The 144179-nt window shown below is 36.1% G+C and overlaps 1 protein-coding gene across 2 annotated transcripts; it reads right to left on the bottom strand.

The window, feature by feature from the left end:
• Nucleotides 1-44832: 44832 nt before the first annotated feature.
• Nucleotides 44833-113848, bottom strand: GABRG2 (gamma-aminobutyric acid type A receptor subunit gamma2). Of its 2 annotated transcripts, XM_056349869.1 has the most exons (10): nucleotides 113025-113847; nucleotides 90170-90318; nucleotides 88468-88535; nucleotides 87221-87441; nucleotides 82811-82893; nucleotides 81989-82126; nucleotides 52461-52613; nucleotides 50253-50458; nucleotides 48345-48368; nucleotides 44833-46829 (listed from the first exon to the last, which is right to left on the bottom strand). In XM_056349869.1, exons 1-10 carry the CDS (start codon nucleotides 113129-113131, stop codon nucleotides 46554-46556), a joined length of 1425 nt encoding a protein of 474 aa, XP_056205844.1. In that variant the 5' UTR covers nucleotides 113132-113847; the 3' UTR covers nucleotides 44833-46553. The 2 variants fall into 2 exon arrangements, with proteins under 2 accessions (XP_056205844.1, XP_056205845.1); XM_056349870.1 differs by lacking the exon at nucleotides 48345-48368 and having other exon boundaries at nucleotides 113025-113848.
• Nucleotides 113849-144179: the final 30331 nt, after the last annotated feature.

Here is a 144179-nt window from a genome sequence, read left to right on the forward strand (position 1 = left end):
TTTATCCTATAACTATGTCAGTGAGACGCTGAGGACCAGACAGTAGAATTGAATAATTTTTTTCATGAAGACTATGGTATTTCCCTAGGGACAAAAATCCTTCAATTTTGGAGGCTTAATTTTGGAATTCATTCTCACTTTTGGAAAGTGACCCTGTGACTGGCAAGTTTCATGCAGTTCTGGGCTCCAAAGTCAGTGACTAATTACTTCATCAAATGCCAGTGTCAGCATCTGCAGACATTCTTTTTGGGTTGGATTACAACAGCACATAGTTTTACCGTTCTGTAATGTGTCAGTACTGTGGTCATGACTTCCTACTGTTCATTGTCCTTTACGTCTGGGATATCACGCTTCCTACGATTGAACAGTACAAAGAATTGATACAGTATGTGGGCAGGAAGATTCTTTCTTAACAAGTTTGGGTGTTGGTGGTTTTTTTTTGTTGTTGTTTGCTTTTATGCGTTTTCTTTTGAAGTACTTCTGAATTATTTCTTTTATTTCATACTAATCTCTGGTATTAGATAGAATAATAGCTTCACAGACTTTAGTACCTTGTACTTCTTGACTTACTTCCGATAACTCTTATCAAGGTGATATGTTGCTTTTCTTTTTCTATTTGTCAGTGGCTACTTTGTCAATTGTCTGAAATGTTTGCGTATAGGAAGATTAATCCTGATCCTTCTGTATGTTAGACAGAGCTGCAAAATCTTATATGCCAAGCTGAATGAAATCTTGATGAAGCTATAGGTTTACGTGATATCTCATGTTGAAACAAACCAGAATATAAGGAGATAGCTGGCCACATGTGGATCCCTGGGCATGTGCCTGGGTGTGCAGATATATGGACATGTGCATGGACCCTTTCTTAGTCAACTAGTACGGACACAGTACTACCTGTAAGGTCACAATTCAGAAGAAGCTAAATTGCCTTCAAGTGCCATGAACACCTAAATGCATTGGCTGGGATATGATTTGTGCTCTGTCATGTGAGTTCCTAGCTGTGTGACTCTGGAACTGCTGTGCAGTTAGATGAACCCGTGAGAGATGAAGGTGACTGACAGCTGAGGTTGGGGAGTTACACTGTTGACACCAAATCTACTTCACATTGAGAACTGGAAGAGCCAGCTGACATTGTACAGGAACTAAAATCTTGTGTGAAAATAACTTTTACGTCTAATAATAAATAAGACATGGGCTTTTCAGTAGATTATTTACTAGGAAAAAGAAAGAATCCAAGTACTAAACTATGTCCCTTTTAAAAAGCTGTCTTGAAAGTTTGCTGGACTTGATTGTTGTGTTGTCCATACTTTGGCTTTCATCAAAGGAACCAGGTTGTTGAACTACTACAGCTTTTGCATTTGCTGGTATTTATTAGTATGCACTTTTCCTGATGGTTTTGTGTTATGTAACAGTGAACCTGCAATATTAAAACAACAGACCCAGATTTTAAATGATGACATACTTATCGCATTTCTCTCATGAAAAACTGCTTTCTGACCGTACAGTGGCTACTGCAGTGAATCTGTGAAATGATCATTATTGTGAAACATTCTGGAGGGTACTCACATTTGATATGAACAGTAGGAGCCTGGCTGATAGTTAGCAATTAATTAGTGAAACACCATATGTTAGCAGACACACAGCAGATGTGTGTGTGTGTGTATATGGCAGAACAGAGTAGAAATTTCCACAGTTGCAATTCAAGCAAGAAAAAAGGCTAATCTAAGCCAGGATCCAAACCCAGCAACTTTGGTTTGTTTTCAAGTAGTTTTCTGAATGCTTAAAAATGCCTGTATTTGTACTGTGGTTATTATTGGGTTAATTCTGTTTGTGTAACTTTTAGTGTTACCTTGTTGCATGATAACTGAGATCTCTTCTTTTAATTTCCACTGACTGAAAGCTCACATGCCAAAGCCTGTTGTGTCATACAGCAACACATACAGGCGTGTCTATCATTTATGTTAAGAAAGCAAAATTGGCTTTGTAACCTAGGCATTAAAGCACTAAAATAGTGCTTATTCTTTCCATACTGCGTTTAGAGTATGGCTAAACTGTTCCTGCAAATGAGATTATGTTTTTCTTGCTGTAGGAAATGATTGTTAGTATCTTCCTTTAAACTTGATGTGCTTGATTCTGAAACTGCTGATTATTCTTATTATTTCATATCACCTCAGATACTCCAAATTCCGCTGGACAAGACACTGAGGAGTCAGTGGCAAGGCAGATCTGAGGCCAAGATCAAGTTTAAATAATAAAAGGCAATATCACTATCATCCATTTTAGAAACGGTTTGCATGAAGCGAGTTTTAAGAGATCCTACAGAAAATCTCTGGGAAAAAATAGCATTGCATGTGGATAGATAATTGCAACTTGTGGATGGAACTAACTGATAGCCTTACAACAAAACTTCATTTTCATTTAAAAAAAGTATTTTAGCTCCCTCAAATTTTGCTCATGGAAAATTTTAGTGTGTTTCATGGTGAGGTGCAGCCACATGGAAGGTGCAGTTCCTCTGAACCTTGCAATTTAGGTGGAAAACAGGCAACTGGAAATTACAAGGGTAGGTATGATAAAGGGTAAAGAACAGCACCAAGAAGTTCATCTAAAGTATATGGGTAATAGAACAGAGTCTACCGTTCCTGAAATCTTATTCAGTGGCCTTTTGTAGGTGTTTTTATACCAGTAGATTTTGTACATTAAAATACGTAAACAGAACAATATATAGGAATTAGGTAATTAGCACTGCACTTCCAGAAATGTGTTGAGAGAATTTCCTGTGCCTTTAACAAGACAGAGTTCAGCCATCAAAATTGATTTGGGGAATATTATGCCTGTATATACATACCTGGTGTTATTCTGTTATCTTACTTTTCTGCAATGAATCACTTCTCCTTTGTCCCTAACCTAACCATTCCTTTTTTCTTCCGTATCTGCCATCTATCTCCCTGTACACCCTCCATTTCTTTGCTTGTCAGTTAGGTTGAAAAATCTTACCTAAGTGTCAATGTTTAAGACTGAGTAAATAGATGGCTGATCTGTCCTATAGACAATTTAAAGGAACATCATTCAGTTGTTGCCTTTTTTACAAGCAGGAATCATTCAGTCAACAACAGTGGTTTGTGGGTTTTTTATTATTTTTTTATTTTTTTTTATTTTACTTCACATTACTTTCTGGCCAGGTCTAAGAACCTACATCTCTAATTTGGCTTTTTCTCAAGGTCATACAGTGCCTCTATTATTTCTTTGTTGCATTCAGGAGCCCCCCCCCCCCTTTTTTTTTTTTTTCCTGTTTCATCAGTGGTTTGCTTCACCCACTGATGAAACACCATCAAGGGTTCCCTACTGCAAGGCTGTGGGCTTTCACTGGATATGAAGCATTAGTGTTTGCTTAGCAAGTCTGAGCAGTAAGAAATGAGAGATCAGAGCATAATCGATAGTTCCCGAGAAACCTGAAGAAAAACAAAATCAGAGTTTTGCATTACACCAGTGTAAAAAAAGTGAGGATGATATGTGTGGGAGGATTCATTTTTATTAATATGTAGTGCTTATACGGTTAAAATGACTAAACAATTAGATGAGGGATAGATAATACAGAATTAGCACAAAGAACAGAGAGGTGCCGTTGGTTTCGCCACCTTATGAATGAAAATTCGAGTGTAGGGGATGTGTGGTGTGGGGAGCCTTTAACACAAGGAATCTCAATAACAGAAAACTAATGTGTGTTTGCCATGATCTGTACCATGCCAGTTGATTGAGTAAGCTAAATATGTGGTGCAATACAAGGCAAATACCAGTAGAGGTCATGGAAGTAGGAAAAAAAGCATGAAAAACACCATAAGACTTACAGAAAAGTTATCTGTGAGAGGTAAAAAATAAGGGCTGAAAGATAAATTAGAGAAAGTGCTGAATTTATTTTGGACTCTGCAGCTCACAGGCCTATATAATACTTCGCACTATTTGCAAACTTATTGAAAATGTCACCATCTGAGAAACAATCAATCCAAAAAATACAAGTTAGAGTTTTAAGGTGCATCAAACTGCAGTGCAAAATTATCTGCTAATAAGATGTAACTAAATAATATATTGGATTAAAAGAACATTCAGGAAGAAATTGGATATTAGAAAAATTAAAAGCAAAAGAAAAGTGCCATTTATCCCAATAAGAAGTGACAGATTTTAAATGAAGACCAAATTTGTATTCAGGGAAAAAACATGCTTTGGTGCAGGTAAATTTTATTTGCTTATTCAAGCTTCTCTTTCTAAAATTTCAACGTGTAAGTATATAAAATTTTCATGATAGCATACACCAAAATTGTTTTCATTTGGTTATTAAGTAATGAAAATTACTTCTGTCGGACACTAGGAAGGTTAAGCTTAATGGGGAAGCTATTGCATTCCATTTAATTATAAGTAGAATTTTTCGGTAGTCTGATTTATGTAAAATGTATCAGATTGTATGCACAGTACCATTGTTTCTAGAGGGAAAATAAAGACATATTAACAAGAAAAAAATGAAGGTCTGTTTGTTATTGTAAATGGTTTGACAATGTTTTTACAAACATTGTTTGCTAAAGTAATGTAGCTCTAAGCAGGAAATGGCAATTGAAGAGGAAGAAGGAAAAGCTTACTAGTACCTAGATTTGTGACCTCTGTTCCCCTACACTGACAAAAGCTATACATCACTTGTATGTAAAAGTGGAATAATTTTAAATATGAAAGGCAATAGAGAGCAGTTCCCCTTAAATACCTTTTATGTTTGAAATGGTACCACAGTAATTTTTTTAGAATGAAGTCTACCTCCATTGTCCAAGAGACAAATCTTTAGTTTTTAATGAATCTGCTATTGATCAGCCTGAAAGGATTGAGCCAGACATTTAAACAATGTTCTCTATTTTTGCAGGTCCTTATTTTTGTATGCTTCTAATTTGGGTCCCATCATTTTTTGTCATCTTTACAAATGCATAACTTTTATTGTTGTATCCTCCAAAAATTGAGCTCCAGAGTTTGAGGATTTGGCATGTTTTAGACAGAGTTTGTTTTAAGTTGCTGAGAAAAATAATCCACTTTTTTTTTTTTAAGAAAGACTAACTGTAATCGCTTGAAGTAAAAAAAAAAAAAAAAAAATTGGAAAAATTTTGGTCGTTGGAAGATATTTAATTGATTATACTGTGGTGAATTAGACTTCTTTAATTACTCTGACACTGGACAGGAAGAGAGGAGTTAGCAATCCTTTTCCTTGGTCTTTTTTCAGTTCAACTGGTCAGCCATAAATGAAAGTATGCTTGAACTGTAAAATAAGCGATGAAAATATGATCTCTTGATAGGTATTAAAAATTCTTCCTCTGGAACTTGCTGTGTTGTGATAAGCATAGCAGGAGCAGAATCAATTATAACAACTTTAAGAAGAATGAAAGATTTCAGAGATAAATATGAATATTTGGAAAGTTGGTAACTAAGTTAGAAAACTTAATTTCTGGTACTTCCTTTTTATAACAGTGTAGGCAGGATTGGGGTAATGGCAGCTGTTACCACACTTACATACTACTAGTGGGAATATGACATGATGAAAATGAGTTTGTTCAGCGACTTTTATGATTTATGCTTGGGAAGTGTTTGATCCTAAATTGTAATTGTAATTAATTACTTGTAGATCTATAAATTTGTAATCATTACCTTTTAAAAAAAAATCTGCACTTTTTTAATAGGAAATTCAAGGTGATATGTATCACAATTAACATAAAAATAATTCTGGGAAAAATCAACTATATGACTAGAAAAATAACCTATAAGGTGTGTGCTTATAAGATCCAAAATTAAACTTTAACTATTATCCTGATTAAAAGTGAGGTTTGTTGCTATTTTACAGGCAAGAAAGTTGTTCATTAAAAGGGTGATAACTTTAGCAGAGGTTCAGAGTAGTAAATCACTTAGTGAGGGCAGCACTGAGAGTCTAGGAGCTTTGTCAGCTGCTCATGGTCTAGGATCCTTTTCACCCTTGCTTCTGCAGGAGGTAATGCCTATATAAATTATATCGTGTATACCTATGATTATTTGTATTATCAGACATACTGAGTATGAAAGAAGAGGTATTAAAGGATGATTTATTTTTTTAAAATCTTTGCTAGGTAAAACAATGAAGCATAGGAAATGCTGACTGATAAACCTTGGTACAAACGGTAATCAAACCTGCCATGGGTGCGATCTCCATAATGTGTGGGCATGTAATCAAGAGTGCACTCCCACTGCTGCATTAGAACAATTTAATTTTGAAAACACAGTTAGTCACAAAATAGCAGTTATTGAAAAAACAGAACTTTTCATGCCAGCGCTAACAGCACTACATACTTAAAAGTCTAAGCAGTTAATACTGTTTGATAGCAGTGACGCATTCTAGCCTTAAGCATGTGATTCTCACTGCATGATGTGCATATGCCTTCTAGCTTTACCTATTTCAAGAACATGTAATAATAAGTTCAGGCCACTGTAACTTTGTCTTTGACTTTTGTTTATTTTTTTGACCTGTGTATTTCATTGCATCTACAAGTAACTGTATGTTCTCTTCCACTTTGTGTCCCTGTCCTCAAGGTATTTGCCCTTTTCACTGTGCTCCAGCAGTAACTTTTTACATTGCTATGGATTCCACATTTTGGATTTCTACTGCCTGAATAATATTTATGCAATTGCCACTCTGGTGTCTGTATGTCTTCACTGGAGTAATGTGCGTGCCCCAAGTAGAAGTCATCAAAAAATATATGAGCAAGATGGAAAATTTTCAGTTTTGAACAGGAGCAAATACTGCAGAGGCAGTGAGTTGTAGAGTGGTAGGCTAAACACCACCAGTGGCGTGCCACTATTTTTTGACAACTCTACTTTTTAGGTAGAAAACTTGCAGGAGAACTCAGACAGGTCACAGGCGAATGCAAAGCTAATTTATCTGAAATAAGCCAGGAGGAAGAGGTTTGGGGAGATACCTAGAAATGATTGTATTCAGCAAACCTTTTTAAAAAGTTTTGACCCAAAATACATTTAATGGACTAAAAAATGTGGTGGAAAAAAAAATAATTATTGCCAGAGGCATGTTGCAGAACCTACTGAGACTTTCCAAAGATAGATTTGTAAGTTTTTGTGGATGTAGCTTTGATCTGACAAACAATTTATTAAGATATGGAATGCCATATCTCTCACTCAGAATAGTTGGAGTCAAATTAAGATGCACCTTGGGTAGGTAACATTTATTAATTCCAGGGGACCTGTGAGTAGAAGCAGTAAGAAAAGGGAATGATGGAGAGAAGTTGCTTCTGTACAAAATGGAGAGTAAAGTTTTAATTTTTTCCAAAGAGTTTCTAGAGAACATTATTTTTAATGAAAGCTAGTGTGTTGGTTTTTTTGCTTGCAAGCAGTTGAAAAGATATTTTTCCATGGTTTGGCTGGGGTTTTTGGTGGAGAGTATGGTTAGAAGATTCCTTGTTGTTTAATATTGCTCTGCACAAAAAAAGTGGGCCCTCTTTCCTGCATACTATCATGCATTTAGGGAGGATACTGCTCATCTTATGAGACTTATCCAGCCAACTGTATTAAGTTGGGGAAATGAGGGCAAATAGATTTCTTTTGCAGAAAGAATAGTTGTTAGCTGGGAATTTTCCCTCTGTTTCCTGTGCAACCTTTTCAATTAATATTTTAGTGCTGATTTTTCACTGATGAAAATGTAGTTGAGCTCTCTTCCATGCATCTGCACTACTTTCTGGCAGCTGAGTGTCTGGCATGTGGTATGCATGTCCTAATTTTATAGATTTATGGTCTTCAGTAGACAGTTTCTTAATTACTTTCCATGTGTCCATTAATTTTATGTGAGAAAAAATAACAGGAATCTACTTTGTACATAATATGAGGTACATAATGATTTTAAAATTCAACTTCCAATTTAAAAAAGCTACAGAAGCCCTTGGTTGGCGTTCATTATGGTACAATGGCTACTGCATGACTAGTTTTGCATTATATTTTACATAATTACTGCTGAGCTTTGTCTCTTTTGCAGTGTTGAATAAACTTTTCTCTATCCCTATTTCTTCTGGTTAACTACTTGCCCCTTAACTGCTCATATAGATTGTGTACTGCACTGGATAATGTTTTCTCATCCTTTTTGTTGATTTTCCTTTGGTTTTCCTTCATCAAATTGTTAAAAAAACCCCACACAAACAAACAACAACAACAAAAAACAAACAAAAAAACCCAACAGACAAACACCCCCTCTTATTTCTTGCAAAATTGATTTCCAACCCCCTCAGATAAATTCTAATCAGTTATCTGTCTAAAAAAGTTACAATAGACTATACCACCAAAATACGTGAGTTTTAGTATTAGTATCGGTTTTCACAGAATAAGATAAATAAATGACATTAACGAGATGTTTGCCTGAGATCCCAGAAGCTAAACAAAATGAGAATGAGTAACCTTGCACTAGCTGTAAAAGTAATTCATGCTGCAAGATATCATACCTGATTTGAAAGGATTTATCGACTAGATATCAACTAATCTAATAGTTTTTTATTTAACAAAAAATGTATTTATTTGTTATTTAACAAATCAAATAAACCCAAGCTAGAAATGCTTTGTACTGAACTTTTTAGTACTCACACTGAGAAACCAACGCTCGTCTTGCAACCACTTTAAAACAAGAAACACAAATATTTCTTTAAGGGGGAACTAACAATGAGTAATAAAAAAAATTACCAATACTGATGTAAATTATTTAGATCCTGAAGAGTGTGCTTATGCAGCAGAGGAGAGGGTACTGCAAGTGTTTGCAACAAATCTAAGATAGCCAAGAAACACCGGACCAAATTTTGTCTTTGTTAGGCAAAACATTTATTGTGTTAGTGACCAGAACCATAGGTAAGTTAGATGTTATCGTAGAAATAAGCTGTAGGGAGGAAAAAGATTTGAGTACTTAGTGGCTTAAATTTAAACCATAAAAGCAAGTACAAAAAATTAAAGCAAAAAAAAAAAAAATCCACATAGAAATGAGATGTGTAGCTTCATGAGGAGATATTCTTGGAGTTAAAAACCTCCACCTAAACAATATTCACATTCAGTTAATGTTTTTAAGGAGGAAAAAAAGTAGAAACAGAAGCACAGAATGAGTCAGTGTTAGCCAATGGGAAAAGTGGATGATCCACCCTTGAGGGGAATGAAATTGGTCATGACTCAAGTGTCTGAAATGGTAAGCTTCTATTTAAGCTCTGATTTTAATAGGAAAAACAATGACAAGAAGTTGAGCATTTAGGCCATATTCTGAAACCTACTGACCTTGAAAAAATCATGCTTATTAATTTGTATGCATACTGAATTAGCCTCATGGTAAATAAACATAAGGACCTAAAAAAAGAAGCATATATGAAATGTAGCCTGTCAGCCTGGTGATATCCATATGAACAGGACAGACCTAGTTTATCGACTCACCATACGTCGTTCTCACCTATTGACCCTTTAGATCCTTAGTTACCAGATATAATGAAGTAAATAGGACACTGTGCTTGACAAATGAATATTGATGAGGAAATGACTCATGGTTTTTAACAATTTATAATAAGGAGCATAGAGGAAGGTGCCTGAATTCATAAAGGTATTATGCAACTCTATGGCATGGACTGCTTCCTGATGGTAATGCTCTTAGACGTAGAGGAACACCACCACCTGCTCTTGAGAATAACGTCCTGCTTCTAGTGGCCCTCTTACTGTACTTTGTCTACAGTCTAAACTGTTTGGTTTCCAGTTGTCTGTTATGCAGCTTTGCACAAGAGTTAAAGATGATACCTGAATTTAAAAACAAACATGCTTTTCTCATTGCTTCAAATGTAAGTTGTGTAGAACTCCTTCCTCCAACTGGAAAACATTCAGTGGGGAGCAAGCTTTCCATGTCAAATTCTTACCTTCTTTACACAGAAACACCTAACTCCCTTTCAGATGCAAATGTTGTAACCAATGAAAGGCAGTTAATTTTCTTGTAGTGATTTATCACAGAGTATGTCTATTAATTGTCAGAGAATGAGGAACAGTGAGAAACTTGCCACGAAATAAAAGTGGCATCTGTGTAGGTTTGTGGGTTTTTTTCCTCTTAAATAATAATATTGTGATGGAAATGAAAACTGGCTGCACTTGTGAAACCATTCCCAAGATTTTTTTACTTATTAAATGCATGTTACCAGAGAGTTCAAGAATCTAAAAGAAGCATTAATTTTCTATGGGAAAAGTACAAAATAAAGCATTAGTTCTCAATGGGAACCTGTGGGTAGGGAAGAAAACCTGCCTTTGTTTCTAGAACAAAGCAGGAAGAGGTGGGGAGTGGCTCAAGGCTAAGAAATTTTGGAGTAGGTCTAGAACACAAATCCAGGTTAGCACCTTTAACACGTGTCTAAATCCCTTGTCATTCCACTTTCTTCTGCTAATCTGTTGCCACAGCCTTACCCATCACTTTATGCTGAAAAGCACATTAAAATGCACTCCCAGCTACATTTCTTGTGTTATTTCCCCCTAACATTTTTTTTTTTTCTACTTGGCAGATCTATTGCCTCACAAGTTCTCTGTATCTTATCTGTATTTTATGGCAGAACTAGTTCTTCATAAAGTAAGTTACTGGGAATTTTTACTTCTTTATCGCCTCTTCTGAAAGTCTGAAAGGTCTGATAGAACCTTCCTTCTGGATGCTCCACCAGTTCATATTAGATGCTGAGCAGCATTAGTGTTTAGTTGATTGTATCGATCATACTCATTTGGGGATTTTTAGTTACTCCATTAGAAATCTTAGCTCCATTATCTGTTTAATTTAGATTATAAAGTCCATTGGGAAGGAATTACACATCTTCTGCATATTCCTTATCATTATCGTAAGATTTGTCATCAACAAATAAAATTAAAAGTATGCTTACTAATAATAAAGTTATGTTGTTTTTTGCAGTAACCTGATAGAGCTTTTTTTTTTTTCAACTGGTCTCTTTTTCTCCCTTCCCAAGAAACTGATTTTAAACTGATATTGCAAATGAAGCTATAGTTTAATAAAAGTTCCTTTGTTAACTAACTTTAACGAGCAAAAAAGGAGCGGAAAATGCCATTATTTCTTCTCAAATTAAAATATACCATCAAATCTGTTTACCTTGATCTGTGACTATGAACCTCTTATTTCTGTTATTGATTGGTAATGTTTATAGGGAAAACCCCTGCAAGTAGGTGCTCATCCATGAAGCAGGCTATTCCCTACAGGGCTCACGTCAGACAGAGCTTGAAAAAAGGCTGCCTCAACTTGGCCACCAGTCAAACCTTTTACTTTGTTGACCATTGTAAGATAAATCTCCAAAGCATACTTAGTTCGCAAACAAAACTGATATAGTAACTCTCTCTAGGAGCATTTTAAACCCATTGTTTTGTTCTATGTGATAGTTTCCTGTTGCTTATGACAATCATTAATGTTTTATGAAGTGCTGCATTTATTTGCTTAATATTATTCCAAATCTTTTCTGAACAGCCCTGAATTGGGCATGCCTGACTGCCTGGAATGCTGACAAATATCAATGTTCATGGATGGTTAACTAGGCAATGAGCTATTCACCACCCCAGTGTAGAACATACTGTATTTTTGAAAGGCATAAGAACAAATTTATTTCTCTCTCATGTAATACAGAACGTGATTTAAATTTATAGCTGACAACAGCAGGAATAGATTAATTGGTACAGCAAATAGAAGCTAAACTTTGCTTAAGCTTTAGGCTGGGGCAGGGCACAGCACAATGCTTGTTTCTGACAGAAAAAAAACCTGTTCCACCTGGTAAATAAGTCAGCCAGTTAAGGGTCATTCGTAATGCACCAGGATGTATAGGTGGTCTTGTTGTATATATTATACCTGCACAAGAGCACCTGTGACTCAGACTGGAAGCTGGGCAAACTGCTTCTTCACCAGTTACGTAAAATCCTACTTTAGTCATGCAAGAGGATTTCTTTGCTTCTTCATTGGTCTGTTTGACTCTTCCTACAGTACAGCTGTAATGTGAATCTTCTTGGGTAATGGTGGTGACTAACAGATATTTCATTAATATCTTTATTTCCTGAATTGACAGAAATATCTCAGATTAAAAATGAGTAATGAACTACATCATTTAAACTGAGAATATGCTCTGTGAGAGGGATACAGTCATGAGAAGTTCATGTGTTTATTCTGGTGAACTTCCTGCTTAACAATTGGAAATTCATATCTGAAAATTTCTATCTGTAAGATGTATTTAAAAAAAAAAAGGTAAATGAAACCAAAACAAACTCTGGTGTGTTGGTATAGTTGACATGTATTTAAGCTTTGAGCTCTTCATTCCCCATCAACTGGACAGTGAGACTGGTGCAGCTTATAGCAGTCTTGTCATCAAGAGTAGATCTTCCCACAATAACCAGAGTATGTAGTAAAAGGCAATGGCATGGTTATGTCTTAGTGCAGCAGCAGACTTACAGAAAGTAGTAATGTAGTAAAGCTCTGGGTTTTGTCAGTGACACAGGCCACTGAGATGAATTCAGGGTTATTGACAGGCTCAGTAGCTTGCAGAACAGAAGCATGTGAGTGTGAGTACATAGCCCTTCACATACCACATTCCCTGACCTCTGAAAATGTACAACTTTAAACTAGCTTGCAGCATGTAATTTTTAAAAAAGAAAGGTTTATTATTATCATTATTATTTTTAGAAGCACTGTATTGACTTTGCTGCAGGCAATAGGTAGAAGGATAATGGCATTGTGTCTCAAGAAAGGATTGTTAGCATTCAGTTAGAGTAAATGATTGCTGTTAGCATTCAGCTGGAATAAATGATTACTGCCAAGAGACAGCTATACTGTGAGGTCTTCAGCTGTTCTGTTTTGGTGTTACTGCATGTAGTTGAAGAGCCTTCCAAAACCTTGTATTCACTCTTCCAGAAGAGTTATCAGACTATCATATTTCTACTCTTCTGGGGAGTGGAAGTGGGGAAAAAAAAATCTATGTGTTTGACTATTTGCAATAAAAAAAAAGCTATAGTAACTTCAGCAGCCTGAGAAACAATTAGTGCTTTAGATGCTTGCTTTATAATGAAACAATCACTTATATGTTGATTAGAGAAGAAAAAGATGGTGAGAGGTTAAAGGAGAGGCATGTTTGCTTTTGACTTTCTAAATGTGATACCAAATGCAATCGGCCACCTACAGACAGAATTCATTAATACCAAATTTTATTTAATGTTGCAACAGCAGGAATTTACTGAAAATAATTGGGAAAAAAATGGACCGTTTAACTCCTCTCACAGAAAATTTTTCAAAAGCTGCTATGAATTTAGGGAAAAGGTAAGTCTCGTAGTCATCCAATGAAAAGGAAAAGAATGGTAGTGTCACTAACAAACAATACAAAACAAGATAATGTTAAATGAAGTCATACTGTCATGAGGCTAGAGAGTCACTTTGTTGCTTCACTTACTGGGAATGATGGCTTCTAGAGATTTTAGTGAGTACACAAAACATAATCACATGGCCCTTTCAGCTTTAATCATGCAGGTAGAGTGCACAGCCCTTTGCAAACTGAATTCTCTGACCTCTCAAAGTATATACCTCTAGCTCAGCTTCTAGCATAAGATTTTAAAAAAGAAAGGGTTAGACAAAGGCAGTGGCTACTGAGTGGCAGTGTGCCAGAGGGGATGATGGCTTTCCACCTGACTTTGCCTATGTAGAATGAACCTGACCTTTCTAGCAGTACAGCCTGCCCAAACATCCAGTGTCCAGCTCCTGTCCAACTCCCGGTGCTGCTGGAGGTGCAGATCATAGCCAGACCCAGAGCTGCTGCTCGCTGCTGGAGGGTGGCTTCTCCCAGCAGCTGCCCATGTGGCATCAGGAGCAGTGGGCACTGCTTACTGATTCTCTTAGCAGCAGCAGGAAAAGCAAGGAGCAAGGCACTGCTGAAAACTTTTAATCCAGTTCTGCCAGCAGGATTTGAATTGTAAAGTCCACAGTATCACTTACATGTGTTTTCTGTAGGTATGTTGCTGTCTACTTGTAATGATTCTGAATCTAGGTCCTGTCTGGGTTCTTCAGCTGTCTCTGTGCAGACTGTGATCAAAAAGCCTCAGCTGTGTGGAGCCCTGGGAAGCACTGAAAGCAGAGTTTTTGAAACATAAGTATGCCCGAAAGAACATTTCAGGCCTGCAGGAGGCAAGATAGGAGAGAATAATGCAGGAATTCTTTAATGATTCAATATATAAAAAATTCAATATATGATTTGGTTTGGGAAAAATCTGTCATATTTGAAGGATTTACCATTACCTTTAAGTGACATAATTATTCTTTTGAACTCTGCAAGAAAAATAACTGTTAATGGTATACACAAAAATGCAGCTGTCATACAGAGCTATGTATACACGCTCATTTAAACTTTCTTACACAAAAAAATCCTGCCTGTTACAACTGTTGGTTTAATTGATGTATTTCTCATTAACTTTCTGGGTTTTGTCATGAGTGTTTTTTTCTATATTTTAGCTTAAAATTCTTTTCCACCCAAAAAGATGATTTTAAAAAAATATTATTATTAAAAAAAAAACCCACCCCAATGCAATGAATATGCTTATAAAGGAGAGATGTAAAGGTGTCTGCCTAAGTTTAAATATGTATTCTTACTGTAACATTTAGCATATAGCATCAGGAAGGTAGGGAGAGCTGGCTTCTTTCTGAAGCTTTACAAGTATGAGAAGGCAGAAATTTTAGCTATCATCTTGTACCTGCCGAAAACCAGGTACAGTGTCTACAGAAAAGGTAATGGTTCAAAAGCCTTTGTAAGTATGCAAAATGTGTTAGACACTGATCGACTTTTTCAAGAAAGATGATTGCCAGTTATTCAGATTTCATTTTAGGCCACCAGAAAAAAATCACCTTTCTTCACCTACTAGTTACAACAAACCCTAATGCAATCTATGTCGGTGTGCTTGTCGGTAGGTTTTGAGCCCAGCAACTGATATACTGAATATGCCCCAAGTTTATAGCAGGTTGTTGAGGACAAGAGTTACAGTGCAGAAATGAATAAAAGGTTATGAGTGAACAGTGGTTCACTGAAACACTGCCTTGCAGAGTCAACTATAGGTAGAAATTTTTTTGCAACCTAAAGGAAAAACTTGATACTTCAGACACAGGCACTAGAACAACGTAGAAAAAGGCCAAGTCGTACATAGAGTGAGGAATACAGATCTTGGTAGTTTTATTAAACTGTTCAAATTCAAAAGCACAAGGCCGGATTCTTAACTCAATGGAATTACTGTCAGGAAATTTATTTGGTTAATGTTTGAATACCTGTGTTGCTTTTGAGAAGGGAGCCACGCGTTCACATTGAACACAGCTCTAACAGAATGACTGGCACTTCTTCCAATATATATTTTGTTACCACTGCTATGACTGTTGCTGTATTTACCCCCTGCTGGTTCCTGCCTCCTAAGCTGGCAAATATAGCTCGGTGTCTATAAATATCTGTTATTCATTGCAAAAATTCAGCTCGTGAAAGCAGTCACATTTTGATGAGTGTTTAAGTGCCAATCTGAGACCGCATATCAGCACCTGCTAATCTGAGATTCATTCTACTTTGAGATTCACTGTCTTAAATGATAATATTTCAATGAATAAATTTTTGAAAGCATGTTACTGTCTTCATAAGATGAAAATTTAGTGCCATGAAAATTCCTTTAAATAGGTAAATTTAAATACTTGCTGGCCCTATTAGTTCACAGTGCACAATAAGATATTGCCAAGTAATTAATAGCATATTCCTGTCTTTGAAATCAAGAAAAAAGGCCTTTCCTAATTTTCCAGAATATTTTCCTTGCTATAGTATTCCAGCATATTCTTTTAGCCATTTCTAAGCTCTGCATTTTTTACTTTAGAAATACTGTAGCTTGGATTGCAGTTAATTCACAGGCAGCTCAGTTTGTACTCTTGAGATGAACTGAAGCAGCCATGAATCAGTATTGACTTCATTTCTTCACTGTGTCTTTGAAAAATACATAGTTTGATGGCTTGGATAATTCTGGAGAGCCATAAGAATGGGCAACAGAGGAGGTATAGGTACTATTTCTAAGCCATAACCTCTTTCCTAAGAGGCAAACCTGCATTACGTGTTTGTCGCTCCCCTTTAACTCTAAGCTTGACTGGCTATTTAATTCAGGATATTAACAACATCACTACGTTCATAGTTTATGACCTTTTTGTACAGTGTCACAGACAACCATAAGAAAATTGACTTAAGACCTTCTAAATACTTTCTCTTCTGTGTAGGTGCCTACAGTTTGTTTTTCAAGGAACACTCTTGTGTGTTAGTCTGTCACAATTCCCCTCAACTGAACAAATCTAAAACTAGACCTTTCAACTCCCTTGTCCGTGTTTGCTCCCAAACAAATTGAAATTTTGAGATGCAGATGGAGTGCTAGTGGCTTAACTCTACAGCTGTAGCTTGTTATGGCTGGGGGCTCTTCAAAGAGTCAGCAATGCGTTTTAAACATTAGTAGCTTTCTGCAGGAGAGTGGGTTTAGGGTTTATTATTATTTGTTTTCTGAAAATCAACTGTATTTTCTCTTTTGAAGATGTCCAAATGTTACAATATTGATTTGGTTTTACTGTCTGTTTGTGAATAATTCTCAGCTGTTCTATGATGCAATGACTGCAAAACGGGCACTCATGGGCTCCCAGCATGTACTGCATCAGGTGTACCTGCGCCGGGTGTGCACTGCCTGCCAATACTGAATATTTGAATAAGCAAGCAAAGGAGAATAAAACCATTAAAAGAAACTAGGTGCCCAAATTTCCTTTTTACAAGACAGACTGCTGTTCCCAGTTTCCAGTTTATCTGCAGAATTAGTTTTCATTTCAGGTAACCCTTAGGATGTGTTTAATTGCGCTTTTTTTTTTTTTTTTTTTCCTGTCTCAAGCTGTAGCAATTGTTGCCTGTGGGTTTTTTTTGGTTTTGCTTTTCCTTGGTAGATATATCAGAAAACTCACACAAAGACACAATTCAGGTGGGCATGAAATACTCACTGTTCATTCTTAATGCCTGGAGAAGTAATCCGCTGGAATCAAAGTGTCCATTTGTATGTGAGGACTGACTGAGGTGGTATTGACATTACTGGATCCAGTGATTAATGAATTGTGTTTTTGATACAAACCCAGAAGTATACTAAGAGCATACTTACAATGATTAATAGTGGAGCATAACTGATTAACTGACATATTTATTTCACCTCTGTGCAAGGCATTTTATAAAACTAGCTATTTTCCCAGGCCCACAGTTTGCAGTGTTCTCTCCATAATGATTTGGTTTTTGCTTTTAGGGTTTTTTTAAGCAGTACTATGTACTATGATTCACTCACCGATTTGCATTTGCATGGTTGCAAAGATCTCATAGCTGTTAGATTTGAAAGAGACTATAGCAAATCCTGTAAATTTTTTGTTTTGTTTTTCTGGTCTGTGTCCTTTATGGTAGCTTGTTACATATGGTAAAGTAAGTTGCTTGACATAAAAAGCAGCCCAGAACTGAATGAAGTTGACCTCATAAGCTAATAAATAGTATACGGATTCCAACATCGTATCTTTTTGAAGTTGGATTCCCAATTAAGAGTTTACTGTATTTTTTAATGTACGTATTTTCTATCTTTTGATGCTAGATACATATTTTTATCTGGAAGTTCTTGACAGAGAATAAAGTGAACTCTGCCTTGCAAATAAGTAGGAGTGTAGGCTGGAATGACTAATGACTCATCTAAGTACTCAAAGACTGAGATACAACATTGACAGCGGCAAGTATATTTGAAAATGTGAACTATGTATAGATGAGAAAACGCACCAGCAAGAACTGTCCTGTCCTGTTATGAATAGCATAATCTGTGAGCAACAGTTATCTCCATATTATTCTGCTGTGCACATTATGAAATAATATTAACTTGAAGAAGTCTCACAGCTGGAAGTATGCAGCCTTGTCTGTACATGCTCTATAGATAATTGTTAATGTGCAGATAGATGAGAACAAAAAAAAAAAGTATACATCAAAATATTTTGAGGCATCCATCAGTTTTACACAGATATATATATATATGTATTTTAAGTCAGTATGAAATGTGGTGGGCAGGAGGACTTAAACATTTTTATAAAACATTTCCTCTTTGGTAATCATCTTGAACACAAGTTCACTCTGAGAAATACTCCTTTAGGCAGGCAAACAACTGTAAGCACCAAAGAGATTTTTATAGTGACCAAGTTGAGTCCCATTACTAAGAAAATGAGAATTTGGCTTTGCAGTCAAATCAAAATGTGCTTACTGTAGCACTGGCACCCAGATTTACTGAAAGACTTTTAAAGACAAAAAGTTTAAATAAGTTTGTAAGTTATCTTCTTGTGTATGCAGTATCTCCAGGCAGATTTATCCACTTCAAATTAGATGATCCCCTTTTAGTTCTTTTCTTAATGGGAATGGTTTTTATTTTTTTTTTTTATTTGGTTGTGAAACATTTGAATTTAACTACTTATAAAACAGGTGAGTCTTACAAGTAAAACTCACAGTAAGATTACTTTCCAGCTTGTGATGGCTATGGGTGCTACTCAAGGCATAGATTTAGACCAACTCCATTCCATTACAGAACTAAGAATGATGGATGTATAAGCTAAACTAGAAATTATAACATAAACATTATCTTTCAAGTTGTGTTAGTGTAAGGTGCTAGAAAAGTGACTGAAGCTTTTATTTGTACACAGAAGATTAAAAAAAAAAATAAAGCTTGCAAGCTCAAAACTGCATTCTATAGGGCAGCTGAGGAGGAAAAGGTACGTTATCTGGTAGTGATAGTAGTTCTGTTAGGGTGCTAATTAAAAGTGGTTTATATATACTTATATAGACAGATCCTTACTCTTTTACAAAGAGGAACTGTATTTTCAATGGTATTTTGTTTTGAAAAGAAGACTACCTTATATTTTTCCAGAGTAAAATTCAAAAAATTATTTAGAGAAGTAATGGGCTGGGATATAAATGGCCTCAAACTGCACAGCAGAGTTTTTGACAGATATATTACAAAATAGGCATGGTCCTGACCAAACAGGATTTATGACTGTGAAGGTCAGCAAACTTTGTAATAGTTTCTCTCTAATTTGAAATTTATTGTGCTTATCTACATTGTTCTGGCTTCCATATAGATTATAAATGGTTAGTGTACAGATGTTATCACTGATTGTAATGCACATTATCTCTGAGATTATTCTAATGTAATTAACAGAGGTATAAAACTATTACAAGATCAGTATGAAAGAGCATTGATTCCAGAATTTCCTTCCTCCTTGGTCCAATTACAGATTAAGAAGGTACTCTTTTTACAGACAGATGAAGAATAGGAGAGTAAAGATGCATTGACTTGATGTTTGAAAGTATTTTATAATGTGTTTGCAACTGGTAGCCTTGTTGGTAACCAGGTTTCTCCTAGGCAGCCGAAGCCTCTAGTTCAGTTGCCCCAAAACCGTTCAGTTAGAGAAAACTGGCATCAGATTAATTATCTGTGACTTATGCGTCCAAATGTGGATTTGCATACCATACTCCTTCTAAAAGGACTTGCAAGTGACTGTTTCCATAAGCAATGAGCACCCAACTATTCTAATTCAGGTCATAACTGCTATCTGAGAGCTTTATCTCATTTGCATATTGTTAAATCATGAGATATTTTTTAATGCCATAAAATTCATCTAGCATGTCGGGATATTATCTGTTCACAATCACAATGGCTTTGTTATAAACTCTCAGAAAACAGCTAAGGAAGTGTAGGATACTCAGCGTTGCTTCTCCTAGTGAATTGCTTTCTTATCAGCTGAAACTGTGTTCTGGCACCACTGCCCCTTATGGATCAGAAATAGTGTGGATTATTGTGCTGCTTTTGGCTGGGATAGAGTCAGTTTTCTTCGCAGTAGCTAGTATGGGGCTGTGTTTTGGATTTGTTCTGAAAACAGTGTTGCTAGCACAGGGATGCTTTCATTATTGCTGAGCAGCGCTTAAACAGCATCAAGGCCTTTGCTGCTGCTCACCCCACTCCATTAGTGAGTAGGTTGGGGATGCGAGATAAATTGGGAGGGCATACAGCTGGGACAGCTGACCCCAACTGACAGAAGGGATATTCCAGACAGTATGACGTCACACTCAGCAATAAAAGCTGGGGGATGGAGAAAGAAGGGAGGGATGTTCAGAGTTAGGGTGTTTGTCTTCCCAAGTAACCATTAAAGTGTGATGGAGCTCGGCTGTCCTGTAAATGCTGAACACCTGCCTGCTGATGGGCTGTAGTGAATTAAATTCTTGTTTTGCTTTGCTTGTGTGTGCAGCTTTTGCTTTACCTGTTTAACTGACTTTATCACAACCCACAGATTTTCTCACTTTTACCCTTCCAGTTGTCTCCCCTCGCCTCACTGCAGGGGGAGTGACCAGTGGCTGGTGGGGGTGTCGTTGCTGAACAGGGTTAAACCACAATGTTTATGCAGGTAGCTACCTTGTGCATATCTTTATGAGAACCCTGGGTGGAAATAAGTGCTATTACATTGACTTGCTGGCAATACTGGGAGAGTTATGACGACTTTCAGAGCCTGACAACACACGAGCAATGCTGCAGCTTTTGGGACCAAGATCTGCTTAGACTTCCAGGGAATCCCACTGCACCTGAAAATAGAATCCAAGCTTCTCAGCTGTAACCTAGCAGTCTGGCAAACAGACATCACAATGACCTTTTTTTTTTTTTCCCATTTGGAACATATAAGAGGATGAGTTTAAAGACAGAAATAGTTAATGATTGGGATAATTATGAAGGTTAAGATAAGGTCCTATAGAAAAAGTTGTGGTCCTCCTGTAAATTCTCAAATATTTCTTTTTCAAACAGGACAAGTAAGGGAGATATTAAAATAACACGTCATATGTTATTCTGGCAGCTCTAGCACTTACACAGTCTTTAACAGTCCCTCGGGTATAGCACTGGGATGGCAACAGCACTGTTTTCTGTTATGCACTATCTAAAGAAAAAGAAGAAATTATGTTGGACTTGATACTGCATTTTTAAACACTGGAAATAGATTCTTTTCATTTAGAAAATAACTGCAAGACTCGAAATATTTGGCTAGTCATTTGGATCAAAGGTTTTATTAAATAAATCATGTTGAATAAGCAGCATAAAAATAAACAAATCTTACATCCTCACAAAGAACGCTTCAGAGAGGATATCATTTTACAGCAGTCCAGAAACACCTTTACATTACTAAATAGGCTACTAAGGTGAGAACTGGGTGATCACCTGGAATCAGTAGAGTTGCTGATGGCTTTTGAAACTTTTCTCTTTTCTGCCTCATTTTCTGGTTTTTATATAGCCTACCCCTTAAATGGTCAAAGACACCTTCAAGGACTTAGCAATAGAATGATATGTTTGTCAAAAGCATCTTTCAGAGAGGTTGTCTGTTACCTCTAAGGTTGAGGATGTTTTAGTATTAGTCAATAGCTTTTTTTGGTAGCTTTATAAACTATCCATGTAAACTCAGGATGTTTTGATAATATTTGAAATGAGGTAATTAGAAAATATCTGAATACATCTTCAGAGCAAATGTCACCATTTGTAAAAATTGTATCATATTATGTATGTCTGTCTCACATTTTTATTCATAAGAAAAAGCTCTGTAGAGTTTTTTCATTTGCTGAAGTGCATAGTGTAAGGAAATTTACAGAGAAAAATGAAAATTGAGCTACATGTCAGTTTTAGCAATCAGTTTTCATTAAAAATAAACATTGAGTCCTGCCCAATATAGGGCAGATCTCTCTTTACTTGCACAGCTTTTTTTTTTTTTTTTTTTTATTGCCTATTTTCTTCCTTATTTTAGGAAAGAATGGCACCATGGGGATTCAACAAAATGTTACGTTTAAGGGTTGTAATTAATAAAATGCAAGAGAATTCTGGCATTTGAATTTTACTGATCTGTTTTCCAAACACAGTATTTCTTTCTGTGACAGAGGAGTCGTTTGTCTGTTCCTAGTTAGTAATATGAAGAATTCACTTCTGCTTGCTTATTACGGTCTGAGTTGCTGGTCTGGTTATGGAACAGACTGAACTACAGCTATGAAGTATACTATCATTTGTCATATGAGTAAAAGCTGCAGTTTGGTAATAAAGTTGAGTAAAAAAGAGAAAAGTAGAATATTATTCCTACAAGTAGAGTTCAATCTCTACAAGCTGTTTAAAAGCAATAATTATGTATTTATATGTACTTTGAAAAAACCTGCTCTTTTTCCCAGTATTCAGCAAATACTCTTCCCAATGTTCAGCAAAGCAGAGAGGAAGAAACACAGGTAGACATGGTGAGCTAGAAGTGATAGTACTGAGGAATTATAAAGTTTTATGGACTACAATGATAAAACTAAAATGCAATTACTACTTTCCTAATATTATTTTCCCAAATGACACAGGAAAAATAAAAGATTATGAGCAATGGGGTAGTGGTTTATTGGGTCACATGGGCTAGACCGCTGCAAGGCAGCTCAGAAGTAAACACACACACAAAGAGTATCCAAGGAGTCTTGATGTGAAGTGAATGAGCAATATTAAGTAGATTTGGACAAAATCTACTTACGCATAAGAAGCACTTAGCCATGATAAATTTTCTGTCCTGATTTTCATTAAATAGGGGGCAGTATGGGAAAACACTTACATACTATAGTTTGATCCAAGAGAAATATCAGAACAAGTTACAGAAAAATATTGTTATATCTGATGTTTTTATATTCCATATCTTGTAAGTAAAAGTTTATTGCATTTTGAATCCTGCAGATATTATTTAGGGCAGTTTTCCTAAAAGTCCTTTAATACCAGCACAAATCTATTTAACTGTAAAACAGTTCCAGAGAACACACATTTTACGATGATAGTAATACCTAGACATGCCAAAAAATGTTAATGTTGTTATAAAACATTTCTTGACTGTTATTTTTATGATTTTGTGGGGTTTATGTTAATGCTGCTCTACCGGGACACTTCTGCGTACAAAGAGATTTAGAAACTTACTGACTTAGTGTCAGAGTAAATATTCGGTGGTGAATGAACAGGTTGGCTGTATTCTTTTCATAACAGGTATCAGTAACAGTGACAGACGAAGTCCAGTATTTTCATAGCACAACACTGAAGATTATTCTGATGTACGAAGAAACTAATTTTTTCCTCATTTTCAAAGCTTGAGCTAATTCATAAATTACAGAGTGTAAGGAAAAAGCAGAGCAACTGAAGAGGATAAATAGACCGCACTGATGTGCAGTAAGAATGCTATGGGGCTGCTATACAGCCGGGGCTCTAGCAGAAGGAGGTTTCTGACTGAGAAAAAAACCACCACAAAACCCCCAAACTGTATCCTGAAGAGAGTACTGTGATAGAGGGATTGGAGTCTCTTAGTAACATACATTATATAGGTAGGACAAATAAGTAATTTTATGATTTAGAGGTAACGCCATGCTGCTTCTGCAAGCTAAGATAGAAATCAGATTCATGAGCACCTATAGGCAAGACAACACATAAAAGTCAATCATTTTAGTGGGAGGCTGTTGCATCACAGCAGTAAAAGCATAAAAAACAGCAGCTATGAATAACAAAAGGAGGAAAGGGGATAAATCATATGACACGTTATAATAGTGCAATACTATCTGGGATTAGGGATTATACTGATGTTACTATCTCAATTAAAATGCCCACAACATTCTTAACTGGAAAAGCTACACTAGTGCAACAGTTAGTACCTTTCCAGTAACAGGAATATCTTCTTTTTATTTTCCTTTCTTTATGCTTTTTTCTTAGTACCTTTTCTAAATGTAGTACTAATGATAGAATATACTTGAGTTTATTCCAGTGCTCATGATATGTACTATAAATCCTTTATTTTATTTTATTGCATTTAAATAAGCTTGGTTTATAGAAAAGCCAGAGGTGCTGATTAGTATTTTCCTATAGGTCCTCCCAAAGTAAAAGAAATTTTCTCAAATTCTTCAAATACCCAGGGTAGGAAGCTTCTGAAGTCCATTCATTATACCAGTCTTGAAAGGAGAGTGCAGAGGTATCTTTTCCCATTAGAGTCCATTAACAACAAACAATTCAGGGATTAGGACAGACTGAAAAACTCATCTTTGTTGTTGGGCTGAAAGCAATGGAGCACGGAGTGGGAAGGAAGCAGTGCAATACCATTGCACTGAGACAGAATAAAAGGTGAAGGATGTGAAACAGCAGATTGAGAAGATATTTATTGTAACCGTGGAATGGCTTTTAATAATACAACATATCTAATGCTGCTCTGCACTGCTAAACTCAGCACCGCGTTAGTACTGTTGGTACTGTTCGCATTTAAACAGGAGATTTCTAGCAGGAAAGTCTCTTTAGGCAATCAGTCTCTCATGTAATGGGATAGGAGTTTATATTGTGACAGCGCAACTGGGGACTCAGTTTGATTTGACTTCCTAAATATGTTGATATGCTTTCTCGTAACCAAAAAATAAAGTGAAGGTGCACCAGATGGCGTTTAGACTAATATTAGTTGCTACTTGCTAGAAATATTTATGCTTTGTTATTGAAAACTAAAGTCCCAGCTCAACTTCTGTTATTTAACAGAGTTCTCCCCTGGAAATTGCCTGACACATGGCATTTTCCAGAGGCAAAATAGTTGCTCTTTAGAATTACTTTTACCTGCATCAGGAACAAAAATCATTAGTGGCAAAGGTGAGTCAGTACTGAAGGCAATGACTGAGCAGGTATTAGGAACTGGGAATTTGCCACAATACTCCCTTTTCAGTGTTACTTTATGTTAACAGAGGATGCTCAGAACTTTGCCCCAGCACATAACTGCAGTTCCTGCAAGAAGATTTGGGACATTGTCATACCTTGGAGTTGATCCAGCCTAGCCATCCCAGTAATCTAACCAAACATTAAGAAACAAACTATTTTGTGTTTCAGAATAAGAACTGGGAGCTTAACTTGAAAGAGAAATAAAACCAGAAATGCTTTCTCATATTTCGAATGCTTGCCTACTGTTTCTTTTTTCTGTTAACTTTTCTCTAATGCTCAAGATAAGAAACTTAATGTATACTCATTAGATCTAAATGTTAAACCAAAAGTCCACAGAAATGCATTTGCAATTGAAATGTAATTTGTAGCAAAGAGAACGCGCTCACTTTAAGCAGTATTGGTTATTTTTATAAAGTACCTAATCAGAATTTTAAAAAATGACATTGCATTACTTAGTTTATTAACACCTCATACATATTTTGAACATGAAGCACTTGTGATAACTATGCCAAATGAGATTCATGGACTCAGAATGCTAAGGGATAGGATCAAACATTTCAATTGATAAAGGAAACCAGAGGCATCTTGAGAACAAAAAGAGAAAAAAGTAGTTGACTATCTTTACAGTTCATAACAACTTTTAAAAAAATGATTAAGAATTTACAAGCTAAATGTCTACTTATACTTGTTCGTTAGGGAAACAGGAAACGTGCTTATGACAAGGGAGTTGGAACTAGAAGATCCTTAAGGTCCCTTCCAACCCAAACCATTCTATGTTCCATGAAACATCAAAATAAAATTTGCAATAGGACCTCAAATCCCACATTAGACTGAGGTGGCTGCTAGCAACTTTTTTTTGCCATCATTAGGCACGAGATACAGTTATAGGAAATGCTCTGCCAGGACAGAGGAGAGAGCCAGCCAAACTGCTGCCAGTGGTCATGCCTTTTTCCTTGACAAGAAAGCAGAAACCACTCGTTTGCTCCTGCTGCTTAGGAAATTATTTTTTTTATTTTTTTTTTCCCCTTTCCTTTCTACTACTACTATTCTTTTTCTCAATCCTCATGCTTGAAGCTCTGAGACCTGACTTTGAATTTGACCTGTGATTAGGGTTAGGGAAAGAGTTGGTCTTTTCTGTGTCCAGGCAGCCTGTATTATAGCTAGCTGTCAGTCTCTCAGTTGGAGGACCATATCCATATTTAGCTACTCTCTATCAGGGAAGACAAAGAGCAAGTGCAGAGATCTAGGAGAGATCTTAGACCTCAAGAAAGCCAGAACTTAAAAACCTCACAGTACAATTGGGAGTGATTAAATGGAAGACTAAGACATTTTTTTTCAACCTAAAGATTAAGGTGACAAATTCTGCAAGGTCATGAGGAGTTATGAGCTTAAAATATGGAGTGGAGTTTCAGGTTTGACAAGAGAATTTTTTTTTAAGACCAAAAAAATGAAGCATAGAAATGCAGTGTCTTTGGATTCTCCATCACTGCCAATCTTCAAGAACAAATTAGATAAAAATTTTATTTGAAGTATGTAGTTAGGCATAGCTGAGCCTGCTTTGGGGCAGGAGAACAGACTATATAATTTAAAGGAATCCCTTCTTCCCTTACTTTTTTTTTACTATGTTATGACTCTAAAGTTGACTTTGCTGTCATTGTTCTTGTCAGCCCAAATACAGTGGGGTGTTTTCCTACTTTGTTTCACTTTATTCTTTATCAAAACAATAAAATGCTTTCTCCGTGTCTTAAAGGAAGCATGTTTCTAGATGTTTAACAGAGGTTTGAAATCTGTCAGAAGAATTAATCTAATATCAAAGGAAAACTTTACAGAAGGAGTTATGAGCGTACATGTTTGTTCAACCGCATAGAGAGTTTTCGAATGTGTGTCACTGAACAGATTATGTATCGTATGGAGATGTAGATGTTTTGAAAGGAAACAATTAGTATTACCAAAGACACTCTTTCTCCCAAATGAATAGTGATATTTATGAGGTAAAGGGAATAAAAAATGTTTAGGTTTTCTTTCTGACATGTCTGTTTGCCAGTAAGCAAACTTTAGTGCAAACATAACTTCTCTGAAGCTGGCAGCTACATCTGTCTATTTATATACTGTGCCAGCTATGGTCATCTTGATGCTATGCAAGAAGATGTGTGAGTGGGCTAGCAGAAAGCTATCTTTTATGATAATGAAGTGTAACAGATTGGGAAAATGCCTTTCTGTGGAGTTGGGTGGACTGAAAACAAGCCAAGTACATCAAAGGAATTAAATCCCTGACAAGGGGGTTGAAAAATAGGTCTGGGCACACAGAGGACCAAGAACCTGGCAAACATGGAAAGGAATTAAAGTCTAATGGATAATGTCCAAAAAAAAAAAATGTTTGAGAATGGAGATCTCTTTCTAAAATTCAGTTACTGTTTTACTGAATGCTTTCTCTTAGAAGGGTTTCAGAATTGGTATTTTCTGTCAATGATTCCTCATATACAGCTGCCCCTTTCTCTCTATTTATTTCTGGTTTTAATTAATCTTTTTGAAAATACCTTTTGAGAATTAGACTGTCTTGTATAGTTTGTCACCTTCAAGAGAATAAAATATTTTCATGTGTTAGGAATAGTAATAAAGGATGAAGGCTAGGAATTGGGAAACTGGTATCTTTTTCTTATTCGTTGTTTTCTTCGGAGACTTCAGAAACAGAAACATTTATGAATGGGCATGGAAACTGGTAGGAAGAGGTCTAGGAGCAGTAAACCACTTTACAAGGTAACTCTAGTAAAATAATTAGATTTTTGGTCAAGGAGTTGAATTTAGTATCATTTTGGGGTCGTGCCACAGTATATTTGTCTGAAAGTAGAAGTAAGAAGTGATACTTGGATTGAAAATACTCAACCAGTAGCAGTGCAATAAGGGAGACATCTAAATATGCCTCCCTCCTCAAAATTAAACATTAAAAATATACATACTCCACTGGACTTGGCTTTAAATCTCCATTTCATTTTCTTGTGGTAGTTCTGGCAAAATGGATGAAAAGAGAACTTGAAAAACAAGTTAGAAAACTGACTTTCTATGTTATTTGAAGTAGTTCTGACTGCAGAGACGCAAACAGGAAAACTGTGTCCTTATTAATCCAGTATATTTTGCAGAGTTTCCATTTAGATCTACAAGCCCTTGTCTTGAAAACAGTGTATAATCTTTAGTGTGTTCGTGTTTATGTGTAAGGGCATCGTACTTAATCATTTAAGGAAACATGATTCAATCTCAATCTTCCTGGATTTTAAAACTTTTTTCTTTAAATATGGTCATTGTGTCTTTTTCTTTTCTCCAAAATCGCACTCTATTCTTTTCATCCAATAGTTTTTCATTCATATCCATTCCATTGTGAAAGTATTTTAGGCAACTTCCCAGAAAGTTTAAGATTTTTTTTTTGCAGCACTTATTACTGATAATTTCTCCAGCAGATCCCTTGCTTCTGTCTTGCATCAGTAATCGTTTTTAATACCTAACATTCAAATTCAAACCTCAAGGCAGTAGAAGCTGTGGGGCTCAGAAGCTATGAAAAATGAAGACAAAATTAGCTAGGTTGAACATAGTATTCTTAGACTTTTGTCTGCAAAAACAATTTCAATTTTGTCTCCAAAAAACACTGCAGTGACTTGTCTTTCTGACTATGATCTGCTTTGTAGCGCGAGTTCCAGGCAGGGCACCAGCAGACCTGTCAATACTCTCCTGCCCTTTTTAGGTCACTGACAGCCCAGTAATTTGTGATTTTTCAGTCTCCCTCTAATGGATTTGTACACAGTTAATTACAAAGGGTGATTTTCCTGGACTACAGCCAGAGTGTAAAGCTTTCTGAAAACGACTTTTCTGTATGTGTCTGAACTTTTTGCTCCCAAAAGGTGAGGACTCTGAAGTTTGCTGTTCATCCACAAAGCAGATGATAGCAGTGGCAATTTCTATAGGACCAACTTAAATGAACCCTGACATGGAGGATCAGTCCTTTGGAATGAAAGGTTAATTAAATGTCTTAGGCTTTTGAGTCCTCCTTTTTCTAATGATAGTGCTGATTTAGTCTCACTGTAAATTCGAATAAAGCCAACTTGCCTGCAGCAGCACTTACGTTGTATCTCCATTATCTTTCAGAAGTCTAAGAGTCAGGCTTTCCAATTCTTCTAGACCTATTTCATTCTATTTTCTAGTGAAAAGTAGCCTTCAAGTTTGAAATATTCACACTGCATGAGGCAACTTTGGGCAACCAGAGATGCTATGAGAGGCATGTCTTGCATCAGCAAAACACATTGTCTGTAGTAGGAATTAAGGAGAGAACATGGTTACAACCTTTTTGAGTATAATTTTTGTCTTGAAAATGGAGAAGAAAAGCATAGTAGATTTGTGTTCAGTTGTATTTACTTACATAATTATATTTTGGAGAGAGGAGGCTGAAATGGCTATTCCCTACAATTTGGTTTTTATTTAAACATGTTGCTGGTTTACTGAGGCTAAGGCTTCTGACAAGAGCATAATTGTTGCTTAAGTTTTCAGCAGTAAGCCTGTGAAAGACCTGTGGTAGACTCCCAATGCGCTTTCACTGGCTTGGGAGTATGGGGACACAGCTGAGAAACCTGCCCATTTTCTTTCTAGAAATGTTGGGAATTATGACAACAGAAATTAAAACAAGTCTCTAAATTGTAAGTTTCGGTAAAAGTCATAACTCTTTATATCCTGTTTGTTTCTAAAGTGAGCTTAATCTTATGAGAGGTGATGGCTCATCTTATGACGGCTGTAAGACCTTTCTATCTTGTATTTCCATGCACCTGCTGAGATTCCCATCTCCCCTGTACCTGTTTGTGTAAGAATTGCCATTGTTTGCAGCGCAGTGCATTAAAATAACCCAAGTCAGAGCCTATTTGCTGTGTGATGATTCAACAGTGACTTCATAAACAGCTGAAAAGTCTCTGCAGGGGGGAAAAGAAATTTTCAGAGACAGGTAGAGACAGAAAGAGACAGGGTAAGCTTTTCCTCACTGGTAAGCGATAGCCTTGAGTAACCTTTTGATCTTGGTGTATGTCAATGCTGCTACCATGAAGCTGTGACTTATGAATTCTCAGTAAATCCATGCACTTTTCCACTCCAAAACAGTCCCTGATATTTGGGCTGGAGTGGTGATTCCAATTAATTCAAGACTAACAGATTTTAAGAGCAGAATGGACTACAGTGAGCTGATGAATGAGATCAGATGCTTTTCCTAAATTAATTCATCAATAAATTTGGGATAACTATTTCTTCAAGAGGGGGAAAAAAAAAAGGTGTCCTATTATTCTGGTTTAAAGAAACTTAAAATATATAGAAAATAGAAAAACATTGACATTTTCAAAATGAAACATTATAATTTTTTTTCTGAAAACAATTGAAATTAACTTTTAGATTTGTTTAATTAGTGTTTTGAAATAGATAAAAATATGTGTACAAAATATTTAATACTCACACATACTGGAGGTCTAAGATTACACATTATGTAAAAGAACCTACTGTAAATAATTTACAGATCACAGAGACAATATTTGTCTTCCTGTTGATTTGGTTGTGAATACAATTTGCATACTTTCAACCTGAATAATCATAAGAAAAAAATTTACCTTTGGAATTTGGACAAAGTGCTTTGTTACAAAAGTTGCAAAAAGTTCCCTGTTGGCTTTTAGGAAATGTTTTTTTGTTATTCTTTACAACCTCAATGTTAAAAATTGGTTGATTTTTTTGTTTGTTTCAAGACTACTTAGAACTCCTACAGCCATGCCTCTTATTCTTGTTTCCAAACAGCTGTTACAGTAGGACTAGGAAAGTCAATAGCTGAATTACATTTTGGGGATGAATAATGAAGTATTAATCCTGAATTTAATAGATGTTTTATTTCTGTATTGGGACATGCCGTTCTCCAGCCTAGATAACTTTTAGTATTTCAGAAGTTTCTAATAAAAGTATTAGGAACTTCTTTGTAGGGTAGAAAGGGATGTAAAATATCAAGTCACTGCCTTCCTCTGGCATAACAGATAGTATTCTGAAAGGGGCACTAGCCTCAGAGTAGGGAAATAATAGGGCTGTATGGTGTACATTTCCCTTTTGAGAAAAAGGAAACTTTGAGCTTTGTGAGTACAGCTAATATATAATGGAGAAAAATCATTTCTAAATATTTTAATGTTAATTAGGATACTATATGCATCGTATTTGCCTCTCATATACTGCCTCTTCATAATCTCTTCTGCAAATGTGATTTGGTTTGTGTGAATGCTGATTAAAGACAAATTTTGATATAGTACTAAGAATTGTGTAATCAAAACATGATTTTAAAAAGCAGAAATATTTTACAAAGGTCAGATCACACAATCGGGAACGGATTCAGTCTAATGATTACAGTTTGATGATCACAGCGCAAGGACTGAATACTTGAATAATCCAGTATGCATTCTGAGAGTTCTGTGTAGGTTGGAATTCACTACTTGTAATAAATTGATAAAATATAGTTTTGAGAGAAAAAAGTTAAATCAATTAAACTAATTGTTATCACAATGTTTGTGTATGCTGTTCCATTCATAATGTCACCACAGCATTTGTTTAATGATGTGTATTTAAGGAAAGAGATTTTCAGGGTTTTTTTCGGTTGTGACTTTTGGATAAAGTTGCCTGCATCAACATCAGAGAAGCTGGAAAAAAACAAGCTGTCATGACTTTACTAAACTTGTTTAAGAGTTCAAAGCAAAATATTAATGTCCAATACACATATAATTTTAGGTTAATCAATAAAGTTAGAGAGGTTAAATAGCAAGCAGAATGTTTCCTGGTGCCAGAATATTATATATGAATATTCTGCGTTGCTGCTAGAACACCCAACAATTTCTTGTTGGTAGTGGATGTTGAAAATTAACACAATAATTAACAATAATATGGGAAATTATTTCATTAATTTACATTTACAGTGGCAACGGATGCTATTTAGTTGCTTCATTAATCCTATGTAATATAAATATAACCTGTTATAATCTGAAAAATATGTTAATTACATTTATAGTAATTATTTTTCTTCAGGACTTGTGTATTTAAATTTAAACTCAAAAGTTTAGACTCCTAATTGCTACCAGACCTGGAGACTCAAAAAGGAGAATCAGTTAAATAGCAATCCACTAATCCTTCAAACTGGGGACTTAGGACAAAGTCTGCAAATTTCTGTATTCCTAATAATAGATCAGAGTGCTGTCTATACTAAAAACCTTCAGACATATGTGGTCTTTTAGTTCGATTCAGATTAACCCATGATAAACTTAAGACATCTTAGACTGCTAAGGAGTGCTCTGTGTGTAGGATGACGATTAAGGGTACTGCTTCAGCCAGAGACCTTGGAATAGAAAGGCATGTAGAGTTAAATAGCTCTATATTTAGCATTGTTAAATTACAATACAATGGAGCAATGGTTATGACCTGCTGACATATTGTTCAAGAGAAAACTGAAAACAAATATGTCTGTAATGTTAAAAATTGATGTCAAAGCTTCAGGGAGCTGCGAAAGTATATATATAGAGAGATGTACAACAAAACCACAGTATGATCTTGGGGTCTTTAAAACTATAACTGTCCAAATGATGCTTTGTATTCCTGTAAGAGGAAACAGTATTTGAGACAGTGGTGGGTAATGTGAGGTCTCCTCCCAGTGTTAGGAGGCTGTCAGCCCAAACAGATGAATACCATAGTGCAACATCTTTTCCAAATCCCAGTGGAGGAAATAAGAGGAAACATTCCATCCAATCTCAGGCAACAGCTATGTATGTCAAGAAAACAGAGCCATGGGATCAAAAAAAATAAAAAAAAATGGTCTTGCCATCTTCCAACACCCCTAGGGTTTTTTAGCACCCATACTGTAAAGTGGAGAAGCAACAAAGACCTACAACTTGGAAACCAAACGATTAAAATAACTGTAGACAAACAGAAAATGTTGATTTGGGACAGCTTACCTTTCATAGTGTGTGGCCACAGTACACAACTAGTGATGTTCCACTGCATCTTCCAAGCTTCGAGGTGATATTGAGTAGAAAAGAACTTAGGGATTTGGGCTGGTGAACATATTATCAAACCTGATATATTTTATACTGTTAGTGAGACTTATTAGGATTCCATTCTGACCTAGGGTACATGCGGGGCTGAAGTACACTATCGGCAGGTCTGATAAGAGCATAACGTGGTAGAAGTGGGAACTCTTGGGTTTCCATGCTTTGTGACAGACCACTGTTATGGTCTAACGTACGCGAGAGCTCCTTATAGTTTTTAAGTGTATTAGTTGAGGTACGAGGCTCTGTATCGCGTTGCCTTTAAGGTGCTTCCTCTCCAGATTTGGACATTCCGGACATGGAGTCCTAACACATTTTATCCATGATAGATTTGCTTACACCTTTTCCCCCCTCCCACAGACTCTATTAAAGCTCTATATGACATTAAGGTACCAAGAAAAGGAAATGAACTTGCACTGCCTAATTGATATCATTGTGAATAATTTTAGGACTCGCACTGTGTCATTCTTCCCTTCATGAGTAGTCCCAGGGTAAATTACAAGAGGTGTGGAATTTGTTACAAACCACTCATTTATTCAGGAACATTTGCAGAAAATATTAACTACTCCTCTGTGAGGGATAACAAGATTTTTCACATATTTTTAATTAAACTGAAAACTTGCAAGTCTGCACCATAGGCTGGTTTGCTTGCTTGGTTGGTTGGTTGCATACTCTTTTTGCTCTTTTTAATTATTTCTTATGCAAGAATCCTCTTCACACCACATCTTTGCTCTCTTTAAGCAGTTTGTTGTTTTCCACAGTTTGATCTCCACTGACAGCATTTTTTTGCTGTGTTTTCAGTGAATAAAGAGCAACACATACATTTCAGTTTCAATGACTTTCATTTTAGATTAGGAAAACTGAAATACAAAGTGAGAACAAATATAAAATCTTCATGAGAAAGAAAGCAAAGAATCTGTAAGATACACAGTTTAAAAATCTCTGTAAAACCTTTCATCTCTAATCCTCTTATAATGCTGTCACTGGCTGACAGGCAGGTGGACAGTTTTTTCATTTTATGCATAAAAAGGACAGATTTGTGATTAAGGCATAGATTGGGTCTCAAAGGATTCTAGTTCAGTTTACATCTTTTGATGTAAACTTTGTACAGTTGTCGGTTTAAGCTTCACATTGCCTGTATCTTTTCTTTCTTTTCCTCTTCTCTGTAATGATAGCATTCCTCTGTCTATTTAGATGTTGTAATCTCAAAAATGTTGTTTGTTGCACTGGAATTGTTAACTTTGCTATAATCTGAAACTTAGACCTGATAAATGCCATACAATAACCCCAGTCCAGGGATGCAATTTTGTACATGCCTAATCCCTTTGGAAAGTCAGACCAAGAGCGTATTCAGTGTGTATCTCCATATGCTTACCTGGACAGATGTTGAAGAAGGAAAACCTATGGTAGTTCTCAGAGATATTAAATGTACCAAACAATGTGTCTATTAACAATATGAAATCAGCATAGTACAAACATCAAGCAAATTTGTCTTCAGCGATGTGAGAAGGATGGGGATATGTTTATTTTCCAGTGTGTTGCTAACTCTGAAATATAAGCACAAATAAATATTAATCTTTTTGATGCTATGCAGACAGCAATGGATATTTTAAGGGCAACTTCAGTAGAATTTGAAATGCATATCAACGTTTTAAAACACTTTTATTGGAAGCTATTACTATTTACTAGTGTAATTTGACATAAAGACAATTTAATGTTGTTCACATTTAGTTGTTATGGCTTTATATCTCATCTGACTTTTGTGCTGTTCGATGCATCATAAAGCCAGCTAAAGCTAACATGCTTGGGTTGATTTTAGCCTAATTTTTGTGCATTGGGAAGCTATACTAGCACTTCCATTGTGTTCAGTCTTGTAGACTTACAGTATCAGTCAAGTGAAGATTTCTGCACCAGTAAAAATGAGTTCGTGAGGGTTCAGCAAACAAAACAGGTGTTCTTTTTGCAACTTATGAAAGTCGCAAGTTGTTTTTTAATTACACATTAAGCAACCTTAAACGGCTCCTTGAAAACCATCTGATCAATCACAATTTTAATATCTATAGGAAGAGAGAGCTGTGACTCAAGCTTTTTCATCCATTGTCTGTAAAATAGGCCCAAGAGGAAAAGAATCAACCAGAAGAATGGAAAAGGAGAAGCATGAAGAGGCTTGAACAAATGGCCATTGCATTTAGCACTTCCCTCAAGAATAATACCGTCAGAAAAGTGCTTGGTAGGAAGAATTGCTTGGCAGTGTGAACCCATTTATCCACTTTTTGCTTACAGATTGTGGAGTCTGTATAGGAATATAAAAAGAAAGTTCTGTGCAGGTGTCCAGAATGGCTGCAATTGCGCTCTCTCCCTGATTCTTGTCATTCTTTCTTAGAAGGTATAGGTATATAGGTCATCTTCCTATTGTCCAGTGGGTTTACATTCATTTCGTGGTTTTATTCTCCTTCAAAAAAAAAGCTTTCAGAAATAAATTTTCTGTTCATCATTGCCTCCAAATATAAATTTAAGTCTTAAAAGGAGCAAACTCAGGAGATGTGAAAAAATTTCCAGATCAGCTGTAGAGTACACATTCTTAGTTTCTATGGTAGCAAAAGGAATTCCTTAGAAGATTGCCTGTAGAAGTTAATTCCAGGTACAATTTGTGTTATTAGCTGACTGTGATTGCTTAGAGGAGTCTGGTTTTCGCTGTTGTTGAAATAGAAAAATCTTGACTTTAAGTAACAATATTAGTCAATGATTAGGGAATGGTTATGGGATCACAGAGACTAAACCTTGGGATTTTCACTGCCTGTGGGTGTGTTGTACTGACATGCGAGATCATACTTGCCTGCTAGCAGCCAAAAATTAAGATAACTAATTTTATAAGAGTAGTAAGTAAGCTGAAAGAGCCTGACCATAGGTTATAGATTGGCGTGGGTTTTGTTAACATGAGGTAAAGGGGCTTTTTAGATTCAAAAGAAGGATTGATACAGTGTATCTTTATATCATTCCCCAACCTGTGAAAACAGCCCAAACCAAAAATAATTTGAGACAAGTAAGGGCTGCAGCTGTCTAGAGGTGACATTCATAGTGCTTCCCTCCCTAATGGGGTTAGGCAATTTTGAAAATGTAAAGCAGTGCTTCACCTATACTCAGAACATACCTAGCTAGCATATTTCCCAAAGAATACTTGAATAGCGTTTATGAATCTCATAAAATGGAACACTTCATTGTTTTCAATTTATTGCAAAATATGTAGTATGACAAAATCGAAGATTACTCAAGAAGATGGTATACCAAAATGGTATTTGTAACATTAAGTGGTAAAGCAAACACTTTAAAAGTGTGAGTGAGACACACGCTATTGAATATTGTTGCCTTTTTATACACCTTAATAATGCTTTATATAAGAATATGTGACAAAGAGAGAATGTGTCGCTGAACTGATAATTTTTTTGATTCTGTATATACCTGTCCAACAATCTGAGAAGAGGTACTCATTAACTTATAAAGAACCTTGTAACTGTCTCCTATGTTTCTCTTTTTATGCTAATCTATATATCTGTGAGCTTCGGTGTAGTCAGAAAAATCCCCAACAAAATTCAATAAGTCACTTCAAACAGATGGTTCTGTAGTTTTGGGGGCCACTTTTGCTAGTAGGTTAAAATATTCACTGCACTCATGTGCTGTGTAGTAGATGTCAGCAGGGATTTCTCTGGTACCTCAAAGCTCATACAGATGGACATGTGGGATCTTAGGCTAATTATAAAAATAAGCATGTAGCAGAAAGTAAATAGGCCCTTTACCAGTTTAAAGGCTATTCCACACACACCCCACACCCCCAGGTTTCCGACATAGGACAATGAAATGTCAATGTTTTCTCTATTAAAGCTCTGGCTAAAATGTCAAAATATGAATTCTGAAGTTTGCATAGATGGCAAAGTGATAACTCTCAAAATGACAGGATTTTTTTAGTGTACTAACTTCTTTCCTTAAGTTTTGGTTGTCTAAACATACTAAGGAACAGGTAAAATGAGATCTTTTTTTTAAAAAATAAAGTTTAAGGAAAGCTTTGGAGAAAGAATCAGCTTCTCCTTCTGAACAAGATATAACTAAATGAAGATACAGATCTACAGGGCTAAGTACAGATGCCAACTTACCTTCAGGTGGAGATGTATTCATTGATATCTGTGACATAACTCTTCAATGGTTCTGATTTTAGAATAATAATATATTTCAAACTAGGGGAAAAGAGGAATGTAAAGTTTTTCATGTATTAACTCTTCAAAATGCAGCTAATTATTTTTTAAATTTACGTAATGTTCCATTTTTTTACCATATTTTCAGAAATACAGTTCTTTCGGCTGCTTTCTTTTTATTTTCATTTCCTATATAATTGTTTTAATCTTTTTCATGAGAAGTAAAGGACTGCTTTTGTAATTTAACTCTCTGAAAAACGTATTAGTCCTCATAACTGAATAATTATTGCTGAGCATCTTTAGAAACTGGCTGTTGCTGTTTATAATAAAATGCATTCTCTTCTAATATATCATGAGTGATTTTGATTAGTATTTTGCCTACTACCTATGAATTAAACAGAGATTTAAAGTTAATAAGATTTTTTTTACTAAAATTAAAGAAACAGGAACTTTTGCTTTCTGTTTCAAAATGTTCATTGAATATATTTTCTAGGCAACATCAGGACAGAATGTCAATCTGCTTATTGGAACTGCGACAAATTCAGACAGGTTATAATTATTTAATTGTACTAGTACTTAAAATGAGATAGTGTACTTCTCACAGGATTGGTCATGATGGTCTTAGTCTGCCAAGATACGTTTTCTAAAATACTAGCACCTTAATTTTCTAAGATTTTTAGTAAGACAAATAAAACCCAGGAACTAGGCTAGCAATACTTTTCTCTTTCTTTACTTCGAAAACATGATTACAGAATTAATGTAAAGTTATTCTATTTTCCAAGTTCCCTAAATATGGCTTTTCACCTCTATGTATCTTTCCCTCCCTAAAGATCAGAGTAAAATATGGGCATCTTTGAAAAGAGGTATCTTCCCACATTGTACACTTCTTTTGCACCACGTAAGAATTCAAGTGTACTGAGGGCTAGCTCTTCCTTGTGCCGAGGTGCCAGGAATAGTGAGAGGGAAGGCAGAAGGAGCAATAACAGAATATTTTGTATTTATTTGGCAAAATCCTCAGAAGAATTTTTACAGTTATCTCAAATGTGCATGGTATGTGGACTTCAACTTGTTCACATAATCAAAGCCCATGTGTCTGCAATAACTGCTCAGCGTTACTGGTTGTTCCTTTTTGTATGGGTAGGAAAAATAAACTCTAGAGATTAAATTATATGCTCACACAGTGAGTTTGTATCCATCTCATCTCCTAGGAAATTTTACCATAACATATCTTATTTCAGGTTTGGGATGAAATTTAAGACTTCTCAGAAAGATCAGTGTTTTATCCTTAATTTCCCTGTAAAGAACAAAATCATGCAAAAAAAATGTATCACATTATTCTCAAATTTCAAACATCTTGACCAGATCTAGCCACTTAAATTTTGTGGGGCCAGTATTCTATGTTTTTGTTCACTTCACAATAGCTCTAAAATACACAGTTGCAGAGCTGATGCATGTTACCATTTACCATTTGGCAATTTTGGACCCAACTGATACCATTACTAAAAAGAGCAGCCAGAAGCTAAACAAGAGTAGTGTAGAGTAATTAACAAAAACTTACCATTCTTAAAATTATGTGTACGAACCAACTCAGTTTACAAATAACTATTTCTAGATAATAACATGGAATCATTAATAATTCTGTTTATCGTTGATGCTGTACCATTCTAATTATATTACTCTTTACATGTTGTGCTTTTATGTGCTGCCTAGAACTTGTGTCACTGCGTTGGTTTAGGAACACTGGACCAACAAACATGAGTCAGAAGGCACCAGTAGCACTTGAGTAATAATTTAGTAAGGCAATGGACAGGATATGCTCATGGAACACCCAGCTGCTGCAGCACACTTAATGAGAATCATTTTTTCATGATCTAAATTCCTTCATGGGCCGGTGAGATGGTTCTTTAGAGAATTTTGGAAGAAAGCTATGATTGTGTTTAAAAAAATATCTCACAAATTTTGGGGGAGTTTTGTTCAGTTGTACTCTGATATAATTGGGACTTGGTTTGTTTTTTTGCACACAAGTGATAGGATATGAGGGCAATGACAGCTGGGAGGAGGAACTGCCCTACTTTTTCTTTAAAATGAATGCAAAGGACGGAAAAGTCTTCCAATGCCTAAAAATGTTATTTTATTAAAACACAGACTAATGTACTAAAGTAATATGACTCTTAAAACAGAGAAAGTTCTGATCAGCTGTGGCAGGTCAAATGGAACATACTGTAGTTTGAAACAATTCTCTCCATGTGTATTAGTGGTTTGCAGGGTGGGGTTTTTTTGGACACAGTTTTGCTTTCTACTACAGATTTTGGATAGATTTGTGATTTGAGCCAATGTGATTCCCCACATAGCATTCTTCTGGGGAAAACACCTGTTTTGGTGATTTGGACCTGTCTGTCCAAATGCTCCAGGAGATCTAGAGGGGAGCAAAACAAATAGACAGTCACACTCCCTATTGCTCACCCACCTTTCTAACAAAGTCTAACTTAGGAGGTTTCTACAGTAAATTTAAACTAAACAAATTATTCTAATAAATCAGAATTAGAGAGGTACTTGATATTTGTTGTGGGTTTTTTAATACAGATTTTTTTTTCTTTTTGCTCTGGTATTTTTTCAAAATGATTGTATAAACAAAGGAAGAAAAACACTTGTGTAACTAAATGACTTTTTTAAGATGCTCTTGTAATTTCATTTTGTTGAGTGTTTTTATTCTTTAGACTTGATATTTCTTCTATAATCCAAGTTTTTGAGCTGAAGAACAAATGTTTTGTTTTGGTTCAAACATAATAACATTTAGTACTCATCCTTATGTAGCATGTACCTGTTATTCTTGGACATTGAGACTTTCCCAAGGGCCATCCAGGGTGTGCTCAGCTGGTGTATATTTTTCCAAAAGAGCTGCTGAAGACTTTTAAGAAGACAGCAAAGCTACTGGAACCACAGAGGGCAGACAAGAAATGCTCATGAATTGTTACACTTGGTATTTGAAGAATTAATGACAGCTATTTCAGAGTGACCATTGTCTTTGCTTTCAGAAATATTCAAGGAGCTTCAGTATCTGTAGACAGCATCCCCAGGTGCTTATTACTAGCCGGAGTGTTGCTATGTGGGGAGGGTACAGCTTTGGTGAGATTTATGCCACACCTAGATATTGTCAGGGTTTGCAAATTGTGTGAATGCGGGTACCCTCTGGGCTACAATTCAGTGTAGAGAGACTGGACCTTGATGAAAGCTGGCATCAGCTGTCCTAAAAACAAGTAAAATAAAAGCAAGATTGAAGTTAGCACTAGATCTGTCTTCTCTCTTTTTAGCTTCAATATTGAGTCCGTTAACCTTACAAATTCACCTGCATTTTCTTTAAAAGTGATAGTTTTCAAATTACAATATTTTTTCAGAGTTGAAATGGAATTTCAAATTTGGGTGAAACTGTGATGATGTATTATACATGCAAGAAAGATCCAGAGCTGCTAGATCAGCAGGAAAACTATCAAATTCAGGTGAATGTTCAGTAAGGACAAAGGACTTGGAAAAAAGAAAAAGGAATATGCCTTTTTCTACAAGAAATCTCACTGTGGCAGCAGATTAAAGAGCACTGATCTAAGCAGAACAAGAATGAGAAGCAGGAAACTCAGTGAAATCTGAATAGGTTTGTGAGATTATAGAATTGCTGAAATTGTTGATCTAGTCTTTCACATCTAGTCTTAAGGGAAACACTGAAATGAATTCTGAGACTATCAATATGCATTATTTTGTCAATACAAACATGCACATGACTCTGGTTTTTTTTTTTTTTTGTTTTTTTTTTTTTTTTTTTTTGTAAAGGCATGGTAAATTTACGTGGGTTTTTTACTTCTTTAATAAAGCAAATTATCCAGCTATGCTAAATCCTCTCTAGGTCTGTCTGACTTTAAAGCAGTTTATAGCCTCATCTATGATTTTTATAGACATCTTATAAATATATTATTAGCTGGATAGATGTCTCTGTGTGCTTGTGCCTCATCTTAGGAATGAAATGAGAAGTCTTGGTTTGGAGGTTTTTTTGTTTTGTTTTGGTTTTCCTTTCCGTGGGTAAAGGTTAGGCTTGTCACAGCAAAATGACTGAAACTGTAGCATGGCTTATAGCACATATCTGAAAATTCTGAAGAGTGATGGCTGACTAACCTCATCAGATATAGATTTCAATATGCCAGTATCAAAGAGCATGTGTCTGGTGGAAGTATCAGTGTTTCTAATACTTTTCATACTGGTTGAATTAATGCTATATTAATATTTTCTAATTTTGTATTTTCCCTTTTCACATTTTGATAATCAATATGAATTTTATGTGAGTCCAAATGAGAAAAACTTATCATCTTATCATACTGTGCTTTTTTTTTTCCTTACAAGAAAGACAATCTTTTTTTATATGTTTTTCTGAAGTAATTCAACATTCTGGAATGAATTATTCAAGTGGGTTTGCTGATTTGTAAGCAAAGCTTTTAGTTCATGTCTGTTACCCAAGATCTTTTAAAGGTCATGAACTTTCTTATACATATTCAAGGGATATGTTTTTCATAGTAAATCTTGACATTAAAAAGAAAAACACAGTAATGCGTAAGTAGGAACTCTAGATCTTTTCATCTGTAGGATCCCTCTAAATAAGGAGGGAAAGTGCATTGGCTTTCAGTTTTTATAAATGGAACAATAGGTTTCCCAGAGGTATAATAGACTGATTTACCTGTGAAGCTTTTCATAAGATTTAATTAAATTCTCTTTGCAAAGCAACTGAAATTTTGTTTGAAAGACAACACTTGCTTTTTAAAACATCACTCTTTCCCCTGGGCTGTAATTAAGTTTAATTTAGATGGCTCTTTTATATTTTTACTTTTCTTCCTGTGTTCATACTTGGATTCTGCCTTGGATCCCTTAGTTTAAAGTAATAGGCTTTATTTTTCCATCTGCAGAAGCCTGTGTGAACTGGCTTTGTTTTTCACTAAGTCCTTATCTGGGACCTAGCTATTAATTTCCAAATAACATTAACTTTCTGCCACAGCATCACCAAAATCTGGTTCTTCATCCATGTAAATGATGATGAACCCTAAACATGCTTTATGCAGTTCAGAGAACTGCAACCTTCATTATTCTGGCCTTGAGACTTATATTTTCTATGGATCATGTTACCTCTGAATTTCTCTTCTTAGCTTATTGCTTTAGGCTGCCTCTTTAGTCCATTAATGTACATAATTCTTACATAATTCAGCAAATTCTTTTGTTTGCTTCCCTAGTTCAGTTCTCAGCTGCAGGGTGGATAGAGCAGATCAGGTCAATATTGACTTCAACCGATGTCGTAGTCATGCCTTAGTTACATTCCTCATCTATCAGCTTCTCCCACAAGGACTTTCTTGCTTAATCCTGTCTTTCCTCTGTAGCATGAGAAACACTTCAGCAAACCTGAAAAAATCCTTTCTTAACCTCTTTTAAATCCCAATTTACAGCTCATCTGTACCATGGTCCTACAAAGCCCAGATTTTGTGGTCAGGCAGATAATCTCAGACTGTTTTTTCCCAATTCTTTTTTTGTTTCCATGTAAAGTAATGCCACCTACTAAAATTTCTGCAGTTAACAAAGCTTTCTTATTCCAGGTCTCACATTATTTTGCAAGTATTCTTTTTCCTCCTTCTACCTGTATTTTCACACTGAAGGGCTTTGGCAGGACAGGAGGAAGGAGGTCCAAATATTTGGACCTGTAATATATGCCAAAATTCGCTGCTGTAGCTGTGGCATTGCAACTGGTACATTTTAGTATATTTGACTAGTCCATTCATGTTAGATAGATGTATATAATTGTATGAAAACTAGGTAGACATGATTGGATTAAAAAAAAAGACCACTTGCTCCCTCCTGGCCCCACTTTTTTTTTTTTTTTTTTTTTTTTTTTTTTTGTGTGCGTGTGAATATTTGCTGGAAACTGCAACTGTAGGAGTTTAGCACTTTGTATTGTACAGAGGCTAAAATTATTCAATACTGGCTAGTTAAAATACAGCCTTTCGCAGTTGCCCAACATTAAAAACAGGAGAACTATTACTGAGCCACAATGTGTCTTGGAATACCAGCTATTTATTTACAAACCGGAGATTGTAAATGTTATAAATATCTGAAGATTTATAAGTGCTTTGAGAGGGTGTTCTCTTTTGATATGTACATATGACATAATCGCTGGGACAACAGTGCCTTGTCTCAGTCAGGGAATCTTGGAGTATAAATAGCAAGTAAATAATTGTGCCACTAGTGTATACTTGAGAAAACTCTGAATGACCATCTGAACATATCCCAGAGCAGTAATAGCTATCTGCAGTGTTATGAGCTTGAAGATGTTTTAGTAAGTTTGTTGTATCAGGAATGAGCTTCTTCCCTAGAATGCAACTGGGAGATTTAATATGTAGAATGTATATATTAATGTAATATTTTATATAATATGTTTATGGGACTATGTCTGTATAGATAGATTTCTGAGTTTTCTTCTGAATAATAACCTTCATCATACCCAAATGGTATTAAGCTTACTATTTTGTTTGCTGTGGTGGCAGCCTGTCTTTACAGTACAAAGGTCACCTTTTGATTCTGTGCTGAACAGCTAATAGAACCTCTATTCAGAGGACCACTACACTTTTTGTTTAGTTAGTACTAGATTGTGCTTTGGTGTCATTTTCTCACTGGGAATGACATGTTTCTCCATGAACTGTCCTTTTGAATCTCATCCATTTTCCCCAGGAGGAAACGACGAGTCACCTAAATAACTGTGGCAGGAGTGGAGGTGTTGGGTAATGACTGATTAAGGGCTTATTTTGTTTACTTTGTGTAGTGATACGTAATGAGGAAAGTTCACTCAACTCCTTAACTGCTGGTGTGGCGTGCCCTACGATTTTGTGTGGTTTGCATTATTGAGATGGGGGTATATCTGTCTTTAAGTAAACTCCTCCTTTGCTGGAAGGAGAAGGCCACCTTGCACAAGTGAGGGATCTGACTATTCCTCATTATTGCATCTGATTCTTCGGTATCGTAGGCTTCCTATAGGCACATGTAATCTGATGGCTGAACTAGGGTAAAATACTTGGTGTCACCAAATCCTTAATTTCGCAGATGTTGACCAAAAAAAATCTATGCTATCTGAAATTCTGGGGGAATTAAAGAGCTAGTTTGGGCTGAGATTCATAATGAACAGTATAAAACTTATCTGGTAGCAGGGAAAAGATCCAGGTAAAATTTGAAACCTTAAAAGTACAACATCAGCAACTCCTATAAACTGCAAGGAACTAATAGAAAGCTGTTAAATCACTGACCACTGAAAATAAATAAATAAATTTACAAATTAACAATCTGTCTGGCACCAGCTGAAACACATTTCTGTATGAAAGATGGTTGACACTTATTCAGGGAGCAGAGACTCTTTAGGTAGATAAAGGTTCTCTCTCTTCATTAATACTTCTAATTCAGCGATTTATTTTTAAAATTATTTTTATTTTTAAGAATAAGATAATATTCAGAATTGTTTTAAAGAATTAGTCTCCATCCTTGAAAGTTATGTGGATGAGCCATTTGACTGTAAAATGAGACAGTGCAGAGGGTTATGAGAATTATAATTACTTATATTAATGGAGCTGATGAATCAAACTAGTCAAGCAATCTAGTCCTTCAAGTATGCTTTTAACAAACTAATCACAAGAAAAATGGAATTAAGTGCAGCAGTTTTATTGAAAAAGTCCACAGGTGTGTGCAATTCCTTTATTAAAATGTTTTCAAATACATTGGACAAGGAGCAGTTGATGATCAAGTTATTCCTTTTTTATACATTTTTATTTCCAAAACTATACAAACGTTGGAAAACTTTCCTTTTCCTCCATTTTAACTATTAATAATTCATTAATGATAAGTTATATATCTCCCTTTTCAATCTGCAAGCCCACTTTCCTGGAGGTGACATTTTACATCTTTGACAATTAAAAAAAAAGTCAGTCATATTTACATGTGCTTAAGGTTGCATAATTGAGCATCATACAGGTTCTGAAAACCAGTGGATAAATGGTTTCAAGATTCACCCAGGTGGGTTGAAGGATTTAAGTACATATAAACTGCATACATGTGATTCAGTAGCCAAGACACCCTTTTCTCCCTTTTATTTTCAAGGCTATGTATAACCTGTGTGCTAGCCATGGTAAAGGTTTATTTTTGTAAAGGTACTCACCGAGTGAAAAGCAGCACTGACAACACTATTGCTGATCAAGGACATGAATGGGCAGAGAAGTGTATGTGTATATTTAATACAAAATCTAATGTTTCAAAATTAACTCGAAGCTCTTATGTAAAAATAATGTCTAGAATAAGCTATTTCCTGGACTGGATTAAAGAATTAAAAAAACCCAACAACAAACCAAAACCACAAACACTTGTGTAAGGAAAAAAGTAGAGCTTAACATGGGAAAAGAACAATAGAAGCACATGGATTAAATTCGGAAGCTAATCTTGCCATGTATAATTACTGGAAATTCAATTGAAATATAGCAACATTATCAAGGGAAAATGAAGGCTACAACTGCAGCAGACACATACAGTATACTTTATGAGCTATTATATTGGCCATACATATTTTTCTACATGTTATTTATTTGAATCCTTAAGGCTTCTCTAATGTCTTACATGAAAGTGCTGTCTGCTTGGATCTTCCATGCATGAGGGAAAGGGGTAATTTTTCAAGGAAAAAAAATAAAATTGTCCACATTTCAATTACAGTAGCACATCCAGAGACACAAAATAAAAGACAAAATTTTATGGTACCTTTGTTTCATTTATTTTGGCCCCCAAAAGATGCATGCACTAGACTTTTATGTACTACAAGGTATTGAAATATTTACAGCATTGTACATGTGCTCTTAAAGGGATGGCAAAGGAAAAGGTCTATTTTTATCTTGGTGGCAGTAGAGGTTAACTTTCCTAGCTTAATAATACCTATTCAAAGTGAGAAATGACTCTTCCAAAAAGAAAAGCCCACAGAAAATAAAGCTATAGCGTAATTATAGCCAATGTTAACAAACTGTACAGCACTTTACCTGGGAATTCTCCTCTCTCACTCCTGTTTGAAATAGCAGTACCAACTATTTAGTGATGTTGTCATGCTCCCCTTGCCCTGTCTGCTCTGTTTCTATTCCAGCAGGTATAGCTGTATATTACCTTTTTATATGATTTTTATTTCAAATTATTTCAGCATGTTGAATGGACATTTAATTCACAATAACCTGATGGCAATTTTTGGACAAATGATATGATTGATATTTACCAGGTTATGGCACTAAAGAATTCAGACCACTATAAAGCGTGTCGTAAATACTTCAAGTGGACTTAGGGAACCATCTCTCTAAGAAACTCAGTGAGTAAGGCTCATATCACTGATTTCCTTCTGCTTTTAAAGGTAAAGATATGATACCCAATACACCAGGTTAAACAAACAGAAGGCAGTTGGGAAGAAGATGCGGGCATAGGAGTCCATTTTGGCGATGCGGATATGTATTCTTCCATGCCTCCACGCTCCCGTTCGACAATCCTCAAAGCAGCAAAAAAAACTGGCACAGTCCTTGCCATCAAGACACTCATAACCATATTCTTCATCCCTTTCTTGGAGGTGTGTAGCATTGTTCATTTGAATAGTAGCTGATCGAGGGCGGATGTCAATTGTAGGTGCCTAAGGTGGAGTGGCAAAAAAAGAAAAAGATGGCAGGAGGGAGAGACACTGTTATTATCACCAGACCAACAGAAAGATAGAGACTAATGGTCAACATATGAATGATGGTTCTGCATGGGGTACATGGGAAACTGCTGAGGCGTTCTAATTGTAACGTTACCTTGAGCTTATTAAAATCAGTTGCGTCACACACTTCAACTTTACAGGAAAGCAGCACAAATCAATAGAAAGTTAACAGCTGTGGACAATTAGCTTTTAAGCCAAACTAGGTAAACATTAGAGGTTAAAGGAAACATTCAGGAATGTAATTGATGGTGTTTTGAATTTTTTTGTGGTTTATATTTTAAATAGCTGCTTGATATCTGAAGATATTTTGTACATTACAAGGAAGGAACTGAAATAATCTATTGGAAATGCAGGATTTTAATGTAGGGCTGGTTCGTGTTGAGACAGGAGCATATATACAGGAAAAAAGGCAAAAAAAGAGTCTTTTGAATAAGGTTAGGAGAATCTCTATAAGACTTTCCAATTGTTTTAATATATGCAGTTCACCATCTACTAATGTTCACCAACTAGAAGGCTCAACACGTTCCAAATTTTATATAGTAAATATAGTACATATTTATACATATATATATTCGGAATGAATTGAGCAATTCAGCATTTAAAACACGTTTGAGCACTTGGTGAACACTAGGGTAACAGGCGTTGAAATTTCCTGCTGATAGTTATTAGGGTAAAATAACAACAATTCCCTTCCACAAGTATATGAATTTCTTGGCTTTTATTTTATGTGGTTTCTATTTTTCCCTGGGTGGTTGGGTTTTGTTTGGGTTTTTTTTGGTTGGTTGGTTTTGGTTTTTTATAAAATCTCTGCATTTCTGAATGAAGATAAGGTTTAGACATGGAACATAGCTAGATATATTTGATAATTTACTAAAAGTGTGTTGATCCACTGATAGCATTAAATATATATATGTGTATATGCATGTTAAACCCTTTCAAAACTCTGACTTTTTTGCATAAGGAACAGCATTTGAGTAACTGATGATGACACTGAATTTTTTTCAGGTCAACATCAGAACAGATTTGGTTTTATAATTTGGAGTGAAATCACAAAGGTTAAAAACGGTGGGGTCAGAGTTGAGTTCTAAAAGGGTGTATTGCAGGTTTCTCGTGCAGCTAATGCTATCGGATCCCATGGCAAAGTGGGAAAGAGAGGAGCAGAAATGTTTTAACATTAAACTCTCTTAATTCACGTGATCCAATATTGTTAGTCGCTCTTGAAATTAATTAAGTTCAGAGCCATAGTGAATCAGTATTTGGGCTGCTGAATCAACTCTACAAATTGTTTAGAAATATGTAACCATTCTACTTAATTCAGAAGTTACCTTGAGTAGAATGCTTAGATGTTTCATTTTTAAAAAAGCCAACAAAACACCACTTTCATATAAGCTCTAATAGTTAAATTCAGCAGTTGCATGCAGTGAATTTCCATTCCAAAAAACATTATACCTTGAAGGAAAACATCCGAAGAAGCTTTCATTTTGTAGACAGAAAAGAGAATCAGAGGGTTGTTTTAAATTAAAGAAAGAAAAGAAAGGAAGAAAGAGACAAAAATAATGTAAATTAAAAATATGTTTTTAAAACATAGTAAGTCAAAAAGAACTAAATTTATAGAAAGGTTGGGATAATAGCAATTTAAACAAGTATCTGTAATATAACCCCCCCACACACATTTTTGACTTGTCACTGCCTTGTAACTTTGTCTTGTATCTGGGCCAAAGGCATAAGATATCAAACTCCATTCAGATCTTTTCAAATTCCCGAGGGATTCCAATCTTTTATGTTAAACTGTTTTGAAAGACACCATTCATTATAAAAAACATTTTTAGAAAAAACTGTTTTTACTTACAAACTATGTCCTGAAAACTCTGCTTTTAGATTTTTTTGGACCTGTGATTAGCATCCAGGCAATCATTTATAGTTCTGTTTGTCTACAAACGCTCACATACAAGCAATGTAAAGAACAAGTAATCTGCTCTTATACGGACATCGTTAAGTGAGACAACTAAATCTGAGGTAGTTAATCTTTGCTACTTTTATTGACTGTGAAAGACACACACTCACACAGAGAGCCTTTTATTTGGGCCTAAGACAGGCCAGGACAAATCATCCTCTTAAAATGTCTCTTTATTTTCACCAGGAGAGAGGCCTGTGATCAAATCCAACTTTAGCATACCTAAAGTTAGGTGAGAATTCTTCCTCTATACTCTTAAGTCTTACAGATGTTTTTCTGGCTGTTTATTTTCTGGTTGTTTATCCACTAAAAAGTACATATATTTTTTTTTTTTAGATTCAACTTCTCAACAGCTTTTAAAGTTGAAATTATAGCATTAACGTGTAATAAAAGATTATTCAATTACTATTTTTATATTCTTTTAGTACTGTGTATTATAACCAAAAAAGGATATCTTCAAAAGTCCTTGAAGATTTTAGCAGAGCAAATCCAAGTGAATTCATTGTTTCCTAGATGCCTGAAATTAATTTGAAAATACTCTCTATTAATGTAAAAAACTTGTTCTTCACATTTTTCACAGGCATATTTGGGGTTTTTTTGTAGACGATTAGGTTACTTTTCCCTCTAGGATTTTATACCAATTCATTTCATCTCAGGTTTTCTAGACAGCAGACTTTTCAGCTAAGTTGCAAAAGGCAAGGAGAAATCTGTCCTGGACAAAATAAGAAACAAACTTTTTCTCTATCTGGGAAAACTCCCCAACCCCTACTGAGGGTATTTCCAGGATATTTTATTGTTGCTATTATATATGCTTTTTTAATCTGTAGTATGCACCCATAAGTAACATCGTAAACTGCTAGCCAAATCTCTTTCTAAGGGAGAGAAATAGATAAAGAAGGTAAGAAATGTAAGAAAAAGAAGATAAGGAAGTGATGAAAAGGAAAAGATGCTTGAGGGGAAATTAGAAGAAGTACAGTCCGTAGTTTGAATATAAAAGTTTAACTGTAGTCCTGATAATAAGAAATACAGTCATGTCAATAATATGGGCAGAAGTTACTGGCAGAGAATATGGCTAAAGATAAGACAGAAACTGATAGTTCTTCAGTAAAGGTCACAGCAAGAGCTCTATCTATGATATAAACAATGCTTTTGGTAATAGTTGTGATTTGTAGAACGAGGTTAAAAGGATCCTTATTCTAAGAAATTGGTTTCTCTGGCAACCAGACAATATCATATAGGAGCTTTAATTCTCAAGGTGAATGATTGCATTCTTATTAATAAAAAAGAAGAGTATATATGTAACAGCAAAGTCTGAAAATAAAGTACAAGCATAAAGAGGGATTTAAATGCTCTCTCAGAAAACCTAATTGAATTTTAAACCTTGCTGGTAAAAAGATACATACTGGATTTTTCTTCTTTTTGTCTTTATCCTTGCTTGGCTTTCTGTTGCTGACAAAGTAGTGCAAAGTTCCATATTCCACCAGGGCAGAGAAAACAAAAATAAAGCAGACTGACACAAAAAGATCCATTGCTGTCACATACGAGACTTTGGGAAGAGATTTACGAGCAATTGTACTTAGGGTGGTCATTGTCAGGACAGTTGTAATACCTGGTGGATAGAAAACAACAGAAATGTTATTACTTAAGTAACGAACTCGTTTTGAAGTGTTCGTGGAGTTCAAGTATATAGAAAAGATATTAAACAGCACATCCCAGAACTGAAATGTGGATTCAGTGACAGCTTTGAAGATTAACGTGTGGTATGAAATATTTTTGCATGGTGACTGCAAGTGCTGCTCTGCAAAATACTTTGGTTAGATGGATTATAATTCTAAGAAATTCAGGTTTTTAGTTTTGTAGTTTACTTCTAGGGGGGCTTTCTTTATTTTTAATTGAGAAATTATTTTTCAGAGTTTATGTGCTCAAACCTTTAACCAGAGCTAGAAAGAACTTGTGTCAGAGTAAGAAAATCATGGTGGAGTATAAAAATCACTTTACTCCATTCTTTAAAGTAACCTCAAGACCAATATCAAACTTTTTGTGCTGTTGGGATAAGTTTTGCTTGGTTTTGGTTGCAGAGTAATGGTACCAGTATCATAAAGTCATAAAAAAAACTTTTGCAGCCATTTTATAAGGTAGAAATTAATGAAAATTTTGAATAAAGCATGTAATCCAGCAGGAACTTAAGGACAAAACATGTAGATTTGTATGTGTGCTACATAAATAAAATTGTTTCTTTTCTCTTGCAGAAATGCATTCTGGTTGTATGCAAGAGACGCTAGCCCCATACAAATTGTCTGCTGCTTGTTAAGTGATTTCTTGCATATAAACTGGAAGGGAGAATACCTCAGGGCTCCTTACATGTGTAGCACTGTGAGGTCAGATGTGTCTGTGTGCCAGAGCAGTTCTCTCTTCTGCCTTTCATAAGTGCCTGTAGCCTATAACTGAGTAGTATTGTGACATGCCACACCGCCCCTTCTCCTTTCAGAACATTAGTCCCTGCACTATGATGTGAAGAACATTAAAAATGCATCAGAACAGTTAAAATCTATCACAGTTTATATGGCAAATTTCATACCACCGATTTTACCTCCTCAGTAGTACAAATAGAGTAATTCTCGACAGAGGGGCCAGTCTGTTTTCTGTCTCCTAAGTAAAATTTAAAATAACAGCTGAATGCCTTTATTAATTTTGTACTTTTTTAAAGCAGATTTTATAACCTTTTTTTAAAGAGGGCATGAAAAAAGCAATGAAATGCTTAAAACTTTCTGTCATGGGAGCCACTGGTCCTCTATTCCGGTGTTTCTTTCAAGGGAGTTCTGGAATGAAAATGCTGTCCCTAATTTTGCACTTCAGTGCTCTGTGCTGTAGTTCTGTGAAGAAATGAATATGCAGAAGGAAAACCTAAAATAATTCTCACTTGTGTGGATTTAATGCTGAAGCAGAATATGTGTATCATTTTCTCTCATCGAATGTTTCTACTTTGCTAATTCTTACAGTTCCAGCTGCTTTGCACAAACAAGGTTAATTTGGTGTCTCAGTTTATTTGTGGAACAGTTGCTAAATGTATAAAAATTGCTAACTTTGATTAATTGCATGTCACATTTTCATGTATAGGATTTTGATACAAACAAATTCGGTTGATTTTGTAGCCTGAAAGCTATATTTGATTGTTGGTCCCTAAAGTAGAAGTCAGGGTACTTACATTCTCCCCTTTTTACCCCTGTGGCACACAGCCAACTAGAAAGATTGATTCCATCTTGGTATTTATTTATTTAGTATTGCTAGTCACCGTGATATGGAAGTAAAGCAAATAAAACTAATGTCCCTGCCTCTAATCCAGCAATGCTCCAAATCATCTTGACGTTTATTAAAAATATGCAAAAGTTTTTATTGTAGGCAATCTACCATACTAAGAGCTAGTATCTGACAGTAAAAAGAAAAGATGCGAGTGTAGTTGAGGCTGTTACATTCTTTGGAAATGACTACATCCTTTTAAACAAGGAGAGCTTGTGAAATTCTCTCTCCTTTTACATTTACAAACTAGTGATCTGCAGAGGTGTCAATTACACATCATAATGCTTGAATAAAAGCAGGAGGAAAAAACTTACCTAGTGATGTTCTGGCTGGAACTGCATCCTTGTTAATCCAAAAAGAGACCCAGGACAACACAACAATAAGTGTGCAGGGAATGTAGGTCTGAATAGTGAAATAACCCATTCTCCTGCTCAGGTTAAAGTAAACAGACATGACTACATAGTCCCCTGTAAAACAAAAGCATATTGAGATAGAACAATACGTTAAAAACCCAACATAGAATTTCTTTGTAATAGCTAGGGTTTTCCTATTCTCTGTCTGAGATATATATATTAAACTGATTCACCAGATACGCTGATGGCAAATACTCCTCCTAACACTGGTATAGCTGAAGAACTGGTGGATTTTACACACTATCAAAGTAAACAGTCTTGCAGGTTCACTTAGGTAACTTGTACTTTAAGACTTCAAGGGTAACTTCCCTTGCCTAGCACAGCAGGCTTCTTTCTCCCCAAGTCATTCCTTATTATTTGCAAACACCTGGTATAGTCCTCTTACAGCAGCTAAGCACTCGAGTCGTGGTGGTGGTCCAGCAAACCTCCAGTCACCATGCTGTCCCTGTTAGCGTGCTCTCAGCTCTGCTCTCAAATAATGCATGCTTTCAGATGTACTTTCTAAATTATTCACGTTCTTAACTATTCTTCAGGGCTAGGTTGTGTCAATAATTAATTTTTTATTTGCCTGCAGATCTTCTGTTGTATTGTGGCTTCAAATCCTTTTAGAGGACGTATCTCCTAAGCACCCCAAAATATGTTACTCTGGTGTGCATAACACATAATTCCCATTCTATAGTTTCATGATTCTTTTTCCAGGTTTTTCCGCTTTCAAACTATTAAGTAAATTCCATCTGGATTCAGGAATACAGCAAAGCTTCAGTTTTTGATGTAATTTTTCTAAACTAAAAAAAACCCCCAAACCCTAGTTCTCATCTTTACTTCAGATTACAGCACTCCTGGGAAATCTTGATTGCCAAAGAACTACAGAACCTCAGGCTTCAAAAGACTTCATTGCAATTCAGTGAAATGCAGTCCAGAGGAGTCTCAAACTGAAACAGAATAGGATTTGCAAATTTAGTGTGAGATAGCTTTCCAGTGTTACTAAAGAGACTCTGTGGCTAATGTGTATTCTGCTTAGATCAGTACCTTTAGTTAACATTGAGTTCTCTGTTTTCAGGCATAATTTTAATTTTCCCCAGAATAATCCTCTGAACCTAGTAAAAAGAAACTTCAGAGATAATTTTTCAGCTGGTGCTCCTTTGTTATATTACTTTTTTTCAATGTGAACATCCATATCACAAAGATTAACTGGTTTTAATTTAATTGTTATAATTAAACCAGAAACTTATAAACCAAATTATATATTGGTGGTTTACAAGGTGATATGGCTGAATACGAGCAGCCAATTCTAACAACTACAGCCTGATTATCTTCTTAATTCACATATAAGTTTGCATTACGTGTGTATGTCCTTTATATATCAAATAAACCCCAAACCAAAAAATCACCACTGATCAGAAACACTAAAACCTAAGCCATAAAATTACAGTATGACTCATTCTTCTCTGGATCATGTATTAACTTCCTGACAAGTGAATATTTTGTCAATTTTGGGAATTCACTTTTTTATTCATTCACCTTCATATACGCTATTAATAGCATTGGAGCTTTTTTCCTGTTACCTTATGGTAGAGGTTCCTTTGGAGCAGTAGCTGTACTACTTCTGTGGAAAAATTTTGAAGAAGGCTGTTTTCATGCTCAGTGTTACTATATTACTTTAATGGGGCAAAAAATTACCAGAACAAAGAGATGAAATATAAACCTGAACATAATTGAGAATGTAAAATGTAGAAAAGTTTAGCTCAGAATTGAAATTAAAACTGGATGTTTTCTTTCTTTTATTGCTTCTTTTTTCTGAACCTGCAACTGCTATAGACACTTCTGGAGTAGCTGAACAGATATATCAGATCCTAGGTATCTATTTTCTCCATATTTTTTGTCCTGTACTTGGATAGGTCTTTTTGTCCAACTCTTCATAGTTCTAGCAGTCTTGCCTTGTAGGATCTTCTATTCAAAAGAACAGAAAATATCAGAACCTAGTACAGAAGCCAGCACTTTCTTACAGGCATTACAAACCCAAAACTCAGCACCTGTGCTGAGAAAACAAACACATAAATCTAGATGACCTAGACCAAGGCATACTGCAAAGACTTCATGTATTGTCCATGTTCAAAACCAGTGTATGTAAACCAAGCCAAATGGTGGTTTGGGTAACATATGAATAAGCATACATGTGTCTAGAGAGATAGTAGCCTCAGTCCTTCCAGTTTATAGACCATTTCCACATATGTTTTTTAATAATGTTTTTTCTAGAAAGCTTGGTGGTGATCACCTGGTCTCCATTGAGGCTTGTGTGGATTTTTCCTCTAACAGAGTGTTTTTTAAACAGTAAGCTATTACAATAATATTTTTACAATATTTTATGCACTATTTTAAAATTCAAATATTTTTTGTTAAAAATGTAACGTATAAGAGCTTTTAAAACATTGACTAACTTATAAAGGCCTTGGCCCATTCAGCAGCAATGAAACATTATTTTGAATTCTCTATCATCTCAAAGATGCGCTTCAGAGGACAATCTATTTCCATGGAGCAACAGCAGTGTCCTGTCACAAAGTATTTGCTACAAAAACTGGAGACACTCCAGGTGGAAGTGGAAGAGTTTTATATCTAATTGAACACAATGCCTTCTGCTTTAGTTTCTCCACCCAATCCCCCTGCCCCGCTCCACCCCTCCCCGTTTTTGTTTTTGGTTTTTTGGTTTGTTTGGTTTTTTTATACTGGACTGCTTAACCAATTATGTTTAGAATAGCGTATCTCTACTAATATGTTCTAAAAAGTGATGTAATTGTTCTAGATTTTGTTCAGCTCTCACAAATATTATTTCACCTTCCTTTATGCAAAGATTTCCTTTCCTAATGGATGTAAGTATAAAAAAATTGAAAATGCTCCAGAATGATATTCATAGAAAACACTGTATCAGCTCCTGATATTTATAGAAAAAGTCCCCAGAATTGTCCTAGCAGACCTTATTTTACTGAAAGCTTAAGGAAATAAGGTACCGTATATACTTTATATAGGCTTTAAGGTTTCTATTAAGGGAGAAGTTAAATCAGAGGAAGTAAAAAATTCAGTGTCAACTATGACTTGCCAGGCAGTATGGAGTTGACCAATCTGAAGAATCATTCAAGGATGCATAAATTCTTTTAAATTAGATGTTGCATTCTAATCTGAAAGCCTGCTGGTGCTGTAGACACTGTTGCATCATGGAGTAAATTCCATTACTTCAGAGAATCTTAATGAAGGAAGGAATAATGTTAATACCCCAGAGAGGTGTTTTATTTCTTACCTTGCTTGGTTGGCATTTTAGGAAGTGGGATGTACTGATGATTTTTTTGCAAGGTAAGAGTGAGAATAACATATATAATTTAGGAAATGCCAAGACAAGGCAAGCAAATAATTCTGTAATGCATTGAGGTGGGTGTCAGTCTCTTCCTGGGTAACAAGTGATAGGATGAGAGGAAATGGCCTCCGGTTGAGCCAGGGGAGGTTTAGATTGGGTATTAGGAAAAATGTCTCCACTGAAAGGGTTGTCAAGCATTGAAACAGGCTGTGCAGGGAAGTGGTTGAGTCACCGTCCCTGGAGATATTTAAAAGACGCGTAGATGTGGTGCTTAGGGACATGGTTTAGTGGTGGACTTGACAGTGCTGGGTTAACGGTTAGACTCAATGGATGATCTTAAAGGTCTTTTGCAACCTAAATGATTCTATGACTATGTCTTCTAGCCTTGATGTAATATGAACAATTATACATAAAGCATTAAGGAAAACAGGACTAAGTGGTGGAATGTTCCAGAGAAGCTGTTGTTACCGTTTGTGTAAGTGATGTTGGAATGATGTAACAGCAGGCCTTCTGAGGTTTTGAATAAGAAAAGTATCTGAGCATAAAAACTGATGCAAGACCAAAGATGTGCAATTTAGGACCTAGTATCAGTTGTCATAACACGTACGTACAAAATGTAAAATGCATTAAGTCCTCTGTGGAACATGGACTTGACAGTACTTTGCTTAAATCACACCTTTCATGATGAATTTTGCCTCAGCCCTGTTTTTATCCACATTTGGGTTTTTTTCTGACTCTATTCATGGACTTCTCTGCTCTTCAGCTGGGACCAGCTTAAATACTCTCTGTTTTTTTCATATTATCTCTGTGCCTGAGGTGATTTTTCACTCCTGTGGTGATGTCTGCATGAAGCTGTCAAACTAAGACATTCTTTAATAAAAAATAGCCAGACTTGATCCTTAGCACAGTGTCATTCATTAGTCCTCACTTGGCAAATTGATAATCTTTTCATTATTACTTCATCCTCTTTCCCTGAGCGCTGGCTCTTGTTTATCCAATATTGTCTACTGCAGCAAGAAAGCTTCTCAGACTGCCAGACTGATGTTTGGAGGGCTAATATACTTTTGGATTTTTCTAGAAATGAATGATAATATAACCTGGCAGTATCTTTGTAAGACAACATACTTAAGTACTTAACATTTGGCACCCTAATTAGAAGATTTGGGATTACTTAGCCTTTCACCAGAGACCTTACAGTCCTGCCACCCATTCTAAGATATATATAACTATTACATATGTCTAGAAAATAATACCTAGATAATTTTCAATTTTTAAAGAAATACAGAATTTCCCTGGAAAAAATAATCTTATTACATTGAAGAGCATAATAAGTCATCCTTAACGTATAAGCCCTCTTCTCTCTTTCTCTGTATGAATATATTTATTTTTCTTATTCCGTTATATTCATCTACATTTGTAGATATAGATAGATAGACATAGTCTTCTTCCTCTGAAGATAAAATAAACAGTTAACCAGTTTCTTCCATGACATATATTTAACCCCCAATGCAGTCCCTTAGGAAAATGCTATCCAGCTCATGTTTATCCTCACGTATAAATACTCATGTCATGTTTTCTACTAAATGCATATTCCTGCCAATTATGTTTGGAAGATCACAAGACACAGAGCAGGGTTCTGACTTGAGCTACAGCATCTTCATGCTGCTCTGAATGGGAAGTCCCTGCTGCACACAGAGAAAGTACGTGGGCCTGATGTGTCTTCTGGAGTAGGAGATATTTTGAAAAGGAGATGCATACCATCGGTATTCAGTGATCGTCACCTTATTAAGCCCTTACAAAAGGTTTTATTTTTAACAGTCCTGTGTCATTCCAATTAACCTAGACTCAAAGCAGTCTATGCGAACTTTGCAAATTGGGAAGCTCGTCCTACCATACATTTGTGTGATACAGTAATTTGAACACCAGGATTCTGACTCTGTTAGACAGTCAGGAAAGTGAATTCTTGATCTGAGGAACCATCTGTGCGTACGTCCTGGCCTAAGTCCCAAAGGTTCAATAGAAGGAATCAGTCGTGCCAGGAAGCATAGCCAGGGGGAATGTACACTGTATTTAACTGATTTAATCAGCACAGTGGGTGTGATCCTTCATTGCTTCCTGGTTGTGGAATCATTTATACCTGTGCGAAGTGAATGGGAAATTATACCCATTAGTACTCTCTTTATGCATGTCTAAGTGACTGTGCAAAGTGTAAGTTACCGGGGAAACAAGCCTCTAATTTGTACTCAGAAGTGATTTGGAAGCTAGTACAAATGCTAGAGAAAAGAACAGCTTTCTAACATCACAGGAAATTGGTGTCTTAATTATAGTTCAGGTAGCAACACTTATAGCTGAGATTGTCTCACACTTGCTGTTATAAGGTTCTGTTTTCTGTTGTTTAAACCACTGCTACATTTAAATTATTAAAAGAACTGCAGAAAAGCTTCAAAAATTATATGTTGGCCACCTGGTCAAGTTATTTGTATGGCCTTTTTACATGTTAGCATTTCTGTGAAAATCTTTTTGGCTAAGTTAAAAGTTTTGGAAAACAACCGATGTGCACATAGGCATGTGTCCATAGAGATAAGAGGGGTTTTGAGACTTTATAAGATGACTTTATTCTGACAAGCCCTGTGCTATCTCTTTTTCTTACAAAGCTATGCATCACTGATGCATAGACAGATAGTAGAGATGGCTCTGTTCTTCTCCAACTTTCTTTGATCCATTATACAGTCCACTACCTAGAATCTCCAGAATTTCTGTATGTGCTGAACAACACATGAGCTCCTCGCCTCATGCTGGCTCCATGTCAGGGAGCTTCATTGCGGAACTGTTCTCCTCTAAGAACTGGATGTGTTCTGTCCCAGGTTCTGAACAGGATTTTCCTTGATTCTTTGGTAAACTTAAATATTTTTGCCAGTGTTTTGTAGTATGAAAATCAATGTGTGTTTTAGTAATTCTGATAATATTTATAATGTAGCCCTTTTATGCCTAAAATGTAAAAATCTGTAGAGAAAATAAATTACATAGAATAATATTGATGACAAATTAATGGTTGGCAGAAAAATGCTAGCAAATATCTTTATTAATATTTAATATCTTTTTAAAATTTAAAGTTTTCCTCTACTAGATGGATCTGTACAACTGTCGAGGAAAAAAAAAAAAGACAGGAGTAGAGTAACACACAAGCCAAACTCTCCCAGAATTTCAGGCCATCATTTGTTCTTTAAGGACTGATCAAATGACCAACAACTAGGATTAACGCAGGTCACTGCCTGTTAGCACGATAGTGTCAGTGTGGCCAACAGCAGCCACATGGTTCATACAACCCAGACATGCACCAGCTGTCCAGATTTCCAATGGGTTTTTCTCTCCTAATTTTACACAGAAATCATACAGAAAATAAAACAAAAACCAAGTATTTGTAAAAGATTTACTTAGAGAACCATATGATGATATAGATGGAAATTAAACGTTTTTTCAAAATTAACTCATATAAAGCAGTACATAAATAAATGTCTTGTTCATGCATGGGAAACTCTATCCAGTTCATCCTTCTGGATGGAGTATATATGGGGAAAAAAGCAAATAAATAAAAAATGTGCCACAGGAGGGCACTGTCACCTCAGAATAGAAATCAGAAATGATTGCAAGTTTGCCAGTGGAAAAGTGAATCTTAAAAATTTCTAATCATTCTTCCCGTGGAGTGTTTATGCAAACACTCAAATGGCATAACTGACTTCTATGGCTCCATTAATAGAGAGGCACTTGTAAGAACCAAACCGATTTGTACGACAGAAATATTACCAAAGTAACATCACCTTTGTGCTGTAAGTAATGAGTAAAAACTGCATAAATTGTTAATGAACAGCAACTGTGGCAGCAGAATTTATCTTCTTTTCCTCATTAATAACTAATAGATACATACTTGTTCTCTCTCTCTTTTACTGTTAACATGTCCAACAGTCTCATTTTCTGTTAGGCAGAGATCACAGCTAGCACTGTTGTTTGGGTTTTTTTTAAAAAGAATGAATATGTAAAAGTAGTTTTGTGGGAAAATAAGTGTTTTCTTTGGTTTTGTCATGGTACATGGAAACACTATTGAAATAGTAACATATAATTTCTGTAAATACCTCCCTTAAGGAGGGCCTTTCCTGTAAATTCGCTGTTATCAGTACTCTAAGTAAACTTTCACTCTGAATTAATCATATTTTTTCAAAAAAAGACACTCATGATGAATTTGAAAAAAAAAATTTAAAAATGTCTAAAATAGTTTAACAGAGCAGAAAGGCTTTAATCACAGACCAGTTTGTTTCATGATGTACCCACACGTAAAAAGTGATGATCCCAGACCCAAAGGTTTTGTTGGCTAAGTCTGCAGTGTTGAGATTTCCAGAATATGTGAAAATTATATTGTTTTTCTAGAGCTGGCATTATTGCATCTTGCTGTGTATTAGTTTAGTGCCTTATATTTCTGGGTTGGAGCTAAATACCGTAATCCCACTCAGTCCAGGTGAACTTCTAATTCTCTCTAGCTCTTAAAGTGCCAACCTACTGAACCAACACTAACTATAAAAATAATAGCAAATAGGATCAAACTGCTCCTAAATGTATCCTCCTTCTTTAAAAAGGAGTTAGGCTTGGTGCCATTTTTATTCAGATATTCTGTAATAATAAATGATAACTAGTTGGTAAACTTGTGGGGCATTGCCTGTAAACAACCAATTTCCTTCACGTTGTATGCCCTTCTTCCACTTCTGGCACACTGGAGGGCAGCAGTGTTACCCAAAAACTACTATGAGTGGAGAAATAAAATAAAATAAAATAAAGAACGGTAAAATATGGACAAAGTCTTTTCTCTGTCACATCAAAACAGGTGATGATACCAGAGCTCTGGTACATGCTCTGCTCAGCAATGGCTGCATGCAGATTACTGCCCCCACGAAAGGCAGGAAAAGGGGAGAATGAGGGACTGGAGTCAGACCTCTATCTCCCAAGTCAGACTCTGGACTACATTGTATGGTGCAGCTCTAATCTAGGATGAAAAAATCATGTAAATAGCTTAAGACTGGTGTATTTGTCCTGATACATTTTCATTTGGCTTTTGTCCCCATCTCTTTTCTCGCCTTGACAGGGTCTATATTTGGAAATCTGCTGGTATTTACTGTCTTGGTGAGTGTACTGAGTCAGCCTGAAAATGTGGTTCAGTGAGATGTCTTGCACTGTTATGGTGGTAGGAGGAAAACATAATAGTTGTTCTAAACACACAGTTTTCTATGAGGATTCAAACTTAATCTCTTCAAATTATTAGCTTGTCTAAAACCTAAAGTGACATATTTTTAATGTATATTTTTCTTCTTCCAGCAGATCAGAAAGTTCTTAAGTCTGTCTAGTTCAGTCCTCATGAAACAGTACTTCTAAAATTGGTCATTTATCACATGAAGTGATGATATTAGCTCCTCCGGTGCAATATGCTTTTACATATATCACAGGAAAATAATTTTGGCTGGAGTATTTGATCACTGCGCACATGAGTGAATTTTCATAAAGACAGAAGAAAAATTTGATGCCAGTGCTGATCATAAGATGGTAAATTTATGAGATTGATTGGTATCCACAGCCAGAAATCAAAAGTCTGGGGAAAAAACAAAATCAGAAATTACACTGTCATCTAGATATCTGACCATGAGGCCTTCTTATTATCTCATTCTTTGCCAAATGCCCTTTTCATTGCTTCTGTCCTTCACAGTTTTATGTTTTCTTTGACTCACTTTTAGACTGCATAAGGGGCAGACAGTTTCAAAAAATAAGTACGTCTCTTCTTTTTCAAAAATGTTCAACAATCTCTTTCCCTCTGAGGTTTAGCAGCAAAATACCACTATTGTGTCACAGGGAAGTCATGATGTGACATCAAATACAGCAAATGTTTAGCCTTTAGGGCAAAGAAAGAAAGAAAATCTGCCATAGCATTGTAGATATTTGCTTGCAACAGACTTGAAGCACTTGGAAATGGTGCCACTCTCTACTTGACTGTTGGCACTCTGTCCGGGCATTACATAAAGAATGGGGCTATTCATGGTCATTGCTGATACAGCACAGCAACTGTACTAAGTGATTTCACCCCAATTATAAATATCCGTTTCTAAGCCATGATTATAACTTGATTATGTAATGAGGTAAAACAATATTAAGACTTTGACAAAGCTTGCACTATAGTCCATTTATATAAGATTATCTGTGGGATTCAGATAGCTGCAAGCCTGGTTTTCAATTTACATTCCAAAGCATGAATCCTAACTACATTGCACAGCAGGACAGAGGGCAGGGGATGGGAGGATATTTTCTCCTTTTTTTTTTCTTTTTTTTTTTAAAGAGTAAAGTGTATGTCTGTGTGTGAATGTGTCTGACATCAAACACCTTGATTTCCTGTGGGAGCAGGGAGAAGGGAATTGGAATTAGTTTATGTTTGTGTGAAATGACAACCCCAGCTGATGAAACTCCTGCAAAATGAGATGAATCATTATAGCTATCCAAGCAAATGAAATTTCTTTATGTATGACATGACTTTCTGCCCGACAGTTCTGGATTTTGTTGGTCCTTGGCCGCTCATTCCATTTGAAGTGCTGTTTTCTCAGTTCATTTGACAGAATGTGTTCCACTTCTCATTAGTTTCTAATTATAGGAGGAAAGAATGTAATGACACTAGACAGTAATTAAAATCTATTACTGTTTTTTCCCAACTTCCCTTTGAATTCAGAGAGACAAGATTCATCCTAAGAGGTTTGTGTTGCTTAAAAATATCAGGATGTGGAAATGCACTGAGGGCTTGAAGGTAACTTAGGTGTGTTTGTTTCTAAGGTTCCATCTGTGAATACTAGGTTTTGAAGGGAAATGAATGTTACTGATTTGCATATGATTTTTTCCTAGTTTGGGACATAATTACAAACAACTGATGTTTTTTCTTTGTTTTTGAAAGCAGCTAAGCTACTATATTGGCATTAGCAAACACAGGAGGACTTTTAGTGTGCAGGGTTAGTGTTCAGATGTGGCAGCAGCACGATGGTAATAGGTTGCAACTGCTGTTAGTGAACCATTAAGCTCCAGTGTGTAAATAATCTGCAAATTATAGAACCTTCTGCTCCTTTTCCCACTCCCCTCCTGCTTAGGAAGCATCAAGCCAGGATGAAAGCTCAGTGTCTCATCTTTGAGTGATTAGGAGTGGTTAGATTTCGAAATATCTTGTTTGCTTTACTGTGACAGAAAATTGGAACAAAGATGAGAAAATGTGAAGATGACAGAAATCTCAAGTAATGCGCAAAACTAAAGAGCCACAATTTCCAGGCAATACAACCAGTTGGGGTGCTGTTCTGTTAGACATCTTGCTGTGCCTGACAGAGTCAGGTACCCTGTGTCCTTGGCTCTTTTGGATGACTGGTTGTTATCTGAATACCTGAGGAAAAGCTGTCTGCTTCAAAAAAATTATGCACCTATAGCTAAGGGCTACACGCATGTTTAAAGCAAATGTGAGATGTAAAGGTGGGTATGAAGTTAAAGGTGGCACTTTGAGGCCTAGGTTAAAACCTGCTAACATTAAGTACCTGAATAACACAGTTAAAAGCCAGTAGTCATTCAAAAGAGGCAAGACAACTCCAAAGGGAGTCAGATCTTAGGTGGACTAATTCCCTTCGTGGTGTAATCTCAGCTAATCTGATATTAGACGTTAGGGCTCTGGTTGTGGTCAGTGGATGAGTCTGTAGGCAGAACTGCCCCCATACTGGCTGAACAAGAGGCTCACATGCCATCTATGTACTCTATTGTAGGTTCCGTAAAATTTCAGAAGTGGTTGAAAACTAGATACTGGCCTATTTGCTGAACACCACAACAGAAGAAAAGAATTAAATGTCTTTGGTCTAAACAACAGTCTTACACACATGTTAGAATACTCCCTTGAAATTAGTACTGTTTAATGAGCTTTGTACATGTCCTGGTTGCTGCACAGTGTGACTGCACAGAACTAATGCAGTTCATAAAACACGACTTCTCGGATTTGCTTTTGCATCATTATAAATTGTCTTGCATGGCAAAGGTCATCCTGGAATTCCTCTGAAAGCCTTTCATTCTGAAAGAACAGGAATTTGAGGGTACAGTGCATCTATCTAATCTTTGATCTTGATGTTTCCAGTTATTTTCAGAGTCAGGAGACAGTATTACATAACCCGGGGCTGCAGTAAAACTTGATGTTTTCTTCTACTTCCTCTCCAGAAGAGAGAAGCTATGACTGCATGGAGGCAATGTTCTGCAGGGGAGCTACAGATTTCACAGATTCATTCTGCCTGAACCTCCCAGCAGAAGAAATATTTGTAGAAGAGAGTACCACTCAAACACCAGCATCTTGCTCCCACTGAATGCACAGGGAGATTATTGGAAAGACAGTACCATAAACAGAGCCCTGGGGATGCTTGGAGGAATACAACATGCTTTATTGCTCAACTTCCAGCACTATTTTTTTTTTCTTTAGGATTTCAAATCCATTTATTTTTGGCTTCCTTTAAATATTTTAGAAGATTTCATCAGCGACTATTTAGTTTTAACCCCCCAGGAAACCAGTTTAAGTAACCAAGAAAAGACTAAAACTCACCCAGGTGTGAGATCCTGGAAGGCAAAACATCAAGGAGGAAAAGCAGTACAGATCAAACCCAACTTTTTTCAGAGCTCAGTGTGATCAGCTACCAAATGTCATGGGCTTCAGAGAGCTAGGACAGCTCAGTAATAAAAGAAGATGACTTTGAGCACAAGAATTTTCAAGTAACAAGAAATATTCATTGATTTTTATTATTATCATTATTATTATTTTGGTGATTATAATAGTGATTACTATGATAATCTCACTATATGTGCTTAGCACTGTATGATCCATTTTGCATATGAGCGAAGTGAGCCCTATGCTCTTTCTGCTAATGTATGACACCTTTCTGAACCTGCAGCCAAATGTAGCTGCTGCCAGGGTTCCTGACATCAGTACTACTAGTTTATGGGCTAGCTCATTTTTCTTTTCAACTTATATCTAATGCCATGTTACTGTTTATGAGTGAATTATTACTTTTCTTGAGACACGAACACTGGTAGAATGACCCTTAGAAACAGTTCCCTAACAGAAGTACTGATTTCTTACAATATCAAGCACAAGGAAGCTTCTCACATATGCCTGTAACCTATAAAGCTACTTTGGTTTAGAGTCCCTCCCCTAGATGTTTTACAGTGACAATATGGATAAGTCTATGTAGATTGTCTTAGGGTCTTTTCAGAGGTGGACAAAAGTGTACTTGTTTTCCTCTCATTGTTAATATGTGGCTATCGAGAATTGAAGCTGAGATAGCTGCATTAAATATTACAAATAGGCTTTCAGTTGCATTTAACTCACAAATAAAGCCATGGTTAGTCCATGCTCAGAGCTTGGTCATTCTGTATAATGTATATTCTATTTTACCAACTTATGCATATCTGCAAATATGTATTTAAGCTTGTTTCACAAGTCCTATCTAGAATTTTGGCTTGTAAAATTCCTCCATAGCAGAGTAAACCCAGTCTGGACTGGTTGGAAGATCACCTTTTGACCTAAGAGAATGTGTAAATCAAAAGAAATCAGTTTCCTAATCTGAAATATAATCCTAGAAAATATAGTGTGTTTGGCTATTACAGAGGTCTATTGCTCAAAAGAACAAAACAATTTTCTTTATCTTGCATGGTCTGTTCAAGGCATGCAAAGAACAGCCTTCTTTCTCTCACAGTGAATATATATCTGTTGCCTGCCTACTTTCTGAGCAATATGTGCTGTCTCACACAAGTACATTCTTTCCCACATGATCTGTACTTTTCTCCTGCTGTGCATGTAAATAGCTATAATGGAGCTGGTTACTCCCATTAATGTACATGTTTCAGGAAGGTATGTATGCATCTGCCTCAAGATAGTTGGTGACTAATAGGATTTAAAGATCTAGAGTTATAGTTTGCCATGAACTGAGCTTAACCAAAGATCACTTATTTATGTAATGTGCATGACACAGTCATGTATATTACATAAACAAGTAATATACTACGTACATGACTGTATGTTATACAGTCATATATCCATGACTTAGAAAGATTTTAAAATACCATAAATCCTACACACAAAAGCTTAGAATGATTTTCAGGAGAAGAATCTGGATATGCATGTACATTCATTTGTTTGAGATTAACTTTTTTTGGTCAACACTTTGTAAATATCTAAAAATTATTAGAATTATACTATAAACCTGTAACATCTAGGCAAGTCATTTACCTCTAAAAATTCTATTTTTCCAATGAGAAATGTGGAAGGATTTCAGAGACGTGTTCCGTATTCTTAAGTTATCCGTTATATTGCTGTAAGAGATTGCTAAATTACCTGGAAAAGAGTGCTTCAGAGTTTTCATCTATGACTATTAAAAATATAGTATTGTGACTCATACTTGTGGGGGTTTACAACTGCTTAGAACAATTTCAAATAAAAGTATTACACTGGTATTTGTTTGTTTTCCAGTTTGGGACATTCCTGTAGAAAAGGCTATCATGGACTAATGTTTGAGAGGTAAACAGTGTCCTCATTCTCCTGGTATTGGTTTGCCTGAGGACAATGCCTGCTCAGTGTGCAGATTCCAAATTGTTTCTGGTTTCTTAAGCATTTTGTCTTGCAGGAGCCAGGTGCAGACCTTCAGTAATATGTAAATTAATCTTGTTCGCAATCACAGCTAACATGTAACAGCAGAAACATCTGCTGGCAAAAGTAGGTGTTGCAAAGTAGTCTGAGGAGTGATCAGTGAGGAAATGAAATGGAAAAAACTAGCTCTAATAGAACAGTTATTTATATGCTAAGAAAGGAGATGGCAAATGCGTTTGGGTGTATTTTTAACCTTTTGAGCTTTCTAGGAGGATATTATTGACATCAGGTAGAAATGAAAATCATTGAAGGAAAGAAAAAGAAGCTGTTAAACCCAGAATCTCTAGCTATTAGAAAGGGGGGGGGCGGGGAAATTATTTTTTAAATCAGGCAAGAAGAAGAAATAAAAGCACTGAAGCAGAAGGAAGTAGGTTATGGTTAAAATAGTAAATAAATGTAGAGTTAAAAAAGTAGAGGGTGTCAGAGATAGTGAGAAAGACAGAAATGATGAAAAATGGCAAAGAGTGAGATGATATTCTAAAATTATACTTAGTACCAAGAGCAAGAGTAAGACAGGCCATAGACCTGCATGCAACAGGCTTGAATGGAAGAATAGCAACGGAGAGGATGCTTAGTTTGAAGATCATGTCTCAGAAGAGACAGCTATGGATCATGAATAATTTATAACCAGTACTGCCATTTGAAGTCAAACAGATCAAGCTTAGGATGTAAAAAAATTCTTTAAAGTCTACAGATACCATCTTGAAATTTCAGTTACCAGCTTCACAGGAATAAAGGTAGAGCTTCTAGGTGTATGTAATCACTGTAGTCCAAATCCTACAAGGTATTTAAATGACTTGCCCTTTTCAGGAGGAGACCTTTGAAGAACTATTTATTTCTCAAATAGGCATACTCAGTATAACGTTCGCAGCTACTACAAAACAGGTTCCCCTGGGAGTCTCCATTCCACGTCGCAGTGTGAATACCATCACGTTGTATGTTTTCAGGCCAGGAAGTGCAACCTCTTAATATTTTTTTTAAAGTAAGGTTATAACACTGTGAATCCCAAGGGTTATGTCTTTTAAAGACTTTTCTCTTTTAACATTTGAAATGTTACATCCTGGAAAGCTTTTAAAAATGAACTGGCAATTCTGGGACTGAAACACTGTGTGGCATACAGAGAAGGATGCATTTGGAGTCCCACAGGACTGTGATGAGGGAATCGTGGGCTGAGCTTTACCATGTAGGTTGGAGTGTATCCTACACATCAGTGATGTAATATAAAGTCACTGGAAGGTAGATCTCTGTAAGGTCTCCTACACGGTTTTTTAGAAGTTCAGCTGCTGTGTTTGCAACTCCACAGAGAGATAAGGCTGCAGCTGGTGCTAGGCACCAGAAAAGGTTAATATGCTCAAGAGAGTCATCCAAATCTTCCTGTGGAGGTTGCTATCTTTTATAAGACTTAAGGGTTAAGATGATAGGTTGGATGCAGAAATGATGCAGTTGTCATTCATATCTTGCAGGTATAGCTTGTTGTAGAGATTCTTTACGAGACAGTCATGACGTTGCCTCAGATACTGTAAGGCAGAAGGATATTCAAAGCCCAGGAGTTGAAGCAATAAAATTACCGGCAATAACTTCTTACACCCAACAAAACAATATTTGCTTTAAAAGGAGCTCATGAGTTTCCTGGAAGGGATGTGGATATGGAAATGCCATCCAGTTTTCTTCAAGAAAACAACACTCCCAGGAGGCAAATGCAGCACTACTCCTCCACGGCGCTGGGCCCAGCAGCAGGCCTCCCTTCTGGTTCAGCTCTGCTGGCCCCCTTCCCTCGCAAGCTCTTTACCATTCATATGCACATACGGCAGGTGGGAGAGAAAGAGTAGCTAGAGCCAAGAAAGCATTTAAAATGACTTGGTAGAGTGAGAAAAAAAGAAGTCGGAGGTTTGGTTTTTTGTCATGACGTTCAGGTTTCACCATGGAAGTGACAGCAACATTCCCAAACTGCATCCCGGCAGTCCCTAGCCAGATGAATTTTAAACATTTTATCATTTCTAGAAGTAGAATAAGTTCAAAAGAAAATGACTGGTGGTAGTTTTTGAAAAATACATGTTTTACTGATGTAGTTTCCACCCTGTTTCTTGATCCTAACAGCTCTATGTGAACACCTTTTTAAGCAAAGTGAACGTTTGCAAATGCGAATGCAGGCGTAAACAAAGTTCTCCAAGAATCTTTCAACCTGAAACAATTTATTTGGTTTTTAGTTTGTATTACCATGAGCTAGCAACTGTGATCTTGGATTAAAATTCCACTATCATAGAAATCATATCTAGAAGAAATAAAAAAGATTGTATCCCCCAAGTCTGCATTCCCCAAGTAAGTGAATTACAGAATTAGAACTTTGTCATATCAAAAGTAGTATTTCTCATTGCCCTTCTCTGAAAGGCTACTTTTTCCGTTATTTTTATATTGTATTTCAAGTTTTGTGCATGAGTAGTACCTGTGGTACTTCGTTCAGATAGGCATATTAACAATCATCATACATATCTTTGATTTTAGCTAGTGCAGGTGGAGTAAGTCTCCCTAATTTAACTAACCTAGTCTGAAGTGTAGGGTCTGTATATGAAGAACTTTAGCTTTGGCTGGATTCCCTCATTGTTTAGAGGTGCTAGAATAAAATAATTACTTTAAGAACCTTTCTATGTACATTTTTTTTCTGAAGCCTGCTATAGAATCTTCATACAAAAGTTCAGTATATATTAGAAAATTACTGTCTTCTTAATTCCACACACCAAATCCAAACTGTTTATCTGAACTGTGCATAAAATAATTGCTATTCTTCAACCTACAAATATTAGGATGAACACTTCTCAGATTATTTATTTCCTGATTTCAGTTTATTTCTCAATATTCTCATTATGATATCAACTCATAGAGCTTGAGTCCCATCTGGAGGTTAGAATTACAATGGCTTGTAAAGTGCAATGAAAAATGAAACAAATAATGAATAGCCCTTTTTTAAAAGCCTCAGAAGTGGTACTGTTTAAGCTTTTGTTAAAACTTAGAGAAGCATATTGTTTTTTATCCCGTTCCTCTAAGATAAATCAAGGTTGTACTATCTCAGGCCCTCCTTGTTTATAATTCTGAAAATATTGATCAACTATAACTGTTTACAGAAGTTGCAAAGTGTCAAAAAGACAGGTAGAGTGATGTGAGGGACTGTCATAAAATGCTACCCTACCGCTTTCCACAACATCAGCCACTCCATACACTCTTCCTCCCACAGAAAGTTAGGGTGTGAATTTGGTTGTTATTAGACTCCAAAGAAATGGCTTAGGGAACACCTATGAGGAATGCTTCAGCTGCTGAAAAAGCTTAAACTGGTGTTTACATTTTCATTAGACAGTAAAGAATTCTGCCATGAGATGCAAATCTATAAGAAATCAACCCTTTTGCTCACAGAACTATTAATTTTTTGTACTTAAATTATCCCTAGAGAAAATACCACATCAGGACAAAATGTCCATTTAAAACTTTTAAGGATGTGAACTCTAGGAATGAAGTGGACCAGAGAAAAAGAAATAGATATTTTTTTCCTCGTAACTCATCAGCCTCATCAGCACAGCACTGTTTAGGATGTATGGTTAATTGCAAAGCTACGTAACGAAGAAGAGGTGAGCACCAAAGCTGGCAAACTCAGCAGGGGAACATCTGCTTGTGGTTGCTTTTATATTGACTTGTTGCAGAACGTAACCTGAGTGATGGTAACTATTGCAAGTATGAAACGATTCATCTTCCGGCACAAAATAGGCACTACCACTCCTAATCACATGCCAGCTGGGTTATCCTAGATCAGCTGGCTGGTAGGGAGTTCAACATCAACAGTCTTAGTCATTGCAAAGCTCTGAAACACTACTACCATCACCGATGTGGCTATGTTCTAACATAAATTGCCATATCGTCTGTGGGAGGATACTGTGGTACCTTTTCTCTCTGGGCTACTGGTGGGATTTGCTCTTGACATGTAAAATGAACCAGTTCATGAGTTCAGAGAAATGTCGTACTTCCATATTCCAGTGTTCAGAGGGCTGATCTCCTCTTTCACTTTTCTTCCCTGATCTATAGAGCCATAATGGGGTTTTGATATTTGCACTGTTTGCTAGTAATAAATTCTCACAGTGAAATTCTTTTCTTTTCTTGTCAACAGAGATATGGTGTCTCTCTCTGAACTGAAGGTTATCATAGATTTCCTATACTTGAAAGCCTATTTCTTTTTTTCTGTAGTATTGTTAAATCTAGTCACACAGCTTTTGGCAATTATTATTTTTAAAAACTAATAATAGAAAAAGAAAAGTAATTTCTTTTCTTCATATTCAATAATGATTTTGCTTTTCCCAGGATGACAATAAAAGCTGAGAGTTATTAGAGAACTCTTATTTCAGAGCTCAAATCCTTAGCACTCGAGCAAACATAGCTGCAATTACAGTATGCTGTCATGAATTGCCCTGGTTATTGTTATTGCACTTGTACAACCAAAGTTAAGATATGCAGCTCCATGACATTGCTGTTTCACTTTATGGTTTTGCAACTGGAGCAATCTAATAGCTCTGTTCCAGACTGGTAGTTTACCAGTGATATAAGAAAGGAAATTTTGGTGAACTACAAGGGTGGTTGGAAATATTCAAACTTGGTTTATATTGTTTTAAAATAAATGTTACTGGATAACAGCAGCAAACATTCTAAGAAATCACCACCAATCCTTTATTGACTATATATTTTTGAATTGTGCTGTCTGTAATTTGAATGGACAGGGTGTGAACTCATTTTAGGGTTTTTTGGAGGGGGGAAAGGGAAGAGAGTTGTTTGGTTTTATTTTTTTTAACCTATACACTCAAAACAGAAGCAACCTTGTATGACTGTTATCCATACAGCATGACTGTACTCCCTCTTCAAACTCATAGTCTCAAGATAAAAAGAGAAGAAATTGAGCTACAATTAACAAGAACATATTTGCAATAGTCAAGTTTTTTGATAATTTTCTCCATTCTTAGAACTATGTATAAGAAAGAACAAATAGCAATTTGGTGACTAGTTTCATTATCATTTTTAGTCACTAGCATTAAGACACACAAAGGGTGTTATGGTACTTTATGCATTAAATCTTGAAAAATATTTCAAAATTCTCTTATGTAGGACATGATACAAGAAATATTATAACATAAATTTTATCCCGCAGCTCTTTAGCCTTAATTATGCAGTCTTCTTGAGAGAGTAAAGAACTCACTTAATAGACTGTATCACTTTTTGAGATAAGTGGCATATTTATAGCTTCCATAACGTACATCAAAATGAGGGCAATTATGCCTTGTTTAAAAAGGCAAAGTTAAAACACATGCTATTTACAATTAAGAATTTGTTTTAACAATAAAAATGAGGAAGTTAACGTTTGTGAAACATAAAATGATGACAAATATTTGAACATTACTACCATGCTTAACATTATGCTACTATATTCTTCTGTGGGGGTGTGTTGTCAACATTATAGGATGGTTTTGTGGAACTGTAGATAACATATCTAAAAATGTAAGCAGAAGATTTTATAATCACAAGGTACTGCAGAGAGTTTTAGAAGTTTGTACATTCTGTACACATTTTCATTTAACACCCTAGACTTTTCTTTTTGTTTCTAGTGGTTTATTTAATACAAAAAACTAAAAATCAAAGCTCACTGGGAAGGTGTCTTTAAATTTTGTGGTGTTAAATTAGTTTGTTGGTTTTTTTTTTTTGGTTTTTTTTTTTTTTTTTTACATGGGATATTTGGCTGGATTTGAGCCTTGTTAGCTCCCATCAATGCTGCCTGACTCAGATACTTTTATTATACAGATTTGTATATCTTACTTCCACTCAGCATTTCAATTACATCTATTCAAATACAATGACAACCTCCCTCAACAAAACAGTATCTTAGATAAGTAGGTTACTAAAATGCTATGTAATGACATGAGACTGAGAGGCTAGAAATTGCACTTGTAAACTAAAGGGATTTAAGTGTGTAATAACAGCCTTAGAGGCATATGTTTATTAATTAGGACATATATGTGCCTCAGGCAAATCCAAGCTTATTTCTAATGAACCATCCCTACGTTATACACATCGTGAACATTAAGCTACCATCACCTTCAAACATCCTTAATGAATTTATTTTCTCTTACTGAAAGACTAGGAACGTGATGAGTAAAGTAATACCAAGGGGGGAAAATGTGAAAGAAATTATCTTAAAATTATTGTACTACAAACATATTTTTTGAACATAAAAAGGGTCTAGAAGTGAAATGTCAGTGAGGAAATTGACCACCAGTGTTATGCTGATCAATTAAGAGGTTACAGAGATTATTACCTTGTGACTCTATAGCTGAAAGGCTGAAGTGCTCTGGAACCCTCCAATTTATCACAGGATTGCTTGAAGTTTAATTATTTAAACAGCACAATAAAAAAATTATATATTTGCATTAGTAATTTAAACATATTTATTATGAAGAAAATTCTTCTTAGAAAAAGGTTAATATTCAGAGTTATTTTAATGCTAAAATAATTATGAATATACACCGGTTTTTAACTACTAGAGTCATTGTGTCTAATGCCTTTGAACCAAAGATTTCTCACCACAATTCATTATAATCAGATCTAGCTCCAGTTTCAGAGTGAATTGCAGTGATTTTCTCTTGTGATATTGCAAGCTTCTGTGAAAGCCAGTCAGTGGGTGGGTTATGATGATTTCATTACACAACAGGAATTTAAAAAGGGAGTTGGGATGTTAATACATTTTGTGTCTCAAAGAGTCATCAGTACTCACAAAAATATATTCATAGGGACATTAGAAGCATCACAAAAATTTGCATGCTTAGCTATTTATAGGAAAGTCTTTAAGACATAAATCTCCGAATTTGCTGATTTTATCATAAAACTAATAATATTCAAAATTATTTTCCCTTTATTTTTAAATAATTTAAATTTTCTAAGGGATCTAATTATTTTCTTCCTATTAAATGAACAAATATTATTTCTTAAAGCCACTGTTCTGTTATATCCACAAAACTATATTTATTACAAAACCAATCTTGCCTTTAACATCTGTGCTTTTGCAATTACCCTGCATTAGGTTCAATGGAAATGTTTGTAAGATTGCACATTATCCCCTATTCTCTGGTTAGTTGTATATTAATCCTTTTTATCCTTACATGACCTTTCTAAAGCTCAGTTTAAACTGTAGCAAGCCATGCTTTCAGATGCGACAAACCTTCAGAAAGACAAACTCAGAAAAATAAACTTAACCTTCAAGAGTTTTTGTTCGATTGGGAAGTTATACTGGGGTGGGTTGAAAGAAGTTTCAGGACACATCATCCCTTTTCTTCAGGGACAGTCATGATTTCGCTTTGCTGGGGTAACACAGTTGACAATGAGTCTCGTAAAAACTGTCAGTAAAAAAGGGCTGAATTACTGAATCACTGGAATTTTAAGAAAGCCTTTAACCCCTCTCAAAAGATAAAAAGTAATCATCAAATTGCCTTTCAATTCTTTAAATGATTAGTTAGAAGCAGGTGAACTTCAGTGCCTAAACTTGAAGCTATACAGATACAAGCCTGAACAGAAAAGTCAGATTCTTTCAATGTATAAGAATTTTGAACATACTGAATCCACAGGAATAGTGGGGGTTTTTTCCTGCCCGTTAAACCACTAAGATCTAGCCAGTCACTGTGAAAGAGTGTTAAGGGGTTAAGTTGAAAGTAAGAAAGGGTTAAGTTAAGGGGTCCTTGTGCTCTGGATGCTTTTTTGCATTAACCCCAAAGCAGCAGATGGCCCTTCAATCCTCATTCACCGCCTTGGTTTGGGGTTTCTCGCTGCTTGTCTTCAGGCGCTTTCTGAGGAGTCTTACAGCAGCTAAAAATGTTAGGGAAACATATTTCCTATGGTTGTACTGCACTTTACCCCATAAACTGCAAAGATCCTTTTTCTTGTGGTTGTAACTGAGCATGCAGCAGAAAACCAGGCCAAAACTAGCTGTTAATTATATGCATTACTTGGATCCACAGGCTTTCTTGTTGGGTATGTCATTTGTGTTAAATTCCCTGTTCCTCGCCTATACTGTTAAGGTGGCATGGATTTTCCTGTTCTGTGCTGTCATAGGAATAAGTCCATAGTGAGTTCAAAGACAACTACAGACCAGATGATGAACAGAGAGGTGTTTGGATGAATGGAGAAAGTGGGAAGGTAACTGTGCAGATTTGTTCAGGTCTTTTGGGATCTTGCTAACAGCTGAATGAGCCAGTACAGAAGAGACCCAAATGCAATTGCCTCGGGTCCTTCCCAGCCATTCCAGGGGAGGCCTCTGTCCCTCGTGTTTGCAACGCATTGTAGTTTCTCAGGAAACCTTCAGATTGTTCCTGTCATCTTGTCTGCCTCACAGGGATTATATAAGGATAAATATTTCTAAGGTGTTTTGATTTTGCAGTTCTGAAAAAGTGCATGTACATAGACCTTAGGTGTTCTGCATGACAAGGAGGATCCAAAAAGACTGCTTAGTGAATTAGTCCATTTATGCAGCCATGTGAATTCATCTATAAATACACATTTGCCATACAATTAACCAACCTGGATGAGAAAATGTGCAGTATACAACAGGTATGGGAGGGAATTGCACCATATCTTTACTCTTTGAAGACGTGATCTTGAAATATACACTGATTATTTTGAATTAACAAACTTTTCAACATTTGTAACTTTTACAAACATTCATTAATTGCTATGGTTTGATGAATGACAACGCGAGTATCTGGATTTGAGAAAAGTTTGTTATTCATATTTGATAAATGCTTGTTTTCCGTTATTCTTCAAAAAAATGTGTAGGAATAGTTACCTTAAACTGGTTTTATTCCCTGACAGCAATATCAAAATGCTGTAAGCTACCACCAGAACACAAATCTTCCTCCAGCTCACAGTATTGTCTGTAACCCTTTATAATTGTGGTATAGGAAAGTTAAATGACTCAACTCTTCCTGTATTTTTTTTTTTCAAATAATGATATGTTTGGCACAGTAATGTTAAACAGTGATTCATGTGAGTTAAAATAAGGGAGACTTTAAATAAAAAATAATAGTATGTATATATATATATATGTAAGCAAAAATACTCCCTGATGTTCTCTTCTGGACAAGTGATAAGAATATTTATATTAGCAGTAAAGTCTTAAGGTATAGCTAATATATTTTAGGGTTATCATAAGGATATTAGCTTAGAGCTGAGGATTTCCTTTGAAGGAGCAAACATAAAAATATGCTTTCAGTCCATTGTGTTTTCCTACTGCTCAAAATGTTTCACTGTCCTACAGAGACAGTATTCTTTTAGCAAGTATGTTTAAGGTAATAATTTAATACAGATTTTCAAAAAACAAAGATATTGGCATAAATACCCTCCTAAACCATAAATAGAACAATAAAGATACACAGAACAATTTAATAGTAAGCTAGGTTTTTATGACTTAAAGCTTATGTCATATGTGCTCCTCTGCAAAGAGGATACAAAGTATGTTTAAATACTGACAAAAGCAAAATGCAGGTACTAGTATCTTGTACATAATCACTAGGTAAAAATTATAAGATAGGAAATGTTTTCAATTCTCAGAGGGATCTCCCTAACAATACCATACGCTATAATCGACCCATACCAGAATCTAGAGTTGTGCATGGGGCTGTCAGGGAGTTTTAGGCACAGTGGAAACCCACCGTAGCCATTTTTTAATGTCGGTTTGCCCACACAGATCTTCAAATATGATATGCACCTGTCATGTCATATATTTTGACTTAATAAAGAAGCATAAGACGAAGACTCTTGGGTTTTTTATGCATTATGAAACCTCTGGGGAGTGCATGCCTGCCAACAGTTCAATTCATTATGATACAGCATTAAAATAAAGTACAAAAGTCTGCAGATATGTCCTCTTCAGAAAAATAATAGCCTTGACCACATTTTCCTGACAAAACAGAAACCAGACCTAGATCTATTTATGTGGCTTAATAGATGCATAGCAAGATAAATATTTAATTACCAAGTTTATCAATTATGAGCAATATTCTGTCTCTACTGCACAGCTCTGATTAGCTCTGTAAAACACAGAACAGGAAGAAAATAAAAAAGAATTTATAGTTATTGGCTCACTAGTTTCATGAATCCTGTGCAGCTTGTTGAATTGCTATTTATTGATTAGTCTTATAATGCCTTTGTATCTAATTAAAAATTCAGGACAGGCTCTGTGAATAAGCAATAGACAATGTCTGGTCTAAAAAAGGAACTACCCAGTCACAAAGAACTGGGAATACTAGAAGCTCCATCTGTCCTGAATAATTACACATTCACAAACAATTTTGCATAGTACAGTTTTTTGTATGTTCAAAAACACTGGAATAGTAAGTAGAAATTGAGTTTGTTTAGTAATTTTATGAAATTCATAGAATTGATAGAATTCATAGAATATTGATAGAAAGAATGTCAAGATATAAGCTAGTCCTTTCCTCCTGGTTTGAGGTATGATTTCATAAAACCTCTGATTTTAGGGTTTCTACAATCTTCCTAAATAGTATGTGTCAGTGACAATTATTGTTATGGTTGAAAAAGAGTATGTTTGGTTTAATCCTTTGATCACTAATTATATTTTCTTCCAGGCTAGTTCCATACTTCCAAATACTTCCATAGATCAAGTTTTCCAAACCCTTTACTTGTTTTTTGCTTTACCCTGTCTTTCTTAAAATGTTGCACTTAAAATGAACCTTTTTTAATCAAGCAGAATGCAGCAAGTATTTAAAATCAGTTTTTCCTATTTTCCTGTTCCCAAAGTGCAACATGTCCCCGGTTGGTGTCATCCACTTGTGCATTATATTTTTCAAATCTTATACTTGTGTCACTTCTTGTGTTGCAGCAACAATCAGCAAAATTAAAGCTTATCTTTCTTGCTAGTCAAATCTGTGTTGAGAGTTCTCTAGAAAAACTTCCCTGAAGTGTCTCCTAAGCAATAGGCACTTTTTGTTCTATAATGTGATTCTAGCTAAACTCTATAATGTTTTCATTTTGACATCAAAAAGTGAAGAACAGTAGCATTTGCTGATAAGATTCACAAGTGGTGGATTTGCTGGACTCTTTTCTCACCTAATTTGTTTCTTATTTTTATCCACAGTGAATATAAAAGGTCAGAAATTAGATATAGAACAGTTCTTAAAGCAAAAAAAGAAAAACTGACATTCATTTGAATTAAATGTATTGTGAGATACTAAATGAGAATATGGAGGATGGAAAAGTACATCCTGTGCTGGAGCAGTCTTCTGGTGTTCTTCCTTTTATTATTGCTGCTTATTGTATGATACAACTCTTTCTACATGGTGTCCACTATTTGCCCCGTTTGCCACTAGGTGTACATTTGTCCCATGTATAGACCATGTCTCTAATAAATCACACCCCCTTAAACAACTGAAGACATTGTTAGTAAAACATGAACTCTGAATCTGTCAGTAAAGCAACAGATTTTACTATGCAACCTCAGCATTAGGTCTGAAGGAGAATTTTGTAAATTTGATGCTTTCTTTGTAAGGACTACTCACAGCACTATCCATCTAATTTTCAGAAGTTGGTGAATTTTTATTCTCCTGACTTTTCCATTAGTTCATGTCTTTATTACTGGAGAATCTCACTACCATTCAGTGGATGGGACTTTACACTGTGTGTAAATAGGTCACACAAGAGAAATGGTCGTTTCTTAATAAATGAGAATTGTTTGAGCAGTGATTATGGACATCCTTCAATAATACAATAAATCTTAGATCCATCTCATTCTATAAGTGTGTGAGGTCAACTGTAGTAGCTTATATAACTCAGATGATATTGTGTCTTAATATGCACTTTACTGCAAATAAATCTGAACCAAACCACTGTTATTTACACAGCACAGGTTGTAGTGAAAAAGCAAAAAATATACACAGGTAATATATTATTAAATGCACAGACTATTTAGTAATTTTAATTAAATGTTCATAGGGCAGAAGGTTGAGTGCTAACTGTTCTTAACAGTCCCCACTATTAATGGACAGTGGATTCCATTAGCTAAGTCCGTTCTTATGTTGCTTGGTCCGTGACTTCCGAAGAAAATTAAAGTCAGATGTTCATGTTCAGTTTGGAGAGAAACAAACTGACAGTTCAAGATGACTCACTTCAGATAAGAGAAAAGACAGGAAGGTTTGTAGTATTCCAGTTGCTTTTTTCTGATGTTATTGGGATTTGCTAACTGATCAGAGACAGAATTCCGACATCTGGCCCTTTCAGTTAATCTCACATTTCTGCAGGGCATGCAAAGGAAGAGCAGCAGATAAATGTAGTCAATTCAGCAAGTCCGTCAGATCTTATGAAGCTTACACTTGACTCAAACAATCCTTGTTCTCCTCTGCCCATAAATCAGCCCAGATCTCAAATGTTCAGCTATGGCGTGACAGAAAGAGAGGTAACTGAGTTTGTAATGACCAAGTCTCAGCCATCCTTTCTGATTCTCTTCTCTGCTCCAGTCACCAAGCAAGCATAGCCCTCAGGAACTAAAGTGCGTTAGTTACTAGGAAGCATGAAGCTGGGAACAAGTATTTGTTTTGAAATGGAGTAAATGCAGATATGGAAATTTTACTCCAGTTTCAAATACATTAACACTACTCCCAGTCTCCTGTTCTGTAACTGTTCAGTCTCATATTCTCTAATTCCCCCTTCTTGTGTTCAGGTTTCCTTCGTTTGTGTTGTCAACTAAATTTAGTTTTGAGGAAGAGTTCTTGGAGGTATAGTATTTCCAACATCTCGTTTATCTTTCCACTGCCTCCATTGTACGTCAGCTCATACCCCGGTGAAGCACTGACAGTGATCAGTTTGTCATTAGTCTGTACCTAGATTGTATTGTACGCAGCACTGCACTTAGATGCTTAAAGTCTCGAGATTTATTTTTGCTGTACGGGCATTCAAACATTGAACTTGTGTACTCAGGCTGCATATAGGTTGCTAATAAATCTATAAGCTTGGAATACTTTTCTTTTGGGCAAACTATTGAAAATGTGTGCATGAAAGAGAGTAATTACAGGTAGAGTAGGGGTCTGGCTGAGGAATGCTGGACTTCATGTAGCTCCCAACATGCTAATAAGGCACTTAAGTAAGCAATGAACACTCTTCAGCTCCACCAGCTTTAAGAAAATATTTGTAGGAGATAGACCAGATTTATGACAATCTCTATTTTGTTGTTTTGGGGTTTTTTTCTCACCTTCTAATTATTTAGATACTGCACCTAGATCAAAATCAAATATAACTTTCTTGCATATCTGTGGTCATAAAAACAAATCAAACAGAAGAAGAAATATATATGCAGGACATTTTTCCAATTTTTTTATACTCAGCAGGTCTTTGAAAGCAGCTCAGCAGGTGGAGTAGCTTTCACAAATATTTCTTCTTATGAATTGAGTGTTTACTAGAGTGACTCTTTGCTGCTTTAAAGTGCGTGCTAGCTGCTGATTTTTTTAAAAGTATATTAAAAGGGCTGGTGTGTTGTCATATTAAAAACTACTGATGCAACATTGTGATTAGTACTTCATTAATAAAATACTAAATTATATAAATATATTTTTATAAATACAAATAAAATACTAAAAATACTAGTATCTTATTGCTTTCTGTGTTTTACTATTTGTTTCCCAGTACGTACTTTCTTCACGCTAGCAGAACATTAGAGTGATTTTGATTCACCAGTGCAAGGTGAATCAGTGGATCTGAAGCTTGTAAGCACGTTAAGATTTTATTACTTTCTATCTCTGACAAAAATGTTTATTAGAGAATGGTTGAAGCAGAAAAGGAAAGAGAAGAGCAAATAAGAAATCCTCAAATTAAGGCTGAAATAAAATTAGTTTTCAACCTGGGCAGGATGAGACCTTAGACCACACTTGGGTACACTGCTGCCTTTTGTGCTTTGCCTGTTGCAGGAGCAGTCTTAGATGAGATGTATTGCTGTTTATATTTTTTGCGTTAAGAGCAATTTGCCACGTCATATGTAATGGTGGTTATTAGCAGCTATGGCTCCCACACAAACTGCTCTCTTTTACACCTTTATTTCTGTTTTCCTGGGAAAATGAGAAAGGTCAGGTGCTTTCTTGAATAGCTGACTAAATATCTTCCTCAGCTAAAATGGCAGAAGATGCCATAAGACAAATGTGGCTACAGCTGGGAGGCTTCATCCCATTTTTGCCCTGGTCATAAGACTGAACATGTCATTGGTGCTTAATGTCCAGTGATTCAGGAGCTGGAACTTGAACTAATGCTCATCCTCCTTGTTTGCACTCCAGTGCAATGCACAGCAGGCTCCTCTCAACTCTAGAATATCTCACTCTCCCTCTGAATACAATAGCAACCTGACCTTTTAGAAATAAAATGGATGGGGATATTTTTGAAGTCAGAATTAACACAGATGTCTGAATTTAAATCAATATATTTTTCAGAACAATAAAATAAGGTAACAATCAAAAGCAACCTGAAAAAAAAAACCAACACCTGCTTTCATTTCACTGGTCTTTTTGAAACTGAGAAATCAAAAGCAAAGGGATATCAGGCACATACCAGAATATTAATATACAATTCCTCTTTGTGTCCTTTCTCATATTCACTGATTTTCTTTCCACCGAGTAATAATATATATGTCTAGAAGAATGTATTTTCCTGCTTAGTTAGTAGGGTTAAAATTGCTATTTTTATTAAACGTTGAGTACTTCCTCATTTATCATGTTAAGTTCCATTACTTGTTTCCAAGGAGATAGAAATATGCAGGAAAATCACGTGAGACACTGATTTGTAAGGCTGTTCTCTTTAATGAGAGTAGAATGTGCCCTGTTTTCAGGAACAAAATAAACTTGGAGCTACTGTAGTAAAGCAGTTGGGATTTTGAATGTCATTTCTGTGCAGGCCTACTTTCTGCTTCTGAAGGGTGGAAGAGGATTGTAAAATATTCAAATCAGTATCAGATTGCCATTTAGTGGCTCAGCTGTGCTGTTTTCTATACTGAAGCAGGATAGGAACTCCCCTCACCACCACCACGACCACCACCACCCTTGTAGTAGTGGCTTTCTCTTGACAGTTTTAGGTATTTCTTGAAGAACAAGAGTGGACAATTTATTTTTTCTCCTGTGAGTTTTTCTTCAGAAATACTAAAGCCTGAATGGTTCCATAAGTATTTAAAAACCTGTAATGGTTCAGTGAAGTGCCAATGCTAAGTTTTAAACAGAGGCATCTTTTTTTTCTTTCTGTAAATAAAATCCTAACTTAATCTGAAGGTAAACAGATCGGTTGTCTTACCTGAAGTAGTCTTCACCACCTCAGTTGTATTCCTTAATCCTGTAAAGGAGAACTGGTAAAGCCTCCAGGACCTGGTGTCCCCCACCTCCACTGAGCTGCGCTTCCACTGGTAAATGATCTCTTCTCTTGGGTAGCCATCTTATTGCAATGGAAAATACAGAATGCTTTGTTTCGCAGTCATTGCTGGGATTTTAGTGTACTTTGGGGAGTAAAAAACCTATTTCCTATTTCTCAAAAAAACTGATGAAGCATATTGCAACTGAATTATAGATATATTTTTCTCAAGATACTTGGTAGTGTCTTTTATTTAATGTTATTTTATTTTACTTATTATAAATTAAAATAACACTTGAGGTAATTTTTCAAGAATTAGTATTTTAGTTTTGCAGACTCAATAGGATACAATTTTGCACATTCTTCAATTATGGCCAAAAATTCTGCAACTGGACTGGGAATTCACACCTTGACCTGACTGCAAAATGCCAAACTCTTGGCTCCAACTACTGCAATAGTAAAACACCTCTGTGCAGAGAGAAAGTATCAGGCCATGAGGCTTTGACGCTGAAAGCAAAAATTTCTACTGTTATGCTAAGATATAAGCATAAATTAATCACGTAGATCCCAGAAATTGTAGCATTCCTTAGTTGTATTTGTGAACATACATGATTCATGTACTTGAAGATGAGGTCAAAATAAAACTGAAAACCATTGGAGTATATCTAGTTAGGAAGGTAACCCTCACTGATTGTAGGTATGTAAATATAAATGTATAATTGGTTCAGTATGGATCAGAAAAGGGGTATTTCTAGGCATATTACTTACAGCTTGAAAATTCCAGGGGGCAGGAATGGGCATCCATTGGGAAGTTGTGTAACTGTAGCTGACACTCAGCATCAATTGTCAGCCTGAGGAGAAAGAGATCAGGATATGCAGAATGTACTTGAGAAGTTTGTCCTGAAAACTACATCAAGGCAAGCAAAATGAGATTCTTACTAATATGGAACCTGACTATGAAACATGCAAATATAATATCTATATAAAGCAAAATGATATGTATGTCTTAATTTGGGTATTTCAAGCATAGGAAGACTTCATGGTTACTGATAAGCAGTGTTTCTTTTTTGGTTACATAGGCCCTGATCATCTATTTTCTGGATTGTGTGATAGAATAAGATATTAAAGTTCTGTTCCCATGCATCTGAAATGGCAGCATTACTCATGACTGGCAAATCCATAAGTAGATATACAGGTCATCTCATGAGCAATGACAAATCTCTGTGTCACAACATGCCATAATGCACTAGAGAAATGCATTTTACGTGACAAAAATTCTATTTCAAAAATGATGGATGGGAGTCCAGATTTAGACATCTGCATCCAAGACAGCCATCTAGATTGCCTTCATACCAGTGGAAAGGTGTTCTGAGGATATACTTAATTTCACTCCAAATTAAGACAGTTAAATGAAATCTGAGGAATGTACTGAAAGGTATTTCCACTGAATATCAGGAGAATCTCCATGATAACTCAGGTGGTGTAGGTGCTGTAGATCAGGTAGAGACATGTACTTTTAGAAATAAAAATTTATATGAGATGTATCCCTTGATTTGCCTGCTAAAGACTCTACCATTTTCCATTCAGTCCCTTAACTGCTGCTATCCTACACTTCCCCAGCCCTGCCATGAACTGCATGATACTTGGACTTTGGAAAGGGGGGAGGAGGAGGTGGGGTGAGGGAGGAAAAAAGGAAAAAGAAGGGGGAAGGGGAAGAGCAGAGTGGTGTTTTTTAGTTCCATGAGTCTCTTGGAAAGCTGTAGAATTCTGGTCTTTGCTGATTCCTGAGTGTCCAAATGAGCAACTGTGTGAGCTGGGTTTATCTGGTGGCTGTTGCATGTAGGTACTGCATGCAAATGACTCCCTGAGTCTCATACTGTGGGATGCAGGGGGATGCTGTGGTCACTAGCTATCAAGTTAATGAAGTCAAAAGGAAACTTTTCTGCATTAGGGATTTAGGAACAAATCTGATATCCTTTGAAATTAAGGGAAGTTCTGTTTGTGACACAGAAGGAGAGCTGATTCTGTGCACTAATATCATTGCCCTTTATTTCTCTTCTCATTCCCATCATCTTCAGTTTCATTTCAAGAAAATTATAGTATGGATCCAAAAAATTATTAAGTTCTGCCTTCAATATTGCTTTTTCTCTGGTGAACGTATTTAACACTTTTTGAATTTTGGATAGGCTCAGATTTACTGCTGGTTTTTATTTGTTTTCTCTTGTGAAATTGAGTAGATTTCATTCCTCAACACAAAGCATGATCCAGGCTCTGAACATCTCCAAGTGTGGAGTTTTCTGGGCAATCTCTTCTACTCCTTGACCATTCTCACAGTAAAAAAAGTTTCTTCTTATATTTAAACAGAATTTCCTGTACTTCAGTTTGTGCCCATTGCCTCCTGTCCTGTCACTGGATACCAGTGAGATTATGTCTCTGCCTTCTTTACCTTCCAACCCCTGCCTTCTTTACCCCCACCCACATTATCCACTTTGATAAGATCTCCTGAGCCTTCTCTTCTCTAAGCTGGATAGTCCCAGCCTCTCCCAGCACATCAGATGCTCCCAGCCCTTCAGCATTTTATTGGGCCTTCACTGCACTCGCTCCAGTAAGTGAATATCCCTTTTGTACCGTGTAGCCTCACACTGGACCCAGCACTCCAGATGTGTCTCACTAGCGCTGGGCAGAGCAGAAGGATCATCTCCATTGACATGCTGGCAACGGTCTTCCTAATGCAGTCCAGGACACTGCTTGCCTTTGCTTCACCAGGATCCCAGATCTTTTTCTGCAAGGTGCTTTTCACCTGATCAACCTGTACCCTGTACTGCTGCATGGGGTTATTCCTCCCCTGGCTCAGAACAACATTTTCCTTTGTTGAACTCCATGAGATTCCTGTTGGCCCATTTCTCCAGCATGTTGCAGTCCCTCTGAGAGACAGCACAAGCCTATGATATACCACTCACTCTTCCCAGTTATGTATTATGTGCAGACGTGCTGAGGGTGCACTCTGTCCTATTGTCCAGGTCTTAAACGAAGATGTGAAGATGTAAATTATTTGGCCCGGTACAAAACTGGGGAGTACATCACTAGTGACTGCTTCTCAGTTGGCCTTCATGCCACTGCTCCCAAAACTTTGAGCCTGCCAGTTCAGGTACATTTAATCCACCTTAATGTCAACTGTTTTAGCCCATACCTGATCCTCCTTCCTTGCTCCACTTTCATACTGATCTCAGGGGCATGGGATTGCTGAAGGCAGGGGTTTACCAGTAAAGACTGAGGCAGAGAAGGCATTGTGTACCTTGGCATTTTCGCTGTCCTTTGTGACAAGGTCCCCATTCATGTGAAGCATTGCACCCACATTTTCACTGGTCTTCCTTTTGCTGAAGGTATAAGTGTAGAAACCCCTCTTGCTTTCACGTCCTTAGTCAAATCTGACTCCAGACAAACTTTGGCTTTTCTAACCCTGTCCCTGAGTGCTGGGACAGTATCTCTGTATTCCTCCTGGGTCACTTGCCCCTGCTTCCACCTCTAGTACATTTTCTTTTCACATTTGAGTTTTGTGAGGAGCTTTGTGCTGATCCATCCAGTCTTCCTGATAACTTTACATAAATTCCTGCTGGTCAGGATGGACTGTTCTTGAGCCTGGGGGGAGGTGATTGAGAAAATAAAGCGGCTTTTCCAAAGCCATCTTCTCTTCAAGACAGAATCCCAGATCCGTGATGATACTATCAAATTCCACTTCTGGATTAATGTAGGTGGAATCCTTACTGGTGCTTGCTGTGGCTCACTAGAACTACTAGGTATAAGTTAATAACAGATAACTGTTTCTAAATTCTAGCAGATATATCTCTTTCTAATGAAAGAAACTGAGGGGTTGGAAGTGAAAGGTAATGAAATCCAAAGACACAGTACTGTAGCTAAGTCCAAATTTAGCATTTCAAAAGTGGACCGAGGATCTTCTGTATCAGACTGACTTTGATTTGCACTGTATTTTAATTCTGATCATTCTGTTATCTCTTCTGGTGATGCAATATGTAATGAATGTAAAATAACTGTGAAATAAAACTTATTTTTGTCTTTCAGACAGTTGCAACATTAAAAGACTGTCTTAACCAAATCTTCAGATCTATTCATTAAAATTATAATGAGTATACTTTTTTTCAAAACTTTATTTTTGGCACCCAGTAAAAAAAAAAAGTGAAAAAAACACTGGAAAAATGCAGTCAAAAACTCAGATGGTCTTATATCAAATATCTTGGATTCTGTACTCTCATTTTAAATGATAAAGTCTCTTGAACAAATATTGTCTTTACATTTTACATAGAAGCAAATACTATATTACATGTAAGAAAAGGTAAAACAAAAATGCACTTAGGATTTTCACATTTAGGAAGTATCATGGTCATAGGGAATATGATATTTGAGTTGTTAGATACTGCATATGTTACACTTAAATATAGGTATATGCATAACTTAATTATTGAAAAGATAGTTTTTAAAGGTACTCTTTAAAGGCACTCAAAAGAAAAGCTATACATGTGGCTAAGAAATCTGGAGATGAGCATATCAAGTTCAGATTCATGAAGGTTTTAGTGGAACAGGGCTTATCTGTAGGTTTTGGAGTAAACTTTAAATGACCAACGCTGTGACGATAAATCTTATTTTCATAAGATATTTGAAGAAGGAAATGCTTTTGCAGGGTGGAGCTTCACCTAGCTAAATTGTAATCAATTCAGAAAAAGCAGCCTTGGGGGTATATAATATTTTTATACCTCTTTTTATACCGTCTACTTAATTCAAGGATATTTTGAATTAGTCAGTTTAACCCAGTAAAAAGGTAAAAGGTAATATAGACCAAACCAGTGGCAAACAATACAACGTACCTGAAAATGAAGATTAATTACTATAACAATGCTTATATTCATTTTAGCATAGGAACATGACTGTTGTGGAGTGAGATAGTACAATCTATAGCAAGAATGAAAAACTCTTTACTGTTTCTATATAAAATAAATTGCATGCAGACATTCTAAATATTTCCCTTTTTCAGGGTTGTATGCATAAGTAAATAGGAAAAAACAATGTTTTTTCCTTCAGGTTAATATCAAATTACCTAAATTCACAGGGCCTTTCTCTTTGGCTTTCCCTAGAGAAACTGAAATTAAAGTCAGGTATAAATACCTCAATGTGTACAACACTCTGCCGTCATTCCAGATCCTGAGCATCCTGTTAGGAGTTGTTATCCAATGAGCATCAGCTTTCTTGGAATTACGGAAAAATGTGTCTGGTATCCAGATCTTCCCAACCATGTTGCTGTTTAATCTGAGCACTTTTATAGTGCTGTTGAACTTCAGACGTCTGTCATACCACGTTTGAGCGAAAAATATATCAATTGTATATTCCTGTTGTGTTAACCAGAAATACTGATGAAAACATAGCACTGAGCATTTCACGCAAGTCCTGATATGCTTTACTTAATTTCATACCAAAAAAAAAGAAAAAAAAAAGAACTACAAAAGGTGATACTAGAACTCATAAAAACAATTTTTAAGGGCATGGTTTACCAAATATTATTGTTTAAAAACAATTTATTCTGTTATTTTCCCACTGCCCATTAACAAGTACAACTAAGATGCAGTTGAGTGTTATATACACCTTTCTAATTCCATGTCCCTGCACCTCAACCCACACCTGATCAGGTCAGAGAACACTGGCTTATTCTCTTGGATCTAGGAGAGGAAAAATTTGAGCTGACTTCTTGAGTGCCTTAATTGCCTGTGCCCCCCAGTTAATATCAGTAGTGGTGAAGTCACACTTTCCCTGGCACCACTGGGCAGCCAGAAGGTGCAAAGGGAAATGTTGAATGGAAAAGAGCAATATGACATTTTCTACACATGAAAACCACAGGAATGAAGTAGACATTGTGCTAAGGCTAGATCACTTTCCCTCGCCTGTATAAAGTTATAATTAATTTTTCCTGTAAGAACTCTGGAAAGAGAGAGGAGAGAGGATTTAGGCTTTTTTCTTTTTATATCTTGGTGGCAAGAGTGGCAATGTCACTGGTAGATGGCTTTCCTTATTTTGTATCAACCTGGAAACTCAGTTTTACAGGAGTTAAACTGTCAGAAAGTGCTTGGAAGTAGAGCGCATAGAAGTGTGAGGATATATTAAAAGTATTATTATTACATTCTTTTCAGCATATAGCTCAGTTTCCCTGTCTTGTAGAGATTCATAGTTCATATAATCCTCACATCCGTAATAATAATAATAAAATAATAATAATAATAGATTTTAAAAATAATATAGGTATATCACATTAAAACATTGATGTTTTGACAACATTAAAACTAATGGAAACTTTGTAATGTCATGAAGGAGGCTTTATAACAAAGTGAACATTATAGGAAAATTGGCAACCATTTACCTACCATATTGATAGCATTCACAGGCCCAATGCTATTTACATACATGTCAGTGTGAATTACCGTCGGTTTAACTGTAAGAGAAACAAGAATCAGAAACATGAGTGAAGGTCAAAATCAACTACATAAAAGTCAAACACAAGCAAAAGATTATTATAGTATCTCTTTTGTGTAGCTATGTTTGCCTCACATTTAAATGTGTATATACAACAAATATAAATTTGAATGATGCCTCCAGTTTGAAATTAATTAGAAACAGTCTGAGACAAATTTTATATCTTTTATTCTATCAGAGTGATTTCACTTATACTATGAGAACAAATACTAAACCCAGTGTCCTTACCTTAGACTGAGTCATATCTGACTGAGAGTATGTATATTTTGTGTCAGGTCACAACAACACACCTAACAAAACACTATCAATGAAAGCAAACATATCCTTACATATTCTTATGATGTCTTTCTTGCATCACTCATTTTACATTATAATGCCGAATGCAACATGACTGCTGTTGCCTGCAGAGATGGCTGTAGGTAAGTAACAATTTCATGAGCCCAAAGTGAAAAATAATACTCAGGGCTCTAAAACATGAATGAAAAACAGTTGTTAGATTAATTTACTTCGAAATTACTCAATTGTAGCTTTATTATTCTTATACACCTTGACTAAAACATGATTGTTTTTTTCCCGGGTGCCTTTATGAAGGCTTAATTCCTCTCTGTTCTCTAAAGTCTTGGACTGGGAGAGTAAGACAAATTCCTCTGCTAATTTACACTATATACATACATCGAAGGTTAAATACTCATCCCTCACTGTGAAAAAATCCTTAGTTTATAAACCTCTACAAACTTGTTTGAAACAGCTTCCTTCATTAACCTTGCTGCTCTCTGCTTTCCTCTGCCTGCCACATCCATGAATTCTCTTTGTGTATTTCTGTAATCTTATTACTACTGTATCCTCTTCTACAGAGGTATTGCCTGCCTGTTCTGTGCACACATAGTGCCTTCTCAAACTGACTTGCAGCAACGCAGGGAGATTTCTCTCTTTGAGCTGCCTCAGTAATCGGTGGAGGGGAAGATCCCTGCAAAAGTCAAATGAGACTGCCATGAGAAGTGCAGGCTTTGTTCTATCTACTTATTTTGGCTGTGGGGGAAATCTAGGGAAGTTGGCCTTACTCGGCTGCAGTTATCTTTCGTGGACCGCTTCCTCTGTATCGCATTCCCCAGTCACTTCTTGCCCTGCTGTGCAAGTGAGGGCCCCTGCTGCATCAGTCAATGCAGACCTGCTGCTTTTAGAGGCTCTGTCTGTGTTCATCGCATCATGCCAGGACTAGGCTGCGTTATTCTCATTTTGATCTTCCTTTCCAATATGTTATTTGTGATTCTGAGATATAAAAATAAGATAAAAACTTGCTTTTCTATTTCCCAGAAGTTAAATTCCACACTTTCTATGCAGGTGCATTACAAGCAGTCTGATTCAGCAAATCACAACAGTCTTATAAGATGTCTGAGGATAGATTTAGCAATCTTAATTTATGTCAGCTTCTAAAATCACAACGACTTTTCCTGAAACTGATGTTTTACTACATTGATTTTGTTTTAATAACTATTGTGAATGGATTCTCCTTCCTGTGTAGCATAATATGGAATGAAAATTCTTTCTCTACACTGCTCAATAAAAAGTGGTCTGCAAAGAAACTCAACATACCTCCTATGTCAGGTCTCAACTTGTTGTCATATCCTTCCAGCAGGCCATTTAAAATAAGAGTGACATCACTCTCATGGACTTTGGGAGTCAAAACCCAAGTCTTATTTGATGTGTAATCTTCATAATCATCATCTCCCTTTTGGGTGGAACTGTTAAAGATATAAAAATGAAGAAATGGAAAGCTTTGAAAAACATGAGTTTGTAGGCAATCTTTTTGGAGATAATACACACATAAATCAGGTTTTAACAGTACTGTACAAAACATTGAAAAATTGCTTGCTTTATGAAAGGACACTCACAACAAAGATGTCACATAACAGTTGAGGTTACAGTTCACTTCAGCAACATTTCCTTTTAGCACAGTTGAGATCATATTCTGTCTATTCAAAAGAACATCAACGCTTATCACCTTTGGCATACCTACTTTTTCTTCTCACTGACTCAGGTGGGACCTGCTACGAAACAAATCTAATTGTCACTTAGCTTATGTAACTCTCCACCAAAATATCACTTAGTATGTACACAGTGTTGTTGCGTTACTTCTCTTTGAAAGAACAGTTTTGATGCAAGACATTACTGACAAGACCAATAATTAGAGTCATTCAAACAAGCAGTCACACAGCTTTTCTCCACTCTGATGAACTTGAGCTTATTGTACATTTAGAAAGTTCAGCACATTTTTTTGCCAATGGTTTTCATTTCCACTTTTGCTAACCAAAACCCAGAGAGGATATAAAGTCTGTCTACCAGTTTTCTTTCTGCTGCTGGGTAGTATGACAGATCTAGTATAATTCAACCTGTTTGGCACAGTATAAAGGGCAAGATAGGAATAAGAAATGTATAGACTAGCCTTAATAATGTTCTGTTTTCTCAGAATCTGTGCCTCCAGTTCTAGAGAAGAACATAGAAACTATTTTAGAATATGACATCATCAGATTCACTTCAGAATGTCATCAGAATGAAATCAGATTAATTTCAGAATGTCAGTGGTAATCATCTAAGTAGTGCTAAGTAACTATAAGTTTTCTCCATAATATGCCAGTGCCCTTCTTTCTTGACCTGCTTCTGTGACAAAGTTTGAATTCTGATGGATGTGAAAAACCTAATAATACTACAAATGTCTTCAGCCAGTGGGTGGAGTTTGTATACACATGGGTACAAAGCAGAAAAAGTAACTTTTTTCCTGTTTCAGCTAGAATCTGTACAGAAATGGGAAAGAACAGAGAGAATTAGATTCCCGTGGGGGCTGGAACTCATGATTGGCAGGCAAGACTGAAAGCAGATGCAGCTGACCATGGCCATGGGTGCAATACTGAGGGGATGACTAGTCTCAGAGTGCCATTCTGTTAACAGAGATCTTCGCTCTATGAGGTCTGGCCCACTCCTCCCTACAGTGCTGTCCTGCTGCATCCTGCTTAGACCTACCTAGAGTGGACGGCCTGAAGGCTTTCCCATGCTGGGCATTTGGGAGCTGTAAGCCAACTGTACAAATATAACTGAAATATGAATGAGGCTTTAGCTCCTTTCTTGCCCATGGCACAGCCTACAAGGAAAGAGCCATGGCACATCTGTGCCTCTGTATAAGGCTCTGCTTCTGAGGAGATGCTGAAGGTACAGTGAAATTTGAAGCAGCCTGAGGCTGCGCATAGGGCTGTAACAACTAGGAATACACAGCACGCACAAGACAGCCAGTCTTGCATAGCATTGAACTGAGCCTGGAAGCTTCTAGTGAAGCTAGATTAATCTGTGCCTTCGTTACATATACTGAGTACCACTGACTGCAGCCTCCAGGTACCACGTAACCCATCCTGTGCCATTGATATGCCTCTGGGAGCTTCAGCTTCCCAGATTGGGAATAGGCAATCTGACCTCCTTCCTCTGGCTACACAGGCCTGAACTTGTAGTGTTTTAGAGGCAATCAGAAGCGGAGTTTTAATTGGCCATGTGCTATATAGTATTCTGCTGGTACTGACAGGCCAGGATAATTAAATTGGTGGGGGAAATCTGTTTATTCAGCTGTCTGGAGTTCAAAGATCTAATTGTAATTCAAGGGAATGTAACTGAAGCAAGGTTTTCCCTCCTGCAGGAAAGGAAATCCTTCTAAATAAAGTCTTTGCAAACAGAAGGTACTAGATTTTATGTTTTCAGTCTGTGCAAAGTGAATGAAAAAGGCTAGATTTCAGTATAAAAAGCCATACTTCTGTTTTATAACAAATTAAACATCCATTCTCTGGAAAGAATAGTTTTTTCTGAATGGGGAAAAAAAAGTAAATCAAATGCATTCTTTCACAAAGACAATGTGTTCCTGAATACTCATCTAATAAGAAAGCTTCAGAAGTCAAGCAGCTAGTTAGTAGAGTCCGATGTGCTGGATAGTGCAAGATTAGAAGATAAAAAATTACATTTGTATAGCACTTGTCTCAAATCTCAAACAACCTTATTGAACAGCAACCCACAGTCAGTAAAACTTCCATTTCTTCTTGCTAATTATTTGTAGGAAAGAAATAGCTATTTGTTTGCTTATCTGCCATTGTAAGTCATTTTGGTGCTCCAAATCTTAAAAAACAGCAAATGCTTTATGAGATTAGTGTGATAGAGGGGGAACATAGCCAACGTAACTAGGGAAAAAGGGCTCTGAATTCCAGCTTTTATCCAAATTCCAAGCGGATCATAAGTTAGCATGGGTATCCAATTGTCTAAATGTCTGTCTGTGTAAAACTGCACACAAGTCTGAACAATCAGAGGTGCATCTTTATCTAGATAAGCAGGGTTTTAGCTGCTTTAATTTCCATTAATGCTAATGAAAGTTATAATGACAAAGCCCTTTTCATCTCCTCAAGACTTTCAGACCAGTCCTTCTGATTATATGGCCTACATTTTCCAAGTGCTTTTACTGTCCAGAACAAATTCAATAAAGTCCAGATTATACCCAAATGCACATTAAAGTCTGGTTTTATTTTTATGACTGCTAGAATTTTTCAAATCTAGGAATGCAGGTATGCAAAGAAACATATATTTACCTATTTGCAGATTACAGTATAATTTTTTGAAAGTCAATGTTTCAGATACTGATACAAAATCTCATTGTGTGAAATATTCCCACTTCTGGCAATGCCATTCCAAGATGTCTGCAAAATTGCTCTATATAAATCCTGGTTCCCTATTTCAAAAAGAGGTGGCTTAAGAAGGTCAGAACCCAAATGTGAAACTTCAAGTCATATAGTAATTAAAGTCAGAAAGCACTTTTGAAGGACATGTGGTCCAATCCCTCCTCAATTTGCCAGCTAAGCCTGAATTAGGTGACTATGGTTGTAATTACTTACATATATATATTTTTTTTAATATATATATATATATATATATATATAACAAACATGAGTGTGCTTAACATCTGGGGGGGCTCTTTGTAGGTGTCAAATTACTTGAAATACATGTTCACAAAGCAGATAGAGGGCAGAAATCTCTACAGACTAATAAGCGTTTACTAATTTAGGTCAGAAAGTGCAATAATTTAGGCTACACAAGTATTTGAGGGGAATGACAGCACAAGATTGAGTCATATTTTGAAAGGTTTTTTTGAAAAAATCTGTAAAGATCCATGAATTGGCATCTCACTCTACAATTACATACAAACCTCATTCTGCGAATGTGGTTTTTACCACAGCAAGGGCTAAAAAGAGTTTTAACTCATGTTTCTTATCTTTCTCACTATGAAATACACATACAAATCCTAATTCTGCTTTTAAAAAGTTGTTACTCAATTTACAACGTTTATATATCTGTTTTGAGCGCCCATTGGTGAAGTGTCACTTTAGCACAAACTGAGATTACACAAACCAAATGTTCAGGACCAGATTCTCCAGATCTTTGCTGGTGCATCATCCATTAAGTTTTTTGCAATACCATCTGGGCAACATATAATCATTGACGGAGCAAGGGTAACTTCTGTGGGCAAAGGTGCCTACTTTTTAGTAGTTAAGTAAAGTAGTTAAGCCTACAGGTTAAACTGGGTTCAAGCAAAGGATGAAGTACTAATGAAAGATACCCTATTTCATTGGCATAGCCTCTTTTACAGACTCCCTAATGTAAAGGCGTTATTTCTATTCTAGAAATATGTTGAAACATATTGAAACAGCAGAAGATTAGTTCAATCAGGCCAAGAGGATATCTCTGCTGAGGAATCATTGATGTGTTAGGAAAATAATTTTTTTTCTGAACCTTGTCCAGAAGACACAGCAAAGCCCATTAGTTACAGGTTTCATTAATGTAGCAATGCACTATTCTCTTAGCAGTCCAAAACCATGGAAGTCCACATTACAGTTTGGGAATCCATTCCTGTTTTTAATAGATTCAGTGTGATTTATAATTTCTTTTTTGTTTTGGCTTCCATGAAAGTAAGATTGATACCTATGTAAAAATAACCGTAACTTTAGTAACATTTAACAAATAATTATATTAATGTTATTTAGCTGTCTTACATTAGTATCCTTTCAAGTCCTTTTGTTTAAATTTTGTTTAAATAAAGCATGGATTATCCATTTCAAACTACTGTGTTTGTTAATTTTTAACAGAAAGTCAGCATTATAAGTTTTGATGATCTCTGCTGTTCTGTGAGATCTATATCAGAGACACTCTAATGTAATTTCCAGAAGAATCATACATCACATTTCTTGCAAAGACACTACCATATGTTGTTAAAGATACACTGTACATTATTTAAAATCACGGACAGCAGCAAAAATTTTTCAGTCTAAGCTGAGGGACAGATTGTGCACATCTTATTTCATTAGTGAGCAATAACTCACATAGGATATCTCTTTCAAAAATTTTGTAATCCACAGGGACATGATTTTCACAACTTTTTACAAGTAGTAGAAGGGAAATTATACTCTTTGATGCAAAAATCTACCAGGACTGCTCAGTCTTTCAACATTCAAATGTGAGGTCATATATTTAGCTGGTCAAAATCTCTATAATTCCTATGATTTTAAATAAGATATACCATTTTGTACTTGCTGTGGCTCAGTCCTTTAACTTTTCTACGTAGAGAATTATTTTTAACTATTTCCATGTGTTCTATTAAGAAACTTCACACAAAAGTCCATTAACCCTCCTGGAATCTGCTTGTTATTACATTGCTGTTTATAAGCAGAATCTGAGTAGCCACAAAGTGCCTGAAGAAAAAGACCTGTAGCGGCACTGAATAGCCAACAACTAATTAGTTTAACCCTAATTAAACACTTAAGTTTATTTGTCAAAAAAATCAGCCGAAACACTAAGATGGCATAGGGACTGAGCACACAAGTCTCAAAATGGGTATTCTAAACCCAGAAATTACTAGAGTAGCACAAACGAGTACTCCCAGCTGATTACTTTTCAGTCATTATAGCACATGAAAGTCCTAGATTGGCAGTAATCAAACAGTCATTTCTGAAAACAATGCCTACAATGAGATTTAAAGACTGGCTAGATTCCTGTGAATATTTACGCTGTTTTCCACTGAACAGGATGATACGCAGCAACACAGCAGCTAAGTATCATGCTGTGGATTTTACAAGCCTTCTGCTAGTCATTGAGCAGCTCTCAGTCTCCTCGCTGGTACTTGTCAGCCATTTTGAGTAAAGCATTCCAATTCTTAAACCTCTTCACAGCCTTCTAAAATATTACATGGCAATTATTTTTTTGTATTTGTCGCCATAAAACTTTCAATCATAGCAAACTGGTTTATCCTACAGCCATTCTACACCTTCCCCAAGACGTGCACTCACAGTGGCTGCACATTATTACTTCATAAATTTTAGCCCTTTGTAGTTATAGTTAGAGCATCTATTTTCCATATTTGCAGATTCAGATGAATGTGGCTACAGCAAGTGTTTACACAGAAAGGTTGAAAATTAAAAATTTAACTTGTTTTTTATTTCCTTTCTGTAAGTTTGTGAAAACTCTTTTTAAAAAAGCCCTTTGGAGTGCATTTATTGAGAGTGTTTTCAATAAAACCAGTTTATAGTATTTACTGTGTTTTCTAGTTCACTGTACTGAAAAATCGCAGTGCAGATTTTGCATTGCACAATTGATTGGTTTCAAGTCATGAGTGAGCATGAGGATTATTGTCCCTTTTTAAATATTTCCAGGAACAATAAAATGGGCTCATGGCCAATTGTCACCAAATTTACCACAAACAGGGACCAGCGTTAGCAGTCCTGGCAAAGAACCAAAAGCTGAAATGTTGCACCTAGTCTAGAATCTGTTTCTCCAGCAGAAAGTTCAGGCACGTTGGTTAAATAAAGGATTTCCATCTTCAGATCTATGAGAAAAGACCAATGCAGTTGACAAAAACTGTGTTATACCACAGTATAAAACTTGTGGGCAGAGAGAGGAAATCTATGCTACCCCCAGGGAGGACAGGAAAATGTAGAGGGATGAAACAAACTTGTATAGCCAGTATGGAACAAGAGAGGTAATTATAGCAACAAGCACACATCATTCACTTTGAACAGCCTGAGCTTGAAGTGAAGCATTTATACTTCTGAGAACTCTGGAGGAGTCTAAAATGTGATCAGATGATTCAGATAAGCCTCCATAACTTAAGATGATTATTTCAATTTTTTTTTTTTTTTTTTTTTTTTTTTGAGCTGGAACTTTGTATAAATATGTTTTCTTACATTTTGTTTACTGGAAGTTATATAATTACGTATCTCTTTTTACTATTGTTATGGCTATTCATTTTAGTGGCAAGAGAAGGAAAGGATTAGAAATAAAAGAGAGAAATAGATTCAGATATTCTTCTGCATCATGGGGTTAGTTAGAGTTAATTTTCTACTTTATTTTAAATTATCTAGCTATATCTAGTTGTAAAAAGGTATAACGAAATTAGGTGAACTTCAGTTTTATTTTTTGGTTTACCTTCCTCTCCCCTTCCATCTGCTTTTCTCCTCTTTCTTTCATTTCTTTTAAAACTGTTCTATGCATCTCTGCGTGTGAAATCTAAGGCACTTGGGGAATCATTTTTGCCTGTTGCTATTATTCAGCTCCTGCAACTTTCTGCTATAGCTAGGAGAGCTCAAGAGATGGAGTTAAGTTAATGGCCATTACTGAAATGCAATCCGACTAGGTCTTTTTTAGTGTGAACTCTCTTCATTTTTTCTGGCTGTATTTTATTGCATGTAATTGTCATCTGTTAACACTATATGTAATCTCTCTTCCCCAATAACGTACATCGCTTTTAGAAAAGATTGCTCTAAAATCTCACTATAAATTAACAAGAGGAGCAAAAAGCTTAATTCTGTTCTCAGTGAGTAAGATTAGGGAAACATGGATGCCCTCCAGCCTTCTATTTAAACAACATTAGCTCTAAAAAACCAATCCTATTGCTCCATTAGATTTGAAAAATGAAAGCATAAAGATTCTTGTTCTGTAATACCCTATGAAGCACTCATATTCATGGCTTTTCAGAATACTTGCACAACCTTTTTCTATGTTTTGTCAGCATGGCATTTTCACCCAGAAGGAAGTCACTTCTGGAACCGATCATTCATGATATAGTCAACTTCACATCACTATCTGTCAATGTTTATAAACAAACAAGTGAGGTGCTAGAAATGTTAGCATTTTGTTTATTGAGTAACCCTCCTGAACATATTTTTGAGGTTTAGAATAGATTTTTTTGGTCTACAGGTGTGAGCTTTAAAATTCGAGTTGAGCTCAATATAAATCCTCATTAGAATGAAATCTGTCAGGAAATGTTTTCATTCTCATCTTCTATGTCTTAGTACACAGCAAAACATTATCAGGTGGTGTTCCCAGTGTTGGGCTGGGAATCAGGAACATTGAATGCCTACCACAGTTAAAGGCCTAGTGTCCTACTTGCTATGCCAAGCCAAATTATATCATCTCTGCATGTAAGTGTAAACCATTTTTACAACATAAATAGGCACATAAATGTGCCTTATTATCTGTGTCTTGTAAACCATCTAATTATGGAGAAAGAAACGATCAATAACCATGCCTTAGGAAATGATGTTGCATTGCTGGGAATCACACTTCCATCGCACTTACCAGCAATGTTATAACCTGTATCTCTGGTAAACAAAATGGGTCAGTTAAACCCTGAATAACTAGGGAGTCAGTCAAAAATAATTTTTAAACCAGTAGCGGTTTTTTCTAAGTATATTCTTAATTCTTCATTCTTTTAGATCATGGAAATACCATTACTGAAATGTTTATTACATAGAAATGTGTCTTGAAGCTGAATGAACAGCAAATAGTTGCTTGATATGCATGTCTTTAATTAACTCATCATGAAGCTAACTCATTCACAAAATGAGTGTAAGCAAATGGTAGAAATTAAACTATTTTTTGCTGTTTTTTTTTAAAAACAATGCTTCTGTTTTAACTTCATTTTTAATGCATGGTAACCAATAGTAACCCATGTGTTCCCACATAAACCAAGTTAAATCATGCAAGACACTGTTTGCACTCATGCTCATAAAACAGACTGTGCAGGGGTGGATGTGGAATTTAGCTCTGATAACAGGGTAGATGTGTGATACATTAAGAATGTAAGTGGCAAGCTAATGTCTCTGTGTCAGCTGAGTAGAAAAACTGTCAACAAGTGTGCCTGAATTTCCCCTACAGAATTTATTTATTTTGATGAAATGGCCTGTGTTGGTTTTCTTGTGAAATTCTGATGGACTTTCCTCGGTGGTTGGTACTACCAGGATGGTTTCATGTGAGGGACTCCTTAACTCTGCAGGGCACATTAACATCCTAGCTTCTAGATAAGGATCGTCAGCACCTCTGCTGTAACATGCACCCGGGCAAAGTAATTCAATGGCAATATCACCCCGTGCCTATGCCCCTCCGTGTCCAATGTCCACTTCTCAAGGCTTCTGCTGTCATACTAAGATTGTATTTCTCCACACTACATAGCTATGTAAATAAGCCATTCTTCATGGAGTCACTGCTTGTTGCTATTGTGTGTATAAAACTATGGTTGTACCACGCAAAAAGTCACACAGATTAGCCATGGATACCTGGCCAATTACAGAAATTGCTGTGGCAACTGAAGAAATTAAGTAAAACAAAGCTCTGGGCAGGTCGAGAGAAGTTCAGACCCAGCAGGCCTGACCACCTCTGTCCTGAGGCCTAGCAAGTTCAGTGCAAATATTATGGCCTGCCATTAGCAATGCCGATGTTGTGTTGCAGGGCTACAGGCCACAGTTCACAAGTGTTCCTTCCAAGATAAATACTGATGCAAAGCTGCTACATCTTCCTTTCCTGTTCATGCCCCACTATAATAAATGTTTTGGAATACAATTTCAAAAAGAAATGCCTGGGTACAGAAAAAGATGTAAAACACATAGTTTGGATATTCATTGCACAGAAAGAAAATCTCACTATTAAGTATATTCAGCTTTTTATGCAAGAACTTCAAAATTCTTTTCTGAAAAATGGTAAATCATTTTAATGGTTCTAAGTAATAAATAATGTGATAAATATGCAACTTTATTTTAGTGAGAAGAAATTGTTTATGGGTTAACTCAGTGTCTCGTTTCTCTCTCTTTTTGGCCTTTCTATCAGTTTCTAATAAGTAAAAATGTAAGGCACATAACATGCAAATTCTACCTAGCTCTGAAATTTTTGACATTTGAGTGGGCTAGGCATAATGATCACTGCAAAGCCTATCTTCCCATCTCTTATATTTAAATGTGACTATAATAGCTAGTCAAAACACCAGGAAAATAGGAGCAATTTCTATTTCACACACATACAAACACATATCTCTCAGACTTTTCTTTTTCCTCCAGAAATATTTTGGTATACGTTTTCTGCCTCTCTCTCACACACATATATATAGAGAGTAGAATTTTATTTTGTAAATTATCATTGTTCTGATTATGATCAGAGAAGTTTGCTTTTGTAAGAAAAAAGAAACTTTTAAAGAGAAAGCTATTAGAAACTTATTGTATATGTAGATAGTATTCAGGGACAGAGAAAGGTGGATCCCTCATAACTCAAAAATAAGGGCAAGACTCAGAACAATAACTGAGTACAAGCAGAAGCTAAGAGTGGGTTTGATTAATGTGTGGAACTGACTACAAGGGTCAGAAATAGCAGTAGATGTAGCCATAAACATATTACAAAAACTTTATTTTGGAAAACTGCATTGGGAACCAAGTTTATAAGGTACAACTATTACCAATTTATTTCTGAAATTCCTGGAAGGGAGAAACCACATTAAGGTCTGGGAGATGTAGACTCATGTAACTGAAGTTTCAAAATACGTTTAGCAATGGAATAAAAATAAGATGCTACAGAGAATGATACAGAGCACAGAAAGACATACAGAGGTGGAATACTTCCTTTGGTACAGAAGATTATATAAGAGGATATGGTTTTTTTCTCCTCGCCTTCACTGCAGCTCTATGCTGTGGCTAAACCAAAGATCCACTAAATATGTCGCAGACACAGTTTCAGATGTAAACCAAACCTTCAACATATTCAGACCAAAATGTCCAGATCCCCAGCAGGTTTCCTTGGCCCCTTCTCACAGCTCTGCAGAGCATCCACCATGTTATGACAGCAAGAAGCTTTAAAGGTGAATCAACACAAGACCAAGCAGTGATAGGCAGCTGCTACCAGCGCCAGCTACATGTGGTGTCATTTGTGGAGATTTTACTCTTTGTGAGGACTGAAGCAAGATCCATGAAGATATTTAGGGGTCACACAAAGCATCATGGCAACTAAGAATAAACTAACTGGCAAAATACAGATGGTTTCGGACCCCATTTTCTATGGGTACAGAGAAGGTACCATGATGCCTCAGACATTTTGCTGGTCCTTTGTGGACCTTATCCCAACTGCGCTATCAGGAACTTATTAAGAAAAAGAAAAGTCTTTTCGTGACTCGAGAAGATGCCAGATGGGATCATCAGGTGAGGATGGAGACCTCAAAACCTGGAAAGTGGGCAAACCCCTGAAATTCATGGAACATGACCAGAAGCTAAGGAAGGATATTTTACTAATCATAGCATATCTCCCACATGGATAAATTAATCTTCAGTTTCCCTTGCTACAGCTCCAGCAGCTTTTTATCAGTTACAGACTTATGCAGAAAAACTGACAGAGTATTGATGAGAAGAAATTCCACTGTAAGCCACTGAAGCAAAAGTTCTACGTACAATTTATCCTCCTGGATCCCTGGGGAATTTGGGAAACCTACCTTAAAATACTTTTTTAAATAAAGAACAGGTGCTATTCCAGGCAGTACAGTTTTCTAGGTGACATTACCAGTGAAATAATTTAGAAGAGAGGACATAATTGGAATATGCTTGCTGGCAATGTTGGCAATTTTAGCTTATATCTGTCAGATTTTCCAGAATTACGCTTTTCATACTGCCAACTGCTCAGTATTCTGATCCTCGTGCAGAAAGCCATGTTGGTAAACATTTAAACACAAGTGAAAATGCTTTCCTGGATCAATGCTTGAATGTTTAAAGCCTTGCAGAGTTGAACTGCGGTTCAGCTGCCTCAGCCAGTTTCCCAAGGTGTCATTGCACGTCTCTGTTAAAAAAATAAATTCTTCACATACTGTTCGGAATTCTTGCAGGTAAATTAAAATGAGAAGTCCTATTTAAAATATGTACTGTTTATGGTTGGACACAATTTGACTATTAAGCTTCTGGCTTTTTTCATTAAGTCATTTTAATCGCTATTTTATTGAGGAGCTCAGGACATTACATATGCAGGTAACAATAGCAGATAATAAATGTTTCTCAATTTTTATTATGAATATATATTGCATGGAATTTAATCACCTTTGCTGCTTCTCTGCTATAGATAGACACATGAAAAGAGATAGTGCTTTGGGGACCATAACAGAAGAATTAATAATACAGATATAGTATGTTTCCTCTTTTTTTATTTTTTTTTCTTAACAAATTGTATAATTAAAGCTGCAAACGATTTTATCTTCTAGTACTCTCCAAGAGCCTTCACATACTCAGAACTTTTTCAAAGTTACCATGTGAGCTAAAGTTCTTGGTTACTGGCCAAAGATTAATTTTATTTCAAAGCTTAAAATAAAATCCACTTTTTGAAATCTGTAAGGCTAAAATTATTCCTATTCCCTTTTAAAATCAAATCTATATAGGGTTTGTTTTCCCTAGATGACTGAATAGTAAATTCTGGAACTCTTTATAGAAATAATCCTTATTAAGAAGTATATCCAGAGTAACAGTGATTGGATATTAAATGGTTAAAGTGTAGTAAGGAGGTATAAAAGTCGTTAAAAATGGTTGGATATTAATAGAAAATAATTTGGAATTGCTTGATTTAATTTCTGAGAAATTGCTCTCTCTAAAGTCAATGGTGGCATGTTGTGAGAGGAAACACTGTCCTCACCTGGGCAAAATAAAGGTATCTTAGTTTTACAAACTTTTGACATCAAGGAAGCGGAGTTGTAGATTTGTTTCACAATAACTAGTGGCAGAGAAGAATATTTTCATGTTGGTCACCATTGCCTCTTAAATATGATCAGAGCCTTGTTAGTTATGCTGGACTTGGAAGTTAAGAATTTGCCCCTAAAAATTTGTGGTGGCTCTAATCTCATGGGCTGCATTAGAGCTTTATTAAGGTTTTAAGTTATTTTAAATGCATGATTTAAGTCTTTAAAGCGGCTTAGTGAGGTTTTTTAGCATTTCCATTAGAAGCCAGGGAAATAAAATGAAAAAAACCCACATTCTTAATGTAACGATGATTGTCTTTGCCCCAAAGAGCTTACAAATATCTGATAAGTTTATTCAATGCAATGCAGTCTTTGATGCTAGTTAATTATTTTGGTCCAATAAAAGAGCAGCAATATTTGTGGTTGTATTCTAAGGTTCTCCCAAGTGTTTTACCATTGGTAAGGTTCCCCTCTTCCAAATCCTTACTTTGCAAGAAAACAGTGATTCCTTTACTACTTTACAAAACAAAATTGTGATACTGAAATGTATTTGGGTTCACAGCCCTCACAGTCTGTAGAAGCAGAATGCATCATTTCAGTTACGTATATAGAAGCCAGAAGGTATCTTTTCAGTCTTCAAGTACAGCTACTAAGACATTTCTTGTCAGTGTTGATAATATTACATGGATCACACACCTCATCTTCTCTTCCAAGCCATCTTAAAGCATGACCACTCCTGCAACCAAAGTTACTTATTGTAGTAAGGCAGCTACTTTCTCTGCTTCTCTCCTGTTACTGCATAACTAAGAACTACTACCCGCTTTCTCACTTGTGTTCTTATTTGAGTGTGGCATTTCCCTGGCCTCTAACTTCCAAAACATGCACACAGGCTATCTTCATTTTATGCAAAAGGTTGCCTTTCATTTATCATCTTTGTTCATTTGATCATTAATAACTCATCTTTCTGAATCCCTGTGCTGATTTTCTATTTGAAGTAATAACAAGCTTGTTGTCACTATGTTAAAAAGTTGTATAATTCCAGCCTTCATAATTCACTTCCATATCTCCTTCAGTTCTGCCTTCTATTCACACTAACTGTGCAGCGTTTCTGGGCTCATAGCTAAAGTCCTTACTCTCTGTACTAAGTAACTCTAAGAGCTAGCAGTGATGCATTTATAGAAGGTCAAGCTGACTGTGATTTTAATTATGTATCAATTATTTGGTGGCATTCTTCATTCACTGGCGTTTTTGTGATTGTTTGCCTTTGGTGTGGTATCTTATTAGGGCAATGGTTTCACAGTTGTTTTGAAAATATTGGCCATTACCACAAATAAACATGAGCTAATGATGTGCATATAGAATTATATTATGGATTTTTTTGGGTCAAGTGATTACTTTTTGGCACACAGAGGCATTCGCCTGAATTTTGGAAGAATGGCTCTTAGGCCTATCAAAATAAGCACCAGAGACGTTTGGGATAGCAGAAAGGGAAAGACGTTTGTAGACTCCTTAATGAACTCTTCTCCCTTGCCTGCATCAGTCTCTGCTGTACACCTGATTTAAGTTTTTTTAGTGTTAATCTACAGTGTGAAGAATTTTGTGTCTTCATCAGTTTATGGAGAGGAAAAGCAGCATACATCCTATACCACCCTTTCATAGGATGTACAAAAAATGGCTAAGAGATGACTGATTACTTTATATGACCATTAAGAGTATAATTCATTCTGGTTTGGTGACACACTTTCTCCAGCTTTATCAAACATATGCACAGATCAGTAGGTTCCAGAAGTACATTATCACTTAACAGTATATTGAATAATACATTGATTAGTTTAGTAAGGCTTTGTAGCATTTTCTCATTACCATTAATTTCTCTTAATTGTTTTCTTTCTCATTCTTTCACATTCCATCTTTTTTTCTCTCTCTTGAAAAATAATCTAGGGGGATTAAATGAAAGTGGAATTCAGTAGATAATCCTCAGTCTGTTGCAGCAGGCAGATTTCTGTTTAGATCTGAAGATATCTTACTACAGATTAACAAAACCTTCATATGACCAGAAAATATTATTTGTGTTACACAATACAACATTGAATCACTATTGAAGGAAAACATTCATTTTCTCGTATCACCCACTGTTTTTCAGGGAACTCTATCAGAAGGTTATTTTGGGTATGCATGAGATCCTCTTTAAGATGCATTTCTCACCAATGTATAGAACCATAGGGTTTTTTCTGTAGAATATGGAGCATTCAAAAAGCTTAAGATGATAAATAGCTTAGAAGAATAGCTAGCCTTTCATCTCAAGGGTTCACACCAAAGTCCAAGATGACATTCAGTATAAAATACAATTTCATACATGATTACCTGCATCATTTGGAAAGAGCTAATGCAAGCATAAAAAAGTAGATAAATTCTTCTCCTTCCATTCCTTCCAAATGCTCATTACGATCCTTCATTTCTTTTAATTTTTTTTTTCCATGTATTGATGTTGTTTTATTTCTGGTAATAATCTGGGTTAGGATTTGTAAAAATTCTATTTCTTTAATATTTTGCTGGCTGGCTGTAAACAGATGAAAGTTCTGTCTTTTAAGAGTAATATTTAGTTTCATACACAATGGCCAGATTTCACAGCTAGGCCTACACATTGTGTTGTACTTTACTGAATATATGTGAAAATGTCTTTCCACTAAATCTGAAAAAATAGAACTGATTCTGTAGGTAAGAAAATCTGACTTACATATTAGTGATATTCTTCCTTGATGATAATCATTTGTTGCATTGAGATTCTTGTATAAATTACTGAAGTTCTATTACCTGTTATCACTTTACAGTAATTGGAATGATTATTTTGGGTCACATCAGCTATGTATTGTGCCATGTATTTTGCATCTGGCACATGCTAATAGTGGAAGCTAAGAGCAAGAAATCAGGAGGAAAACACAGCAATGCTTCTCTGGTAAAATGTCTCCACTTTCAGAGAAGTTCAGGTTGAGATTTCCTGTAATGAAATGTTACCACTGAGTTTAATGGATTTTGAAGTATTTTCTTTTTTTTTTTTTTCTTTTTTTTTTGAATCTTTGAGTTCTGTGTTACTTCACTGATTAGAAAGAGAACTATTTTCACGAGTTTTGAGGCAGCCAATGATAATTTCATTGGGTGCTCTATCCTATATATAGAAGACAACAATAATGCTTCTGCAGTCAACTTTTTCCATTTGCTTAGGGCATCACAAAAAAAAAAACATTATGCAGCTGAGGTAGTCATTTACACAAGAAGGTGTTTGCTGCATTTCTCTTCTGCTTATGCAGTCACTGGTGGTTTTCAAAGCATTAAATCCTCCCTTTTTGGACAGTAGTTGTGGTAAAATATTACCCAGTTATATAAATAAAAGGATATCACTGTGTGTCAGACTGAATATCCAATATTCAGTCTGACAAGACTCACATATTAGTTTCCTGTCACAACTATACAAATACCCCAGAATCACACTAGATGTAATCCTCACTGTTCTCTCAATGCTTTCTTCAACCTATCACTTTCTCCCCTCTTCTACCTCAATTTGTCTCAGACAGTTGGCAGGTGCTGGGACTTGTGAAAACATGTACCCACTATCTCCCTCTTCCCACTCTTTTTTCATATGGATGGGGGGAAAAAAAAGATAGTTTTTTGTAAATTTCTCACATTGAAGTAGATGGTTACACATTCTGATATAAATGAATATCTAACCACTTCATATGACAAGTTTAAAAGCAAGTAATATTATTTTCTTGTTTCCAAAGATAAAATTTAAAGTTTTTTTCTCCACCTGGTTTAGTGCAAAGCTGAATTTCTTTTTAATTGGAAGAATCAAAAAAGCAGGTTACTTTTGGACATCACAAATACAAAACTGGACCCAATTCAAACAGTGGCAAAGCTTGTACTTCACTGGAGCTCTTCTGAGCCAGGAGCTCACCTAAATAAAATGCCAGTAAAGGCAATACACCTCTACTGGTGTACACTCTGGGTGAATTCAGACTGTCATGATATGCTTTTCATTAGCATCAAGACAATTTGGGCCATAACCCAGTATCAAAGGAGGCATGCAATGAATGTTAGGTCATCAGAAGTCACTCATCATATTGAGTCTAAAGTCTAAAAATAATCAGTACATTTAGAGTGGACACTTTATGCTGTTCCTTTCTCATCTCTCCTTCAACTAAAACAGCTCTTCAGCCTGTTTTTGGTGCTTTGGATATATTCACTAGGGGCAATTATGGTCCCAAATTTCATTAGTGCTCAACAAGTTGTTTCTAGTCTCATTCTATGAAATAAGTTCTTCTTTACCTAATAGTAATTATAGTTACCTGACTATGGTGATGGACTTTTTTTCCCTGCGATTTATGGTTCTTCTCTGATACTTTCGGTCATCTTTTTATTCATCATATAATGAATGTATCTTGTTCTAAGTAAGCAGCCTCCACCTTTGAGCACAGAAGCATAGCTCTACTTACAGTGAAGTTACCTGTACATCTATTTCTATCTTCAGTTGTCATTTTTTTTTCTAAGAAGACATAAACAAACATGTCTCTTTCTCTTTTACTGCCACAAAGTCTCCCTAGTTCTTGTTCAGAACTCCCATTCACAGGAAACCACCTCTGTCCTTGAATGGATGAATTATATTATGTCCAGAGGGCCAGGACAAGACCTGTGCGCCACTTAAGATCAATTTACGTTACAGTCTGTGGACTGAAGTGGAATGTAAAGTTTAAGCTGATCTTCTATACAGAATGAAAAAGAAGAAATGAAGAAAAAAGTGTTTAGAGGTATTGTAAATCAGCTGGAATATAGGTTGAGAGCTCTCTGCAAAAAGTAAAAGCATTATGCAGTGCAAGATACAGTTCTTGAAGATTCATACTGAGTTATAATTTATCTTTGGGTTATTTCCCAGTTCTTACTTACGAACATTTAACTACCTGTAAGAATTTATAGTGTATAGGTCCTGGCTTTTCTCTTAGCAACAGACTGACTTCAGGGGCTCAGGGATTACTGAGAGGATAAAACGAGGCCCGTCATGTGAGGAGATTCCTAAAACTGCTGAGATTTAGGTATTAGCATTACGTATAGGATAGGGTGTTGATTTCTTAGCAGACATAACCGGGAAAATGGACAATCAAACCTTACCATCTGTGTTAAAGGGAATTTATATTGCAATAAACGTCCATAAAAAAAGTACAACAGCAGACAGGCTATGAAGCATGAAAACGAAAAAAAAACACCCTTCAGTTCTAACATCCCTATGTCAATCATTTCTTTATGTCTATATTTTCTAAGCCCAAATTCACACCAAGCAGGCCCCCAGCTAGTATTGTATCCTTCACTGCCGTTCTCACATAATCGACCTCCTTTTCCGTATGAGACTGTGAGTGGGGCTGCAGATAAAACAGTTTGAAAAGTAGCAGTCCAGACTGTACCAATGAAGCAAAGAAACACAGTACACTCGAGTTATTCTGTCGAATGTTTAAAAAAAAAATATCAAATTATCACCCTTATAGAATCTTTTTATCTAGGAATATATAGAACTTCTGTAGCTAGAGGGGCTGAACATAACAAGGGAAAGAGTAAGAGAAAGGGTACTGAGCTAGCTTCAAATGAACTAGCGCATCACCACATTGCAGGACAGTGCCAGTCAGAGGTATTGACCTTAAAACTGCCTCTGCTTTTGAGCTTACTTGAATGGATCTCCACAAGGTACTGTACTGAGCAGTACAGATGTACTCTAAGCAGGCATAAGAGGCAGATATGAAAAAAAATAATCAACCTTCCTGTAAGCATGTCCGTTTGTTATTTCTCACTTGTGTCTAATGCTTTATCTAATAATTTAATAATTCATGCTTTCAATTCACAATTCAGTTCTTTGTTGGAGAAAGTGGTGGTCATTACTTAAGTATATGAGAACTTAATTGTACAGGGACTGAGACTTGGAATGAGTTTCCTGCTTCTTTTCCCTTCATCTGTTCACTCCTATCAGTCTTCTCCCTTTTACATTTTTGTGCAACTGTTACAGAATTTCTTGACATATGTCAACAGAGCAAATGTAGCATAAAGAGGAAAACAAAGAGACCACAATCCAAATTGACAAGATTTTTTTTTTCCAGACCAGCACTAATCAAGAACAGTTTTAACTGAAGCCCGAAAGTATGGTTTGGGTGGCCATGAAGAAGACGTATAATATTAATCATATGGGAAATAGTACATTAAAACAGTAGATTAATTTCCTAAGCTGTTTTTAGTTAGTTTCTATAGCTTTTAATTAAAAGTTTCACTTCTCAGATTTTCAAAGAACCAAACTTTTTGAAAGACTTTCTAACATCACTTTGCATATTCATTACTGTATTTTGGAATACTTGAGTTTTGGCATGGAGGTTACGGCTAGGTGGTACAGTCACTAAAGCAGAAGTTAGTTAAAGGACTTAATCCACATCTTCACATCATTATATACTTGCAAGTAGGGAAACAGTGTCTGTAATCTTTTTTGCCCCACCAAGTTGTTAATAATGAGATAGTGAGAATTTTAGGTAATTGTTCAAATCTCCTTCAGATAAGTGGTTTTGGTAGTCTTTTTATTACAGTAATAGTTGTTCCAAGTTTGTATCGCAGCATTACATCTGATAGCAGTCAGGAATGCAGCATTGCTGTGTAAAACTCAAAGGCAGTCTAATCCTCCTTGCTACCCCTGGAATGTTCAGCTAGGTCCTGTGTCCATACAGCCTCAGCTCTGCTGAAACAAACACTGTAGTACGTAGGCCAGTCACCACTAAATATTCAATTTCATACTATCATAGACAAGGATTTAGTCATCATTTAACAACACCTAGTTTCACATCTTCTGTGATGACACTTCTTTAAAAGGGACATTCCTTGTTAGTTGAGAGATTGTCTCTTGCTGAGCAACATGTTATTCCAATAATGCTCCAAGTGACTTCAGTGGGACCCCTAACTGAATATGAGAGCTATACACTGTGTGAAAGTATTGGAAGATAGTGTATGAATAACTATAGCTGCAGAATTAATAACAAACTGATGTTAGCTACCTTTACAGTAATTCTACATGACTGTTCAGCTCAGAGATATTCATGCCCCTTCTAATCACTGTTATTATATCACTTACCACACAGTGCGACAACCCAACTGACACTGCTAGTGCTTTGCAAGAACAAAACAATTGTATTTACTCCTATGTTCAGTCATTTACTAGTAAAAATAGATGTATTTTATATGGTCCATATATAAACTATTTTAGTGCTTTATTCATGTTTTTTTCTGATCATCTTTGACAGTTTTCAGGTTACGTATCTATCTGTAGCATAAAAACATTGCCATGACACTACTTGGGCACTAATCAGGGAAAAATAAAAGTAGCTAGTGTTCAGCATTTCACATCTGGACATTACTTTGCACTGTGTTCATGTGATTTTTGCTGACAATTTATTAAAGCTAAGGAGCATGAAAAAAATAACTAATTAAACCTATATATAAATAGTGTGTAGAATATAGCTTTAAATCTATTTAAAACTTTGCTGCTGGGTGATCTTTATACATGTAACATGTTGATTACTATTATATGTTCAATAAGTGTAGACACATAATTCATTCCAATTAAACCCCATATTGAGTGTGCAAATATTAAATTATTTTATTTACATTTTAAAGTGTTTCTAAAAGCCAAGATTTTGATGCACAATTCCCAGAATTGTGGAGTTTGGTTTGACTCATTTTCGCTGAAACACAGCTTCTGTCAACGTGATGGACTGCACAATGCTGTGACACTGGTCTAAGTGATAAGGTGATGGGGGAACTTTACTCAAGAAGTTTGAAGTACAGTTATGAATGTCAAGAAGCGAATGGGAAGAAGGCTCCTCCTAAAACTTTAGTGTGCACAATTGTAAGGATGTACTGTGTGCATGTAATAAAACTAATACAGAAAATTGTTGTAAAGGTAAAATACTGCAGTGCTGTAGTATGACATTCATTCTGAATTTGTTCAAATCATGGTTTGCAGAAGTTAGTGCCAAAATTTTAGCTGCTTCCATTGCTGCCTGAATGATACCTTGACTTTCCTCTTCTTTCTCTAATCTTCTAAATATCAACAATTGTGCAACAATTAATTTCTCTATATACTTATTTTTTGTATTAATAGGGGAAAAACTTTTGCACAATATTGGTGATCAATTGTTATGTTCAATTTTTTCAATCAGATTCTTCAAATACTTAAAACTCTGTGTGCATTCTGATTGGTGTCAACACATTTATTGACGTGCATAACATGGAGCACATACATCAGTGTTCAGTTGCATTGGCTGTTCAGAATTTCAGCATCCAAGACAAGCAACACATAACACAATGATATTCCCCTCTTCCTGAAGTGTGTAATGAGTTTTTAACAAAGAATAACTTTCATCTTAGCTATAAATAAACAGTATCTAAGTTAAACCTTTGTTAACTTTGGCTTGGCCCATGAGTTTCCAAAACTAATAGTAAGATTTCTTCCACAACAGAAGGAAAAAAGTTTTCTCCTGATTATTAGAATTAAAATCATATTTACGTGTTGACTTGTTTAAAATATTTTCATAAAGCACTAAGCATAATTTTCCCCTTGTAGCTTTTTAATTTTTTTTCTCTGCCTATTATTTATTCTTTAAGATTATGAGGTCAGGAAGGTGTCAGAGGAAACCACCTTGGCTATCAGATGGCTATGAACAGAAAACAGAACCTTTTGCTGAGACAAATCTTTAATTCACATTAGGAAGAGTTTCTTTTAAAGCTTATGAAATAATTTTGGCAAAATTCTTCTCAGACATCATATATATGCCTGGGAATTCAGAATAATAACAATATTATTCTGAAAGATGAGTGAAAAGAAGGAAGTGTGTTAAAATAAATGTCTGGAATTATTTTAGTGGAAGTTTTATGTCAAAATAATCCAGTGTTCAGGAAATCGTGTAAAAGCTCATTTTCCAGCGTTGTATTCACATAGTAATCATTAACGATTCTCCAAGAATCAAAGATACCTTACACCTGCCTTACTCATTGTAACAAAGTATCCCTTGTGGTAGGCTCACCAAGTTTTATTTCACTTTCTACTCCATTTTCCAAATTTTAGTTTCTTTTCACAGGAATTCTTCACAACGTTCTTTTTGTGTGAAGAAAGTTACTCCAAAACCCAGCAACTTTTGATTTTCCTGGCCAGCAATTTTGGCCTTTTATTTTGCTTAGAATTAAAATGCTAACACTGCAGCTACAAAGTCTGATTTTTTTCTTAAACAATCAGAAAAGCAAACAGAAAGAAGCCACTTTTTGTTTGGTAGTGTCCGGGTAAAAGGAGGGGAGAAGAAAGAAGGTAAATATGAGTGAGGAGCCTGTATGAATACGGCGTTGGCAGTAGGGAAGAAGTGGGCACTAACTTCTCTGCTGTAGCAATGACAAAACATGGCTTGTGCAGCTGTGAGGACGAGTGTGGTACCACTTGGAAGGCCAGGTACTTTGCAGTGCTGTGCTACCTTCCCATCTCACTCCTTAAATGCACATTCCACATTTTTTTTGGTGAGAATGTCTGGTTCAGCACAATGCTTGGCACTGCAGCAGCACTCACTCCCCCCCTCCACTTTCTACTCATCCACATATAAACTCCTTCTTGCTCTGCTGTTAAGATTTTTACCTCTTTACATTTCTGTATACAATACACATACGCAGCATGCACAGGTTGTCTTCACCCAGTACGTGTGTCGGTAGGGCGGGGGGAAATGCTATTGTAAACATTCCTCTCGTACGATCGGCGAGCACTATCGCATCCCACTGCTTGTTCCCTCAGCATTAAAGGCATTTCAGCAGCCGGGAGATGCGGGCGGCACCTCGCTGGGTGCCCCGGGAGGGCTGTGCCGGGCGCTGCAGCCCCGTCCTTGGTTCCATCGCCCGGCACCGGCGCCTCCCGGCTGGAGCCAAGCCCCGGCGCTCCAGCGCCCGCAGCTCGGGCACAGCCATGATGTGGCTGCTGGGGTGAAAACAAGCAGGAACGCACTGACATTCTGTCCCCAAAACACAGCTGCATTAGAACTCCATGCACTGTAGCAAACACTAATTCGGAGGTAAAAGGTTTCGTTAATACGGCATGGAATTCTGTGGAACCCCCGGCACGTACCACCATCGCACACAGCCGCTGCTTACCCTCCCTGTCCATTGCAGAGCCACAATTGTAAGAGAAATAAAACATTGTAAGATCTCAGCTGCTAGAAGACAGATGAATGCAATACACTGTCCAAACCTCCGGCATTCTCACCACAGCTCTGCAAATTTGCCAACGGATTCTTCACCCCCCAGCCCTCCCTCCCGCCGCCCCCCCCCCCCCCCCCAACAGAATCAGAAAGCACATCTTACCACTGGATGAGAGAGAGGAACAGAAGTCCCCACACCATCATTTTGAGAGAAAATGCAGGATTCAAGAATGCAGTGCTCCCCAGGCTTGTTGGATTTGGAGGAATCATCTCTTTTTCTCCCCCCCCTCCCCCCCCCCCCCCCAGTTTTTTTCCCCTTTCCTCTTGGTTGAAGATGGATCCGTCCCCTTCTTTAATTTTTTTTGGTAGTGGTTCTCCCCCCTCCCTACCAAGTCCCGTCAGTGGGATGATACATTGCGCCCAGCTGCGGGAATTAATATGCAGGGGGACAGAAATTAGATCTGCACAAGCCCTTTGCAGATATAATCAGAAAACGTCAGCTCAGGCAGCAGGCAGCAGCTTCCAAATCTACGGGAATAATATAATTGGGAGAAAAGAAAAAAAAAACCTGAAAAACCAAACCACAGACATTCACAGTCTAAAAACAGTCAAGGAAAGAAGAAACACATAAACATGCACACATTTACAGAACCACTCACACACATGCAACAAAATCTGTTAAAGCAATAGAAAGAGCAAATGAGATGGAAAAAAAAAAAAAAAGGAAAAGAAAGAATAAAGCAATGGAGCTTCTGCCTGAATGCAGATTAACTCTGAGGTCAAAGTGGAAATGATGCACTCTGCTGCAGCACAGATTAACACATGCGTGGTGTCAGCCGGGGTGCTTTTTAACCTTTGATTACACATATGCAGGCAGCCTGGATTTTCATTTTGGAGGCAAGAAGGATTTGGCAGGCATAAAAAGGAAGGTTGGAAGGAAAAGCTTGCCCTATGCTGCTGAGCATCCTCATTTTTCTAAACAGCCCGGAAATCATGATTGCAAAGGGGAAAAAAATGAAAGGATGGATGGGGGAGTGGAAAAGGGAGGGATGGTTGTTGCTAAGTAACTCAGGAAATGGGGAAAGCAGCATTGGTGGATGAGGTGATTTAGTATGTGATAGGATTAGGGGGAATATGCAAGGTTTTTATCTCCCCTCCCTCTAATAAAACCAGTCTACACAGACACAGGAAATGCTTCCTGGCCAGAGGGGAAATGCTAGATCACTATAAAAGCTTAACCTTGCCAAATTTTGGAAACAGAATCCCAAGTTTGATTGTCCAATAGTGCAATTTAGCAGCTACTAGTAAAGTAAAAATTTCAGGGAATCTCATTATTTCCCAAAGTTATAGCACCTCAGTCTAAAATATGTACTTGGACCATGACTTACAATAACAAAACTTTTATCATCCCAATTTTTTCTGTCTAAAACCAAAGCAAACATAGAGATAATCAAGTCTCCCCAGTGCTTTTATAAACTGGGAAATTGATGTCCAAACATAATCATCAGGAACCGGGAGATGTGACCTGACACTGTTTCAGTTCAAATCCCAACTTTGTAAAACCTAAGGGAAAAATAAAGAAATTATTCTTCTAAGAGTTAAATGGACAGAAAGGGAAATGCTCCTGATAGAATAAAAGCAGCAAATTTTCCCTCTAGACTGAATCTAGTCTGAACTAAATTTGACACCTGGATCTTACTCAAACCTGCCAATACCAAGGCCAATCTGGTAATTCCCAATGTCCAAATACAGAATGAAATTTATCCATCAAAAATAAATAGTTACAATAGTTGCTGTCCCAGATTCTAAAAAACTACAGATCCAGCCTTCAACCGTCAGGCTAATTTTTTTGTTTCCAAACACAATACCTTTGACTTTAGCTAAAAGAAATATGCCTTGGCCCCTGGATAGTTCTGTGATAACTCTAACTAACTGTGATAATTCATAACTAAACTAAACTGTATTTTTATCAGTGCTTCCAAAGTTACAAGTTATGAACCTGGTTCTTAATATTTCCAGTCAAAGGTCCTATTCTTATTTAAGTCATTTCACCAACTTCAGAGATAAAAAGTTATAAAATATTCCAGATGCTCTTCCCATCTCTCTCTTAGTGTATATGTATATATATGCATATTCAAATATCAATATATGCTTGTGGTTCACTTTGTTACCTGTGAACATGACACTTCTGTGATTTTATCTCTGTAATCTCTCTCATCACTTATCAAAACATTCCTTTGAGGGTTAACAACGCTGTGTATGTTTTAATGAGGGAATCAAAATTGTTGATAGCTAATAATTTGAACTGTGCAAATTGTTGTCTTAGTTACAGTACTATGTCTGCTCTAACACAGTGAATATCGGTTTTATACTGCACTTTATTATCTGAAATCTGTCCCATAGCAAAATGTTTCACATCTTTCTTGTCTGAAAATAGTTCATGGACGTCCTATAAAATTCATATGTAATTTCACTGTAAAGGTTCAGCTTATTATGCTTGCTGAGAGAGGCAAGGGGTTTGCAATAGAAGAAAAATATGCTGGTGTCAAATCTTGAGAGTTTATTTCCAGGCTTCCCACCACATAGAGGATATTTCTCAAGGAGTCAGATAGTGTAATACTAATCCTTGACTTCTCAGAGGTCATTAAGAGGTACAGAGACATAACCCATTGATAATATCATTCCTGGAGGTATTTTATTAGGTGTACCTTCTATTTACATTGTTAACTGGACATCAATGGTTTTCGATGGACAAGCATACACTGATAATTGTGTAGATTGTTCTGCATAGTAAAACTTTAATTTTATGATTAAATTTTCATCCCACATGCATCTACTTTAATTTTATTTTGAGATTTAGACACCAACTTAGGTAGTGGAAATTAGGGTATTCAGCCTTTGATAGTCAGTGGACCACACAAAGGCCAATAGTAGATACCAGAGCTAACAACATTTAAATATAGAAATACTGACCATGATACATAATACTTATCCACCAATAATCAAGCAATAGCAATTTTGGCTGTAACTAATTAAAAATGCAAAAATTGTCCTTGCAGTTCTTTGCAGCCTTGGCCTGGAGGAAGTGAAAGCAAACCCAGAATTTATACTTAATGCATTTCAATTTTACGTTATTATTTACATATATGTATGTTATTACAATAACAAAATCTCTGGTTGTAAGGATAAGCTTTGCTGGGAAAAAAATATGTTTACCTGTAGCAGATAAAACTGCTACAGAAAACAACAATGTAATAGGTTGGTTTCTATTTAAACACATGTTGTCTTTGAAACTCAGGGTTCTGGTTTTTGTGCCCACGAGCTCAGATCAGACAGTGATGTTTTAGAATTCCATCATAATAAATGATCACAAAGGACCAAATTCACATAAGGACACTGCCTAGTGTGAAATGTTTTCCTGACACCTTTTGTGTAATAAACCAATCCCACATAGTAATTTGCCCCTGAGCACGAATGTGGTATCTTTACAACAAATGACTTAATGTTTTTTAATGAAATGTGTCTTATGAAGAATAATTAAACACAGAAGTGATTGTTCCAAAAACATGCATTCTGTATCAGACCAGAATAATGTTCTTAAGACTATCTTACTATACTTTGGCAGACAGCTTGTCCATTTACAAGGAAGTTCTCAGTTGTCATTTATTTCTGTAGGTGTCTGTATCTGTATAATAAACCATGGCTCTTCCAAACTCGAAAATTATTCTTTCCTGCATTTAAAATATTACATTATACATTAATAAAGAAGGCAAAATATATATCTGTGAAAAAGTAAATGCAAAAATAAATAAATAAATATTGAAAAGATAAATACATTAAAAAAATATATTATTAATGTTAACATGTTGACAAGTAATCCACAAAAGATTAGTTTGGGTTTTTATCACATTTTTATATCTGGAAGTTCTTTCTGTTTCAGCTTGTAATTTCTTGCATTGCTTTAGACAACCCCCCAAAATTAAAACGCTAATTTCACTATCTCTCAAATAGCGTAAGATCTGGGTAAGAAGTAACTGGTTTGTATGGGTCATGGTAAGGATGGTTGCTTAAAGGCAAAAGAAGGAAACATCTAGGTGGTTAAAGTGTCTACTGATGATTTAGGAGACTATAAATTAAATATCAAGCAATGTTTTGATACTTAGAAAAATACATTAAAAGTTTCAAATTATTTTTATTGTAGTTATAATTATCATAGTTATATAGAAAAGCCTTTTTAACTGCATGAATCCACATATTTTTTAAAATGGCTTTTAAAAAGCGATATACAGATACATATTTTATGGCAGTAGTCATAACATTGATAACATTTTTGTCCCCCAACATTCTTCTAGTGTATTCTAGGCCTGGGGATGTATATTAATACTGAATTCCTGAGGAAAATAGCATCCGATATAACACATTTCTTCACTGGAATTCTAGGATTTGATACCATCTCTCACTTTTCCCATGGGCTAGATTCTAATACACTTTCTGCTTATCAGTAGGGGTATAAACGTATATTAAAAAGTGGAAACAAGTAAAAATGAATCTTGAAAAATGCCTATAAGAAAGGTAGCTCATGTTTTTATATGTCTATTAATGTATGAATGTGATTGTAGTTGTGTATGAGAGGGGGTGTGTGTTTTCCTATTAGCTTATTAGTTTATTATCTCACCGATCAAGAAAATTCTGGACTAAAGCAGGAACTCTCAGGTCTGACTATTTAAGGCCAAGTCAAGGGACTGTGGGTGGACATTTCATTTAGAAGACCTAGAGGTCTAGTCCTCTGTCGCAGCACTCTCCAACCTATCAAGCTGCAACAAGGTCTTTTACCATCTCATACCAACACACTCCTCATGCTCTTCTCTTGCTTCTTCCTCTCTCTGCTTCTCCCTCGGCTGCCTCTCCGCTGTGGCTCTCAACCACGTAACAGAACCAGCCACAGCTGCACCTTATCTACATCGGCCAAACCGCTGCCCCTGAAGCCAACCCACAGCTGTATATTATGAGTGTTAATTAGCCCAGCTTCATTCCTCTACATTCCTCTTTTAATATATGTGCTCAAAATACATACATGTTGTAAAGGAGTGGTATGGAGGTGGACTGAATAGAAAATACACTCTTTAATGCTAGACCGAAATTGTAGTTCAGAGATGATTATTGACTTCTCAAGGGACATGAAATCTAGGGGTTTTTTATCAAGTCTGATTATTGTAACTGCACAAATTTGTACATTCATATCAGTACTAAGTAGATGAACTCAAAACTATAACGCATAGTGTATCCAAATACAGATCTCTCTATTTTGGCAAATGTAATTTGAATCTATTTATTTGTTGCTATATAACTAAAAAATACTTACTTAATATTGAATCTCTCTGCTCCTTTACCCTGGTAAATACTGGATGAAAGAATCAGAGAAATTGCATATCCTTGTGTAGAATATGGATATTCTAGATTGGCAAAGTAAGACTCCAGATGTATTTTATTATTTAACTGAAAAAGTATCACTTAAGCATTGTTTCAGTGCTATTTATTAGAATATGATTCACTTGAACTGTCAGAATAAAAGAAAACAACAGACTAAAGTGGCAAAAATAATAATTCTTTTGAGAAAACCGTCAAGGTGAGGCCAGTTTCTGAGAGGAGTCAACCTATTGCATTCTTTAAAAAAGTCACAATCTTGTGCTGCTTACAAAATTACTGTTTCAAGAATTATTTTAGAGCTTAGCAATAGAAAATGGGAATTTTTGCCTAAAATATGTATACAGTGGTATTTCAGTTTTTTATTCAGAGTGAACATTTTTTCAGAAAGATTTTTATTTAAACTGTTTCACCATGTTTCTGTTCCAAGCAATCACTTTCTGAATATTTGACTTACAAGAAAAAATGCTGGTAGCCTAAATACAACCAAAACACAAATTCAAAATACTGTGTTTGTTTATATGCTTTGATCTTGTGCAAAAACAGGAAAGAAAACAAGTTTTTGGCTGAAAGCTCTCTCACTGTACTTAGATTTACAAGCTACTGCCAGCAACAGACTTAACAAATACTATTTTGTGCTGTAAACGTCTAAGATTCTCTTATCACAAAACTCCACAAACTGCATTCCCCATATCCCTGCCACTGACCTAAGAAAGCTTTGTTGCCCCATAATATAACCTAGAAGACTCAGTTCCATTACACTAAATTCCTATGTGAAGAAATCACTATGCTAAGATCCTTTCTGAGGAACACAACAGTGGTTGCTTTCTGAACGGTTTTATTAGTGCCTAAAAGAAGTCTCTGCTGCACAAGAGTCTTAAAAAAGCATGATTTTCAGAAGCCATATATTGATATATATTCATATATATTAGTCTTTAGCAGGGTTTCTTTTGCACAGGATTTTGAGTGTGTTTATACTTCATGAAGAGCTCAGGTCAAAACCCGTGTTCAAACTATAGCTTTCTCCTCATACCTTGTGCTAAATCGCTAAGACCACTGGCTTTTGAAACCATCCCAGGAAGGCAGTCCCTGCTTTCTGTAGGCAAGCACCAACCTGAAGGGGAAAGAAGAATGCTAAAGTTGTCTTCCTCTCACTCCTGAGAGTAAAGAATGAGGGACAGCAGACAAGCAATGCTGTTGTCACTTCTGGGATGATGCCAGAATCTTTACATGGAGGAACAAGGGAACCCTGTTCACATAATCTGTACTTTCAGTGGGACGACTTTAGTTCAACTGTTTCAAGTGTTCATTATTTCACAAGTTCGTTCAATTATGATCAGTGTTTGTTCAACCTACTTGGATACTTCTCCTGGAAGTTACCTTTCAGTACCTGCATGGAGTAAACAAACTTGTAACTGCATATATTCTCTATTTAGCAATGACAGAGGAAGAAATTCAACATGTGCAGAAACAGTACTGAATACCAAAGGGAAAAACACATCAGAAATTTGAGGAAATAATTCTGAAAGGGTACTTTTCGATAACTATGTTCTGGTACTTGAATATATGTGCATTGGAATAAAACCAAACAAATATTCTTTAAATCATCTAAGAAACAGCAAATTTGGTGGACCAATATGCTTGTAAATATATTTTCATCTGTGTATACTCACAATGGGCAAGGATTAATGTGTTCTGTAAATTATTTCTTACTGTTCTAATGCACTGTATATATAGCAGAGAGCTACAATACTCAGGTACTTCATACTGCTAATGGCCAGTTTGCCCTTATATTAGAAGCATTCACTATCTTTCTACTTTATATTAAAGTATAGGTGAGAGATAAAGTGGGGAACAGTGTCCTGCATTTTTTATTTAGTTGTTAAATTCAATCTTTTAGTTTTATTTATAGAATGTGATTTTTTTATACTTTTGGAAAGGTAAAAAGTTAAGAATTTTTCTTGTTTACTCTTACCAAAAATTAGCATTCTTGAGGATGCTAAATCTGTTCATTTAAATGGTGCACATCTACAATATCATTTTTTTTCCCAGGTGAAGAATGAAAATTCTCATAGACCAGGAAAATATGGTTCATTCATTTATTTGTTTCCCCCTATCTATAATGTAATAAGAACAACATCAACACCAGATAGTTGGTTCCTGCACAAGAAAAAGACCTCAGCTATCTTAAGAGTGCTTACTTCCTTCAGAGGGAAGTATTTTATCAGTTTTCCCACAAATATATATATTTTCAGAAGAGTAAAGTCTGCAGATTCCTCACAAGAGGCCACAAGAAGCAGCTTGAAATGCATGCTTAGAATAAAGGCCAAACCTAAGTCTCAAAAACTTTGATGAGAATTAAGAGCATGTTTAACTGCTGTATATAGCATCCCAGTAATCTAAATTCAGGTCTTACTTTGCACAAGGAGGTGCAGCCTTTTTTTTCATTAATGCAAGAAAAGGCCACTACTTGACAGAAAATAGTTCAGCCTCAGAATATCAGTTTTCACAATTGTAATCACTATTTTCTCAGTAACGATATTTTTTGCCTTTTCTGATTTTCTCTCACACCAGGAAAGTGAGATCTGAAAGTATAAAGGTGAGATTTAGTAATACAAACCCTGACTTTGTTCATCAGTGAGTATTTTAAGACACTAGTCTCCAATGTCTGTGTCATAGCAAACATTCAGAGCATGCCACACTTTCTATCAGACCTAGGCTCATTGACTTTCTGTGGCTGTCATCCCTTTTGTATAGAAAATCTGATTTGACATACAATGTAGGTTTGACATTTCACTTAGTGTTCACTAACACAGCACAAAAAGCTCTGTATTTCCATGCCAGATTCAGTATTTCCTTTAGACAGTTTACATAATGTTAAAAATCTATTTTGATGTATCATTATCTCCTATGACTGCAATATTCGACGTCTATTTCCATCAGCAAGGCAGTATCTCCTCCCCAAGTAAAAGTGAGGAAAGAAATGCGTTTGGGCACAAATATGTTTTTGTGCAGGTTGAGAGGAGCGGGAATGCCTACATCAGTAAGGGATCCAGGATACTGAGCTCTGTGCAGCCTGTGCTATGGAAGTCTTACAGGCAGCCTTGCCAAGAGAATGTTATGTCCATTCTGTGTATCATTACAAATGGTTTTCGATATCTTTCTCCAAATCTTCCTCCAATAAATGGAAGTAGTAGGCCATAAAGAATGTTTTTTCTTGCAGAAAGGAAGCAGTCCATTCTCTCCTTTTAAGAAGCAAGAAAAACCAGAAAAAAATCTGTGCTAAATTGTTATATTAATTATGCAAGGGTAAGGATACGTGACAGAATAAATAGTTATTAATACAATATTCACATCTGTTTGTCACATCTACCTTTGAGTTATAAGGTTGGCTTATTTTTTGTTCATGTTTTTGCCTTTATGTAGAGCTGAAGAAAAAGTCTCACTGTATGACCATTTTTCTGCTCAGGGTAAGCTCTTTTGATCTCTGTAAACAAACTCAGCATTTTGAAGGGTCATGTTCCATACAGAGGCTGCAAATACACATTGTAGGTGATACCTGATAACAGCCCATGTGTGCTAACAGGCAAGGGGTACATATTTTGACTCTGGATATTTGATACTGTGTTTGATAGTCTCATAAGAAAACTAGGAATATATGATCTAGTTCTAGAAATTTGTTCTCAGTTATATTCAATGGTTTGCTTTAAAAATACAGGTGAGCACTGAGTAGGTTTCATCAGGTGTTTATTCTGGACTCTATTACTAAAATATTAATTAATGTTGTGGATGATAGTATGAATAATACCCTTACCATATTCGGTAAGGATGCCAAGCCAGAGAAAGTAGGGGGCTGGGCATGGTAGGAAATAGGGTTAGACCATAAAAAAGTAGAAATGGATCTGAAAAAACATGATTAATTTCACTACATTCACAAAGAGTGGCCAGAAGTCTTGAAAAACATTTTCAAAGGAAAAGTGAAAAAATGGAGTAAATGCAGTCTAGTCTGAGAGGAATTCTGCCCAATTTTCAAATATGTACTGGTGGAATGCGGAAGGGAATAGCTGGTATTTCTGTTTTGGAGGATGATAGTGGGATGTATCACAGCTTCTCAGATTGATTACTTTTGGATAACTCAGAAAAAAAATCCTATGATAGGAATCTGAGAGCACTGGAACAGTTTGCTGAGGTCAAATATGTAAAAGAGGTCCCTTCAACGTTGCTTTCTATGAGCGATAGGTAAGTGCTATGTATAAGTTAAATAACAGGCTGAAATTAAACAGAGGATTGTTCAGTTACGCTTTTAAACACAAAAGTAAAAAGGCAGTCTCCTACATAACTTTTTATCTGTAATAACTAATAGAAATCAATTCATTTAATAGGTTAAAGGGCAATGAAAATGTTTGATACCACAAAAATAAAGGCATGCATTTTTCATGATTTAGATGAGAAAAAAGTAGTGAAGAGAGCCATGTGTATTAAAGGTAATGAGAAATCAGGCATATGAGGTAAAAAGCGAATGGAGAAACAGTAATGGGATATTAGGAGTATTGCTTACAAGATCAAAAGAAAATGAAAGAAAAGAGTGATTTGCAAGGATGTTATATGAAGTTTATAACATCTTTTCATCTTTGTCTCTCAAGTTCAGTTTTCTGAAATGAAAGTCCACTGCTAAGTAATGACCTTCAGGAAATATTCCTAAGAAAACCCTGAACCTTACTACATTTCATGTTATTTGGTCTTGTATTACTTACAACATACTCAGAACTGTAACCACATTGAAAATCTCTTCAAATTGCTGGGGTTGTGAGAGACCTGAAAGGCTTTTATTCCTCTTTCCTGTTTGTGTGCTTGTCTTTTTTGTGTGCTCATTTTGTAAACATTGAAGAGAAGCATCATTCTCTTTTGCACCTATAAATAACATGGACCATATAACAACAGAAAAAAGAGATCTGGATAATCCTTCCCCACTGAAATGTAGATTGTGTGAAGATCTCAGTTGCAGACTACATCCCAGCTTTTACCTATGTTAACAGGTTCCTGTTTCAATGTTTCTTTATGGTTTTAAGTTTTCAGGAATCCTAATGCCCCCAAAATATAAACTTCCTAACATATTTTAAACAGTGACTCATCAAAGGAAAATGAAGTCATGTAGCTCTGTATCATCTGTATCTGCCAATTAGCAGGTAAAGTGTGTACTGAAAGAAACATTTTCCCTGCTGTGAAGCTTATATGCCCATCTTTGTCCTTAACTGGCTACCCCAGTTTATTTCTCAGATGAAATGTGGCTTCAGGATCTACTTTCAGGCCACAGAGTAACAGGAAGTACAGAAATTGTAGGAATTTAGTATTTTACTCTTTTCAGCACTATAAAGCTCTCAGAACTGGGACTGAGAACACAAAATCTCTTCAAAAACCTGTCATAGAAAAATGCAACTTATTGCCAGGCTGAAACCTGGGGCCTGGGTACGTTGCTGGTATGTGCTTATAGGATCAGACGACAGGCAGGGACTGCGTGAGGTCTCCCATCCCGCCTCCTACCCAAAACCAGTGTCAGCACTGACTGAATTTAAGCCAGACTTTGCCTGACCGGGTCTCGAAAAGCTTCAAGGATACAGATTTCACGGCCTCTCTGGGCAATTCATTCCAATCCTGAATTATGCTCATAGTGAATAATTTTTACCACACTTTGATTAATGACTCTTTTCCCTGGCACTGCCTTCTCAGCCGCCTTCCTGGGGGCCCTGGGGAGCTGCTTCATGTGCAGCCACTTCCATGGCCCTCTGTGGAGTCACTCAAGTTTATCAATAACTTTCTTGTATCAGGGCCCGCAAAAAGGATACGATGCTCCAGATGTGGTCACGACAACAGCGCTCCCATTTCTTCCTGGTTCCCCCTCAGCCAGACCCCAGCCCTTACCCTGGTGTGAAATTAGTTCGTCCCATGTGCAGTACTTTGTATCTGTTCTTCCTGAATTACGTGGCATCCCTGTTGGCCTGATCCTTCAGCCTACCGAGGTCCCTCTGAACGGCAGCTCTGCTCTCAAGCACATTGGCAGCATGTCCCAGGTCAGTGTCATCCACAAACTCAATGGTGGTGCGTCCAGTCTCCTCTAGTATAGAAGTTTATTAAAAACAAAATGTAAAATGTAGAACTGCTAGGTAAACCAGACTGTGAATAACTATAATTAATATTTTTACAGTAAAAAAAAAAAATGTAAAATACCATCACTGACAAATTCCCAGGACTATATTTCATTTTTCTTATTTATTTGTGCTTGCTTTATATGCTAAGTGCTTTGTGCACCTTCTCATGGTAAAAAAAACCAACCAACAAACAAACATTAATCTGTAAACTGCTTTTATTTTCAAATGAAGCTAGTTTAGTTTCCCTGTTCTCTTACAGTAAAGGTTTTATTAGCAGAGGGGCTGCTACAGCTAAATGAGTTCATGTTTCACCACAATCCCATTAGAACTTCAGTAAATTAAACTGTATTTTAAAGCAAAAATAAATGAAAAAATATCTACGTTCAAATAAATTTAAACATACAAAACACTACAATGCCTAGTCAAGTTAGGACACTGATTATTATTAGCAATGGTAATTATTAAACAATTGTATTATTATTAAAATTGATGATGTGATAATCATGGCTAGGCAGCATTGTCCAGTCTGGAATGTGAAGGCCTTGAGATGTGTGTGCAATTATTCCCAGGGGCTTGGACTAACATGAATATTAATGTATATATTGATAAAAAATAGAGCAAAAAAAAGAAAAATGGAATTAAGCCAACTACTATGAGAAAGCTTCATTTTGAGTATTCCTATATCTACTGTCACTGTCACGTATATAGAACCAGGTAGAAATTAAAGTGGGAGAATCTGAAAATTTATCCACTTGAAAATGAAGCGTACTGTCTTCTGACACAGCAGTACATCCACTAGTGACCTGATACTGCAAGAAACCATTAGAAGGAGACTTTCAAGTACTTTTTAATTATTGGTTAAATTCTACACACTCCTCTTTCTTTAGAATAGTGTCTCAGAAGCTATAAACCAAGATTTATTATCCTGGGAGTTTTGGTCTTTTTCATTCAGCAAATATTGATTTAATTGTTCATACTTTTCCCAAAGAACAAGCCGGAAAATAATGGACTGTACACTTTCATCTCTGTCAAATGATGTCAACAATAGTGGTGTCAGAGTGAATCCAGGAATAAAGGCTAACCTGCTGCTTTTATATCTGGATGTTTAGCAGTAGGCACCTGCACCATTATTTAAACTAGAATTCAAAAGGAAATGAAATGGTTGGCTTTTTCAGATGTGTTTCCTAACTAAGCTTTGTATAATTTCAGAGCGATACTGAAGAATAACAGAAGCAACTTTTTATGCCTCTGAGGTAGCATGTTTGCATAACCAGGACCAAAACATTTATTTATTTATGTATTATTCATCAATGTCTGTGAAACAGATTCTAGGAAAACCAGGGAGGTGTGGCAAATCTCACAAGTTTAGATTCAAAACTGAAATTTCACGGACCTCAGTGGAGATATGGGAAATCAAATATTCAGAAAATTTGACTTGGTTTGAAGCTGATCATCCTACTGGCCCTGAAATCGTTTTTTACATGTGAAATTTCATTCTTTCCACTCTTGAAATAGATAAACTCACCCTAGTGCCCAGAGTTTGATCATGAAGGACTCGGAGAGGACAGCACGTAGCTACCCCAGTGCTCTTTGGACAATTTCTGCCTGAAGGGTGAGGAAGAGCGCTGCCAGCTCCCACTCCTCCGCTAAGGCTCCACCAGAGTGGGGAACAAAAAGTTCCTGCAGGCAGGGTGCATTGCTGGGATATAAGGGGATTTAAGCCACAGGTCACAGTGCATTACTAGGTGCACTCTTTATTTTTATGAGTATAATTTTCTATCTGAATGTCAGACCATTCTTACTTTCAATTACTCATTGTTCTTTGAGACAGCTTCACTCAGCTGCATTTCCTAGGTGTTCGTTCCAGCCTGCTGCTGCACAGCGGTAATTGAATATTTGGACAGTTTTTTTCAGGGAGGAAAAATACCACTTAACACTGTTTAAAAGAGGCAACAGATGGGGAGACTATTTCTCAAAATAATCCTCCCTAATGGACATTTCAGTAACAATCCTGCAGAAAGAAAGAGGAGGAAAAAAAAATATCTCTTTGCAGCATCTGTGAAAGGAAATCCTGGGAAAACAAATAAATTAGGCTCTTTTAAATGGATGAATGACTGCACAAGGACCCAGAGTTGTTTATACATAACATGTTTGCTTAGTTATTTCCTTCCATTTTGCTTATGGATGGTTTAACTGAATTTTCAGATGTGTTCTGTCAGATCATATCCCCCACCCTGGTTCTTTTACACTACTTCAAAGTACTGACAGAAATTTGCTTAAACAGCTGGGGAATTCTTGGCATCAGGATCCCAAAGGTAATGCCAGCCAAGCTTAGGGCAGGTTTTTTGCCACTTAGTCTTGTCCTTCTTACCAGCACAGAAAGCAAAATGCTGAAATAGAAAACTGTCCCTTCTTTTACTTGAAATGCCATCCATATATGCAAATATTTCTCATCACTTCTGTTCTCCTTTTGGCAGTGAATAAACTATTAATCTGTAAAACTTCACAGAGTTCTAGTCCTGTCCCCATCCATTTTTTAGTGTAATTAAATCATATTTTCTTCATTCTATTTGTTGATCTGGGCAGTGTCTTGTACATTGCTTTGTAGTGTCTAGGGGCTAATTGTAATACTTGTTCTGCATTGTAACTTCATTACAGCTGCTCTCTAACATTTCAGTTCTGTATTTGTAAGTAGACATTTTCTTTTTTTTCAAATGTCTTGCTATTTCCAGAGTTTGCATATTCATTGTTTGATTGGGTCTATTAAATTATATGGAAATAAACATGGATTTTCCCTGTAGCAAAATGTCACAGAATGAGCTCCAGTATTGCTAAAATGAGTTAAACTAGGGGAATGCAACAGAAAAAAAAAAAAAAAAAAAAAGAGTGCTGGAAATAGGAATAAGAACAGATGGCCTAAGTTAGCATTTTTAGATATTATGTTACATAAAGTGGTAGGAGGGAAACTAAAAAGGTAAATAGCAACCTTTTTAATAGGAGAAATGTGCTGTTGATACTCTCTTATCCAAGCTCATCTACAGTAAGGAAGTAAATAGATAGCCTTATTAAATGGTAGTTATTCTCTCTGCCTTGTATGGATATGAAAACTGAAAATCACACTGCTGAATAGTACTAATTTCAACACAAAACTGGTTAATTAGTTAAAATGGAATTGCAAGGATACCTACAATAATTTTGAGTATTTATTTTTGTGGCTTGTTAAGACATTTGCATTTATTTGAAAGGAAATATTTATTATTTTACATTATCAGAGCTGCACAACTCATTTGCAAATTAAATTCACAGTAATATCCACCAGAGACACTCTGCCACAATGTGTCTCCAAAGGACAGAGTTTTTCTAGTTTCTGGCTTGAAGCTGTCTACCAAACTTCACACTTGATTTCTCCCATATCCAACTCTTTATTTAGGTGCTCAGTTACTACCCAAAATTTTGTAACATTGCCAAGAAACATCCAGTTGAATTCAGGCAGCACTTCTTATTTTATTGTGTGAAAAGAAAAACAAAGTAGACTCACTTGCATATTCTGCGCCGTGAATGGTTATTCAATATAGTGGCTGGGATTAGACAAGAGCTATTTTTTTGTGTCAGTATGTAAAATGGAAACTGGACAGATCCTCAGGTGACTGTTAAATTGTCACCGGCATCATATTAAACTACAATTATACCTATAAGATTAAACAAGGTAGGTCACATTTAAAATGTAAAGAGTAGTACCGGTGATGCAATGATTCTGAAAATGATCTGGAATAGTGGTTAATCATTGTATCATGTCTGAGAAACTTACAATCTAAAACACTGAAATATTTTGAATACTTAGTTTTTAGGCAACTGGTTAAGATATGCTCTTTGAAGGTATGCAAAGTAGATTCAAATTTACTTAAAGCAGGTTTTTAATGCAAAATGCAGGTGTGCCTGGTTTAAAGCAGAAATCAGCCATATCTGAAATTTGTCAAAACACTCCTCATTACTTACGCTCCAAAAACATTTCCCAGCCTGATTAGCTAAGATAGGACTGGCAGAAGTACATAAAGTGTACTACTGATGATGTTTAGGAAGGCTAGGTACATAATTGATCAGCATGCTCAAAACAGGTACTGGAGGTAAAAGCAGAATCAGGAGCATCAGGAATCTCTTGCTGACAGCATCTGGGCTCCATCAAGGTCACACAGAAGCTGAATGACTGGTGTCAAGAGTCACACATCAAAACATAGATGCCTGCACCTAAAATTAAAGATCTCTTCAAGTCCTTGAATCCTTTTCTGGTTCTGGACAAATACACTGAAGATACAAATAAGAACAGAGGATGAAGAAAGGATAAAATTAAACAGAATTTTAAAAATACACATTTACCTACTAAAGATTTAACATTTTAGTGAATACATTAAAGCCGAAACCCAGTTACACCTTTAGATGGCAAAATTTAATATTGAAGTCAGATGTTCTTCACTGATTTATTAGCTAAGAAACTTTTCTTACTTACTCAAGAAATTCTCTTTTCCTGTCTAAAGCAATTTTTAATATAAGTACTAAACACATTTTACTGAGCCATTTAGTTTAGCTACAATGCATTTCTCCAATTAGTTAAGACATGAGCAGCTGTTCAGAATACAGCCATAAACCCCTTTATGACTGTGCTTATTTCATATGGAGAGTCAGATAGATTCATGATTTTCATGTCTTTGAACAAAGTAGTACTCCCCTACATTATAAACAGCCATTTTCCTTTATCTTTGATGTCTTTGCCATTCAAAGAATATGTCATTTACAACATGCTAGTGAAGATGTCATAGGAATCAAAATTCTTCTGTGAGCAACTGTGGTGGGTCATGTTCATCTGTGCAATGAGAATGAATTATAAATGATTTATGTAATTTCTTTTGTAATTATATTTAATATCATGTTCTTACTGTATATCCTCAAAGAAGTATTTTCCAATAGATAATGGATAATAAAATTACATGATTTGTTAAGATAACATGATTTTAAAGAGTGCTATGAATGAGATGTATCGTTAACAGATCTATCTGCCTGAAGAAACTGCCTCTTCTTCTTTTAGAAGATTTGTCTGCACCAGGAAAAAAAAATCAAAAATCCTTTCCTCTGGATTCGCTTCCCTTTATGCCAGCCATGTAGTGGTAGGACAAGGGGGAATGGGTTTAAACTGAAAGAGGGTAGATTTATATTAGGTATTAGGAAGAAATTATTTTCTATGAGGGTGGTGAGGCCCTGGAGCAGGCTGCCCAGAGCAGCTGTGAGTGCCCCATCCCTGGGATGCTCAAGGCCAGGCTGGACGGGGCTGGGAGCAACCTGCCCTGGTGGAAGGTGTCCCTGCCCGTGGCAGGGGGGTGGAACTAGATGATCATTAAGGTCCCTTCCAACCCAAACTATTTTATGATTCCATGACTCTACAATTCTATGAATATTTCTTTAAAGGCATAGACAAACACTGAGGAGAGCATGATTCATATAAAACATAGACAAAGACGTTTATCTAGAGGAAGTATTCATTCTCCTTGATTGAGTAGACATTATAAGAAATCTCATGAAATAAAACTAGGTAAAAAGCATGCCAGGAAAGTTTTCTGTACTGAGTATTTTCTGCTCATGTGTTTCTGGAAACTTTTCAAACTTTTTGCTGTATGCATATACATCAAGCAGCTGCTAGAGTTAGGAATATCTCTGTTGCCAAATCAACTAGTTTTTTCTTTTCCTGCAGGCTTGCATTGACTCAAGGTAAATCATACAGTTGTAAATATGTTTATCATGGATTAAAAGGTTTGTAGGAACAGTGAGAGTAAGTATGCATAGCTCTGTATGTATTAGTTGATGATTAGGCTGTCTACTATGAGCAAGAAAAGTGAGAGAAATAAATATACTGAGTCTTTGAATATTCTTGGACATTGATAGCATAACACTGCTAACATTTTACTTCTGTAGTTGCTTTTAAATTCCTTTTTAGCTTTATTTTTGCTCTCATCTTTTTTTATTTTCCCTTGGTGTTAATTCAGTTTCATTAGAAATAAGTTCTTTTCCACTATTTTGAAAATAAGGTTCAATAATGAGAACAAGGGAGACATGGATTAACTCCAAGGATTTTTCATTTTGGTCTAGTATAATGAAGCTTAGCAATAAGGTGTTTTTTTCCTGTGATTACTTACCATTCTCACATGAGCTCCATTAGAAATTATGATGCAAATGGCTGATATTATGCAGGAGGGTAAGAACTGGAAGTTTCAAAACATTTCAAAGTACCCTAGATGAATCAGAATTTTTTAAAAAATAGTAATATGAATAAACTTGTGTTTATGTGCATTGGGAATAGAAACTGGGTACAGCAATTTTCATGACAAATCGTATGCTTCAAGAAAAAAACAAACTATTGGTAGGAATTAAAGGCATCAGAATATTTTATGAACCAACTTTAAATCAATATTAACATGAAACATTCACAATGAGTAGAAAGGAACATGTGAGTTGGTATAAAACATTCATCTATTAAATCATCTACAGTAATTTTTTCCCCCTGTTCATCTATTCCACTTTCAGATTATGCTTATACTTTTTTATACTTATTCACTTTTTTTAGTAAATGACAGAGAACTCCTTTGTGTACAGGTTTTAATACTAAAACTGTATAAGTAAGTGATGGTTTCAGTTCAGCTGTCTAACATAAAAGAAAATCTGAATTAGTCCAGATAAAATCTTTGTATAACAAGAATGTTTCCTTTTTTAAAAAAATTATTCAATGCTTGAAGCAATTGCAAAAGGCAACAGGAAGTTAGATTCACAAGTTGCCAAAAGCACAGGGAAGACCCTTACTTTCTCTTCAGGAAAAGAGAAGAAAAAGCATGTCTAAAATTGTGATTTATTCAGCATTGTGTAACACCAACGTTCAATTCCTTCTACTGCATAAAGGAATCTCAACCTACAGCTCCTACAAAAAAGCCTTCTAACCAGTGTGTTGTGGAGTAAGGTGCTCACTCACCCTTTCCCGTGTGATGTTATTGATTGTTGTATATTCTTTTAAACAAATACTAAACTGCAGAAGAAGAGATCTGAGGTGTTACCAGAAGTCTTTTTGTTTCTAATCCCCAGCTTGAATCAGGTAAAACTAGAAAAACTAACAGAACTTGGATCGCCTACCTTTTGTGAAAATATCTGGTAAATAGCATTTTATCCTATTAATCAATAGGAACAAAGATGTACTTCTAGGCTTGATCCAAGACTAATACGTGAAGGAGATAATATAGAAGTAAGTAGATAATATGGGTACCACCTCTTCTACCACAGACTTTGTACATCTCATTTCCCGGTCTGTAAAACACAGGGTTTTTTTGGTTTTGGTTTTGGTTTTTGTTTTTTGAAGTGTATTTTAAGATCTCAGGAGAAATAACCAGTTCCTGAAGTACTGTTCTTCTGAATGCGCCATTTCTGTTCCCAGCTGTGAGCACTATTGTAATATAGATAAATTAATTAGCAAGAATTTAAATCAGATTAGGCTTCTAAGTGCTGGAGAAATCTTATTCAACCATTTGTATTTTCCTTTTGTGCATAGGATCACAGTGGCTCTCTCTTTAGCTCAAAATCAAGCTGGATCTTCTTAAAGATCTTAAAACTATGATATCATGACAGGAGTTAGTGTATGCAGATTTGCCACTTATAATCAAATAATCATTTCCTATATCAGTTTGGTAGAGTTATTAAATGACACAAGTAATCTTGATGACTAAATGAGCTGTTCTTCACAACAAGCACGTAATTTTCTGTTTTCCATGAAGAATACAAATCAAGACATAATGACAGAAGTTCTGTACTTGGCATAACTATACCAGGTGTAAGAAAATCGGTTTGGAGTTTTACTTCCTTCTTTACCTGCATCTTAAATGTTTCCATCACTTGTAGTATATCTTCATGCTTTTATTTGATAGCAAGGAATTATTTTGCTCCCGCAGGCAATCCTGACAATAACTGTGAGTAATGATTTTTGCTTGAAAAATGGGAAGAAAAGGAAGGTGAATATGCTGCTTCAATTGGACCTTTTGGTTTCTTTTGGAGTTGTTAATCATCATTGTGACATCAGATGATATCTCAATTTTTTAAATTTTATTCTGCCAGCCTCATGTGAATAAAGGGAAGTGTTATTTTCACTCAGGCCTCCCACTCAAATGTTATTCACACTATTTCTAAATGCCATTCAATGTAAGGAAAGTCTCTCTTGCTACCCTTCTTGTTAAATGTGATTGAGGATATTAAGAAATTAAGAAAATGTAAGAGGTATTTGATATTATGATCTTTAATAAATCATTACAGGACTAATTCTCATTAAATATAAAATATATGGTCTCTTAACCGTCTTAGTCATAGATATGTGTAAGAAATGGCAGTAACACAGTTTATGAAGGACTTTTAAAGCATAGATTTATTTGTTTTGCTTTAATGCACAAGTGTTGAATTTTACTTTCTGCACATAAAGGGCTTTAGCTACTACAGCGGTAGATTATATTTATTAATTTGACACATGAGACTTAATCATAGACGGAAGGAAACCAGAGACATATTTTGTTAGCAGGAAACCCTATTTACAGCTTCACCTGTATACATTTTACGATCTTTGAGCACTATATTTCTGCTTTGTAAATGTTTATCTTGCTCTTTGTTGGACAGGCTAGAATTTCTGATTTTATACAAAGAAGTAATTCCAAATTCTCAGGTCAGTTTGAGAACTGATCGCTACCATATGAGGGTAACCTACCTACAAAAATGCTAGGAAGTTGTTTGTACATAGGTTTTCAGAACTCTAAATCCTAAATGACATGCCTGTAGCAATTACATCTGCAACATTCATAAACTCAGGTTTGTTTCTGTCATTCAGTATTTATATTAAAATAATAGTCTGGCTTATGTGAGGTACTTCCTATTAAAACAAACCAACAATGGAACATGTGGAGTAACATTCTGCCTTGTTTGCACTAGCAGCAGTTTTACATGTCATTCATTGCCTCTTTTCTAGATCCCTAACATCCCAGTCACACATTACAAGACTGACAAAGGCAGTTGTGATTTGTGATCAGGACAGCAGTACTGACTGCCGGTATCTGCAGGTGGTGGCCAAGGAGTTAAGAACATATCAGGTTGTGCATCCTGCAGGGAAGATGAATGAAGTACTTAGGGGGCAGTGGTCAGCTGTCAAGCAGGCAAGCAGAGGACTATCAGGCTATGAGTGCAGCTCTCCTAGCCCAGAAGTACAGTAGGTAGGAATTCCAGATTTACTAGGTCAAACGCTTGCACACAAGAAAGCAATTCAGCCAGCCTGGTTAAGAATTGAAAGATTGTTACGTATAATGTTATAAGTACATAAAATTGAATGGATTTAAGACAAGAAGTGATGTATTTACTAATCAGTGAGATTTTTTTCTCTTACATTATGTAATCTTAAATTATCTATTTGCCTGCACGTCTTTACTCCTGTTTATACATTTCAATTATAATATGTTTGGTTTTCTGTTGTTTACTTAACCTTTGTTGCTTTTTTCCTTAAAGACAATGTCATGTTATTTTTAATAATGCATTTCAACACAAGCTTTTGGAAGACTCCAAAAATGACGGAAGGAATTTCCAAAATAACAAGTGCTGTCATACTCATCAAAGAAAATTTCTAGCAGTTCTAAGTGCTTTGTGTCTTCTGAAATGACTGGTCAATATCTAACTACATCAGGTCTTTTAAAAATTAGAGAAACATATACATATTAAAAATGCTGTTAAGTTGGCCGGGAACATAGTATTATTGTTCAAATGACTACAGCAGTATGCAAATTGATTGTTCTTTTTGTAGCTCAAATTCAATTTTAGATTATGTTTAAAATTATCTGCTGTATTCTTGGTATCATCTGCCAAGCACATGATATTCTGGAAGCTGAAACTGCTAAACTTCTTATGCAGATTTTTTTTTCTAAATGTTATCCCTAATTTTAGCACTGTTAACATTGTCATCTTGCAATTATACAGGGGCATGTGCAGCATGACCTGCAAATAATGTATCAGCAAAGGGTTTTCCCTCCTACAGGCTTCTATTTCAAATGCTTCATGAAATCAGAAGGTATGTAAAAGTTATTCTGAGCTACTAGCCCACCTACAACATGTCACTGTGGATTGCTGAAAAGTGCTATTAAAAAAATTAATTTAAGAAGGTGAAGAGGATAGGAGTCATTATTACATTTGTTTTGACGGAATTTGTAAGCTGTTCAGCTTTATGAGTCAGTTAAAACCAAAAGAGAGAAAGAATACAATATTTCAATCCACAGCTTCACCAAAGTAGTTTCATGAGTTGTTACGTTGCCAAGTGCCAGATGGTCAGTGACTTATTTGAAGGCTTAGATAACGTATTGAAAACCACATTAATTCATTTCTATCAAATTTCTATTTATGAACCTTTTGAGGTCTTTCTGTCTTACTATCTTTCTTCCTATGCAGTGAGTGAGTAAATGAAGAGATTTGACATGTCCTTGATGCTTCGCACTGTCCTTGGGCAGGAATTCAAGGGGGTAGATTGAGCTTCTGGTAGATGGTAAGATAGCCTAGGTTGAATGCACAATGACTTTTCAGTTCTGAGTCATTAGACCTTCAGCTGAGAGTAAAGAGAAGAGTTAAGCTGGGTCCAGCTGGTACAAAATTCAATATCACATCATTCAGCAGACATTGGAAAGATCAGAAGTTTGCAGTTGAATAAGGAAAACTTGCATCTGTGAAAGGACAGTTACAGTATCCCAAACAGTGGTCCAGGTGACTGTGAGAAGAATGGAGGGAACAAAGAGGCTCTGTGTGAAAACTGACCTTATTTATCCTTACCCTAGCTTCCCCCTTTTTTTTTAATTTCTCAACTCTTGCTGTTTAAAATGTTTTGGGGTTTTTTTATTATTTCTAAGAAATATGGGACCAGCACTATCGATTGCCAAAGGTCTGATACAATGACATAGTATAAAGTGGCAGTTTGGAAGTTCTAAATACCTGAAAACTGATGTCCTGGAGTAGGCATAAACTTTAAGAATTGAGCACAGCTATGGAAGGAATTGGCAAAACTCATTAACTTTGATTGCTTCAGATTTTACTCCTGAGTACTTTCTTAAAAATTTTACTCTACAATAATGAACATTGGTTAGGTTTTCTAGATGAGATTTTCTTTAACTAGGAGATTTGAATCAGAAATTATTCTTACAATGCTCTGAAACAAGTCCAGCCCACAGAAAACATGATTTCTTCATATCCTTTACAGCTGCTCTCTCTCTCAATGAAGCCCTTGTTGCCTGATACTTGCCCAGCCCAGGTGTACTGCACTCAGATGATCTTCAGTCTTGCTTGAATTTGGGATGTGATGTCAAGGCAGGCAAATGTAGAGTTAGGTAATCAATTACTCTGTTCCTTAAATTGCAGGTAATTTCTTTCAACTGTTTGCTCTTTGATACCTCTAGGTAAATTATTGTTCTTTTTCACATTAAGAGGAAGAAGAGGGAAAGAAGTAAAAGATATCAGATTAAACCAAAAAAAGTAACAACCATCAAAATAAGAAGGGAAGCCAAATAACCAAGAGATAAGGCATATTAACAAAGAAGGTGAGCCTGACTAGTTTAGAGCCAGTATTTAGGGCTGGGGAGGAAGGGAAGTTAGAAATAGACCTTATTTTTATTTCATTGCATACTTAGGACATCTAAGAATTTAAGACACTTAAAGTTCTTAAAGTTTATTAAAAATATTTCAAGGCATAATATCTCAGGCCATGATTCTGTTAAGGCAGAATCTGTCTTTTATTAGGCTTTTTCACTGCTTTGGATTTGGGACTAAGTTTTTTCTTTAGGTCCCAGGTACTAACATAACATGGAAAAAATAAAAAACTGGGAAAGTAACTACCTGAAATATTCACTGGGGCTCCAGTACTCTAATAGATTGTATGTGCAGATGGGATGTACTGTCTGTCACAGGAAAAACAGGACATTTTTAACCTTAGCTCCATATTCATGAAGACACCATCATCTGATAATCTATTAATCTCTTGAAATCAACAGGAGCTAGAGCACAGTGTAATAGTGGATATTTGGGGCCTTGTCACCAGGAAGTCAACAGCAGAGAATGTGATGGAAATGGGTCTCCTCAGGGCATAGACCTAGCCACTGGCCTGTCCTCTGAAGTCTAAACAGCAAAACTGCAATGAAACAGTCTTAGCATGACAGAAAGATGCTACATATTACTAGTGGAGACAGATGCAACATCTAAATCTTTGCAGTATTCAGGTCTGGTAGTTTTATTTATGTTTGCGCCACGTTGCTCAGTTCAGTGTGGTTGTCATTCCATGGTGCTGGTGTTAGGCTTGCACATAGAGCAGGAAGAGCAAGAAACTTGCTTATGCTCTAGAAAATTAAATCCTTCACTTATCCAATAGAGTACTGAATGAAAAGTGGAATAGTTGAATTAATTAACTCTATTGAATGTCTCATATCTTAGCAAAAAAATACAAGCAATCAGAAGAAGAATCCTGCAACCTTGACTCTAATAGAAAGAGATAAGAAGAAAAAATATGCTGGCTCTAAAATTAATTTTTCCAAGGGCAGGGGGGCATAAATGGAAGCTGTACGGTGTTCCATAGCAATATCACAACCCATATGACACTATTCTGCCCAAGGATAACTTGGACAGACCATTCATTAGATATGTGAATAATGAGAAACACTGATAATACCGATGAATCTATCATACAAAAGGAAAAAAAATGAAACGGAGTTATCCAAATGAAAAGAGAAAAATAAGTAAAATATTTCTGCTCAGAATGATGTATTAATCTCCCATTCTGTTGAATTTGTATTCTAGTAAAGGTCCTATTAAAGCACTCCGTGCCAGTTTGGGATATTTAGTGTGATATTTAATTTAAAGCTCTGATTGACTTCTGGAAAATCTAACAAGCATTTAGTTTCATTTATTAACATCTAAAGATGCAGTATTCATCATCAGTGATTTTAATTAATGTTCCCCTTCAGCAATGATATACAACAGTTAGGTGACCTTGATGAAAGAACATTCCACACTATTAAATAATAGACGTCCAAAAGATTATTTTGATTTCTGTGTCTGCCAGATTCATTCATTCCTTTGGCAAAACATGTTCTTGGTAGAATAAAGCCATGCATGCAATGAGACAATTCTTTGAATTTTAACCCATCTTGCTTTAACTTTTAAATTGAAGTTTAACTTCCTTTGGGGGGGATTATCATTACATATTAAAGGTCACTTCCTGATGAATTGTTTTTGTCCAGTGACTGCTTGTGCCTTGGAATTTTTCTTATTTTTTCTAGATAATTCTTATAATATATAGACCAAAGGTTACAACTATTAATAACTAAATAGTACATATTTATAAGACAACTTGCATAAGTGCTCCTCTAGGATACTTTGGATTCACTGAACTTAATCAAAAGACTTCGGGGAAAAAAAACTTTCATCTGCCACTTAACATGGAAATGATCCAAAGGTAGGAAAAAGTTCAGTAAGCTGAGAAACATTTAAGAAATGTATTTTTTTGGTTAAGGATTTGATTGAAGAACTAATGATTAATAATAAAGAACTTCAAGGAGGCGTAAATTATTAACTATTATAGGAAGATAATATTTTGTCTTGAAAATTTATTCTTTAAAGTCTACAATTTAAATGCATGGTCAGTTCCAGTCATGACCAATATGGGACAAATTCATCAGTTATTATTGCTATGTTAGTCACAAGGAAGACAGAAACCTAACTTTGGACACAAATTCACTGGGCATAACTTTCCGCTTAGAGTGGACTCTCTTCTGTTCTAGTTCATTGAAAGGCTTGTAATGAAAAGAACGCAAATAAGGAGACACAGCACTGGATCCGTTGTGCTGAAAATAAATTTCCTAAGCCTTCCACTTTCAGTTTGCCCCTCACCTGCTGAAATAAATTCATTAAAATCACACACACACAAAAAGAAAAGTTTTAATATTTGCCTTTACCACATTTCCCAGGAATCCATTTCTTAATTTGCTTCAGAAATACATAGGTTTATTAACAGTTGTTATTTATTTATTTATTTGGAGCTAATGGGGAAACAGTAAAGAAATGTCAGTGGTGGTATTCACTTAATACCAGAATGGACTTGCCATGCGGCATGAAGCTGCTGATGCTGACAAAGTTAATAGCAACCACCTCACCTTATTCTCTCTCAAAACAGAGATGACAGAGATTTTGAATTTGGCAGTGGATAATATGGCCTTTTTTCCTGTGTGTTTTACCCTGAAAAATTACTGTGAGCAAATGCTGAAGCCCTATGAGCAGAGAAAACTATGGTGAAATCAGTAGTTTTTTCTACATGTAAGGTTTTCTTGAATTTGATCAACTGAAATTCTTTTTAATCTTTAACATGTGTATGTGATTACAGAAGAAAAATAAGGAAAGTTTATTAGACAAATTACCATTAGAGGGGACAGAGATATCCAAATTCAAAACATGGGGAAGAAGAATAAAATTCACCAAAACGAAATGTAGAGAAATTGACACCTTTTCACTTATACTGTAACTATTTGCTTTCTTTTCAGTATCTCATTAATTGAATTTGCTCAGGTCATGGAGTATGTGCTCCTTATTGTTGAATTATAAGGTCAATATGAAATAAATATGAGCCTTTTTAGCTTCTAAGGTCTTGAGAAGGACCTTTCATTAATATCACTTGTTTGCAGTTACCTACATACCAGTCCTTGATTTTGCTGATAACATAATTGATGATGCAGCAGGTGGGGGAAAGTACTTTGGAAAGCCCAGTGAATACATATTTATGTTCAGACTCCTAAAGACCTTTAAAATCCAGCCTCTGGTCACTTGCATTGGAACTAATTTCTGTAGAGTTCTGGTTTATAGAAATGCTTGTGAGAAATGCCGAGCCTGTCTTCTCAGTAGTAGTCTCTATCAGGAGATCATGCCTGCAGTTGGTTGACTGTATCCTCAGTGAGAGAAAGAGTGTGCTCAGGTGTGGGTGCTCTGATAAACGAATACAGTCTATAAGGGACTGGTATCAGAACAAGCTAGTTAGTAAGTAGACATCTGGCTTTAGTTACTGGGAGGTGAGAGGTAAGTGCTGTGAATGCAGCGTGGGGTTTTGAAGAGCTTTGCTATATGGGTGTTAAAAGGAAAGAAGTGTTCAAGCTTCAGTTGTCGAGCAATGATGTTTATTAGTCACAGTGTAATGGAAAAACTATAGGAGCCTACAGTAGAAAGGCTTTATTGACATATTTACTTGTATTTTATTATTCTTTATGCAGAATACAGGTCTATTCTTTCCCCTCATACAGAGTATAGCTAATACTTCTTGGGTTGGCTTATTTAGAAAGTTATGTATTAATCTTCACTAGCTTCTCAAAAATTGTCTTTAATTATATTTCTAAAGATAATTGCCCAGTTTACTGTGACTTCATGATGAAAGAAGGTTCGGTAGTACCATATCTCTGAGAAAACTGGCAGCATAATTACTGTTTCTTTGGCATTAGTTTGCAAAGTGTGGTATTGGTAGCTTTTTAAACTATTATTTTGAGAACTTCGCATGGCGTGAGCAAGTAACTTTCTATGGACCTGAGGCTGCCCAGGGCTATTTACATGAGCAGTAGCCAGCTCGTTGAACAGAAGCGGTCATTACCATAGCAGTAGATTTGCATGTTAAAAAACCTGGTAGCACGTGCATTCAGAAGATGTACAGACAGTTCAGGTATTAGTTGAAAACCCTTATATGGATGGCTGAAACCAATCAGTACTATGTTATATGGAAATTTGACTATAGGTCTTACGACTGCTTTGTCTCCCCATCCTTCGTGGCAAAAGGCTGTTTGGGAAAAATATAGACAGTATGTAGAAAGTATTTAATACCTGCCATTTTGAAAAGTAAAACTGTATGATCAATGTTAAATTATGGCAAAACTATTTCCTTGAAGCTACTATTATGGGGGTGGGAAGCACTGATTAAATGAATGGAAGTCATAAGTGCATTCTCACATTCTAAAAATGAAATAACTTCATTACATATTTTCAGAGGTAATTCTGTGCTTGTTATATTGGTTTATGTCTTGTGTATTTTTTTTATGGTGAAACCTAATCTGATAGGAAAGCTAAACCAGCTTTGTTTCATCTGCTGAAGATCCATGAAAAGTTTCCCCAAATACTATCTTTCAAATATGTCTAATCTCTTCCAGTGTTCTCTACTGTCTCTAATCTACCATGAGCTCTCCATTTCGTATGGAGGCGCTCAGAGTATATGTGAAGGCTTGGTGTTCCTTGCTCTTGAGATGTGGGCCACACAAAGGCTGCCCCTTTGATTTGTAGCAAGCCAGTGGAATTACTTAGCCCTCTTAAAAAGTCTTACTCTTTATTATTTGTTAAACTTACAGCAATAGTTAAAGCATTCCTTATCGTGACTGGTAGTTTATACTCCCTGACAAGAATAAAAAAAAAAAAAAACCAAAGAAAAAGGCTGCAATGACTGAATTGCACATCGTGTGGCCATGCCAGGGTGTCTAGCCAAGCCCTTATGTGCAATCAAGTAGTAGAATGACTGACTTACTGTGGCAGATTGACCTTGGCCATGTGTCCACCCAACTGCTCTCTTGCTCCCCCTCATCAACTGGTCAGAAAGTGAAATATGTTGGAGAAGTTTTTGTTAAAATAAAGATAGAGAGACTGTTCCTACCGCAGGCAAAGCACACTCAACTTGGGAAAAATTAATGTATTGCCAATTAAAATATATTTAGGTAGTAGGAAAGGAAAAAAAGCCCACCAAACCAAAACATTACCCACTACTACCTGTCACTGCTTTGGCACCTGGAGCTCCGCTGGTGGGCCCAGTGGTGTCCTGAGGGGCTCCACTGGAGCTGGGCAGAGTTGGCTGCATCCAGCTTGGGGCAGACCTGGCCCCCTCTCACAGAGGGCACCCCTGCTGCCAAGCCCTCGACAACTACACAGAGCATGGTTTTTAAATAATACAGGTAACCTTGGACAATAAAATGACGTGGGCTTTTTTTTTTTTTTGATCAGTGAATAGGGTAAGTGTTTCTCAATCTTAATTTATTTTTTTGTACCAAGTCCTTTGCTCAGAAGGAATATTCAATTGGGAAACAATAGATAATAACTCCCTCTGTAAATCTTCCTAAATAATTCTCTCTTGCAACTTACGATTATAAAAGTTAAAAAAGAAAAATAGCCAAGTTTTAGCATTAATATAGTAAATCAAAGAATGAGTAAAAATAAAAATAGTCTTATAGAATTCTGTATCTGGTGGTTTGAAAACAGAATGGCCAAACATATTTGCTGAAGACATGGGAAATGGAAAAATAACATACAAACCAATACAAATTAGACTTGTGATATTACTTAAAGGATTTAGCAACACAATTTAACCAAAAATAAGGGAACTTTTGCGTGAGTTTTGCAGGTGATTTACAGGGCATAGAGCTGTTGGGGTGAATCCAGAGGAGGCCAGGAGGATGCTCAGAGGACCGGAGCACCTCTCCTGTGCAGACAGGCTGAGAGAGTTGGGGTTGTTCAGCCTGGAGAAGAGAAGGATCCAGGGAGACCTTACAGCGGCCTGCCAGTGCCTGAAGGGGGCTTATGAAAAAGATGGGGACTGATCTTTTACAAGGGCCTGTAGGGACAGGACAAGGAGGAATGGGTTTAAACTAAAGGAGTAGATTTATATTAAGTATTAGGAAGAAATTCTTCACTGTGAGGGCGGTGAGGCCCTGGAGCAGGCTGCCCAGAGCAGCTGTGGGTGCCCCATCCCTGGGATGCTCGAGGCCAGGCTGGACGGGGCTGGGAGCAACCTGCCCTGGTGGAAGGTGTCCCTGCCCGTGGAAGGGGTGTTAGAACTAGATAATCTTTAAGGTCCTTTCCAACTCAAACCATTCTATGATTTTTACTTTTATCAGTCTTTCCAGATTCCTGTAAAATGTAATATATAGAAAAAATCCATTTTCCTCTATTTAAATATATATATATATTTACTGAAAAAGACAGGTCTGCTGTTGATCTAGGAATCACTTGAACTCTAATGTCTGTATACAAGCTGTCTAGCACAAGTGCTGTTCCTGTTATACTGAGTACCCTTTAGCTATCCGAATGTATGAATGTTGAAGTCACTTGGTAATTTTGTTGTCACTCTTGATGTAAACACCATGAATGAAACTTCCATTTAAATCAACACCCTTTCTGCTCCCATTCCTATTTTTGTACTCACTTTCAAGTATAACTTATTTGAAAGTAGATAGCTCACCGAGACATGTTTAGAGGTCTAACCTTTTCGTTGCAACAAGGTCTTAAGTAGCAGGATACTTGAAGGACATGTAGGTGAGTGTATTCAAATGTATGAACCAGCACTACAGCAAATGTTGGACTGTGTTACTGTTATTATTTCCTGGAAGAGCAGTTGGCAGTGGAAGTGTGGGAGGAAAATCACCAAGTTCAGATTCAGCTCCAACTTCAACTCATTGGTTAGCTTTAATGTAACAGTGAACAGCTGCTTTAGTTAGTCATCTCTAAGGTGGACATGATAGTATTCGTCTTACCAGGGTTTTCTGAGGCCTCATGAAAAAGAATATTTAAATCTTTAAAACTGTTATAAGGCTGTGCAGCAGCAGCATTACCCAGCAATGCTGCAATAATTAGATTCAATGTGAAGGACACTCTGTATCCAAGTGGCTTGTCAAGTGCTCTGCGCAATGTAGAAACTTCAAAATTTAATAATGTATCTATTGGAATGACATTTGGAAACAACAGGAACAGGAATACTCCAATTATAAACCATTTAAGGGATATTTTATTAATTAGGCATTCTTCTATATTCACATAATTAAATTGGCTTATTTCTAACAAATTTCAGATTCAAACTTTTGTTTTTAAATAATTTCTGAAAAGTACATGATATTGTCTCTCTCAACTTTAATAAAAAACTAAAAATTATTTGCTGTACAGCACAAACTACCCATCCTTTTAAAACAGAATCTGAGGGGAGAGGGAAACCCAGAAAAAATTAGAAAATTTATCTTTTAATGAATAGATAATAATTTTTGAAATGTGTAAATCATTTCTATACGTAGGTTTGGAAACAATATTGCAAACTTGGATCCCATATGTGTTCTAATCATGATTGTCTCCAAAATATGTAGAGTTGTGCCTGTTCTCCTTTTTGATTGCTTTCAGCCTGTGGTTGTGCTGTAACTAGACTTTCTTTTTCTGGATGCATTAGGTGTTACTGGATTCTGCAGTAAGACTTTTGAGACACCAACCTGTATTTTTATCACTCTGTTCCAAACCTAGCATGTGTATGAGCTGGCCAGCATCATGGAACCACACTTTCTAAACGTTTACATGTGGTGATCAGGATCGAGTATAAGATGGGGGAAATACAAAGTAATATAACCAGTGTCAGAGAATTCATGCTGATCTATCACTCGCATCTAAGGAACATATTAGCTGTTGAAGAAGCAACTAGTCAACTGAATCTGATCTGATCCCACACATCCCCTTTAGATTTATAAAGGATTATACCTTGCTAGAACAGTAGTTTTGTGGGGGTTTGGGGTTTTTTTACAAAAACATCTCAGTGTCTGAAGAAGTCTACATTCATTTTCAAAAATGATTTCAGCATTTTGAATTATAATTCAAATAGGCTAGCTCTATTATACTAACAA

Source organism: Falco biarmicus, chromosome 8 (assembly GCF_023638135.1).
Source record: "Falco biarmicus isolate bFalBia1 chromosome 8, bFalBia1.pri, whole genome shotgun sequence".
Taxonomy (NCBI): Eukaryota; Metazoa; Chordata; class Aves; order Falconiformes; family Falconidae; genus Falco; species Falco biarmicus.

What these genes read in the sequence shown, in the direction of transcription:
- GABRG2 (XM_056349869.1), bottom strand. Translation starts at nt 113,131, where the DNA reads ATGATTCCTCCAAATCCAACAAGCCTGGGGAGCACTGCATTCTTGAAT. An exon ending in AGAGTGTTGTACACATTGAG is followed by an intron (nt 82,894 to 87,220) that starts GTATTTATACCT and finishes CTTTCTCCTCAG; the next exon opens with GCTGACAATTGATGCTGAGT. An exon ending in ACAAAAAGAAGAAAAATCCA is followed by an intron (nt 48,369 to 50,252) that starts GTATGTATCTTT and finishes ACAAAATGAAAG; the next exon opens with CTTCTTCGGATGTTTTCCTT.